Raw genomic sequence first — 144,179 nt, 5'->3', positions numbered from 1 at the left:
TTTTATTTTATGTCATTTCACTACTTTGTCAGTTACATTTTCTGGTGAAATTCACCAATTTTTGGGTGTGATGTACCACTGCTATACCAAGTAGACAGTTTAAAAAAAAATGTGTCTGTTACATTTTTGGGTGTAATTCACAAATTTTTGGGTGTAATATACCCCTCCTCTACCTAGTTGACAGCTTAATAAATTTCAATAATTTTTCTTTAACATTTTCGGGTGACAATAAACTATTTTTTTCTGTCATAGACCCCTGCTCTACCAAGTAGTTAGGTTAATAAATTTCACAAATTTTTCTGTTACATTCTTGGGTTGACATTATACAATTTTAGACGTTAATAAACCCCTGCTCTGCATAGGTGACAGGGAATACAATTTTAGAAATTCTTCTTTAATTGATGCGCGCCACCTCCTTTGATTCAATGCTTAAACTTTAACAAGTTGTACTACATTTGCGCTTCAATAATTTGTCCCACAATTCCGCTTTACTCTTTTGGCCAACATTTGTGCTTCTGTAATTTATACCACATTTGCGCTTTAACAGCTTTTCCCACATTTCCACTATACTCTTTTGGCCCACATTTGGGCTTCTGTAATTTGTACCACATTTGCGCTATAACAGCTTTTCCCACATTTCCACTTAACTCTTTTGGCCCACATTTGGGCTTCTGTAATTTGTCCCACATTTGCGCCTTAATAACTTTTCCCATAATTCCGCTTTACTCTTTTGGCCCACATTTGGGCTTCTGAAATTTGTCCCAAATTTTTCCTCAATAACTTTTCCCATAATTCCGCTTTACTCTTCTGGCCCACATTTGGGCTTCTGTAATTTGTCCCACATTTGCGATTTGACAGCTTTTCCCACATTTCCGCTCGATCCCAAAATTTTTATATAGATTTATCTCCCTTAAATTTGGTCTCTTTTTCTCACACTCCCTCTCCGGCGTGGAACCCTGATTCGCCGATATCCGTGATCAACAGGGTAGGCTCAGAAAAGAACATCGAAAGTTGATAGAGAAGATATCAAAATGGATGGTGGATGTCACTGGGGCACCTCTACATAAGTGACAGGAACATAAATAAAAAAAAATCGTCAATTACATTTTCAGGTGCCATTTTTCAAATTTTGCTGGATAGAAACCCCTGTTCTCATAGTTGACAGGGAATAAAATTAAATAAATTCTTCATTGATTAATGTGTGGCACATCCTTTCATTCAATGCTTAAACTTTAAAAAGTTGTCCCACTTTTACGCTTTAATAATTTGTCCCATAATTCCACTTTATAATTTTAAATTTGAAAAAATGAATCCTCCCTTGGATGTGGTCTCTCTTTCTCACGCTCCCTCTCCATGGTGGAACCCCAATTCCCCGCCACCCATGATCACCATGGTAGGCGCAGAAAAGAACATCGAAAGTTGATAGAGCAGATATTAAATTGGATCGTGAACATCACGGGGACGTGCAACATGGTGGGGCAGTAAGTGTGCACACACCTACACGAACTAACTGATAGGTGTCAGCCCCTGCAACTTCTGGGTCTCCAAATTGGGCACATGGCCTGAGCTTGCCCTTTACGCCTTGAAGGTGCTGGCCTGCCCTGCAGCCAGTGTATTGTCTGAACATGTATTTAGCACGACTGCAGGGGGTTATCACAGGTTATATTTCCCAATGTTTTGGTGTGGTGTACCCTAATTAAAAAAAATTTAAATAAATTTAAAAGCAAAAAGCAGTGTAGGCTACCTCCTCCTCCTCCACCGCCGCTTCCACCTACACCGCCACATCCACCGCCTCCTCAACCTCCTACTCCATATGGACCTCGTCCTCCTAGATCAAGATTATTATTTTTTATTTTGACATATTTTATGTTATTTAAAGTAATTTCCCTATCCACATTTGTTTGCAGAGCGCTTGCCATGCTCTTAACCACATTTTGATGCCATTTGCAGCACTCTAGCCCTTTCCATGAAATTTTTACAGCCATCTTAGTGCTCCAAAGTTCAGGTCCTTACTGACTTCAATGGGGTTCGGGGTCAAGTTCGGGGCCCGAACTCGAACTTTTTTCCGAAGTTCGGCCGAACCCGTCGAACCCGAATATCCAGGTGTCCGCTCAACTCTAATACTGGTTGATGTCATATAAATTATACTTTATTTTTATTGTAAATTGTTAGCTAAGTAAACATAGTGGAAATTTTGATGGATCATTTTAAATTCTGAGGTCCTTACTTTATGAAACATAGGCCCTGATTTATCAAACTGGTTTTGCGTTTATTTCGGCATAGAGACTTTTCTGTTTTCATTATAAGACACATTTAGCAATAGTCTGTAACAGACCAAAGTTATTTATTGTGCTTAGAGTTGAGCAGACACCTTGATGTTTGGCCGAACTTTGCAAAAAAAAGTTCAAGTTCAGGACCCGAACTTGACTCCGAACCCAAACCCCATTGAAGTCAATGGGGACTCAGACTTTTGAGCACTAAAATGGCTCTAAAAAAGTCATGAAAATGGCTAGAGGGCTGCAAACGGCAGCAAAATGTGGTTAACAGCATGACAAGTGCTCTGCAAACAAATGTGGATAGGGAAATATCTTCAAATAACATAAAATACGTAAAAAAATAAATATTTATCTTGATCTAGGATGAGGAGGTCCATATGGAGTAGGAGGTTGAGGAGGCGGTGGATGTGGCAGTGTAGGTGGAAGCGGCAGTGGAGGGGGAGGAGGTAGCCAACACTTTTTATTTATTAATTTTTTATTATTTTTTTTGGGTAGACCCGAAAACATTGAGAAATATAAAAAATAAAACAAAGAGAAAGTGCGCTGGAGTACAACAATGGCTGAGTGAGGCCGGTATACATGTCTATTCTGCACAAGCTACGGACAAGTCCTGTGGGATCCCAGACTGGTTCATTTTAATGTACGTGAGCTTGTCCACATTGGCTGTGCACAGGCGGCTACGCTTGTCTTTGATAACCTCCTCCTGCCGTGCTAAACAAATGTTCAGGCAATACACTGGCTGCAGGGCAGGCCAGCACCTCCAAGGCATAAAGGGCAAGCTCAGGCCATGTGCCCAACTTGGAGACCCAGAAGTTGAAGGAAGCAGACCCATCAGTCAGTACGTGTAGGCGTGTGTACACATACTGCTCCACCATGTCGAACATCCCTGTGACGTCCACGATCCAATTGGATATCTTCCTTATCAACTTTCGATGTTTTTTTATGCGCCTACCATGGTGATCACGGGTATCGGGCAATAAGGGTTCCATGCTAGAGAGGGAGCCTGAGAAATGGATACCACATCCAAGGGGGGACAATGGCTGAAATGTGATCGAGCGGAAATGTGGAATAAGTTATTAAATTAAATTCAGCACATGCGCCAGACAAGGGATGTGCGTCAAACCGGCAAGGCCCAGAGCTGCTACGAGATTTCGCTCATTATCGCACACCACCGGGCTTGAGGCTCACTGGCACCTACCACTCATCGGTCTGTTGGGCTATAAGAGTCACCTGCCTAACAGACACAGAGCACCCGCCCCGATAGGGGCGACCCCATACGGAACCTGTCCCTGTATTGGGGCCTAATCCCTATATGAACACTAATTACAAAGCCCTACATGCCATGTTTCGTTCCAAATAGCTGGAACTTATCAGGGGACTCAATGAACTGAAGGGAATACTAGAAAAATAAAAGGGAAACAAAAAGTACATAAAACAATGGTCACTTACAATCCTATATGACAAACTCCACATAGAAAGACCAAATTGGTCATCAGTGTAAGTTTCTACTTACTAGTTTCGACTACAGGAATATTCCTTGTAATGTACATTGTAGGGACTTTCAATGACGAACGTCCGTACCAAGGTGTGGGGAAGTGTCCCCAATCCACCTTCGTCTCACAGCAAGTTGTGGGTATTTGGGAGAGCGCTGAGTTGAGCGCCATCTCCCATTTAAATAAGAAAGGTATCCGGCTTGATAAACCCCCGTAAGCCCGCCTCACCTGGCTGTCATGACCTGCAAGCAGGACTCGTGACCCGCAGGTGTAACGCACGCCGACAGCGTGCGTTCCACAGCACCGGAAGCAGGCACCGCGTGATCTACGGGTTGCCAGAAGTGAAGTGAAAACAGTGTGTTCGCGTCACCCGGAACTAAGCAACCGGGTGACGCTCAAACACACAGTCCACCTATGCCATCAATAATATATGACAGCTGGTAAGTACGTCTGAATCGCATCACAGTGGATTTAATAGGCAAGAGCCCTGAGTACATTTTTTATATAAACACTGTTTCATCCGAAGTCGATTCGCTCATCCCTAATCAGTATGTCTCAAGCGATTGAGACAGAACCACTAGAGAGACATTGACAGCAGCTCTCAGTGACTTCTGTGTGCCTGCACTGCTTAAACTAGCAGGTATTTACTGAAAGCAATGATATGATCCATCTAGAGGAGGCGGAGCTTCCAGACATGATATGATCGATCTAAGGGGGTGGGGCTTCTAGGATGTTGGATGCTACTGGCATGCTACTGTGCACTGAACCTAACAGGTACTTAGCTGACCTTAAAGGATACATGATCCATCTAAGGGGGAATAGCTACATGGGGAAGAGGTCATGCTGCATGTGTGTACTAACCCAATAAGAAGGAAAGTGCTACTTTATAAAGATTCAATTAGACAAATCACCAGGTCCAGATGGTAAAACCTCTATATTCAAAATTAATTAAAGGGGTTTTCCAAGATTTTAATATTGATGACCTATCCTCAGAAGTTTAGGAAAACTTTGATTCTAAATGAATCCAAGTTTCCTTGTGCTTTGTGGTAATGAATCTGGTTTTTCTAAAATGTCGGCTGCACATGGTACAAAGCAAATCTAAGTGTAGAGGAGACAAGCCCCGAAATGTAAGATCACCTATAATGTCATGCAGCCAGCCAATCAGCAGATAGCCATCCCCTTTGATGTCACAGTCCTATAAAACCCTCATCCGGTGTGGTCTCTGCCATTGTTCTTTGAGTTGAGTATAGGGAGAGATGTGACAAGCGCTCATGCGCTAGGGACAGTGTTGCTGAAAACAATAAATAGAAGAATATGGGAGAGGGAGAGTATAGGGAGAGTGCAGGGAGAATTATTCTGTGTCAGTTTTATTTATCCCTGCATTTACTTATTTCTACATCAGCCGTAAACTAAGATATACAGTGGGATGCGAAAGTTTGGGCAACCTTGTTAATCGTCATGATTTTCCTGTATAAATCAGTGGTTGTTACGATAAAAAATGTCAGTTAAATATATCATATAGGAGACACACACAGTGATATTTGAGAAGTGAAATTAAGTTTATTGGATTTACAGAAAGTGTGCTATAATTGTTTAAACAAAATTAGGCAGGTGCATAAATTTGGGCACCACAAAAAAGAAATGAAATCAATATTTAGTAGATCCTCCTTTTGCAGAAATTACAGCCTCTAAACGCTTCCTGTAGGTTCCAATGAGAGTCTGGATTCTGGTTGAAGGTATTTTGGACCATTCCTCTTTACAAAACATCTTTAGTTCATTCAGGTTTGATGGCTTCCGAGCATGGACAGCTCTCTTTAAGTCACACCACAGATTTTCAATTATATTCAGGTCTGGGGACTGAGATGGCCATTCCAGAACGTTGTACTTGTTCCTCTGCATAAATGCCTTAGTGGATTTTGAGCAGTGTTTAGGGTCGTTGTCTTGTTGAAAGATCCAGCCCCGGCGCAGCTTCAGCTTTGTCACTGATTCCTGGACATTGGTCTCCAGAATCTGCTGATACTGAGTGGAATCCATGCGTCCCTCAACTTTGACAAGATTCCCAGTCCCTGCACTGGCCACACAGCCCCACAGCATGATGGAACCACCACCATATTTTACTGTAGGTAGCAGGTGTTTTTCTTGCAATGCTGTGTTCTTTTTCCTCCATGCATAACGCCCCTTGTTATGGCCAAATAACTCAATTTTAGTTTCATCAGTCCACAGCACCTTATTCCAAAATGAAGCTGGGTTGTCCAAATGTGCTTTAGCCCACCTCAAGCGGCACTTTTTGTGCTGTGGGTGGAGAAAAGGCTTCCTCTGCATCACTCTCGCATACAGCATCTCCTTGTGTAAAGTGCGCCGAATGGGTGAACGATGCACAGTGATTCCATCTGCAGCAAGATGATGTTGTAGGTCTTTGGTGCTGGTCTGTGGGTTGACTCTGACTGTTCTCACCATTCGTCGCTTCTGTCTATCCGAGATTTTTCTTGGTCTGCCACTTCGAGTCTTAACTCGAACTGAGCCTGTGGTCTTCCATTTCCTAAATATGTTCCTAACTGTGGAAACAGACAGCTGAAATCTCTGAGACAGCTTTCTGTATCCTTACCCTAAACCATGATGGTGAACAATCTTTGTCTTCAGGTCATTTGAGAGTTGTTTTGAGACCCCCATGTTGCTACTCTTCAGAAAAAATTAAAAGAGGAGGGAAACTTACAATTGACCCCCATAAATACTCTTTCTCATAATTGGATTCACCTGTGTATGTAGGTCAGAGGTCACTGAGCTTACCAAGACAATTTGAGTTCCAATAATTAGTTCTAAAGGTTTTGGAATCAATAAAATGACAACAGTGCCCAAATTTATGCACCTGCCTAATTTTGTTTAAACAATTATAGCACACTTTCTGTAAATCCAATAAACTTCATTTCATTTCTCAAATATCACTGTGTGTGTCTCCTATATGATATATTTAACTGACATTTTTTATCGTAACAGCCAACGATTTATACAGGAAAATCATGACGATTAACAAGGTTGCCCAAACTTTCGCATCCCACTGTATAATTCAATACCAATAAGATGGAAAAACTTCATTATTCCAGTGCCAGCATGCCAACCAATTCCATCCAGTCTGCACCCCTTGGAGGGGACCAGGTCTTAATGATGACCATCCTTATCTTTTACTGGATTTACTTCTTTCAACCATCTTTCAAAGTCTCCATATCCTAGAAAAGTCAGCAAGATGCAGAGAGGAGGAGCTGGATGTTCCTAATGACATATTCTCATCAATATTAGATGATGTGGGAAAAGAGTAAAAGCAGATGGCTGAAGAAGGGCTTCTACCTATAGGGCAGGAGAACACTGGGGTTGGAGAAGTGGGTACAGCTCCTGTTTAAAGGTGCATTAAAGGTGCCACATGTTCATTAACAATGAAGACCGACTATACAATGCAGTCTTCATTATTAACTAAAAGGCGCTGCAGGCTATTTGGCTCCATGTGGCCATACCCCAAGGCAGAGTGGCCTGGGTATACCTGCTTTATAGAGATTTGTGACTAATTAATTAAAAAAAAATCTAATTTCTTGGCAGACTTGGTTGAAGTTGCCAAATCAAATTTTTCAAAACTTCGCTCATCTCTACTGGTAACCTATCCTAAGAATAGGTCATCAGAATTAAAATCTCAGAAAACCCTTTTAAGTACTGTAATAAGCCATTATTTAAGGGTCTATTATATAGACATAGACCTATAAGCATAGCAAATGTGGTGCCGGTATTTAAAAAAATGGTGAAAAGGTGGGCTCAGACGTTATAGGTCTGCACATTTTTACTACACAAAATTGGAGTATCTTAATGAAAATAAATATTTCACTTCAAATCATTTGAGTTTATGGGGGACCAGTCATGTCAAACTAACCTGATCAACTAGTTCTAGCCTAGACCAGAGTGAGTCAAGGGATGTCATTTAATGTGATCTTTTCAAAGTATTTGATACTGTAAGGGCATCAAAGGTTGGTACATGAAAATGAAAAGTTGGCACCAAAATTACACAGCACCACTAGATTGTTGACGGTGCTGTGTAGTTCAGGTGCTCACTTCTGGAAATGGCGCTGAACATAACAGCTGGTTGTCAGGGGTGCAGGGTTGAGGGACCTCAGCTGATCAGCTAGTGAGGATAGGCAATCACTTGAAAAAGGTTGAAAAACCTTTAGTGGTATATATATATATATATATACACTGCTCAAAAAAATAAAGGGAACACAAAAATAACACATCCTAGATCTGAATTAATTAAATATTCTTCTGAAATACTTTGTTCTTTACATAGTTGAATGTGCTGACAACAAAATCACACAAAAATTTAAAAATGGAAATCAAATTTTTCAACCCATGGAGGTCTGGATTTGGAGTCACACTCAAAATTAAAGTGGAAAAACACACTACAGGCTGATCCAATTTTGATGTAATGTCCTTAAAACAAGTCAAAATGAGTCTCAGTAGTGTGTGTGGCTTTCACGTGCCTGTATGACCTCCCTACAATGCCTGTGCATGCTCCTGATGAGGTGGCGGACGGTCTCCTGAGGGATCTCCTCACAGACCTGGACTAAAGCATCTGCCAACTCCTAGACAGTATGTGGTGCAACGTGACGTTGGTGGATAGAGCAAGACATGATGTCCCAGATGTGCTCAATTGGATTCAGGTCTGGGGAACGGGCGGGCCAGTCCATAGCATCAATGCCTTTGTCTTGCAGGAACTGCTGACACACTCCAGCCACATGAGGTCTAGCATTGTCTTGCATTAGGAGGAACCCAGGGTCAACCGCACCAGCATATGGTCTCACAAGGGGTCTGAGGATCTCATCTCGGTACCTAATGGCAGTCAGGCTACCTCTGGCGAGCACATGGAGGGCTGTGCGGCCCTCCAAAGAAATGCCACCCCACACCATTACTGACCCAATGCCAAACCGGTCATGCTGGAGGATGTTGCAGGCAGCAGAACGTTCTCCACGGCGTCTCAAGACTCTGCCACGTCTGTCACATGTGCTCAGTGTGAACCTACTTTCATCTGTGAAGAGCACAGGGCACCAGTGGCGAATTTGCCAATCTTGGTGTTCTCTGGTAAATGCCAAACGTCCTGCACGGTGTTGGGCTGTAAGCACAACCCCCACCTGTGGACGTCGGGCCCTCATATCACCCTCATGGAGTCTGTTTCTGACCGTTTGAACAGACACATGCACATTTGTGGCCTGCTGGAGGTCATTTTGCAGGGCTCTGGCAGTGCTCCTCCTGTTCCTCCTTGCACAAAGGCGGAGGTAGTGGTCCTGCTGCTGGGTTGTTGCCCTCCTACGGCCTCCTCCACGTCTCCTGATGTACTGGCCTGTCTCCTGGTAGCGCCTCCATGCTTTGGACACTACCCTGACAGACACAGCAAACCTTCTTGCCACAGCTCGCATTGATGTGCCATCCTGGATAAGCTGCACTACCTGAGCCACTTGTGTGGGTTGTAGACTCCGTCTCATGCTACAACTAGAGTGAAAGCACCGCCAGCATTCAAAAGTGACCAAAACATCAGCCAGGAAGCATAGGAACTGAGAAGTGGTCTGTGGTCACCACCTGCAGAACCACTCCTTTATTGGGGGTGTCTTGCTAATTGCCTATAATTTCCACCTGTTGTCTATCCCATTTGCACAACAGCATGTGAAATTGATTGTAACTCAGTGTTGCTTCCTAAGTGGACAGTTTGATTTCACAGAAGTGTTATTGACTTGGAGTTACATTGTGTTGTTTAAGTGTTCCCTTTATTTTTTTGAGCAGTGTATATATACATACACAGTATATATATGAAAATTGTAGATTCACACTGAAGGCATCAAAACTATGAATTAACACATGTTGAATTATATACATAACAAACGAGTGTGAAACAACTGAAAATATGTCATATTCTAGGTTCTTCAAAGTAGCCACCTTTTGCTTTGATTACTGCTTTGCACACTCTTGGCATTCTCTTGATGAGCTTCAAGAGGTAGTCCCCTGAAATGGTTTTCACTTCACAGGTGTGCCCTGTTAGGTTTAATAAGTGGGATCTCTTGCCTTATAAATGGGGTTGGGACCATCAGTTGCGTTGAGGAGAAGTCAGGTGGATACACAGCTGATAGTCCTACTGAATAGACTGTTAGAATTTGTATTATGGCAAGAAAAAAGCAGCTAAGTAAAGAAAAACGAGTGGCCATCATTACTTTAAGAAATTAAGGTCAGTCAGTCAGCCGAAAAATTGGGAAAACTTTGAAAGTAAGGGCTATTTGACCATGAAGGAGAGTGATGGGGTGCTGCGCCAGATGACCTGGCCTCCACAGTCACCGGATCTGAACCCAATCGAGATGGTTTGGGGTGAGCTGGACCGCAGAGTGAAGGCAAAAGGGCCAACAAGTGCTAAGCATCTCTGGGAACTCCTTCAAGACTGTTGGAAGACCATTTCAGGGGACTATCTCTTAAAGCTCATCAAGAGAATGCCAAGAGTGTGCAAAGCAGTAATCAAAGCAAAAGGTGGCTACTTTGAAGAACCTAGAATATGACATATTTTCAGTTGTTTCACACTTATTTCAGTTGTTATGTATATAATTCAACATGTGTTAATTCATAGTTTTGATGCTTTCATAGTCATGAAAATAAAGAAAACTCTTTGAATGAGAAGGTGTGTCCAATCTTTTGGTCTGTACTGTATATATAATTAAATTGCCTTAAACAAAGGATAATCTATTACACAGACAGAGAATATAAGTAATTATTATAGTGATTGTGTTAATATTTGATAAGAAATTGGTAAATACCAATATCTGAGTTTATAAAAAAGGTAGCAGGAAAGAATACATATGAAGAAGTGAAACTGGGTAGATGGGGTGGGGTGGGACAACTGGTGAAAATATAATTTGAAAGTATTATGTGTTTCTAAGAATTCAACTAGAGACTTGCCAACAGTTAACTTGTATAAATCATAATCTGTTGAGGAGATTCTATTGTTTTCTAAAATCCTCCCAGTTGGCCCAGGTAGCATTGAATTGTTACAAATTTCCCTTTGTCCTTTCTCCTCAAGTCTATAAAAGCCATCTACCTTTGAGATCAATTTTTGGATTATGAATAGGGAAAATTACTTCCACTTTTTGGACAGGAAGAACCTAGTAGCAACTAAGAGGGACCCAATTACTGGTAAGGATATGGGAGTGGAAGAGATTGGAAAGATTTTCCTTTCAATCTATGAAATGAAAATAATACTACTATGAAGTTTTAGCAGCGATAAATTGTCTGGCATTGGACTGCATTTCTATAATATCATAGCTTTGTGATAAAGTTCTTAAAGGATTTGTCCAATTAAATATTTATTGATGACCTATCCTCAGGATAGGTCATCAATATCAGATCGGCTGGGGTCCGACACCCGGCACCCCGTCGATCAGCTGTTTGAAGAGAAGGCGGGCGCCGTGCCAGCGCCGTCTCCTCTTCACTGTTTACCTTCTAGCCGTTATATCTGCAGTGGTTAGCAGGTGTAAAAACACCTAACCGTCCCATTCATTTCAATGGTACGGATCGCTCCTATACAAGTGTATAGAAACAAGCCGTCCCATAGAAATTTATGGGAGGGCTTGGGTGTAATTACACCTGCTCACCGCTGCAGATGCAACGGCTAGAAGGTAAACAGTGAAGGGGAGGTAGCGCTGGCACGGCACGCACCTTCTTTTCAAACAGCTGATAGGCTGGGGTGTCGGACCCCAGCCGATCTGATATTGATGACCTATCCTGAGGATAAGTCATCAATAAATATAACTTGGACAACCCCTTTAAGTTGGGATTAAAACACAATATAAAAGTTGGCTGAAATGCCCTATTTTTCCATTGCAGCTTACCACCATTAAAAAGTTATGCAAACAATTATTCCTCATGCCCATTTATTTATGTTTTTTTAAACTAGACATGTATGACACGATCTGCCAAATACAGCTGATCATTTGTCACTTTGCACAAGTTTATTACACTATTTTTCCTTTTCTAAATATGTGCTTTTTGCTGGTGCGATTGTTTGAATGAACCAATTGTATGACTGATCGGCCACATTTCTGACAGATAATAATCTTATGTGTATGACTATGTTTATCTAACTTACAATTACACCATTAATATACAAGTTAATTTAGGGATGTAAGCTTCACATTAATTATCTTTCCTTAGTCCTAAAACTTCAGGCTGAAAATGGTTTATGAAGTTAAGACAGGTTTTTACATTAATGTCTATCACTATGAAATATATTTTACAGTATCATTTATATTTAAATTAGGAGACTTCATTTTCATGTCAGAATTAATTTAGAGCATATTAGTCATTTTATTAGTAAAAAAGTGCAGATTAATTGATGCTTGTGGTAATGTAACAGATTTTCTTAATGTCACATCCTCATGAAAAAGTCATATTCCTGTGCCAGTTAAAAAAAATAAAATAAAAAAAATAATATATATATATATATATATATTATACCCCCCCTCTAAAATAACAAAAATGTTTTAAATAAAAGTAAATTGCTTAAAAATTGGTTCATATAGCACAAATTAAAGTGATTACTGGTATTACTGGTATTAAACCAATGAAATATAAAATTTTTCAATTACTTTTAGCTCCAGATGAGTAAAGTGCCTTATAGGACAGGTTAGATGTCTTTTACACTTTATCACTTCCGGTCTATGTCCTGTGACTTCACGATTTGCTCAAACGTAAGGTCTACAACTCTCCACCAAGCACCACATCTCTACAGAGATCTTTTGAAACACACAATCCTATTGTATTTGGGGTTTGCTATTTCTTCTTGTGGAGATTGCCTAGTAGGTGCAAGGAGAAATAGTACTCCCAGACATCCTACAAAGACCTCTCACTCAGGTAAGTCAGTTCTCTCTGCTGTGCACTGATTATTATTTATTATTAAAGTGCCATTCATTCCATAGCGCTGTACATATGAAAAGGGGAACACATACATAGTACAGACAATTGCACTAAGCATGAACAAGACGAGTTACAAGCTGGTACAGAAGGAGAGAGGGCCCTGCCGTGAGGTTTAACAATCTACATGGTATGGGAGAAGGATACAGTAGGAGTGGGTAAAATTGGTCATGGTGGTATATAGGCAGCAGGGTCACTGGTTGTAGGCTTCTCTGAAGAGGTGGTTTTTTAAGGTTACTTTTGAAGTATTCCACTGTAGGTGAGAGTCTGATATGATGGGGTAGAGAGATCCAGAGTGTGGGGGATGCACTTGAGAAATCTTGGAGGCCATTGTGGGAAGAGGTGATAAGAGGAGAGGAGAGAAGGATGTCTTGTGATTATCGGAGATTGCGTGTGGGGATGTATCAGGAAAGTAGCTCAGAGATGTATGGAGGGGACAGGTTGTGGACGGCCTTGTATGTTTTTGTTAGTATTTTGAACTGAATTCGCTGGGCAATGGGAAGCCAGTGAAGGGTAGAGATGGCCTTGCGGTTCGCCCAGCGGTCGGTTCGCAGCGAACTTGCAAACTTGCGCTGTTCGCCGAACATGCGAACATATGGCGATATTCGCGCCCCACATATTCTTTTACATTGTGAAGAACTTTGACCCATGACACATCCATCAGGTGGTACAGGACAGCCAATTGAGACATTTCAGCACATGGACATACCCCCTACCTTATAAATAGACTTGATCTGGCCGCCATTTTACATTCTGTCTTTTGTCAGTGTAGGGAGAGGTTGCTGTGTGGAGCAGTGACACAAATCGCTAGCTAATAGGTCCACAAAAGTCCTTTTAAGGACTGGTATAGGTGTACTATTGTTTGGTGTGCAGTATATAGGGGTCTAATACACTTATAATATACTTTCTAATATAGAAAGCATATTACAGTAGATGTGCAGCATTGTGACTGGTTAGCGGTTCTGCAGCGATACTACAACTACAAAGAGTGACAAACGCAATTATAAAAAAGTATTATAACTGGTGTGATAGATGTCCCCCAAAACAACATATTGAAGTGGGGTGTTATCTAAGAATATACTTTTCTAATAGTGTATTTGGGTACTGTAGAAATTTAGCCTCTTTCGCTGCGTTACCTCTGCTACACACAGTGAGAAAAGTTACAGAAATAATTTTTTTTATAACTGGTGTGATAGACCAGTGGCCCCACCAAAACGACATATTGAAGCGGGGTGTTATATACCTTCTTCCACATACATGTGGCTTCTTTAGAGACTTTTGTCACAGGGTCATTAAAAAAATGACAGGCAGAGGAAGAGGCAGGCCCTTCTGCAGGGGTGGTAGGGGTAGGGCAGGAGCACCAGACCGGAGCCAAAGTGGGAAGTTGCAGAAGGTTCGTTCGATTACGTCAAAGGATGCACCAGACTTGGTTGAGTGGCTCACTCAGCCTTCCGCTTCTGCACCCTCCTCATCCTCTCTATCTGCACCCTCTTAACTCTCTGCTGTGTGCACCCCCCAAAGGCACCAACACCAACACCACCACCATTATATACCCTCCGCTTGAGTCACAGGAATTATTTTCTGATTCATCACAAGACATTTCCGATGCGCAGCCATTCTTGGCATCGGATCAGGAAGAGGAGGTAGCAACAGCCGCCACTCAGCAGTCTGACGACAGTACCCAGATCAGCCCAAGGAGGTTGGTCCCCACTCTTGCTGCCTACTCCGAGATCTCTAATGTAAGTGGTGGGGAAGGTGACGTCGATGATGACATGTCTATGGACGTAATGTGGGTGCCCACAAGAGAGGAAGAGGAGGGGAGTTCAGAGGGAGAGATAGACCAGCAGATAGGGAGGAGAAGCAGGCCGAACTTACATTGCACAGGAGAGACAAACCAGACTGCTAATGTATCAGGAGAGAGCCATCAACCATGTACGGTCACATCTGGCGCTCCCAGGACACTCCGCAGTGTAGGCTTTTTTTATTGTGTCAGCTGCTGACAATAGTGTTGCCATTTGCAGTCGCAGTAAGCCCAACACTCACCTAGGGACGACCGCCTTAAGAAGGCACCTGCCCTCCCATCACCGAGCCCAGTGGGAGCAACGCCGTCAGAACCCACAAAGCCACACTCCAGGCTCTCACGTCCAGCCTCTTCTCCTCTCTCCTCACAATTGTCCTCCCCTCCACCTTCCATCATGCCGTCCTCACGTTTGTCTGGAAAAAGGTAGGCTTCCGTGGCCCGAATGTTTGAGCGTAAAAAAATGACGCCTGATAACCCTCTTGCCCAACGGTGGACTCAGAGGCCTTTTGAAAATTTGTGGCCATTGGAGCACCACAATGGAAGGTCCCAGGAAGAAAATATTTCTCGCAGAAGGACATCCCAGAGCTATATGGCCACGTTTAGCTGCAAGTGAATGTATCTCTGGCACACAGTGTCGGTGCCAAGATACAGCTGACCACAGACACATGGTCTAGCAAACACAGGCAGGGAAGGTATATAACTTTTACTGCCCACTGGGTGAACCTTCTGACGGCCGTCAAGCATGTAACCCGTGGCACCATTGTAGATTTGGTTTTACCGCCACGGATTGCATGCAGGCCTGCCTCTTCTTCTCCTCCTCCTACTCCATCCTCCCTCTCCTCCTTAGCTGACTCCTCCTTTTCTGCTGCTACCGTCTCTTCCGCTGCACCTCCAAAGATCCCCAGAACCTATTCGACATGCCAGGTGAGACGTTGCCATGCTGTGCTGCGTCTGTTGTGCCTGGAAGCCAAGAGCCACACTGGTCCTGCACTCCTTTCAGCTTTGCGTTCACAGGCAGATCAGTGGCTAACACCGCTCAATTTGACAGTTGGTAAAGTGGTGTGCGACAACGGTGCAAATCTGCTGAGCGCACTGAAACAGGGCAAAATTACACACGTGCCATGCATGGCACACGTCCTGAACTTGGTCGTGCAGCGATTCGTTGTCAAATACCCTGGGGTCTAGGACGTTGCGGCAGGCCAGGAAAATCTCGGGCCATTTCAGGAGATCTTACACGGCCATGGCTCGCCTTGCTGACATTCAGCGGCGACACAACCTGCCCGTCAGACGTCTTATTTTTGACTGCCCGACGCGATGGAACTCAAGCTTGTATATGCTTGATAGTCTGCTCCAGCAGAAACGTGCAGTTAACGATTACCTGTACAAATTCTGCGGCAGGACAGGTTCAGGGGAGCTTGTTTTTTTTTCACCGCGCCAGTAGCTGCTCATGCGCGATGCATGCAGACTTCTGCGGCCATTTAATGAGATCACCAAACTGGTCAGTCGCAGCCAAGGTGCCATCAGTGACATCGTACCTTTTGCCTTCTTTCTGGAGCGTGCATTGCGTCGTGTCATTGGTCAAGCCGTCGAGGAGCAGGAGCAGGAAGATGAGGAAGTTGCAATGCTGGATGAATTCCCAGGGCGGGCTACATCATCTGAGACAAGTCAACAACAGGAGTCTGAAGAGGAGTCAGAGGAGGATATGGTGCCGGGGCGGATGAGGAGGAGCAAGAAGAGCATGCTTCAAACCTTTCAGGGATCCCTGGTGTTGTCCGTGGATGGGGGGAGGACGACATTATCCTGGATGATGAGCAGGAGCCAGGCCACTACACCGCTTCCAGTTTAGTGCAAATGGGGGCCTTCATGCTCCAGTATTTTAAGAGGGACCCCCGTATAAAAAGCATAAAGGGCAAGGACCAGTACTGGGTGGCAACGCACTTAGACCCCCAATACAAACAAAAAATGTCGGAAATGTTACCATCATCACAGAGGGCTGTCAGAATGCAGCACTTCCAGGCCTTGCTTAGAGAAATGCTGCATTCTGCTTTTGGGGGCGCTGGCAGAGGAATTTCCACTCACAGAGAAACAGTTGCGGGTACCAATCCAACAGCGCCTGCAAGAAGAGGGCGGTTTGAAGATGTATTGATCACTTCTGATATGAGATCATTCTTTCAGCCGACCCATCGACAGCTGTCCTCCGGATCCAGCATCAGGGAACGCCTAGACCGGCAGGTGTCCGACTACATCAGGTTAATGGCCGATGTGGACGCTCTGAGAAGTGATGAACCCCTGGGCTACTGTGTGGACAGGCTTGACCTCTGGCCAGAGCTGGCACAATTTGCCATGGAACTGTTGGCTTGCCCCTCGTCAAGTGTCCTGTCCGAAAGGACGTTCAGCACAGCAGGGGGGATCGTGACCGATAAGCGCACTCGCCTAGCTCACGACAGTGTTGACTACCTCACATTTCTAAAAATGAATGAGGCATGGATCTCGGAGGAATTCAACACATGTGACCAGTAGACCATGTTTGATTCAAATTCCTCATGACAGCCCACAAATATCCGCCACCACCCATAACAATTTATGGTCCCTGTCTTCGGTACATACAGCGGCATAAAAGGCCTTTTATGTCCGTTGAATGCCTAATTTATGGGGCCTGTAATGGCCGACACTTATTTATCCTGTGAATGCCTAATGTACCACCAGCCACAGAATAAAAAATGCTTTGCTGTCAGGTGAACGCATGTTGGCTAATTTTGGGGGCCTGTAATGGCCTACACTTACTTCTGTATCCGGTGAATGCCTAATGTACCACCAGCCACAGAATAAAAAATGCTTTGCTGTCAGGCCAACACCTGTTGGCTAATTTTTGCGGCCTGTAATGGCCGACACTTACTTCTGTATCCTGTGAATGCCTAATGTACCACCAGCCACAGAATACAAAGTGCTTTGCTGTCAGGTGAACGCCTGTTGGCAAATTTTTGGGGCCTGTACTGGCCGACACTTATTTATCCTGTCAATGCCTAATGTACCACCAGCCACAGAATAAAAAATGCTTTGCTGTCAGGCCAACACTGTTGGCTAATTTTTGGGGCCTGTAATGGCCGACACTTACTTCTGTATCCTGTGAATGCCTAATGTACCACCAGCCACAGAATACAAAGTGCTTTGCTGTCAGGAGAACGCCTGTTGGCAAATTTTTGGGTCCTGTACTGGCCGACACTTATTTATCCTGTGAATGCCTAATGTACCACCAGCCACAGAATAAAAAATGCTTTGCTGTCAGGCCAACACCTGTTGGCTAATTTTTGGGGCCTGTAATGGCCGACACTTACTTCTGTATCCTGTGAATGCCTAATGTACCACCAGCCACAGAATACAAAGTTCTTTGCTGTCAGGTGAATGCCTGTTGGCTAATTCTTGGGGCCTGTAATGGCCGACACTTACTTCTGTATCCGCTGAATGCCAAATGTACCTCCAGCCACAGAATAAAAAATGCTTTGCTGTCAGGTGAACGCCGGTCGGCAAATTTTTGGGGCCTGTACTGGCCGACACTTATTTATCCTGTGAATGCCTAATGTACCTCCAGCCACAGAATACAAAGTTCTTTGCTGTCAGGTGAACGCCTGTTGGCAAATTTTTGGGTCCTGTACTGGCCGACACTTATTTATCCTGTGAATGCCTAATGTACCACCAGCCACAGAATAAAAAATGCTTTGCTGTCAGGCCAACACCTGTTGGCTAATTTTTGGGGCCTGTAATGGCCGACACTTACTTCTGTATCCTGTGAATGCCTAATGTACCACCAGCCACAGAATACAAAGTTCTTTGCTGTCAGGTGAACGCCTGTTGGCAAATTTTTGGGGCCTGTAATGGCCGACATTTACTTCTGTATCCGCAGAATGCCAAATGTACCTCCAGCCACAGAATAAAAAATGCTTTGTTGTCAGGCCAACACCTGTTGGCTAATTTTTGGGGCCTGTAATGGCCGACACTTACTTCTGTATCCTGTGAATGCCTAATGTACCACCAGCCACAGAATACAAAGTGCTTTGCTGTCAGGTGAACGCCTGTTGGCAAATTTTTGGGTCCTGTACTGGCCGACACTTATTTATCCTGTGAATGCCTAATGTACCACCAGCCACAGAATAAAAAATGCTTTGCTGTCAGGCCAACACCTGTTGGTTAATTTTTGGGGCCTGTAATGGCCGACACTTACTTCTGTATCCTGTGAATGCCTAATGTACCACCAGCCACAGAATACAAAGTTCTTTGCTGTCAAGTGAACGCCTGTTGGCTAATTTTTGGGGCCTGTAATGGCCGACACTTACTTCTGTATCCGCTGAATGCCTAATGTACCCCCAGCCACAGAATAAAAAATGCTTTGCTGTCAGGTGAACGCCGGTCGGCTAATTTTTGGGGCCTGTACTGGCCGACACTTATTTATCCTGTGAATGCCTAATGTACCTCCAGCCACAGAATACAAAGTTCTTTGCTGTCAGGTGAACGCCTGTTGGCAAATTTTTGGGTCCTGTACTGGCCGACACTTATTTATCCTGTGAATGCCTAATGTACCACCAGCCACAGAATAAAACATGCTTTGCTGTCAGGCCAACACCTGTTGGCTAATTTTTGGGGCCTGTAATGGCCGACACTTACTTCTGTATCCTGTGAATGCCTAATGTACCACCAGCCACAGAATACAAAGTGCTTTGCTGTCAGGTGAACGCCTGTTGGCAAATTTTTGGGGCCTGTACTGGCCGACACTTATTTATCCTGTCAATGCCTAATGTACCACCAGCCACAGAATAAAAAATGCTTTGTTGTCAGGCCAACACCTGTTGGCTAATTTTTGGGGCCTGTAATGGCCGACACTTACTTCTGTATCCTGTGAATGCCTAATGTACCACCAGCCACAGAATACAAAGTGCTTTGCTGCCAGGTGAACGCCTGTTGGCAAATTTTTGGGTCCTGTACTGGCCGACACTTATTTATCCTGTGAATGCCTAATGTACCACCAGCCACAGAATAAAAAATGCTTTGCTGTCAGGCCAACACCTGTTGGTTAATTTTTGGGGCCTGTAATGGCCGACACTTACTTCTGTATCCTGTGAATGCCTAATGTACCACCAGCCACAGAATACAAAGTTCTTTGCTGTCAAGTGAACGCCTGTTGGCTAATTTTTGGGGCCTGTAATTGCTGACACTTACTTCTGTATCCGCTGAATGCCTAATGTACCCCCAGCCACAGAATAAAAAATGCTTTGCTGTCAGGTGAACGCCGGTCGGCTAATTTTTGGGGCCTGTACTGGCCGACACTTATTTATCCTGTGAATGCCTAATGTACCTCCAGCCACAGAATACAAAGTTCTTTGCTGTCAGGTGAACGCCTGTTGGCAAATTTTTGGGTCCTGTACTGGCCGACACTTATTTATCCTGTGAATGCCTAATGTACCACCAGCCACAGAATAAAAAATGCTTTGCTGTCAGGCCAACACCTGTTGGCTAATTTTTGGGGCCTGTAATGGCCGACACTTACTTCTGTATCCTGTGAATGCCTAATGTATCACCAGCCACAGAATACAAAGTTCTTTGCTGTCAGGTGAACGCCTGTTGGCTAATTTTTGGGGCCTGTAATGGCCGACACTTACTTCTGTATCCGCTGAATGCCAAATGTACCTCCAGCCACAGAATAAAAAATGCTTTGCTGTCAGGTGAACGCCGGTCGGCTAATTTTTGCGGCCTGTACTGGCCGACACTTACTTCTTTATCCTGTGAATGCCTAATTTTTCAGACTGGCATTGAAAATCAATGGGTCTGTGAACGTTCCGCTAAATTGTGGAACGGATGCGGACCCATTTTACAGACGTGTGAATGAACCCTATATGTATTTGACATGTATTTACCGGCTGCTGTCAGTTCTGGCTGATTTAGGCCTAGCTATTACACTAAAACCGAGCAAAATTGCAAAAAACAAAATACACGTTATAATTGTATAAACAATTTATATAAATCGCTAACAGAAGGACCAGGCTCCGCACGGGTGTATTTCATCTATTTCAATTCATATTCATATTTCCATGTGTCGTAAAAAGATATCAACAGTATCCCCATAACAGTGATCTCCACAGTGCCCGCCCCTTTAACAGTGACCTCCACAATGGCCACCCCTTTAACATTGACCTCCACAATGCCACCCCTTTAACAGTGATCTCAAAAGTGCCCACCCCTTTAACAGTGACCGCATTTTTAACAGGGACCTCCACAGTGCTTGTCCCTTTAACAGTGACCTCCCCTTTAAAATTGACCTCCGTAGTCTATGCCCCTTTAACAGAGAAAACCACAATGCCTGCCCATTTAACATTGACCACCCCTTTAACAGTGACCTTTATAGTGGTCACCCCTCTAACAGTGACTTCCACAGTGCCCGCCCTTTTAACAGTGACCTCTTCAATGTCTGCCCCTTTAACAGGGACATCAACAGTGGCCGCCCCTTTAATATTGACCTCCACAGTGGCCGCTCCTTTAACAGTGACCTCTGCAGTGCCCACCCCTTTAACAGTGCCCTCCACAATGCCTGCCCCTTTAACAGTAACCTCTACAGTGCCTGCTCCTTTTAACAGTGCCCGCCCCTTTAAAAGTGATCTCCACAGTGCCTGCCATTTTAACATTGATCACCCCTTTAACAGTGACCTTTATAGTGGCTGCCCCTTTAACAGTGACTTCCACAGTGCCCATCCCTTTAACAGTGACCTCTGCACTGCCTTCCCCTTTAACAGTGACCTTCACAGTGACCGCACAATTAATAGTGACCTCCACATTGACCGTCCCTTTAATAGTGATCGCCCCTTTAGCAGTGACCTTCAAAGTGTCTGCCCCTTTAACAGTGACCTCCACAGTGCCCGCCCCTTCAACAGTGACCTCCACAGTGCCCGCCCCTTCAACAGTGACCTCCATAGTGAACGCCTCTTTAACAATGACCTCCATAGTGCCCGTCCCTTAACATTGACAACCCCTTTAACTGACCTTCATAGTGATCTCCCCTTTAACAGTGACTTCCACAATGCCCACCCATTTAACAGTGACCTCCACTGTGCCTGCCCCTTTAACAGTGACCTCCACAGTGCTTGACCCTTTATCAGTGACCTCCACAGTACCTGCCCCTTTAACAGTGACCTAGACAGTGCCTGCCCCTTTAACATTGACCATTCCTTTAACAGTAACCTTCACCGTGCCCGCCACTTTAACATTGACCACCCCTTTAACAGTGACCTTTATAGTAGTCGCCCCTTTAACAGTGACCTTCACAATGCCTGCCTCTTTAGCAGTGACTTCCACAGTGCCAACTCCTTTAACATTGACTACCCCTTTAACAGTTACCTTCATAGTGGCTGCCCCTTTAACAGTGAACACCCCTTTAAAAGTAACCTTCATAGTGGCACCCCTTTTATCAGTGACCTCCACAGTACCCACCCCTTTAGCAGTGAATCCCATCCGTTTAATAGTGGCCCCTGCCCCCATGCATGTAGCAGTGTAGTTGTGTCGTCATACGTCATATGACTGAATATTTTAGGACCTCCGAACTGCTAAAACCTGTGATTAGTTGTTATGTCAACCTGGAGTAGGACCTGCGAGCTTCTATTGGCTAATAAGGGACATGTGACCATGTAAATGTCAGTTTGGATTTAAGTGAAAGGCTTGCTGGCTTCTATTGGCTAATTCAGGTCTAAAACCTGCACAAACACCTCATGTACCTGTGTGCCAAATTTGTTGAAGATCGGTCCAGTCATTTGGTTGTGCATAAAGAACGTCTAGACAGATAGACAGACAGACAGACAGACAGAAACTCATTTAAATATATATATACTAGCAGAAGGACCCAGCTTCGCACGGGTATATTTCAACTATTTTATTTTATGTTTCCGTGTGTCATTAAAAGATATCGACAGTGACCTCTACAGTACACGCCCCTTTATCAATGACCTCCATAGTGGCTGCCCCTTTAACATTGACCTTCACAGTGGCCGCCCCTTTAGCATTGACCTCCAAAGTGCCTGCCCCTTTAACAATGACCTTAACAGTGCCCTCCCCTTTAACAGTGACCTCTACAGTGCCCGCCCCTTTAGCATTGACCACCCCTTTAACAGTGACCTTTATAGTGGCCGCCCCTTTAACAGTGACTTTCACAGTGACCTCCCCTTTAACAGTGACCTTCACAGTGCCTGCCTCTTTAGCAGTGACTTCCACAGTGCCAACTCCTTTAACATTGACTACCCCTTTAACAGTTACCTTCATAGTGGCTGCCCCTTTAACAGTGAACACCCCTTTAAAAGTAACCTTCATAGTGGCACCCCTTTTATCAGTGACCTCCACAGTACCAACCCCTTTAGCAGTGAATTCCACAGCGCCCGTCCGTTTAATAGTGGCCCCTGCCCCCATGCATGTAGCAGTGTAGTTGTGTCGTCATACGTCATATGACTGAATATTTTAGGACCTCCGAACTGCTAAAACCTGTGATTAGTTGTTATGTCAACCTGGAGTAGGACCTGCGAGCTTCTATTGGCTAATAAGGGACATGTGACCATGTAAATGTCAGTTTGGATTTAAGTGAAAGGCTTGCTGGCTTCTATTGGCTAATTCAAGTCTAAAACCTGCACAAACACCTCATGTACCTGTGTGCCAAATTTGTTGAAGATCGGTCCAGTCATTTGGTTGTGCATAAAGAACGTCTAGACAGATAGACAGACAGACAGACAGACAGAAACTCATTTAAATATATATATACTAGCAGAAGGACCCAGCTTCACACGGGTATATTTCATCTATTTTATTTTATGTTTCCGTGTGTCGTAAAAAGATATCGACAGTGACCTCTACAGTACACGCCCCTTTATCAATGACCTCCATAGTGGCTGCCCCTTTAACATTGACCTCCACAGTGGCCGCCCCTTTAACATTGACCTCCAAAGTGCCTGCCCCTTTAACAATGACCTTAACAGTGCCCTCCCCTTTAACAGTGACCTCTACAGTGCCCGTCCCTTTAGCATTGACCACCCCTTTAACAGTGACCTTTATAGTGGCCGCCCCTTTAACAGTGACTTTCACAGTGACCTCCCCTTTAACAGTGACTTTCGCAGTGACCTCCCCTTTAACTGTGACTTTTACAGTGACCTCCCCCTTAACAGTGACTTTCACAGTGACCGCCCCTTTAACAATGACTTTCACAGTGACCGCCCCTTTAACTGTGACTTTTACAGTGACCTCCCCTTTAACAGTGACTTTCACAGTGACCGCCCCTTTAACAATGACTTTCACAGTGGCCGCCCCTTTAACAGTGACTTTCGCAGTGACCTCCCCTTTAACTGTGACTTTTACAGTGACCTCCCCTTTAACAGTGACTTTCATTGTGACCGCTTCTTTAATGGTGACTTTCACAGTGACCGCCCCTTTAACAGTGACTTTCACAGTGACCGCCCCTTTAACAATGACTTTCACAGTGACCGCCCCTTTAACAATGACTTTCACAATGACCGCCCTTTTAACAGTGACTTTCACAGTGACCGCCCCTTTAAAAGTGACTTCCACAGTCACCACCCCTTTAACAGTGACTTTCACAGTGTCCGTCCCTTTAACAGTGGCCTCCCCTTTAACAGTGATTTTTACAGTGACCGACCCTTTAACAGTGACTTTCACAGTGACCGCCCCTTTAACAGTGACTTTTACAGTGACCGCCCCTTTAACAGTGACTGCTTTTTTAACAGTGACTTTCACAGTGACCGCCCCTTTAAGAGTGAATTTCATAATGACCTCCTCTTTAACAGTGACTTTCACAATGACCGCCCCTTTAACAGTGACTTTCACAGTGACCGCCCCTTTAACAGTGACTTTCACAGTGACCGCCCCTTTAACAGTGACTTTTACAGTGACTGCCCCTTTAACAGTGACCGCCCTTTTAACAGTGACTTTCACAGTGAACGCCCCTTTAACAGTGACTTTCACAGTGACAGTCCCTTTAACAGTGACTTTCACAGTGACAGTCCCTTTAACAGTGACTTTCACAGTGATCGCCCCTTTAACAGTGAATTTCACAGTTACTGCACCTTTAACAGTGACTTTAACAGTGACCGCCCCTTTAACATTGACTTTCACAGTTACCGTCCCTTTAACAGTGACTTTCACAGTGAACGCCCCTTTAACAGTGACTTTCACAGTGGCCGTCCTTTTAACAGCGACTTTCACAGTGGCCGTCCTTTTAACAGCGACTTTCACAGTGACCGCCCCTTTAACAGTGACTTTCACAGTGAACGCCCCTTTAACAGTGACTTTTACAGCTACCGCCCCTTTAAGAGTGACTTTTACAGTGACCTCCCCTTTAACAGTGACTTTCACAGTGAACGCCTCTTTAACAGTGACTTTCACAGTGACCGCCCCTTTAACAGCGTACACTCAGTCTAACAGATAACGCACCAACCAGGATCTGGGCGAGAGACAGGCGGAGGGTCACCTCCTAACTAATCCCTGACCTCTTTCCCTGCACTGCTCAGCCAGACCTTTAAGGTAGGTATGAGGTGTCCCCGTGCCTGGGCTGACAAAACCCAGAATTCCCTGAGATGGTGAAGTGGGGAAATAGGAGCAGCCTGCTTGCACAGAACCTGGATGGGATAGATGATGCAAAACAACCAAACTTGAAATAACACTTATCTTCCTGAGCTGGAACAGACACCCAACCTTCCTTCCTAGCTTCCAATGATTAGTATAATCCGCCCAGATCACTGGGCTGGTGTACTATTTAAACTAATGACCCCACCCAGTGCACTTGATGAGAGGCGGATCCAGCACAGCTCCAAAACAAACACTAAACTCGTGCTGCTATCCTGGCCGACCTCCGCACATCGTCAGAGTGGGGCATGACACTTTCACAGTGACCGCCCCTTTGACAGTGACTTTCACAGTGGTCGCCCCTTTAACAGTGACTTTCACTGTGACCGCCCCTTTAACAGCGACTTTCACAGTGGCCACCCCTTTAAAATTGACTTTCATAGTGACCGCCCTTTTAACCGTGACTTTCAGAGTCACCACCCCTTTAACAGTGACTTTCGGTGACCGCCTCTTTAACAGTGACTTTCACAGCGACCACCCCTTTAACAGTGACTGTCACTTTAAAAGTGACTTTCACAGTGGCCGCCCCTTTAACAGTGACTTTCAAAGTGACAGCCCCTTTAACAGTGACCGCCCCTTTAACAGTGACCACCCTTTAACAGGGACCCTCATAGAGCTCGCCCCTTTAATAACAGTGACCTCCACTGTGCCCGCCCCTTTAATAACCGTGACCGCCACTGTGCCCGCCCCTTTAAAAACAGTGACCTTCACTGTGCCCGCCCCTCAACAGTACCCGCCCCTTTAATCAGTAAAGAAAAATGTCTGGGTTGTTATGGAAACCTGGAGTAAAACTGTGTTTATAGCAGTTGGGATTTGAACATCCTGAACAGGTGCTCCTGAACATCCAGAGGCTTCTCCGGGGAGTTTCCTGCCATCTCTTTCCCAGGAGGAGATCCAGGCTTGCGGGGGAGTGTAACACCTTTCCCCCAGCCCAGGCCCTACCTCTCCCTAAGGAGCTGGTGGGGTCCTGGGCTATGCGTTCAGCAAAGTCCCAGGATCCTGCTACCCGGGGTAGGCCGACGGGAGGTAGGGGAGGCGAACAACCGGCCTCTGCTCCATCATCGGTCCCGGGGGTCAGAAAATTAAGCATGGGTCATGTTGAAGTGGCCCCTGTGGCCCCTAGGGGCAAAGCCGGAAACATTGTCGGCAAGTCCAGGAGGGTGGACGGTAGCCCTCCAGAAGGTATGCGGGGGGTGCTCCTAGAGGTGGGTCAGGTCCGGTGGATGCGGACTGGGGCAGTATGAGGCCCCAGGAGCTGGTGAGTGTGTATAGCACCCGTATAGCGGCCTACCTCCGGGAGTACGAAGAGGCTGGGAAAGCCCTAAAAAAGATGAGAAATTAGCTCAAGGTGGAAAGGTAAAAGGCCGGATCAAGGAGCTTAAGAAAGAAGTGAGCGAGTTGGAAGTCAGGAGGGCAGTTATTTAAAAAAATGGTGGCCCTTTTGAGGAAAAGCTTAAAAATGAAGAAAGGTTCCAAGGAATGGAGGAAAAAGCACAACAGCAGCAAGAAGTAGAATCCTCAGATGAGGAGGAAGAGTCAATAGTGGGCCAGGGGGGGCAGTCTGTGGGGTCTGTAGACGCAGGTGCATCTCCCCTCCACAAGCTTGGACGAGGAGGATGGAAAAGACAGTGAGAGTAGTGGGGTGGGAGGACAGCTAATGGAGCAGATAAGGTACCTGGAGTCCCCCTGGGCCCATGTGGAAGGTCTTGCGGTTGGAGATAAGTTGCTGGAGGATGGTCCTGCAAGGAAAAGGGAAAAGAAAGAAAGAAAAGAATAAGAAACAGAAGCTGAAAGAGGTGAAATTGGTGTATTTAACTTACCTGTTGCCCCCATGATCCCCCCTAGCCCGGTTTCTATAGTGGAACCGGAGCGTGGGAGTGGGGAGAGCAGTGCTAAGGCTATTTTCACACTGCCATTTCAGGGTCCACCTGTGAGATCACAAGCGGCCTCAAACGGATCAGTTTAGCCCCAATGCTTTCTGAATGGATAAGGATCCGTTCAGAATGCATCAGTTTGGCTCCGTTCCGCCTCTATTCCGCTCAGGAGGCAGACACCAAAACGCTGCTTGCAGCGTTTTGGTGCCCGCCTGACGATGCGGAGACAAACGGATCCGTCCTGACTTACAATGTAAGTCAATGGGGACGGATCCGTTTACATTGACACAATATTGGTGCAATTGTAAACGGATCCGTCCCCCATTGACTTTCAATGTAAAGTCAGGACGGATCTGTTTGACTTACACTTAGACTTAGGGCTCTTTCACACTTGCGTTATTGTCTTCCGGCATAGAGTTCCGTCGTCGGGACTCTATGCCGGAAGAATACTGATCAGGATTATCCTAATGCATTCTGAATGGAGAGTAATCCGTTCAGGATGCATCAGGATGTCTTCAGTTCCGGTACGGAACGTTTTTTGGCCGGAGAAAATACCGCAGCATGCTGCGCTTTTTGCTCCGGCCAAAAATCCTGAAGACTTGCCGCAAGGCCGGATCCGGGATCAATGCCCATTGAAAGGCATTGATCCGGATCCGGCCTTAAGCTAAACGTCGTTTCGGCGCATTGCCGGACCCGACGTTTAGCTTTTTCTGAATAGTTACCATGGCTGCCGGGACGCTAAAGTCCTGACAGCCATGGTAAGTGTAGCGGGGAGCGGGGGAGCAGCATACTTACCGTCCGTGCGGCTCCCCGGGCGCTCCAGAGTGACGTCAGGGCGCCCCAAGCGCATGGATCACGTGATCACATGGATCACGTCATCCATGCGCATGGGGCGCTCTGACGTCATTCTGGAGCGCCCGGGGAGCCGCATGGACTGTAAGTATACCGCTCCCCTGCTCCCCGCTCCTACTATGGCAACCAGGACTTTAATAGCGTCCTGGGTGCCATAGTAACACTGAAAGCATTTGGAAGACGGTTCCGTCTTCAAATGCTTTCAGTACACTTGCGTTGTTACGGATCCGGCAGGCACCTCCGGCAACGGAAGTGCATGCCGGATCCCAACAACGCAAGTGTGAAAGAGGCCTTAGACTTTTTTTGACTAAGTTATGCAGACGGATCCGTACTGAATGGATACCATCGTTTGCATTTATAGGTACGGATCCGTCTGTGCAGATACCAGACGGATCTGCACCTAACGCAGGTGTGAAAGTAGCCTAAGGAAAAGATGGCGGCGTACGCAGTCCTCGCTTGCAGTAGCGAGGGCGGCCTTGGAGAGGGGCAGGCCAACGGGCCCGACACAAAGGTTGCAAGGGCGGAGAGGAGTGGGAGTGGCTCGGTGGCACGGGTGGCCGTACCGACCGCCGCGGTCCAGTCACGCTGGAAAGGTGTGTGGTGGACCTGCGGCGGTGTGCTGTGGTTGCCGCCGGTGTTCCTGCTCCCCCTGAAAGTGTCATGTCTGCCTCTGCTGTCCCCTCCGGTCTTGCTGTGCCTGCGTCGCTTGTCTCCCCGCCGGCCTGTGTTAGTGGGTCGGCGGGGTGTGGGGCGGTACTGTGGGTGCAGTGGGTGTGTCTCCGGGCGCACCTCCTGGTAGCGCTTCTGTGATGGTGGAGGTGTCTGGGGGCGTGCCCAGGGGGTGTATCGGCGGCAGTGGCGTACCAAGGGGGGGGCGGGGGGGGCGGCCCGCCCCGGGTGCCACTCACAAGGGGGGTGCCAGCCGCGACTGAGGATAAAAAAAAAATTAAAAAAAAATAAATAAATAAATAAATATGTGGCGAGTGGGCCGGCCCAGGCGTGGCACTGTGATAGGGGCAGGGCTCCAGATGGTCTCTCCCTCCCCCTGTGCTGCTGCCGCCGCGGCGAATAAGAAGAGGGACAGGGCCGGGGGAGGGGCTGTGGCCACTGCGCCACCAATAAAGATAACTGAGCTGTTAATACAAATACAGGAGGCGGGTGCCGGAATCAAATAGCCGGCACCCGACCTCTATGACAGGGAGCTGCGATCAGCTGCAGTTAACCACTTAGGTGCCGCTCCCTGTCACAGAGGTCGGGTGCCGCTATTTGATTCCGGCACCCGCCTCCTGTATTTGTATTAACAGCTCAGTTATCTTCAGAGTGGCCCCCCCCCAGTATAATAAACATTGATTGTGGCGCCCCCCCCCAGTATAATAAACATTGATTGTGGCGCCCCCCCCCAGTATAATAAACATTGATTGTGGCGCCCCCCCCCAGTATAATAAACATTGAGTGCGCCCCCCCCCCCCCAGTATAATAAACATTGGTGGGCAGTGGGCAGTGCCAATGAGGGTTAAAAAATAAAAAATTAACTCACCTCCTCCAATTGATCGCGTAGCTGCTGCCGGTCTCCTTGTAATTTCTTCAGGACCTGTGGTGACGTCACTGAGCTCCAGCCTCTATCACATGGTACATTACCATGGTGATGTATCATGTGATGTATCATGTGATGAGCTCAGTGACATCACCACAGGTCCTGCGTCCTGAAGAAAAAGTACATGAGACCGGCTGCTACGCGATCAATTGGAGGTGGTGAGTTAATTTTTATTTATTTTTTTAACCCTCATTGGCACTGCCCACCAATGTTTATTATGTTGGGGGGGGGGGCGCACTGTGCCACCAATGTTTATTATACTGGGGTGTTGGGGGGGGCGCACTGCACCACCAATGTTTATATGTTTATTATGCTAGGGAGGGGGGGCGCACTGCCCACCAATGTTTATATGTTTATTATGCTAGGGAGGGGGGGCGCACTGCCCACCAATGTTTATTATGTTGGGGGGGCACACTGCGCCATCAATGTTTATTATACTGGGGTGTTGGGGGGGGCGCACTGCACCACCAATGTTTATATGTTTATTATACTAGGGAGGGGGGCGCACTGCGCCACCAATGTTTATTATGTTGGGGGGGCACACTGCGCCACCAATGTTTATTATACTAGGGTGTTGGGGGGGGCGCACTGCACCACCACACCAATGTTTATATGTTTATTATACTAGGGAGGGGGGGCGCACTGCGCCACCAATGTTTATTATACTGGGGTTTAAGGGGGTGCAGGTTTTTATTTTATTAAGGAAGGGTTAACGGGTCTATTAAGGGGTGGTTAATGGGTTTTATTAAGGGGGGTTAATGGGTTTATTTCGTTAAGGGGGTGTGCAGAGGTTTATTATTTTATTAAGGGGTTTTATTTTTATTTATAAATATTATTGAAAACATTGAAAAAAGTTTGTGCATGTTTTCTTAACTTTCTTGGGGGGGGGGGGGGGGGGGGGGTGCCAAACAAAGGGTTCGCCCCGGGTGCCAAATGCTCTAGGTACGCCCCTGATCGGCGGGCGGGATCGGGGCCGGTGGCGCGATGTGCAGCGCAGTCAGTGCTGGGAACAGTGGTTCCCCAGCAATCCAGGCCAGTATAATTACTGGGCAGAAAAGAGGCACTGTTAGTGCTGAAGGTAAGAACAGTAAGACCCTCACTAGTAAAGAAAATAAGAATGTTAAGGCGGCTAAGCTGGCCAAGCTAGCAATTAAGTATAAGTTCAGGAGGGCTGTGGACTCTGCCTCGTCCTCCTCTAGAGAAGGGGGGGTGGAGGGTATAGTGGCAGAGGCACAAGTCCACCAAGCCCGTCCTGTAAGTGCAAATGTGGAATGTAACACAAAGGCCAATGAAGCCAATGAGGCGGCCGTAAAAGCTGCGGAGGTCAAGGCCGGTTTTCTCACTATCCCCATTGGCCCAGCTGTGTGTCTGGGGGGATGGTGTAGTGAAGGTAGCCACTCAGGGTGGCCAGACGAATGTAAATAATGTAAATAATGTTATTAATGTTGTGGGTGTTGCTCCGGATCCTTATGGGGGGGGGGGGGGTGAGAGCGGGGAGTTGGCCGGGCGCTGTAAAAGTGGCAGGGACCCCTCGTGTAGCCCCTTCGGGGGGTCTGGGACAGCTCCTCTTATAAGTAGTGTGGGGGAGAGGGAGCCATCTCGGCTGCCCCTCCTGCGTCCGTAGCGCCTGGCAGAAGTTATGCCAGTGTGGCTGCGGCCGTGGGGGAGGGGCTGTCCTCGTTGTGCATCGAGCAGGACACTGGGTCATTGGGGCTGCTATGCAGTGGGTCAGATTTAGGTGTGTATAAGTTTGTGATGCCAGTTGCAGCTTGCGCAGGTACTGTAGAAGGGCCCTTTAAGATGGTATGAGCACACGTACTAGGTTAGGAATGGCAGAGGGGGATATTGTCTCTGTATTGTGTCAACGGTGTCTCCTACCTGTAGTACGGCTGGACTCCTGTATCCTGGCTCACATGCAACAAAATTGAGTGCTGTAAATAGGAGTAACTGAGGAATGATGGAATTCCACACAGAGAATAGGGTCCAACTTGTCTTTACTTAAGGCTATCTTATGCAGCTTTAGATCCATACAATTTACAGCTTTAGTCTAGGGTCCCAGCAGGTGTTGGCAATATGTGGCAGGAATTATATCTATATATTCTGCATCTAGTACATACGCCTTTAAGAATCTGGCAGGTATCTATCTTCGGCTCTGTCTTGGGTCTGCTTAGTATGGGCCTGACTAGCTATGGAGGTACTTATCTTCTCCTTGTATTTGGAATCTGCACTTACAGGACTGCTCGCAGGGAATGGTGGTGGCGTCCTGGAGATCTGATAGTTCTGAAGTTGGCTGCTTTCTTGGTCATCCAGATGAGGCAAGGGACTCAGGCTGGGAAAGTTGATCTTGGGCCTCAGGTTGAGGCTTGAATCCCTGGTTGGGGTCCCTGTTTCTGGGAGCTCCTATTCACACAGCCTACCCCAACAGGGGGTGGCTGGTACACTGCCAGAACTTTCTGTCCACAATCTGAAGTAGGATGTGGGAACATTCCACTCCTCCTCAGATAGGGGGGAGCTAGCCTGGAATAGTATATTCCAGTCTAGGTATACTAACCTGCCTTATTCTGTCTACATATTGCTGCCACCTGCTGGTGCACATTTGGAATTACAGCAAATACATTCAATACAGACATAGAAATGGCATACAATATAAATGCAATGTCAGGTTACACAGGGTGACAACACATCTACACTTTAACATCATAAGGCTGGGTGACAGAGTTTTAGTGACATACTCCAGGATGTTACAGTTGGCTTCCTCACTCTCACAGTCCGGTAAAGGGGGCTTGCAGCGGCGACTGCTGGAGACCCTCAAAAAGGGGGAGAGCTCCATCAATGTAAAGGGAAATAAGGTTGACCTGTCATTCTGGTTTAACAGACATGGCGTGAGGGCTTTCCGAGAGCAGAATGGGGGCGAGACTGCCTGGTCGTCACCTACAACCGGCCCTGGAGTGAGGCGGAATGTGGTCTGTCTCAAGTGAAGTAGGGATGAAGCTTGCCCTACAAGAAAGAGGGTGGCGGAGCTCATGCTTGGGATGGGTTTCAAGGCGACTGACATCTTTGCCTTGTTCCATCTGTATGGCTCCAAGGAGTTCGATGTCAGCTTTGTCCGGCCGGAGGGGCTAGAGCTCTTCTGGTCTGGGTATGAGCTGGCAAAGGACACGCCGGACTGGCGTGGTTTACTTGCAAAAGCAATAACCCGTAAGAGTGAGGTCAAGAGAGTGACCGTTTTGACCCGTAACGAGTCGCTCTCTTGTGTTGACATCATGACCTGGCTGGGCAGGTACGGAGAGATCCAGGGGGTTCCATCAAATAACCTGGGTGAGTTTGGCATTTGGTCGGGCGCCTGGACGTTTAACATCAAGCTCAAGCGTCTGGGTAGTACGGTTTCCCACATTCCATCATCTGCCTTTATCGGCTGTGATAGGATTTTGGTTTTCTACAGGGGGCAGCCTAAGCTTTGCCACAAGTGCGGCAGCCCCTCACACTTCAGCGCCAGCTGCCAAGTGCAGAAGTGAGCATTGTGTGGTGGGATCGGTCATCTAGCCGCATCTTGTGAGGAGATTAGGTGCAACCTGTGCGGTGATCTCGGTCACCCTTTCAGTCGTTGTCCTCTCTCTGAGGTCAATGCGGCCCAAGCTCACGCAGGAGTGGGCCGGGAGGTCCCTTCGGCTGAGGCGGGTTCTGGCAAAGACAGCAGAGTTCAGGGGTCGGTGAAGAGCAAAGATGGTCCGTCCTGGCAGAGGCGGAGGGAGAGGCGCCAGGTGGAGAGGGAGTGGTAGGAACCCCGTCCTGGGGTGATGCCTGCCCCTTCCCAAGCGGCTGCCCCTCTCACATCGGAGACCCTAGGGGACAGGGAGCTGAATGAGGAAAACGAGAGACTAGAGTGTGCCGAGGAGAATCTGTCCTCGCACTATGAAAGTGCCGCAGAGGATAGTGGGACAGAGTCCAAAAAAATCAGATGGTTTTGTGTCTGGTTGAAGTTTGTCACTCACTGCTACCTATAGTGAACATCAATAATTTTTTTATTGTTGTTGTAGCAGGTTCAAACAAATACTAAACCATTTCTGATGTCTGAAATAAATTATTATAATATTAATTATTTTATTTTTTTCTTCCGGACAGGGACTACAATCCTGGTGCGGTGGCGGTCAATGAGGGACCGCTATAAGAAGGACTACAACGAGGAGGTCAAGCGCCCGAGTGGTTCGAGAGCAAGCAAAAAGCGGCCGTACCGGTATGCGGCCGCATTAGGTTTTCTCCGTAGAACCCTACAGCTGCGAAGGTAAGCTCTAATGTTTATAATAATTATGAATACTAATCTCCAATCTATGTGTGTGGCCTAGCCAGACTGTCATTTGACACTCTGTCTGGGACATTCACATATAGTTCCCTATTTGTCCATTAATTTTTTTTTTTTTCATTTTACAGCACATCTAGCAGTTCTCGGGCGCACCAAGCTCCTCGTGAAGTCCTTCCAGAGGCCGGAGCACAAGAGGCGGTCCCCGAAGAGCCGCCCACCGCGGGTCCCTCACGTCCTACTCCAACAGCTGGTCGGGACCTCAATGTTCCCCTACCTGTGCCCTCTGGCGACTCAACAATGGCCACAATGGCACCACTTTTTGAGGCATTGTTGCGTCGCCAGAGGACCGGTAGGAGCCGTCAGGCGGACTACGAGGATCTCACAAGGCTCGTTTACGAGTCCTTGATGGGATATACCAATAGAATTGCAGCTTTGGAGGAACAAGTGCGACGTCTGCAGGAGGGGGCGGTGCATACGTCGCAATTGGGTCCTGTGCATCACTATTGGTATTCCTTGCTCCCCGTGATGGAACGATTTACGCCCGACCAGTTGTTTGAGGCCCAAAGACAGGTGGACAGTGTCTTGTGGCAAGTTCAGCACCGCCCCACATCCTATCCCCAATCCATGCCCTATCCCCCATCCATGCCCTATCCCCATCCATGCCCTATCCCCCATCCATGCCCTATCCCCCATCACAACCTCAACAACCCCCTACCCAAACTACCTACCCCCCTTTCCTACCTCCTCAGCCCCCATCCCAGCCTCCCCATTCCACCGAGCACTTTTCTCACCACTTTTCTCCTTCTCCTCCTCAATATTTTCCTTCTGCCAGTTTCAACACTCCTTCTACTCTTGCTCGGTCAACTCCTTCTCCCGCTCCCCCATCCCTCTGTTGTGCTTGCCACAACACACACTTTTATGTCCACAGGGGCACAGGAACGAGGGGGACCAACCAGTGTTCAAACCTCCACCACCACCCAACCTTCTACTCCCACCACTCCCACCGGTCCTACTTACAGGCATTTGTAGCCTTTTCTTATTTTTTTTTTATTCAAAAAAGTTATTTATATTATTTAAAAATATTTATTTTCAAAATAAAATTTTTATTGTTTCAAAATTTTATTTGCTTTGTATTTATTTAAATTTTTTTTTAAATAAAAGTGAACATTCACATCGCTTTTGAAGTGAACTATACTTGGTTTGCTTCAACAGCGATGGGATATTACTTTAGTGTATGTAGGAAAGGTCTTTAAAAATGTCCAATCTCCAGTGGAGCGACACAAGTATGTGTTGCTCCTCTGGCGTTGGTCAGATCACTACACAATAAGAGGCCTGATAAAATCTACCTGCACCAGCGGAGTGACACAGGTATGTGTCGCTCCTCTGGCGTTGGTCAGATCACTACACAATAAGAGGCCTGATAAAATCTACCTGCGCCAGCGGAGCGACACAAGTATGTGTCGCTCCTCTGGCGTTGGTCAGATCACTACACAATAAGAGGCCTCATAAAATCTACCTGCGCCAGCGGAGCGACACAGGTATGTGTCGCTCCTCTGGCATTGGTCAGATCACTACACAATAAGAGGCCTGATAAAATCTACCTGCGCCAGCAGAGCGACACAGGTATGTGTCACTCCTCTGGCGTTGGTCAGATCACTACACAATAAGAGGCCTGATAAAATCTACCTCCGCCAGCGGAGCGACACAAGTAGGTGTCGCTCCTCTGGCGTTGGTCAGATCACTACACAATAAGAGGCCTGATAAAATCTACCTGCGCCAGCAGAGCGACACAGGTATGTTTCGCTCCTCTGGCGTTGGTCAGATCACTACACAATAAGAGGCCTGATAAAATCTACCTGCGCCAGCGGATCGACACAGGTATGTGTCGCTCCTCTGGCGTTGGTCAGATCACTACACAATAAGAGGCCTGATAAAATCTACCTGTGCCAGCGGAGCGACACAAGTATGTGTCGCTCCTCTGGCGTTGGTCAGATCACTACACAATAAGAGGCCTGATAAAATCTACCTGCGCCAGCAGAGCGACCCTTGCACAAGTTTTGCATGGACCCTTGCACAAGTTTTTTAGTTAGCATAGTGGTTAGGTTCTACACATGGAATGCACAGTGTTTAGTTTCTACGCAGCAGAAAGTCCTCCCGGTGGACGAGTTTTGTAGGAACATCTTGGGTGGCCTGGTGAAGGTGCGTTATCTTGAGTATGAGAGACTGGGTACCAGTAGGGCTTCTCTCCTCTGGAGAGGCTTTGCTTTTGATGTACCGTAAGTCTAGTCATACTGTTCCTGGTGGTGGGCTGACGCTTCCACACTAGATTTTTGTTTTGTAGTATCGCTCGCCCGACCCTTACAGAAACTGCAAGATTTCAGTGAGTAATAAGTTGGTGACAGGACTGGTTGACAGTACAGGATCCCCGAGCAGGTCCAGATCAGGGATCCTGGAAATCGTCAGATCCTTCTACTCGTGCCGCTTGGGAAAGAAGGATCTGGATCGGGACAAGATGTCGGCTTTCCTGGCTGAAATCACCCTTGAGCCGAGAGATCACCCCTCTTTTGATGTTTTAGTGGAGATCAGTAAGGAGGAAGTAATCCTGGCGATGGAAGGGTTAGCTCTGAAGAAGTCGCCAGGCCCGGATGGCTTAACATCCGAGTTCTATAAGACCTTTAAGGACTTTTTAAGTCCCCTCTGACAGAGGTATTTAATGAGTGTCTATCCTCGGGCACTCTGCCGAAGTCAATGAGGAGGTCATCTCTGATCCTTCTGTCAAAGGGTAAAGATCCCAGTCGTATTGAGAACTGGCGACCCATAGCACTTCTCAATACGGACAGGAAGATTCTGGCCAAGATACTGTTCAACAGGTTGTTGAAGTTTGCACCACAACTCCTTTCGGTGGCCAAGCATTACTCAGTTCCAGGCCGCAGCACTTTTAGTGCTGTGCTCGGTGTCCGAGAGGCAGTGGAACGCAGTAGAGCGGGTCACTAGAAGGGGTACATGCTATCCTTAGATCAGGCAAAGGCGTTTGATCGGGTGAACCACAAGTACCTCAGGTCGGTCCTTCTGAAGTATGGCCTGCCGGGGGGGTTTGTTGATTGGCTAAAAACCTTGTATGCGGGGGCGGAGAGTTTCCCGCTTGTGAACGGTTGGTCTGGCTGTTCTTTTGAGGTTGGGTCTGGCGTTCGTCAGGGTTGTCCTTTGAGCCCGCTTCTATACGCGTTTGCGATCGATCCCTTTCTTAAGAGGAACGGTCGTGGTCCATTGGCGGGAGTCGGGATGGATCCGGCAGCACCGGAAGCCACTCTGGGGGCAGTAGCGTACGCTGTCCTCGAGAGGGGAGGCGGAGTACTTGATGTCTGAGGTGGACCGCTACTCGGAGGCATCCGGGTCCATGATCAATCGGGATAAGTGTGAGAGTCTCTGGCTGGGAGGGGGTGATCCAGTTTTTGATTTCCCGGACACCCATCCAGGGCCCCAGTCGTCAGCAAACGTTTTAGGCATCCATTTCGACCATGGGGATTATCCCACCCATAATTGGGATGACAGGCTCAAGATCGCCGCTCAGAAGGTTGGCCAGTGGAAGGGTTGGTCCTTGACCCTCAGGGAAAGGGTTAATCTGAATCAAGACTTACCTTCTCCCTTTGCTTATCTATTTGGGTAGTGTGTTGGGTTTATAGCCTGTTCTTCCAGCTTTTATGGGGGAATAAACTGAACCTGATCAAGAGGTGACTTATCGCACGAGAAGACTAGGAGGGTTATCTATGGTCAACCCCATGGTGTATCTTGTGAACACCTTTGTTAAGATACATTTGGCAAACCTCTAGATGGAGAGGGCTCCTCCGTGGATAGTCTCCTGTAGGGGTGGTTTCGGCCTTTCTTCCAGGAATGGGAGATAGGAGGGCAAGTGAAGGACTTGCGTACGCCTCACGGATATCTTCCGGCTTATGTCACCCCAATTCTGAAGGTGATCCGCCGGTGGGGTTTGGAGGTGAGGGAGATGAGGACTCTGTCAAGGAGATCCCTTGATGAGTGGGTCTTGTTGTCCCACTTTCAGAAGCCCCTGGCCCTCAAGGATTGCCCAAGACGGGATTTAGACAAGGGATTACAGTTGCTAAATTCTGCAATGATCCCCTTGAAGTTTTGGGACTTGGCTTGGCTCTGTTTTCACGGGAGGCTGTGTGTAAGGGACAACCTGAAGTACAGGAACTCTGATGAAAGGGGTTGTCCCCGGGAGGAGTGCGGCTCCATACTGGAAAGTATGGAGCACTTCCTGCTTCATTGTCCTTTTAATACAGAGGTGTATGAACGGGTGGGAGCTTCCAATAGCTAACCCAGGCTAGCCAGCCTCTCCTATGTGGAGTGGGCCTATGGAGTGTTCAGAGACCTGGGAAGGAGGGACCCGTGCACAAGTTAGTTAGCATAGTGGTTAGGTTCTACACACAGAATGCACGATGTTTAGTTTCTATGCAGCATAAAGTCCTCCCGGTGGACAAGGTTTGTAGGAACATCTTGGGTGGCCTGGTGAAGGTGTGTTATCTTGAGTATGAGAGACTGGGTACCAGTAGGGCCTCTCTCCTCTGGAGAGGCTTTGCTTTTGACGTACCATAGTCTAGTCATACTGTCCCTGGTGGTAGGCTTTCACACTAGATTTTTGTTTTGTAGTAAGTTGAGCTTATGAAAAAGGCTTGCAAAGACCGAAATTGGGCCTTTCTGAGGGTGTAAAGTTATGTAGTCATGTAGGTTGTTATGTATTGTTAGAAGAGAGACAGTTGGGATTAGTTAGGTTGGGTGGGTGAGGGGGGGGTTTATGTGGGGAGGTCTGCATCTAGCCCTGGACTATACGGACATGGAAGGACATGGGGCGAAAGGCTAGATGTGGGTGGTGGTGGAAGAGCTGGCCTTGGACTATGCGGACATGATAGAGACATGAGTAGTGATGTCGCGAACATAAAATTTTCAGTTCGCGAACAGCGAACGCGAACTTCCGCAAATGTTCGCGAACTGGCGAACCGGGCGAACCGCCATAGACTTCAATAGACAGGCGAATTTTAAAACCCACAGGGACTCTTTCTGGCCACAATAGTGATGAGAAAGTTGTTTCAAGGGGTCTAACACCTGGACTGTGGCATGCCGGAGGGGGATCTATGGCAAAACTCCCATGGAAAATTACGTAGTGGACGCAGAGTCGGGTTTTAATCCATAAAGGGCATAAATCAACTAACATTCCTAAATTGTTTGGAATAACGTGCTTTAAAACATCCAGTGTGTGTATACGATCAGGTATGATGTTGTATCGATCAGGTAGTGTAAGGGTTACGCCCGCATCACAGACATTGACAGACCAAACTCCCCTTTTAATGCACCGCAAACAGTTCATTTGCACAACCGCAAACTCCCCATTTGCACAAGGTTGGATACCAAGCTAGCCACGTCCCGGTGATGTCATTGAAGGTTTCTTCCTCCACCCAGCCACGTACAACACCAAGGGTCCCCGAAAGGTCAATTGAATTGATTTTTCGAACGGGGAGATGGTTAAAAAAACGCTGGCTCCCTCCCCTTTGTTTTTATCCACGGTGACTGCGTCTGCGCCGTGCAATTTACTGTCACACCCGATATGAGTGGTATTTTCTGTAGTACTATTCTCATCAGTTTAATCCCTCTAACGTCCCCGACTCCCCAATCTGGGGGCCATTTATTAAACAGATTTTTCGGACGGGGAGATGGTTAAAAAAACGCTGGCTCCCTCCACTCTGTTTTAATCCACGGTGACTGCGTCTGCGCCGTGCAATTTACTGTCACACCCGATATGAGTGGTATTTTCTGTAGTACTATTCTCATCAGTTTAATCCCTCTAACGTCCCCAATCTGGGTGCCATTTATTGAATAGATTTTTCGAACGGGGAGATGGTTAAAAAAACGCTGGCTCCCTCCCCTTTGTTTTTATCCACGGTGACTGCGTCTGCGCCGTGCAATTTACTGTCACACCCGATATGAGTGGTATTTTCTGTAGTACTATTCTCATCAGTTTAATCCCTCTAACGTCCCCGACTCCCCAATCTGGGGGCCATTTATTAAACAGATTTTTCGGACGGGGAGATGGTTAAAAAAACGCTGGCTCCCTCCACTCTGTTTTAATCCACGGTGACTGCGTCTGCGCCGTGCAATTTACTGTCACACCCGATATGAGTGGTATTTTCTGTAGTACTATTCTCATCAGTTTAATCCCTCTAACGTCCCCAATCTGGGTGCCATTTATTGAATAGATTTTTCGAACGGGGAGATGGTTAAAAAAAACCTGGCTCCCTCCACTCTGTTTTAAACCACGGTGACTGCGTCTGCGCCGTGCAATTTACTGTCACACCCGATATGAGTGGTATTTTCTGTAGTACTATTCTCATCAGTTTAATCCCTCTAACGTCCCCAATCTGGGTGCCATTTATTGAATAGATTTTTCGAACGGGGAGATGGTTAAAAAAACGCTGGCTCCCTCCACTCTGTTTTAAACCACGGTGACTGCATCTGCGCCGTGCAATTTACTGTCACACCCGATATGAGTGGTATTTTCTGTAGTACTATTCTCATCAGTTTAATCCCTCTAACATCCCCAATCTGGGGGCCATTTATTAAATAGATTTTTTGAACGGGGAGATGGTTAAAAAAACGCTGGCTCCCTCCACCGATATGAGTGGTATTTTCTGTAGTATTATTCTCATCAGTTTAATCCCTGTTACGTCCCATATCAGGAATTGCCTTTTATGAAAAAAAATTTAGGCCGGGTACCTTCGACTGCCTTCACAGTGACAGACCAAACTCTCATACACTAAACTGAATTGATTTCAGGAACCGGGAGATGGAAAAAGCAGCTTGGTCGGTCCTCTTACTCCCAAATTGGGGCACTGCGCGTGCACAGAGCAATGTGCTGTGACACCCTATATGAGTGGTGTCTTAACTAGTACTATTGCTATCAGTTTAATCCCTGTTACGGACCCTATCCGGTCGAATTGATTAACCATTGTCGAATCCCCCATTGACATCCCCCTTATAAGCTGTGTAAAGCATATTTTTTAGTTTGGTTTTGAACTGCTGCATCCTTTCCGACTTTTGGTAATTTGGTAACATTTCTGCCACTTTCTGCTTATACCGGGGGTCTAGTAGCGTGGCCACCCGATCGCTTTTGGTCTGACCATAATGAAGCAACGGCCTTATCATCTGGGGTGTGGCAACATTGCCAACACACTTTTATAGAGGTGATGATGATTGCTTCATTGTGATACGCAAGCCCCTTCACCACAACAAGGTAACGATCACGAAGGGGAATTGACACTTGTATGTGCCTTTTTTTTTTGGTTTGTTTTTGCAGCCACAGTGCTGCACCATAGGACAGAAAAATTAGGCATGTACACATGCCTGAAAAATAATGGCACTGTTGCAGACGCTATTGTAGCAGCGGCCGGAAAAATTTATGTTTTCCAGGCAGAAAAGTGACTAAAACATTACGGCTTGAACCCTAGTTGGTGGTGGAGAATTCACGAAAGTCATCCGGTATGCAGACATTAAATACAGCAGCGTGGGGACCATTTTGAGGCCAAGGCATGTAATCAGGCCTTTTGTTAGTCAAACGTATCCCCCACTGTCAGTCCCTTCGGGATCCATGCCTCATTCATCTTTATGAAGGTGAGGTAATCAACACTTTTTTGACCGAGGCGACTTCTCTTGTCAGTGACAATGCCTCCTGCTGCACTGAAGCTCCTTTCTGACAGGACACTTGAAGCAGGGCAGGCCAGAAGTTCTATCGCAAACTGGGATAGCTCAGGCCACAGGTCAAGCCTGCACACCCAGTAGTGAAGGGGTTCATTGCTCCTCAGAGTGTCGATATCTGCTGTTAAGGCGAGGTAGTCTGCTACCTGTCGGTCGAGTCGTTCTCTAAGGCTGGATCCCGAAGGGCTGTGGCGATGAGTAGGACTGAAAAAGCTCCGCATGTCCTCCATCAACAACACATCTGTAAATCGTCCAGTCCTTGCCGCCGTGGTAGGAGGAGGATTACACTCACCTCTTCCCCTGTTAGATTCCCGTTGTGCTGTGACATCTCCCTTATAAGCTGTGTAAAGCATATTTTTTAGTTTGGTTTTGAACTGCTGCATCCTTTCCGACTTTCGGTAATTTGGTAACATTTCTGCCACTTTCTGCTTATACCGGGGGTCTAGTAGCGTGGTCACCCAGTACAGATCGTTCTCCTTTATCCTTTTTATACGTGGGTCCCTCAACAGACATGACAGCATGAAAGACCCCATTTGAACAAGGTTGGATGCAGAGCTTCTCATTTCCCGTTCCTCGTCCTCACTGATGTCATTGACGGTCTGTTCTTCCCCCCAGCCACGTACAACACCATGGGTCCCAGATAGGTGACAACAACGAGCACCCTGGGGTGCCTGCTGTGGTTGGTCTTCCTCCTCCTCAAAGCCGCCACATTCCTCCTCTGACTCCTCTTCCTCATACTCCTCTTCCAGCGTTGCTGCAGGTCCGGCAAGCGATGATGACAAGGCTGTTTCTGGTGGTGATGGTGACCACAACTCTTCCTCTTCCTCTTCACGCTCATCTACAGCCTGATCCAGAACTCTTCGCAGGGCACGCTCCAGGAAGAAAACAAATGGGATGAGGTCGCTGATGGTGCCTTCGGTGCGACTGACTAGGTTTGTCACCTCCTCAAAAGGACGCATAAGCCTACAGGCATTGCGCATGAGTGTCCAGTAACGTGGCAAAAAGATTCCCAGCTCCGCAGAGGCTGTCCTAGCACCCCGGTCATACAAATACTCGTTGACGGCTTTTTCTTGTTGGAGCAGGCGGTCGAACATTAGGAGTGTTGAATTCCAACGTGTCGGGCTGTCGCATATCAAGCGCCTCACTGGCATGTTGTTTCGCCGCTGAATATCGGAAAAGTGCGCCATGGCCGTGTAGGAACGCCTGAAATGGCCACACACCTTCCTGGCCTGCTTGAGGACGTCCTGTAAGCCTGGGTACTTAGACACAAAACGTTGTACGATGAGATTCAACACATGTGCCATGCACGGCACATGTGACAACTTGCCCAAATTTAATGCCGCCAACAGATTGCTTCCATTGTCACACACCACTTTGCCGATCTCCAGTTGGTGCGGGGTCAGCCACTGATCCACCTGTGCGTTCAGGGCGGACAGGAGTGCTGGTCCTGTGTGGCTCTCTGCTTTCAGGCAAGTCAACCCCAAGATAGCGTTACACTGTCGTATCCGGGATGTGGAATAGCCCCTGGGGAGCTGGGGGGAATCAGTTGATGTGCAGCCAGACGCCGCAGCAGAAGAGGACTCAGCCGAGGAGGAAATTAAAGAGGATGGAGTAGGAGTAGAGGAGGTGGCAGTAGGTCTGCCTGCAAGTCGTGGTGGTGTCACCAACTCCGCTGCAGAGCCACGCATTCCATGCTTGTCAGCCGTCAGCAGGTTGACCCAATGCGCAGTATACGTGATATACCTGCCCTGACCGTGCTTTGCAGACCAGGTATCAGTGGTCAGATGGACCCTTGCCCCAACACTGTATGCCAGAGATGCCATGACTTCCTTTTCAATGACATGGTAGAGGTTTGGGATTGCCTTTTTTGAAAAAAAATTTCGTCCGGGTACCTTCCACTGTGGTGTCCCAATAGCGACAAATTTTTTGAAGGCCTCAGACTCTACCAGCTGGTATGGTAAAAGCTGGCGGGCTAAGAGTTCCGTCAAGCCAGCTGTCAGTCGCCGGGCAAGGGGGTGACTTTGTGACATTGGCTTCTTATGCTCAAACATGTCCTTGACAGACACCTGACTGTGGGCAGATGAGCAGGAACTGCTGAAGGTGAGAGATGGAGTGGCGGGTGGTTGAGAGGGGGCAGGGAGGACAGCAGTGGTTGACGTGGCTGAAGATGCAGGACCAGGAGGAGCATGGTGGCTTTGAGTTTGTGTGCTGCTTGTACTCATGTGTTGATCCCATAGGCGTTTGTGATGTGAGATCATGTGCCTTCGCAAAGCAGTTGTACCAAGGTGGGTGTTGGACTTCCCACGACTCAGTTTCTTTTGGCACAGGTTGCAAATGGCATTGCTTTTATCAGAGGCAGACACACAAAAAAAATGCCACACTGCTGAGCTTTGCAATGACGGCATTCTAGTGGTGGCAACAGCATGCGTTGACTGGCGTGCTGTCTGGCTGACCCCAGGTGCCGATACATGCTGTCTGACTGTGCCACTAACTCCTTGCGACGACCTCCCCCTGCTTCCAACTCGTCTCCTCATTCTCTCTGTCTCCCCTTCAGAACTTTCCCCCTCTTCTTCTCTTCGAGCAGGCACCCACGTGGCATCCGTGGACACATCGTCATCATCAACCGCTTCACTTGTATCTGACACCTCAGCAAAGGAAGCAGCAGCGGGTACAACATCATCATCATCACACTGTACGTCCATGTGTGTAATCCTGCCTGACTGAGACATATCCCCGTAATCTACATCATCTGGCAATAATGGTTGCGCATCACTAATTGCATCCAACTGATGTGTAAATAACTCCTCTGACGGATCAAGTGAAGCGGCTGTGGTGGCTGTGGTGGTAGTGGCGACGGGCGGGTGCGTGGTAACTTGAGAGCAGGTGACCGAAGCTGAGTTGGAGGAGGATGGTGCGTCAAGGTTCTTAGCGGAAGCTGTTGAAGATTGGGTGTCCTGTCTAAGCCAGTCAACTACGTCCTCTGAATTTTTCGGGTTCAGGGTACGTGGCCTCTGAAAACTGGGCATTATTCCAGGGACAGTGGAAATCACAGCACCACGACCACGACGGCCCCTGCGGGGTGGCCTGCCTCTGCCTGTCATTTTTTTTTTAGATAAGTGGTACTACGCGTGCTAGGTACTGTGCCACCCGGTATGAGTGGTTGGCACTGGCAGTGGGCACACTACAGTCTGTGGAAGTGGGCCTGACACACACTGGCAGCAGGCAAGCAACTGAATTTAGACTACTGTCTAAAAATTAAATGCCTTATTTATCGGCAAGCTACTGTGCCACCCGGTATGAGTGGTTGGCACTGGCAGTGGGCACACTACAGTCAGTAGAAGCGGGCCTGACACACACTGGCAGCAGGCAAGCAACTGAAATTACACTAAAGTGTAAAAATTAAATGCCTTATTTATCGGCAAGCTACTGTGCCACCCGGTATGAGTGGTTGGCACTGGCAGTGGGCACACTACAGTCAGTGGAAGAGGGCCTGACACACTGACTGGCAGCAGGCAAGCAACTGAATTTAGACTACTGTCTAAAAATTAAATGCCTTATTTATCGGCAAGCACTGTGCCACCCGGTATCAGTGGTTGGCACTGGCAGTGGGCACACTACAGTCAGTGGAAGCGGGCCTGACACACACTGGCAGCAGGCAAGCAACTGAAATTACACTAAAGTGTAAAAATTAAATGCCTTATTTATCGGCAAGCTACTGTGCCACCCGGTATCAGTGGTTGGCACTGGCAGTGGGCACACTACAGTCAGTAGAAGCGGGCCTGACACACACTGGCAGCAGGCAAGCAACTGAAATTACACTAAAGTGTAAAAATTAAATGCCTTATTTATCGGCAAGCTACTGTGCCACCCGGTATGAGTGGTTGGCACTGGCAGTGGGCACACTACAGTCAGTGGAAGAGGGCCTGACACACTGACTGGCAGCAGGCAAGCAACTGAATTTAGACTACTGTCTAAAAATTAAATGCCTTATTTATCGGCAAGCTACTGTGCCACCCGGTATCAGTGGTTGGCACTGGCAGTGGGCACACTACAGTCAGTGGAAGAGGGCCTGACACACACTGGCAGCAGGCAAGCAACTGAAATTACACTAAAGTGTAAAAATTAAATGCCTTATTTATCGGCAAGCTACTGTGCCACCCGGTATGAATGGTTGGCACTGGCAGTGGGCACACTACAGTCAGTGGAAGAGGGCCTGACACACACTGGCAGCAGGCAAGCAACTGAATTTAGACTACTGTCTAAAAATTAAATGCCTTATTTATCGGCAAGCTACTGTGCCACCCGGTATCAGTGGTTGGCACTGGCAGTGGGCACACTACAGTCAGTGGAAGCGGGCCTGACACACACTGGCAGCAGGCAAGCAACTGAAATTACACTAAAGTGTAAAAATTAAATGCCTTATTTATCGACAAGCTACTGTGCCACCCGGTATCAGTGGTTGGCAATGGCAGTGGGCACACTACAGTCAGTGGAAGCGGGCCTGACACACACTGGCAGCAGGCAAGCAACTGAATTTAGACTACTGTCTAAAAATTAAATGCCTTATTTATCGGCAAGCTACTGTGCCACCCGGTATCAGTGGTTGGCACTGGCAGTGGGCACACTACAGTCAGTAGAAGCGGGCCTGACACACACTGGCAGCAGGCAAGCAACTGAAATTACACTAAAGTGTAAAAATTAAATGCCTTATTTATCGGCAAGCTACTGTGCCACCCGGTATGAGTGGTTGGCACTGGCAGTGGGCACACTACAGTCAGTAGAAGCGGGCCTGACACACACTGGCAGCAGGCAAGCAACTGAAATTACACTAAAGTGTAAAAATTAAATGCCTTATTTATCGGCAAGCTACTGTGCCACCCGGTATGAGTGGTTGGCACTGGCAGTGGGCACACTACAGTCAGTGGAAGAGGGCCTGACACACTGACTGGCAGCAGGCAAGCAACTGAATTTAGACTACTGTCTAAAAATTAAATGCCTTATTTATCGGCAAGCTACTGTGCCACCCGGTATCAGTGGTTGGCACTGGCAGTGGGCACACTACAGTCAGTGGAAGCGGGCCTGACACACACTGGCAGCAGGCAAGCAACTGAAATTACACTAAAGTGTAAAAATTAAATGCCTTATTTATCGGCAAGCTACTGTGCCACCCGGTATCAGTGGTTGGCACTGGCAGTGGGCACACTACAGTCAGTAGAAGCGGGCCTGACACACACTGGCAGCAGGCAAGCAACTGAAATTACACTAAAGTGTAAAAATTAAATGCCTTATTTATCGGCAAGCTACTGTGCCACCCGGTATGAGTGGTTGGCACTGGCAGTGGGCACACTACAGTCAGTGGAAGAGGGCCTGACACACTGACTGGCAGCAGGCAAGCAACTGAATTTAGACTACTGTCTAAAAATTAAATGCCTTATTTATCGGCAAGCTACTGTGCCACCCGGTATCAGTGGTTGGCACTGGCAGTGGGCACACTACAGTCAGTGGAAGCGGGCCTGACACACACTGGCAGCAGGCAAGCAACTGAAATTACACTAAAGTGTAAAAATTAAATGCCTTATTTATCGGCAAGCTACTGTGCCACCCGGTATCAGTGGTTGGCACTGGCAGTGGGCACACTACAGTCAGTGGAAGAGGGCCTGACACACACTGGCAGCAGGCAAGCAACTGAATTTAGACTACTGTCTAAAAATTAAATGCCTTATTTATCGGCAAGCTACTGTGCCACCCGGTATCAGTGGTTGGCACTGGCAGTGGGCACACTACAGTCAGTGGAAGCGGGCCTGACACACACTGGCAGCAGGCAAGCAACTGAATTTAGACTACTGTCTAAAAATTAAATGCCTTATTTATCGGCAAGCTACTGTGCCACCCGGTATCAGTGGTTGGCACTGGCAGTGGGCACACTACAGTCAGTTGAAGTCGGCCTGACACACACTAGCAGCAGGCAAGCAGCTGAAATTACACTAAAGTGTAAAAATTAAATGCCTTTTTTATGCAAAGTCCTGTGCCAGCCGGTATGAGTGGTGGGCACTGGCAGTGGGCACACTACAGTCAGTGGAAGTCAGCCTGACACACACTGGCAGGCAACTAACCTTAGATTAAAGTGTAAAAATTAAGTGCCTATTTTTTAAGCAAAGTCCTGTGCCACTCGGTATGACAGGGGTGGGCACTGGCAGTGGGCACACTACAGTCAGTTGAAGTCGGCCTGACACACACTGGCAGGCAACTAACCTTAGATTAAAGTGTAAAAATGAAGTGCCTTTTTTTTAAGCAAAGTCCTGTGCCACTCGGTATGACAGGGGTGGGCACTGGCAGTGGGCACACTACAGTCAGTGGAAGTCAGCCTGACACACACTGGCAGGCAACTAACCTTAGATTAAAGTGTAAAAATTAAGTGCCTATTTTTTAAGCGAAGTCCTGTGCCACTCGGTATGACAGGGGTGGGCACTGGCAGTGGGCACACTACAGTCAGTTGAAGTCGGCCTGACACACACTAGCAGCAGGCAAGCAGCTGAAATTACATTAAAGTGTAAAAATTAAATGCCTTTTTTAAGCAAAGTCCTGTGCCAGCCGGTATGAGTGGTGGGCACTGGCAGTGGGCACACTACAGTCAGTGGAAGTCAGCCTGACACACACTGGCAGGCAACTAACCTTAGATTAAAGTGTAAAAATTAAGTGCCTATTTTTTAAGCAAAGTCCTGTGCCACTCGGGATGACAGGGGTGGGCACTGGCAGTGGGCACACTACAGTCAGTTGAAGTCGGCCTGACACACACTGGCAGGCAACTAACCTTAGATTAAAGTGTAAAAATTAAGTGCCTTTTTTTAAGCAAAGTCCTGTGCCACACGGAATGACAGGGGTGAGCACTGGCAGTGGGCACACTACAGTCTGTGGGCCTGCAGCTCCTCACACACAGGCAGGCCAGGCAACTGCAATATGTATATAAAGGAAAAAAAAAAAGCAGACTAATGTTGCAGCCCTAAAAAGGGCTTTTTGGGGTGCTGTCAGGACGCTGTCCTTACAGCAGAGATCAGATGAGTCTTTCAGGACTGGAGTGGACACTGAATTCACTAGCCTAGCTATCGATTTCCCAATTAAATCAGCAGCAGTTACAGTCTCCCTCCTCTCACTAAGACTGCAGCTTCAGAATGAATCTAAAATGGATGCTGTGCAGGAGGTGGGAGGGTCTGGGAGGGAGGGTATGCTGCTGATTGGCTGGAATGTGTCTGCTGACTGTGAGGTACAGGGTCAAAGTTTGCTCAATGATGATGTATAGGGGGCGGACCGAACATCGCATGTGTTCGCCCGGCAGAGGCGAACGCGAACAAGCTATGTTCGCCGGGAACTGTTCGCCGTCGGATAGTTCGGGCCATCTCTAGACATGAGGTGGAGGTCAGCCCTGGGTGATGGGTAAGGTAGTGTGGTAGGGTTACAATAGGTTAAGTTTTTGGTATTTTTCTTGTTTAGCTTTTTTCTATAAAAAGGTGATGGGAAAATAAAAATATATATATAAAAGTGGCAAGGTCGCCTATTTGTTTGTTTTGCTTGACAGTGGTCGTCTTTTATTTATTTTATTTTATTTACTTTTATTTTCTGTTTATACTTGTTTATTTGTTTATATTCCTTTATGTTCTTTTATGTTCTGTTATTTTCCATTTATGACAAGTTAGTCTTTTTGTTTGGGGTTTTTACAGCCGGGTGGGCAGGTAAGGTTTAGTTTTGTTCCCATGGTGTATATAGGCATATAGTTATAAATTAGTCATTAAGTTTAGTATGTTAGTGCGGTATGAATGCGAGTATGAATGTTGCCGGGCCAGTGAGGGTATTGTTTTTATATATATTGTTTATGTATTATTTTATTTCTGCAAATTGTACAGTTTTGTATTTTTTTTAATAAAAGAGTAAAAGAAAAACTTGCAGGCCTGTATTGGGAGGGGGGCTAATTTTTGGGGGGAATATCTCAGGAACGGTACGTCCTAGAGAGCTGAGACCCGGTCTAAAACCTTCTTGTACACCTGATGTACCTGTGTGCCAAATTTGGTGAAGATCGGTCCAGTCGTTTGGTCGCGCATAAAGAACGCCCAGACAGATGTCTATATACAATTGATGGCTGGCACTCTACTTGGGTTTTTTTTGCTTCGGTGTTCAGTGATGGAGGTAATCTCCGCAATAGTACTGTTAATTAATTCATGGCACTCGAGTTAATGCAAATAAAATTGAAAACTTTATTGAAGTGCCACCAGTGGTTATCAGTGTGATTAGGCCAACGTTTTGGTCCTCCCAGACCTTGTTCACGGCCTGTCAATTACAATCACAGTGAATAAATATGTGAGAAGATATTAGATGAAAAAATTAGTAATTACTAATTAGTAATTAAAAATCTTGGTAATGTCCACACCTCTCGCAGTTCTTGTTGGTTTGGTCATTTAACATCCCCTATTTATTACTGCTTACCCCTTTTGGGGGTGCGGTTTATAGCTTCAGTTTCTGGACTCTGTGCTAACTGGTTGTTGGATCTCAGTTGAGCTCCTGGCGCTGCCTTTGCTCCACGTAAAGTTAAGTGTCGCCTTCTCTGTTTGCATTTTGTCTGTTGAGGTGGGACGAATCCAATTTTTTTAGAATCCGAATCTGAATCCGAAAAGGTTCTCGAATCTCTTGAATCTTTCGAATCTTGAATCCTACGAATCCTGTACATAAGAATTGTGTGAACGGTGTAAGAAACAAAGTGATCCAAACTCAATATTTTTTTAATATGAAAAAATAAAGAATCCTTACTTTTTTAACAAAGTATTCGGATTTGGATTCGAAAAAAATTGGAAATACAGTCATGGGAGGACATGGGGCGAAAGGCTAGATGTGGGTGGTGGTGGAAGAGCTGGCCTTGGACTATGCGGACATGATAGAGACATGAGGTGGAGGTCAGCCCTGGGTGATGGGTAAGGTAGTGTGGTAGGGTTACAATAGGTTAAGTTTTTGGTATTTTTCTTGTTTAGCTTTTTTCTATAAAAAGGTGATGGGAAAATAAAAATATATATATAAAAGTGGCAAGGTCGCCTATTTGTTTGTTTTGCTTGACAGTGGTCGTCTTTTATTTATTTTATTTTATTTACTTTTATTTTCTGTTTATACTTGTTTATTTGTTTATATTCCTTTATGTTCTTTTATGTTCTGTTATTTTCCATTTATGACAAGTTAGTCTTTCTGTTTGGGGTTTTTACAGCCGGGTGGGCAGGTAAGGTTTAGTTTTGTTCCCATGGTGTATATAGGCATATAGTTATAAATTAGTCATTAAGTTTAGTATGTTAGTGCGGTATGAATGCGAGTATGAATGTTGCCGGGCCAGTGAGGGTATTGTTTTTATATATATTGTTTATGTATTATTTTATTTCTGCAAATTGTACAGTTTTGTATTTTTTTTAATAAAAGAGTAAAAGAAAAACTTGCAGGCCTGTATTGGGAGGGGGGCTAATTTTTGGGGGGAATATCTCAGGAACGGTACGTCCTAGAGAGCTGAGACCCGGTCTAAAACCTTCTTGTACACCTGATGTACCTGTGTGCCAAATTTGGTGAAGATCGGTCCAGTCGTTTGGTCGCGCATAAAGAACGCCCAGACAGATGTCTATATACAATTGATGGCTGGCACTCTACTTGGGTTTTTTTTGCTTCGGTGTTCAGTGATGGAGGTAATCTCCGCAATAGTACTGTTAATTAATTCATGGCACTCGAGTTAATGCAAATAAAATTGAAAACTTTATTGAAGTGCCACCAGTGGTTATCAGTGTGATTAGGCCAACGTTTTGGTCCTCCCAGACCTTGTTCACGGCCTGTCAATTACAATCACAGTGAATAAATATGTGAGAAGATATTAGATGAAAAAATTAGTAATTACTAATTAGTAATTAAAAATCTTGGTAATGTCCACACCTCTCGCAGTTCTTGTTGGTTTGGTCATTTAACATCCCCTATTTATTACTGCTTACCCCTTTTGGGGGTGCGGTTTATAGCTTCAGTTTCTGGACTCTGTGCTAACTGGTTGTTGGATCTCAGTTGAGCTCCTGGCGCTGCCTTTGCTCCACGTAAAGTTAAGTGTCGCCTTCTCTGTTTGCATTTTGTTTGTTGAGGTGGGACGAATCCAATTTTTTTAGAATCCGAATCTGAATCCGAAAAGGTTCTCGAATCTCTTGAATCTTTCGAATCTTGAATCCTACGAATCCTGTACATAAGAATTGTGTGAACGGTGTAAGAAACAAAGTGATCCAAACTCAATATTTTTTTAATATGAAAAAATAAAGAATCCTTACTTTTTTAACAAAGTATTCGGATTTGGATTCGAAAAAAATTGGAAATACAGTCATGGGAGGACATGGGGCGAAAGGCTAGATGTGGGTGGTGGTGGAAGAGCTGGCCTTGGACTATGCGGACATGATAGAGACATGAGGTGGAGGTCAGCCCTGGGTGATGGGTAAGGTAGTGTGGTAGGGTTACAATAGGTTAAGTTTTTGGTATTTTTCTTGTTTAGCTTTTTTCTATAAAAAGGTGATGGGAAAATAAAAATATATATATAAAAGTGGCAAGGTCGCCTATTTGTTTGTTTTGCTTGACAGTGGTCGTCTTTTATTTATTTTATTTTATTTACTTTTATTTTCTGTTTATACTTGTTTATTTGTTTATATTCCTTTATGTTCTTTTATGTTCTGTTATTTTCCATTTATGACAAGTTAGTCTTTTTGTTTGGGGTTTTTACAGCCGGGTGGGCAGGTAAGGTTTAGTTTTGTTCCCATGGTGTATATAGGCATATAGTTATAAATTAGTCATTAAGTTTAGTATGTTAGTGCGGTATGAATGCGAGTATGAATGTTGCCGGGCCAGTGAGGGTATTGTTTTTATATATATTGTTTATGTATTATTTTATTTCTGCAAATTGCACAGTTTTGTATTTTTTTTAATAAAAGAGTAAAAGAAAAACTTGCAGGCCTGTATTGGGAGGGGGGCTAATTTTTGGGGGGAATATCTCAGGAACGGTACGTCCTAGAGAGCTGAGACCCGGTCTAAAACCTTCTTGTACACCTGATGTACCTGTGTGCCAAATTTGGTGAAGATCGGTCCAGTCGTTTGGTCGCGCATAAAGAACGCCCAGACAGATGTCTATATACAATTGATGGCTGGCACTCTACTTGGGTTTTTTTTGCTTCGGTGTTCAGTGATGGAGGTAATCTCCGCAATAGTACTGTTAATTAATTCATGGCACTCGAGTTAATGCAAATAAAATTGAAAACTTTATTGAAGTGCCACCAGTGGTTATCAGTGTGATTAGGCCAACGTTTTGGTCCTCCCAGACCTTGTTCACGGCCTGTCAATTACAATCACAGTGAATAAATATGTGAGAAGATATTAGATGAAAAAATTAGTAATTAGTAATTAAAAATCTTGGTAATGTCCACACCTCTCGCAGTTCTTGTTGGTTTGGTCATTTAACATCCCCTATTTATTACTGCTTACCCCTTTTGGGGGTGCGGTTTATAGCTTCAGTTTCTGGACTCTGTGCTAACTGGTTGTTGGATCTCAGTTGAGCTCCTGGCGCTGCCTTTGCTCCACGTAAAGTTAAGTGTCGCCTTCTCTGTTTGCATTTTGTTTGTTGAGGTGGGACGAATCCAATTTTTTTAGAATCCGAATCTGAATCCGAAAAGGTTCTCGAATCTCTTGAATCTTTCGAATCTTGAATCCTACGAATCCTGTACATAAGAATTGTGTGAACGGTGTAAGAAACAAAGTGATCCAAACTCAATATTTTTTTAATATGAAAAAATAAAGAATCCTTACTTTTTTAACAAAGTATTCGGATTTGGATTCGAAAAAATTGGAAATACAGGGTAATACAGAGCACATACCTCTTACATCCAGGGTAATACAGCGCCTCATACCTCTTACATCCAGGGTAATACAGCGCCTCAAACTTCTTACATCCAGGGTAATACAGCTCCCCATACCTCTTACATCCAGTGATGTCTCTTTGACGTAGATGTTCTCTTTCCTCATCTTCTCCTTTCAGACCTTCAGATCAGACCACCAGCTTTCAGTCATTTTTCGTCTCTGCAGTTTGACAAAAAAAAAAATCTTAGTTTACTACATTTCCATCATTCTCGCATCTTTTGGACAAATCATCCTACCACAATACTGTGCCTCTGTGCTCCCCAATACAATTCTGCAGAAACAGATAAACCCCCTGATAATAGTAGTATTAAACAGAGCCCCCCCATATAAAATACCCCTTCTTTGTGGCCTCAGTAGATGCCCCCATAGTGTCCCCCAATAATGTGCCAGTAAAAAGGGACCCCCATAATGCCCCCTATAATGTGCCAGTAAGTGTCCCCATAGATGCCCCCCCATGTGCCAGTATCAAGTGCAACCCCCCCATTTGCCAGTATCAAGTGCCTCTTTCCTCCCCCCATGTCCCAGTATCATGTGCCATCTCGCCCCCCCAAAGTGCCAGTATTAAGTGATTAAGTGCCTCTCTCCTTCCCACCCCCTTATGTGCCAGTATCATAGTGCCTCTCTCCTTCCCACCCCCTATGTGCCAGTATCATAGTGCCATCTCCCCCCCAATGTGCCAGTATCAAGTGCCTCTCTCCTTCCCACCCACCTCCCTATGTTCCAGTATCATAGTGCCATCTCCCACTCAATGTGCCAGTATCAAGTGCCTCTCTCCTTCCCACCCCCCTATGTGCCAGTATCATAGTGCCATCTCCCCCCAATGTGCCAGTATCAAGTGCCTCTCTCCTTCCCACCCACCTCCCCATGTGCCAGTATCATAGTGCCATCTCCCCCCAATGTGCCTGTATTAAGTGCCTCTCTCCTTGGCCCCCTATGTGCCAGTATCATAGTGCCTCTCTCCTTCCCACCCCCCTATGTGCCAGTATCATAGTGCCATCACCCCCCCAATGTGCCAGTATCAAGTGCCTCTCTCCTTCCCACCCACCTCCCTATGTGCCAGTATCATAGTGCCATCTCCCGCTCAATGTGCCAGTATCAAGTGCCTCTCTCCTTCCCACCCACCTCCCCAAGTGCCAGTATCAAGTGCCTCTCTCCTTCCCCCCCATGTGCCAGTATCATAGTGCCAACCCCCCCATGTGCCAGGATCAAGTGCCTCTCTCCTTCCCCCCATGTGCCAGTATCATAGTGCCAACCCCCCCAATGTACCAGTATCATAGTGCCATCTCCCCCCCTCCCAATGTGCCAGTATCAAGTGCCTCTCTCCTCCCCCCCACCCCATGTGCCAGTATCATAGTGCCAACCCTCCCATGTGCCAGTATCATAGTGCCATCTCCCCCCCAATGTGCCAGTATCATAGTGCCATCTCCCCCCTCCCAATGTGCCAGTATCAAGTGCCTCTCTACTTCCCATCCTTCCCACCCCCACCCCCCCATGTGCCAGTATCAAGTGCTTCCCGCTCCCCCCATGTGGCAGTAACAGTCCGGTATTTAAAAAAAAATAAAACACTTCTACTTACCTCCATGTCAGCGATGCGATGCAGGCCTCTTCCGGTCTGTGTCCCGCGCTGTATGTCCATATATGGAGTCAGTGCTTGTGTATTTCAGAAATGTTTCTGCTGGGACTCGAACCTGCGACCTTCTGCATTAGAGGCAAGGCACTTAACCACACAGCTATAAGAGCTGCATAGTCCCTACCTGAAAAAATATGAGACTTCTACTGTAGACTCTGTCATAGCTTTGATAGCCAGTGTACATCCATACACATGACAGCTGCCTCAGAACACTCAGTACTACTACATCTATACACATAACAACAGCTGCCCCAGCACACTCAGCTCTGCTACAGCTATACACATGACAGCTGCCCCAACACACTCAGCTCTGCTACATCTATACACATAACAGCTACCCCAGCACAGCCAGCTTTGCTACATCTATACACATGACAGCTGCCCCAGCACACTCAGCTTTTCTATATCTTTATATATTACAGCTGCCCCAGCACACTCAGCTCTGCTATATCTCTATATATCTATCTACTGTATAGTAATGCTTAGATATATAGATATAGCAGTGGTGAGTGTGCTGGGGCAGCTGTCATATATATATAGTGATATAGCAGAGCTGAGTGTGCTGGGGCAGCTGTCATATATAGAGATATAGTAGAGCTGAGTGTGCTGGGACAGCTGTCATGTGTATAGATGTAGCAGTGCTGGGTGTGCTGGGGCAGCTATCATATATAGAGATATAGCAGAGCTGAGTGTGCTGGGGCAGCTGTCATATAGAGATATAGCAGACCTGGGTGTGTTGGGGCAGCTGTCATGTGTATAGATGTACACTGGCTAGAACAGCTAACAGAGTCTACAGTAGAAGTCTCATATTTTTTCAGTCAGTGCCTGAAGTGCCTTGCCTCTGATACAGAAGGTCGTGGGTTCGAGTCCGAGCAGACTCGAACCTATCCTGCTGCAGCACAGGCAAGGCATCTGTATCGCTGTCCTGAGGACTGCGATACAGATGACTATGCCCGGGATTTGTCGGATTAGAATTTTGTAAATGAGGTCAGGATTCGAAGTCCACGAATCCTTCGAATCCAGCAAGATTCGAGGGATTCGTGGATTCGACTGATTCGTCGTCCCACCTCTAGTTTGTTGTATTTCCTTGTCTTTTGTATCTATGGCTTAAGGAGACTCCTAATCATCCTTCTGGTGGAGGAATAGGTTGTCTCAAGTCCTGTCACTATACCAGGGCCCTATGGGGTGTGTTAGGGCTCTAGGTTCCTGTGTATGAACTTTTCTACCATCGAGGTTAGTTCATACTGATAGTTAGTCAGGACTTGGATTAGGGGAGTTCTAAAAGGTGACCTTGTCCTTTACCCTAGTTTCCAGGCCTAGTTCCTATCCCCTTTCCTCCTGGGCTTGGTGTTATTTCCCACCCACACCATATCCGTGACAGTATAAACCGCCGAATACCCATAATTTTTGTTTGTCTGTATCAGTTCAGCCATGGATCGCTGCACTGGCCGGATGGCTGCAGGGGCTGTCTCTGGAGGTAGCTGACTTCCGCATGACTGTTTCACAGATTCAGAGACAACAGGCGACTGATCCTAGTAATGGTTAACAGGCCTGTCCTGAACCGAAAGTTGCCCCCCCCCGGATAGATTCTCGGGGGGAAGTGATAACTTCGATCGGTTCAGGGAAGTGTGCAAATTGTACTTTAAAGAGGACCTTTCACCGATTATTACCCTAATTATTATCCCGGGGATCTCACTGCACTTACTATTATCCCCGGGCGCCGCTCCGTTCTCCTGCTATGCCCTCCGGTATCTCCGTTCCCTAAGTTATGGTAGGCGGAGTCTGGCCTTGTTCTTCTGTAGCGCTGGCCAATCGCGTTGCAGAGCTCACAGCCTGGGAGAAAATAACCTCCCAGGCTGTGAGCTCTGCGCTGCGATTGGCCAGCGCTAGAGCAGAACAAGGGCAGACTCCGCCTACCATAACTTAGGGACTGGAATCTCCGCCTACTATAACTTAGTGAGCGGAGATACCGGAGGGCATAGCAGGAGAACGGAGCGGCGCCCAGGGATAATAGTAAGTGCAGTGAGATCCCCGGGCGCCGCTCTACATCTCTGTATAGTTAGTTCATAGGGTAATAATCGGTGAAAGGTCCTCTTTAAGCTATGTCCACACTCATCTGGGGATGAGAGTCAGAGGGTGGGTGTGATTATTTTGTTGCTTAAAGGAGACGCCTAGTCTTGGGCTTTTTCTCTGCCGACCAGATCACAGTCCCTCCGATCGGTTGATGAATTTTTCAGAGCTTTAGGACTCATCTATAATGACCTGGATCGGACCTCCCTGGCCGAGACCAAGTTACGCGGCCTGCATCAGGGAGAGCATTCTGCGAGATCTATTGCTCTGAGTTTAGGAGGTGGGCTACGGATACTGAGTGGAACGATCCGGCTCTCCGTAGTCAGTTCTGTCATGGATTAAAGAGAGGCTGAAGGACGCTTTGGCCATTCATGAGAATCCTGAGTCTTTGGAAGCCGCTATGTCTCTTGCTGTATGTATTGATAGACGCCTGAGAGAGAGATCAAAGGGCCCACTCACTCAGGACGTTCTATGTCAGAACATATAGTCTTCCTCTGACACTTTGGGTGAAGCTACTCCTGAGCTTAGGTCGGGAGACGAACCCATGCAGTTGGGGGGAGCTACCCCTGGATCCACTGGTAATAGGAAGGGAGTGTGTTTTTTCTGCGTTAATAAGGGGACATCTTATCAATGTATGTCCAGACATAGAACGTCAAAAAGAGAGAAAAGACATTTAATTCTCATTTGACTCTTGGAGGAGTGAGAGGAGAGTCAGAAAATGTGCATTTGTCTTTTACTGGTAGTACCCGATTTCTCATGACTGCCGAGGTGGAACTTGAGTCCAAGACTGTGGGGATTGAGGTGTTTTTCGACAGTGGGGCAGGGGTGAACCTGATTGATGCTCAGTTTGTCCATATGCACAGGTTGTCACCAAGTGTATTAGAAAAAAAACATTCCCGTATTCAGATATATCAGATTAAAAGTGGGTGACTTTTATCAAGAATTTATCTTGTGTTTTGTGTTGGAAGGTCTCCCTGCATCGGCGGTGATTCTGGGTTTACCATGGCTTAGCAAGCACAATCTAACTATCAATTGGCAAGTTAGGCAGATTCTGGATTGGGGTGATGATTGCATTGACAATTGTCTTAATACATCTTTTTCTGTTGTAACTACCAAGAATTTACCCTCTTTTATGTCTGAGTTTGCCAAAGTGTTTTCTGAGAGTGGATGCCAGGATTTACCTCCACATCGGGAATATGATTATATGAATATCAATCTTATTCCTAGAGCAAAGTTGCCTAAATCTAGGTTGTATAACCTTTTTGAAGCTGAAAGATAGGCCATGAGAGTATATATTACGGAGAGTTTGGCCAAATGACATATAAGACCTTCCAAGTCTCCAGTGGCAGCAAGGTTCTTCTTTGTTAAAAAAAAAGATGGAGGTCTTCGGCCATGTCTGGATTTCCATGAACTTAAAGGGAACCTGTCACCGGGATTTTGGGTATAGAGCTGAGGACATGGGTTGCTAGATGGCCGCTAGCACATCTGCAAAACCCAGTCCCTATAGCTTAGTGTGCTTTTATTGTGTAAAAAAAACTATTTGATACATATGCAAATTAATCTGAGATGAGTTCTGTACGTGAGATGAGTCAGGGACACGACTCATCTCAGGTAAATTTGCATATGTATCAAATCGTTTTTTTGACACAATAAAAGCACACAGAGCTATGGGGACAGGGTATTGCGGATGTGCTAGCGGCCATCTAGCAACCCATGTCCTCAGCTCTATACCCCAAATCCCGGTGACAGGTTCCCTTTAATCGGATTACTGTCCGCGATCCTTACCCTCTTCGTTTGGACCTAAGGGGGGCATATAATCTGGTTAGGATCAAGGAAGGGGATGAATGGAAGACGGCTTTTAATACTCCTGAGGGGCACTTTGAGAACCTGGTCATGCCTTTCGGGTTGACCAATGCTCCTGTGGTGTTCCAACACTTTGTGAATGGCATTTTTCATCACCTGGTGGGGAGGTTTATAGTCGTGTATTTAGATGACATTCTAATTTATTTTCCAGATGTGGAAACACATCAGGATCATGTGAGACAAGTGTTACAGATTCTTAGAGATAACAAATTGTATGCAGAATTGGAGAAGTGTGTTTTTGCAGTACAGAAGGTGCAGTTCTGAGGCTACCTGTTGTCATCTTCAGGTTTTCGAATGGATCCAGAGAAAGTCCGTTCTGTATTGGACTGGGATCGACCCAAAAATCTGAAGGCTCTTATGTGGTTTTTAGGGTTCACCAACTATTACCGAAAATGTATTCAGAATTATTCGACAATAGTAAAGCCCTTAACTGACATAACTAAGAAAGGGACGGATGTCTCGTGTGGTCTGATTACGCATTGCAAGCCTTTTTTGCGATTAAGGAATGCTTTGCTTCTGCCCCTATATTAGTGCAGCCAGGTGTATCACAACTAGAGATGAGCAACGTTTCAAAAATTCGATTCGGCCGGTTTGCCAAATTTTGGGGAAAATATTGCTTTGATCCAAATTTATTTGCTGGAAACATTAAAAAACTGCTATTTCCTGGCTGCTGAGAGCCTTTATAGTGGTGTAGAACACTGTGATTTGTACACTGCTCAAAAAAATAAAGGGAACACTTAAACAACACAATGTAACTCCAAGTCAATCACACTTATGTGAAATCAAACTGTCCACTTAGGAAGCAACACTGAGTGACAATCAATTTCACATGCTGTTGTGCAAATGGGATAGACAACAGGTGGAAATTATAGGCAATTAGCAACACACCCCCAATAAAGGCGTGGTTCTGCAGGTGGTGACCACAGACCACTTCTCAGTTCCTATGCTTCCTGGCTGATGTTTTGGTCACTTTTGAATGCTGGCGGTGCTTTCACTCTAGTTGTAGCATGAGACGGAGTCTACAACCCACACAAGTGGCTCAGGTAGTGCAGCTTATCCAGGATGGCACATCAATGCGAGCTGTAGCAAGAAGGTTTGCTGTGTCTGTCAGCATAGTGTCCAGAGCATGGAGGCGCTACCAGGAGACAGGCCAGTACATCAGGAGACGTGGAGGAGGCCATAGGAAGGCAACAACTTAGCAGCAGGACCTCTACCTCCGCCTTTGTGCAAGGAGGAACAGGAGGAGCACTGCCAGAGCCCTGCAAAATGACCTCCAGCAGGCCACAAATGTGCATGTGTCTGCTCAAACGGTCAGAAACAGACTCCATGAGGGTGATATGAGGGCCCGACGTCCACAGGTGGGGGTTGTGCTTACAGCCCAACACCGTGCAGGACGTTTGGCATTTGCCAGAGAACACCAAGATTGGCAAATTCGCCACTGGCGCCTTGTGCTCTTCACAGATGAAAGCAGGTTCACACTGAGCACATGTGACAGACGTGACAGAGTCTTGAGATGCTGTGGAGAACGTTCTGCTGCCTGCAACATCCTCCAGCATGACCGGTTTGGCATTGGGTCAGTAATGGTGTGGGGTGGCATTTCTTTGGAGGGCCGCACAGCCCTCCATGTGCTCGCCAGAGGTAGCCTGACTGCCATTAGGTACCGAGATGAGATCCTCAGACCCCTTGTGAGACCATATGCTGGTGCGGTTGGCCCTGGGTTCCTCCTAATGCAAGACAATGCTAGACCTCATGTGGCTGGAGTGTGTATTTCAGAAGAATATTTAATTAATTCAGATCTAGGATGTGTTATGACATGCAGATGACAGGTGTCGCTCTTAGAATCACTGCACACTTCACTTATTTGGGCAGTCACGGGGCCAAAACTGACCAAATAACTCAAGTATGAACTCAGCCTTACAGGTCGATGTTAGTGCCAAGAAGAAGCGCACTCCTTTTACACCTTCACCAGCTGATTCCACATAGATGTTTTCAGAATCTGTTCTATTAAATGGGTATACAAGTAGAGCCCCCCAGTCAGAGTCACTGATTAACTTGCCCTTCGTCTGATCCGTCAGAACAATAACCCACAAAAAACGGATCCTGACTGTGGAGCATACGCCTTCACTCGGTCAGCATTTGCTCAATAATCCATCAGTATTGCTAATGCCAAAAAAAAAAAAAACAGGAGTGGATGTAAAACAGAGAAGACATGTGAATGGAATATTTGCATATCTTCCACTCCTGCTTTTGGCTACCAAATCATAAGCCAATTCTGATGGGACCATACAGGCCTTACAGCCGCTACACAGACAGGATCCATTGTGCGTCTCATTTTTACTTCCTTCTGACAGATCAGAAGAAAGGTCAAATAAATGATGATGTCAGCCAGGCCGAAAGGCATAATAGTTGGACCAGTCATGAGGTGGAGAGGGTAGGAACAGCATGAGAAGTCCACAGAGTGGACCTATGACATAGTGGTGAGGTGGAAGCAGCATGAGAAGACCACAGAGTGGCCCGATGATAGGGTCTGGATTTGGCAGAAGTATGAGCAGGCCACCGAGTGGCACAATGACAGTCTGGAGGTGGTGGCATCAGGAGAAAGCCACCAAGTGGCTCAATGACAGAGTCAGTAGATGGCGGATGCAGCAGCAGCATCAGAAGAAGGGCACCGAGTGGCAAAATGAGAGAGTCTGGAAGTGGCGGATGCAGCAGCATCATGAGAAGGCCACCGGGTGGCACAATGACAGAGTCTGTAGATGGCAGCAGTATGAGGAGGCCACCAAGTGACACAATGATTCTGGAGGTGGCAGCAGAATCAGGAGGTTGTCATTGTTTTCATGTACTTTTTGAATATTTGTTGCTTCATAATATATATTTTCCTCACACTTTCAGATGTCATACGACCTCACACGACATCATTCGGTCCATATAGCAAAAGGAGTTTTTCACTCACCCATCATTTTTACCGGAAAAAAAAACCACTTTGAAAGAGTGGAACAATGACAGAGTCTGTAGATGGCAGCAGTATGATGAGGCCACCAAGTGGCAAGGTGACATAGTTTGGAGGTGGCAGCAGCATCCGGAGTCCACAGAGTGACAAGGTGACATAGTGTGGAGATGGCAGCAGCATGAGGAGACCACAGAGTGGCAAGGTGACATAAGGTGGAGATGGCAGCAGCAGGATACCACAGAGTGGCAAGATGACATAGTGTGGAGATGGCAGCAGCATGAAGAAACCACAGAGTGGCAAGGAAAAATAATGTGGAGATGGCAGCAGCATCAGCATCAGGAGACCACATAGTAGCAAGGTGACAGTGTTGATATGGCAGCAGCATGAGGAGGCCACAGAGTGGCAAGGTGACATAATGTGGAGTTTGCAGTAGCAGCATCAGCAGCTTCAGCATCAGAAGACCACAGAGTGGCAAGGTGACATAGTTTGGATATGGCAGCAGCTGCATCAGGAGACCACAAAGTGACCCGGTAACACAGTGGGGCGGTGGGTGGCAATACCAGTACCTGTGGGTGGCAATACCAATAATCCTGGCTGATCCACGCCTGATTCATCTTGATGCAGTGTCCCACTATGTACTATATGTGGGCACTTTAAACTCTTGCTAAATGTCATATCAAATGTATTGTGGTATCATGCTGTAATTCCCTTTAACAGGCTGGCAGTGTAATTTAACTTTATTCGCCCCTAGGTTGTGCTGGCAGCATATATATATATGGTATATATATGCTAGCTGGGGGGTGTCAAATTAGTATGTATTGAGGATGAGACTGAACAGAGGAGGAAGATAATGGAGGAGGCGAATCAGAGCAGTCCACAATGCAGCTGCTATTTTAGCCCCTTGGCTCTGGCCAGGCTGGCACCACTTATATATATATATATAGCTGGGGTGGTGTCAAGTCAATGTGTGTGTTGAGGATGAGAATGAAAAGAGGAGGAAGTTAATGGAGGAGGTGGAAATTAGTTTTTCCACCGAAATAAGTTAAAAAAGATTTTACCGCATATAAGTGCAGCGCTTAACATTGAATACAATTTTTTTTCCACCAAAATAAGTCACAAAAGATTTTACTGCATATAAGTGCAGCGCTGAATGCTGAATGAAATTTGTTTTTCCACCAAAATAATTCACAAAAGATTTTAACGCATATACACTCACCTAAAGAATTCTTAGGAACACCATACTAATACGGTGTTGGACCCCCTTTTGCCTTCAGAACTGCCTTAATTCTACATGGCATTGATTCCACAAGGTGCTGATAGCATTCTTTAGAAATGTTGGCCCATATTGATAGGATAGCATCTTGCAGTTGATGGAGATTTGAGGGATGCACATCCAGGGCACGAAGCTCCCGTTCCACCACATCCCAAAGATGCTCTATTGGGTTGAGATCTGGTGACTGTGGGGGCCATTTTAGTACAGTGAACTCATTGTCATGTTCAAGAAACCAATTTGAAATGATTCGAGCTTTGTGACATGGTGCATTATCCTGCTGGAAGTAGCCATCAGAGGATGGATACATGTTCTCATTCTGTTTACACCAAATTCGGACTCTACCATTTGAATGTCTCAACGGAAATTGAGACTCAGACCAGGCAACATTTTTCCAGTCTTCAACAGTCCAATTTTGGTGAGCTCGTGCCTCAAGGTTGTGCGTGTTGTGGCTTCACAAATGCTTTGCTGCATACCTCGGTTGTAACGAGTGGTTATTTCAGTCAACGTTGCTCTTCTATCAGCTTGAATCAGTCGGCCCATTCTCCTGTGACCTCTAGCATCCACAAGGCATTTTTGCCCACAGGACTGCCGCATACTGGATGTTTTTCCCTTTTCACACCATTCTTTGTAAACCCTAGAAATACAATTGTGCGCCAAAATCCCAGTAACTGAGCAGATTGTGAAATACTCAGACCGGCCCGTCTGGCACCAACAACCATGCCACGCTCAAAATTGCTTAAAATCATCTTTCTTTCCCATTCTGACATTCAGTTTGGAGTTCAGGAGATTGTCTTGACCAGGACCACACCCCTAAATGCATTGAAGCAACTGCCATGTGATTGGTTGACTAGATAATTGCATTAATGAGAAATAGAACAGGTGTTCCTAATAATTCTTTAGGTGAGTGTAAGTGTAGCGCTGAACGCTGAAAAAAAATTATTTTTCCACCAAAATACTTCAATAAAGATTTTACCACATATAACCGCCGCACTGACTGACTGCTACCGCCTCTACTTCTGTTAAACCCTGCACCACTACTTCCCGGGTAGGTAGGCTGCTGCGAAGCAGGTGCTCTACCCTGGGCATTTTTGGCTCCCGACCTCCCACTGCTGCCACCCTGCTGACTCCCAGCCATGCTTTCAGCACATATAACCACCAACGTGAACTGAGAATGTATTTTTCTATTTGTACTGAAATAGGCCACTAAATGCTTTTAACACATATAACTGCCGCCGACGTGAACTGAGAATGTATTTTTCTTTTTGTACTGAAATACAAAATAACACATATAACCACCACACTGAATGAACGCTACCGCCACTAGTTCCGTGAACCCCTGCACCAATACTTCCCGGACAGGCAGGCTGCTTTGAAGCAGGTGCTCTACCCCGGGCACTTTTGGCTCCCGACCTCCCACTGTTGCCACCCTGCTGACTCCCAGCCATGCCTTCAACACATATAACCGCCGACGTGAACTGAGAATTTATTTTTCTTTTTGTACTGAAATAGGCCAGTAAACACTTTCAGCAGAAATAAATGCACCAGTGAAGTGCGTATATATTTTTCTTTCTGTACTGAAATAGGCCACTGAATGCATTTGCCAGAAATAAGTGCACAAGTGAAATGCGTATATATTTTTCTTTTTTTACTGTAATATGCCCCTATACTGCTTTTAACAGAAATAACTGCAGAAGTGAACTGAGCATATATTTTTCTTGTTGGACTGAAATAGGCCACTATACGCTTCCAGCAAAATTAACTGCGGAAATGCACTGAGAATATATTTTTCTTTTTTCTTTTTTTACAGTAATACACCCCTATACACTTTCACCAGAAATAACTGCAACAGTGCGTATATATATTTCTCTTATTTTACAGAAATATGCCCCTATACGCTGTAGGAAGGCGCAACAGTCCGTCATTGATGGAAGGTACGTGTTACCGAGGTTCCTGGCCTCGGTGAGTTAGGAAACTTTAATTTTGTGTGTCAGCGGCAGCTAGTGCTCGCTGACGCTGTTTTACTTAGTGTGGCTATAAAGCCAATCCAGGCCAGTTCTTATTGGGAGCAGTCAAAGAGTAGGGTGGGTGGCTGTCCCCCCCGTCCAGGCCAGGTTTTGGGCTGGGTTTAAAAACCCAACCAGCAGCTCAGCTGGGGGTAGTATGATCCTCCAAGTGATACTGGAGCCATGAAGCTCTGTGTTTTGGGAGCTGAGGAGAGCCACCATGCTGTAAGGCTGAGAGCTGCATGACAGCAGCCTGCTGTGGACTGCCAGGTGATTTGTGGACTCTTTCTGTGTGAAGTAACACCAAGAGCCTGTAAAGTATTGTTTTTCCTTTTCTGCTTTTTTTTATGTGAATAAACACTGAACTTTTGTTTTTCAACCGTGGTCTTGCCTCTGTATTGCGTCCGCTTACCCTGCTTTCCACAGCAAATCCCTACAATTGGTGGCTTGGAGCGGGCAAGCGCAGTGAGGCTGGCGTGAATGCCGAAATATTTTTGGTTTGCATTTTTGAGCACGGTTGTATGTCATTTATTAAACCAGCTAAATTCAAATCTGTGTCTCACGACAAAATGGAGGCTGTTGTGAAGGCCCTCATGGAGCAGCGAGAGACCAACCTGCAGCAGCGAGAGGCTAACAAGCAGCAGCAAGAGACCGACCAGTTGCTGCTACAACAAGTTATGGCTTTGCAAACAGCAGGAGCAACCCCAAGCGTCCATGATGCCCAGAAAGCAGTTCGTGCAGCGATCCTTAAGATGACACCCACAGATGACATCGAGACCTACCGGGCTATGTATGAGAAAGTGGCCACCAGGGAAAGGCTGCCCCAGGACCAGTGGGCTGAGGTCGTTGCTCCTTTTCTGGCATCAGAGTCTCAGCGGGTGTATTTTGATTTGCCGGACGATCAAGCGGCCGACTACCCAAAAAGGTAAAGGGTGAGATTTTGGCAAGACTGGGGGTGAATGTGCTGGTCCGGGTCCAGCGGGTGCATCAGTGGGAGTTCAACCCGACTGAGCCCATGAGACCCCAATATTATAACCTGCTCAACCTTTTGCAAAAGTGGCTACAGCTTGATGTGCTGAGCCCCACTGCTATGCTGGACTGGTTGTTAACAGATATGTTCTGGAGGGCTCTGCCACCCCCTCTCCAGCAATGAATTGGGCAGGTCTCTCCAGGTAATGCACTTGAGATGGTTGACTTGGTGGTGCGCTATGAGGTGACCCGGAACTTGCAGGGGGGTTCCTTTGGGAGGGGGCAGTCAAATCCCGTCACTCTCTACCCCGGACTCGGCGACTGGTGCCCTCCAAACCTGCCCGGGATGTATTCCCTGTGGACCCCGCTCCAATAATCTGCTGGCGGTGTCGGAAGCCTAGCCATGTTCGAGTGGACTGTCCACAACAGGTGAAACCCGAGGACATGAACTATGGCTTCCGTCAATCATTGTATGCCAGGAAACTGTGTGCCGTGGGTGCTCCGGAGTCTCTAAACCACCTGTGCCAGGTGGAGGTGGGAGACACTCCAGCGGAGGCTCTATTGGACTCAGGGAGTCTGGTGACCCTGGTACGCTCCGCTGAGTACACCGACCGTAAGGTCGGAGTCATGTGTATACATGGAGACTTAAAAAACTACCCCACTGCTATGGTGTCTCTGTCCATGGTTTCCAGCAGGTGAACCCACGAGGTGGCTGTCGCAACCAACCTTCACTATGAACTTATAATAGGGAGAGACTTCCCGGGCTTCCCGGCACTGTGGCCGGTTACGAGAGTTACTGATACCCATGTGACAGGGGTAACCCTAGAAGAGTGGCCCAGCTCAGGGGGGAGAAGGGCCAGCGGTATGGGTGACAGCCACTTTGGTGAAAGAGGGGGAGACAACCCCGCTAAGTGTGACTTGCCTCCGGGTCCTGAGCTGGCAGACCTCAATGTCTCCGGGGATAATTTTGGTACCGCCCAGCACCGGAACCCAACCCTATCCCAAGCCTGGGAAAATGTATTAATAGTAGATGGTGAACCACAACAACCAGGGGCAGAGTCGGTGTTCCCCCATTTTGTGGTTCATCAGGATATGTTGTATCGGGTAAATCAGCTGCGAGGTGAATCCGTTGAACAGTTGGTGGTGCCCCAGGCTTATCACAAACTCGTCTTAGAGTTAGCCCACCAGCATGTTCTTGGGAGTCATCTGGGAATGCAGAAAACACAGGACCGGATACTACAATGGTTTTACTGGCCCAGTGTGTTTAAAGAGGGGGACGAGTTCTGTAAATCTTGCCCGACCTGCCAGGCAACTAGCCCTCAGCACCTTTTTTGCAGTCGCTTGGTGCCTCTCCCGATCATCGAGGAGGTACCGTTTGAGTGAATCGCTATGGACCTAGTAGGCCCAGTACCGAAGTCCACTAGGGGACACCAACACATCTTGGTTGTCCTTGATTACGCCACTCGGTACATGCATCGTCGAGACTCATAGCTAAAGAGCTAATGGAAATGTTCTCCCGAGTGGGGCTACCTAAAGAGGTCCTGACTGACCAGGGGACCCCTTTTATGTCCAAGGTCATGAGGGAACTCTGTAATTTGCTGTATATTAAACAGTTACGGACGCCCGTGTACCATCCACAAACGGACGGACTGGTTGAAAGGTTTAACAAAACTCTAAAAACCATGTTAAAAAGGGTGGTGTCCAAAGATGGAAAGGATTGTGACCTTCTTCTGCCCTATCTCATGTTCGCAGTGCGATAGGTGCCCCAGGCCTCTACTGGGTTCTTGCCCTTCGAATTGCTATATGGCAGACATCCTCGTGGTTTGTTGGACGTAGCCAAAGAGGCATGGGAACAACAACCCACTCCACATACAAGCATGCTTGAATATGTTACCAAGGTGCAACAGCGGATAGAGACCGTTTTGCCTCTTGTCAGGGAGCATATGGAGGCTGCTCAGCGAGCCCAGAGTCGGATCTATAATCGGCAGGCCCGGGTCCGGAACTTTAACCCGGGTGATCGAGTTTTGGTTCTGGCGCCGACCGTGGACAGTAAGTACCTAGCCAGGTGGCAGGGGCCCTACGAGCTACGTGAAAAAATTGGAGAGGTAAATTACAAGGTACACCAGCTGGGGAGGCGAAAGCCGGAGCAGGTTTACCATGTTAATTTACTAAAACCTTGGTAGGATAGGGAAACCTGTACGGAAGACAGTCCGCGGCCGGGCTTACTAGGGCAAGAGGTTCCGGCTCCTCTGTCTGATGCAAAGGAAGCGGTTGCCACAATAAAAATTGCTGACCGCCTCTCCTCTAATCAGGCTCAGGAAACCAGGGAGTCCGTTAGTCGGAACACGGATGTGTTCTCAGACCTCCCTGGACGCACTTCCGTAATCCAACATGATATTGTCACTGATCCTCAGGCAAAAGTCCGGTAAAGGCCATACCGGGTACCCGAGGCTTGGCGAAAAGCCATCTAGGAGGAAGTGCAGCTCATGCTTCGGCTTGACGTTATTGAGGAGTCTAAAAGTAAGTGGGCCAGTCCTATAGTCTTAATTCCCAAACCAGACGGGACGTTACGATTTTGTAATGATTTTCGGAAATTAAACGAAATATCTAAGTTCGATGCATATCCCATGCTTTGGGTAGATGAATTTATTGAGAGGTTAGGCCAAGCCAGGTATTTTTCTGTTTTGGACCTCACCAAAGGGTACTAGCAGGTACCTTTGACGGAGGCTGCCAAAGAGAAAACTACCTTCGTTACACCCAGTGGCGTACCTCCAATAGAGGCAGACCACGCAGCTGCTATGGGGCCCCTGGGGGAAGGGGGCCCGCAGTGGAGGATAGGCCCCGCCCACTAATTACACTTGTATGGCTACCTGAGAAAGTAAGAGGTGGAGAAGGACCTTTGGTGATGTCATCAACCATGTGACCAGTGCAGGAAGCCAATGAATAGCAGAGCAGCAGAAGTTTAAAGGACCTTTGGTGATGTCATCAACCATGTGACCAGTGCAGGAAGCCAATGAATAGCAGAGCAGCAGAAGTCTAAAGGACCTTTGGTGATGTCATCATCATGTGACCAGTGCAGAGGACTGGTGAAAGACCTGTGGCATATCACTGTGAGGGGGCGGAGCTTCTGTGTGGTGCCTGAAGGAGAGGTTAGTGGTGTTCTGGGATAACATAACATCCTAGAAAAGCTGGGAGTTGTAGTTTTGTCGTATTATATGTTTCTCAATGTAATTTAAACGTATGCCCTAGTACAGGCTGGTAATGCTGGGAGTTGTAGTTCTATTCTCTTGTACCCTCTCTTTGGAATGTATACTGATGACCCATAATAAGTCTGGCCATACTGGGGGTTATAGTTATTTCTTTTTAAAGCTCTTACCTGGTACAACTAGATGATGTCCTATAATCTGGACATGCTGAGAGTTGTAGTTCTCTTTTCTTAGGCTGGATTCTCATCACCGTTTAGTTTTCCGTTTTGCATGCAGGACTTTTTTCTGTCTAAAATAACGGATCTCCGACAGAAATGGCATAAACGGATGCCAAATGTGCAGAACTGATGCTTGAAATACAGGATCATTTTTTTTCTTTCTTTTTCTGTTTATCTGACGGATCAGAAGAACTGAAAACTAAACGGTGATATGAACCCGGCCTTATACTCTGTGTAATATCTACTTGTATCTGATCATAACAGCCTGGACATGCTGGAAATTGTAGTTCTCTCCACTTTCACCTCTCCCTGTGTTGCTCCCTAATTTCCAATAATAATCTGGTGATGATGAGACTTGTAGTTCCCTTGTCACTATTATAATGTTCTGCAGCAGCTGAGGTGTGTATTACTTGTTCACTTCTGTGCTGGTGACGGTCGCTGTTCTGCCGTCATAGGAGCACAACAACGAAAATCACTGCAGTTCCGGATCTGGCACTTCATGGACGACAACACCTGACGGATCCCGCTGACTATGATGAGATCTGTCAGGTTTCCATCTTCCAGGCTATAAAATTGTGTCCAGCATTTATGACCTGATCCACGAATGAGGCCCCAACACAGATGTGAACGAAGCTTTATATGTTCTGCAGCAGCTGAGGTATGCATTAGGAGGTTCTGACAGTTCATAAGGCAAGGGGGGCTATGGTGGCACTGGTATACTATTATGCCAGCACCACCATAGCACCCCCTGTGTGCTGCTTATAGTGGACAGTGCCCTCAGACAATGAATGGGGACAATCAAAAGCGGGTTTTTTCCCGGTATTGAGACCCTATGACGGATCTCAATACCGGAAAATAGAAACGCAAGTGTGAAAGTAGCTCCTAATGTCTACACGGCTGCAACTGCTGGGGGTATGGCAGGGGAGAAGCCAGGGCAGGTGGTGGGATGGGCCAGTGGACGGAGTTAGTGGGGCCCCATTAAGATTCTTGCTATGGGGCCCAATGATTTCTATGTAGGCCCCTGGTTACACCAGAGGGGCTGTACCAATATAAGGTGTTACCCTTTGGCCTGCATGGCGCCCCTGCCACTTTCCAACGTCTAATGGATATTGTACTTCGTCCACATCGGCGGTACGCCTCGGCTTACCTGGACGATATTATCATTCACAGTACCGACTGGGAAAGTCACTTGCCCAAAGTACAGGCCGTATTGGACTCCCTTCGAAAGGCAGGACTAACAGCTAACCCAAAGAAATGTGCGATAGGGTTAGAGGAGACTAAATACCTTGAGTATGTCATTGGGCGTGGAGTCATCAAACCCCAAGTAAACAAAATAAAGGCAATACGGAATTGGCCCCGACCTGCCACCTCCAGACAAGTAAAGTCGTTCCTGGGAATGGTCGGCTATTATATGAGGTTTGTCCCCGACTTTGCCACTTTAGCAGCTCCGTTGACAGGGCTCTTAAAGGAAAGGAAGTCTGCGATAGTCCGCTGGAATGACCAGGCGGAAGAGGCTTTCTCCGCTTTGAAGTCGGCCCTGTGTGGGTCCCCGGTTTTAGTGACGCCCAACTTCAAGAGGGAATTTGTGGTACAGACCGATGCCTCCGAAGTAGGTCTCGGTGCGGTACTGTCTCAGGAAGTCAACGGGGAGGAGTATCCCGTTGTCTTCCTCAGCTGTATGCTCACTCCAGCGGAGACCCAGTACAGTATAGTGGAGAGAGAGTGCCTGGCAATCAAGTTGGCACTAGAGTCTCTCCGCTATTATCTGTTGGGGAGGAAGTTCCGTCTGGTGACCGATCACTCCCCTCTAAAGTGGATGAGACAGGCCAAAGAGAGGAATGCTCGGGTCACCAGGTGGTTCTTGTCTCTACAAAACTTTAAGTTTACTGTAGAACACAGGGCCTTCCCAGGGAAACACGGATGCCCTGTCCCGAGTACACTGCCTGGCGTGTGTTCACTCCCTCAGGGTTGAACAAAGGGGGGAGGTATGTAGGACGGCGCAAGGGTCCGTCATTGACAGAAGGTACGTGTCACCGAGGTTCCTGGCCTCGGTAAGATAGGAAACGGTAATTTTGTGTGTCAGCGGCAGCTAGTGCTTGCTGACACTGTTTTACTTAGTGTGGCTGTAAAGCCAATCCGGGCCGGTTCTTGTTGGGAGCAGCCAAAGAGTAGGGTGGGTGGCTGTTCCCCACGTCCAGGCCAGGTTTTGGGCTGGGTTTAAAAACCCAGCCAGCAGCTCAGCTGGGGGTGGTATGATCCTCCAAGTGATACTGGAGCCGTGAAGCTCTGTTTTTTGGGAGCTAAGGAGACCCGCCATGCTGCAAGGCTGAGAGCTGCATGAGAGCAGCCTGCTGTGGACTGCCAGGTGATTTGTGGACTCTTGCTGTGTGAAGTAACACCAAGAGCCTGTAAAGTATTGTTTTTCCTTTTCTGCTTTTTTTGGTGAATAAACACTGAACTTTTGTTTTTCAACCGTGGTCTTGCCTCTGTATTGCGTCCGCTTACCCTGCCTACCAGAGCAAATCCCTACAACGCTTTCACCAGAAATAACTGCAACAGTGCAGTGCGTATATATTTGTCTTCTTTTACTGAAATACGTCCCTATACGCTTTCAACAGAAATAACTGCAACAGTCCAGGGTGTATATATTTTTCTTTTTTTACTGTAATACGTACCTATATGCTTTTAAAAGAAATAACCTCAACAGTGCAGTGCGTATATACACTCACCTAAAGAATTATTAGCAACATCATACTAATACGGTGTTGGACCCCCTTTTGCCTTCAGAACTGCCTTAATTCTACGTGGCATTGATTCCACAAGGTGCTGATAGCATTCTTTAGAAATGTTGGCCCATATTGATAGGATAGCATCTTGCAGTTGATGGAGATTTGAGGGATGCACATCCAGGGCACGAAGCTCCCGTTCCACCACATCCCAAAGATGCACTATTGGGTTGAGATCTGGTGACTGTGGGGGCCATTTTAGTACAGTGAACTCATTGTCATGTTCAAGAAACCAATTTGAAATGATTCGAGCATTGTGACATGGTGCATTATCCTGCTGGAAGTAGCCATCAGAGGATGGATACATGTTCTCATTCTGTTTACACCAAATTCGGACTCTACCATTTGAATGTCTCAACAGAAATCGAGACTCATCAGACCAGGCAACATTTTTCCAGTCTTCAACAGTCCAATTTTGGTGAGCTCGTGCAAATTGTAGCCTCTTTTTCCTATTTGTAGTGGAGATGAGTGGTACCCGGTGGGGTCTTCTGCTGTTGTAGGCTTTGTAGCCCATCCGCCTCAAGTTTGTGCGTGTTGTGGCTTCACAAATGCTTTGCTGCATACCTCGGCTGTAACGAGTGGTTATTTCAGTCAACGTTGCTCTTCTATCAGCTTGAATCAGTCGGCCCATTCTCCTCTGACCTCTAGCATCCACAAGGCATTTTTGCCCACAGGACTGCCGCATACTGGATGTTTTTCCCTTTTCACACCATTCTTTGTAAACCCTAGAAATGATTGTGCGTGAAAATCCCAGTAACTGAGCAGATTGTGAAATACTCAGACCGGCCCGTCTGGCACCAACAACCATGCCACGCTCAAAATTGCTTAAATCACCTTTCTTTCCCATTCTGACATTCATTTTGGAGTTCAGGAGATTGTCTTGACCAGGAGCACCCCCCTAAATGCATTGAAGCAACTGCCATGTGATTGGTTGACTAGATAATTACATTAATGAGAAATATAAAAGGTGTTCCTAATAATTCTTTAGGTGAGTGTATATATATATATATAAATTACTGCAACAGTGCAGTGCGTATATATTTGTATTTTTTTTACTGAAATACGACGCTATACGCTTTCACCAGAAATAACCTCAACAGTGCAGTGCATATATATTTTTCTTGTTGGACTGAAATACGCCCCTATATGCTTTCGACAGAAGTAACTGCAACAGTGTAGTGCGTATATATATTTCTTTTTTTACTGTAATACACCCCTATACGCTTTTAACAGAAATAACTGCAACAGTGCAGTGCGTATATATATATTTTTTTTAATGAAATACGCCCCTATACGCTTTCACCAGAAATAACTGCAACAGTGCAGTGCATATACATTTGTCTTCTTTTTACTGAAATACGCCCCTATACACTTTCAACAGAAGTAATTGCAACAGTGCAGTGCGTATATATTTTTCTTTTTTTTACTGTAATATGCCCCTATATGCTTTCACCAGAAATAACTTCAACAATGCAGTGCGTATATATTTTTCTTGTTGGACTGAAATACGCACCTATACACTTTTGCCAAAAATAACTGCAACAGTGCAGTATGTATATATATTTCTTGGTGTACTGAAATACGCCCCTATAAGCTTTCAGCAGAAATAACTGCAACAGTGAAGTGTGTATATATTTATCTTTGTTACTGAAATATGCCCCTATACGCTTCAACAGAAGTGAAATGCGTATATATATTTTTCTTGTAGTACTGAATAAGACATAAGACTTGCAGCCAAATAACAAAAAGCTTGAATAACAGAGCTGTCTAATGACTATTTGGATCCCCAAATAATCGTTCCCTGCACTTGTAAATCACTTTCCTATCAATGTCCCTAGCGCCTTCTGACGTCTCTCCCTGCGCTAAGATGCTGTCAAATGATTCCTCCCTATCCTTTCCCTGCACTTATAAATCATTCTTTCTGTCTTTTTTTTCCCACAATCGTTTTTCCACTACCTGTCCCTAGCGCCTTCACACATCTGTCCCTGCTCTCTGAATGCTGGAAAATGGCAGAATCTAAAATAGCTGCCGTATTTATTGGGCTGTGACATCACAGGGCTGGCTGGCTGCTGATTGGCTGCATGCAGGCATGTCAATCAGGGTGATCTCGCCTTCCCAGAGTTCCTTGCCCCATATCCTCAGTCCTCACATGTGTAGCCGCCATTTTAGAAAAAATGCAATTTGTTACCACGAAGCGCGAAGAAATTTGCATTCGTTGCAAATCAAATTTTTCCTGAAATTTTAAATGAATTCCACCTCGTAAGCTTCGATTCGCTCATCTCTAATCACAACCTTTCATTGTGGAAGTGGACACATCCGAGGTAGGGGTAGGAGCAATTTTATCGCAGGGCCCTTCACCTATTAAATGGCTGCCATGTGTATTTAAAAAAAAAAAAAAAAAACTCTTTGCTGCTGAGAGAAATTTTGATGTGGGTAACTGGCCATTAAGTTGGCTTTTGAGGAGTGGTGTCATTGATTGGAAGGGGAGATTCATCTGATCAGTGTTCACTGATCACAAAAATATGACTTACCTGGAGTCGGCCAAACGACTGAACCCGAGACAAGCCAGATGGTATTGTTTTTCAACAGATTCAATTTCACTGTCACCTATCATCCTGGGGTTAAGAACGTCAAGGCGGATGCCTTGTCATGTAATTTTCCTGGAGGTGGTGATTTTGGAATTCCGAGTCCCATACTGTCTAAAGGGATGATATCCGCTCTTTACCCTGACCTTGAGGTGAAGGTGTTAGAGGCTCAGCGAGACGCACCGGATTCGTGTCCCTCTGGGAAACTATTCGTGCCACCGGAATTAATAACCATTTTATGAGGTATTACTATCTGTCTTAGGGCTTGTTCACACAAACGTGTGAAGCCTGTGCCCATGCTGTGGACTGCAAATTGGGGTCCGCAATGCACGGGCACCATCCGTGGGGCAGGCGCATGGGGATCACAGACCCATTCACTTGAATGGGTCCGCAATCCTTCCGTTCTGCAAAAACATAGAGCAGGTACTATCTTTTTGCGGTGCGGAAACACGGAACGGAACCCCATTCCGCGTCTCTGGATTTGCGGGCACATTAAAATGAATGGGTCCCCATCTGTGATGCGGAATGGCCACGGAACGGTGCCCGTGTATTGCAGATCCGCAAATGCGGTCCGCATTATGGCAACGAGCATCACACATTCGTGTAAACGAGCCCTTAAAAGTAGAGAAATTAAAATTTTTGGTAAATTTTTAATTATTTTATAAATAAGGTGAAATATATAGACTCAAATTTACCACTGTCATGAAGTACAATGTGTCATGAGAAAAAGTATCTCAGAATGACTTGGATAAGTAAAAATGTTCCAAAGTTATTACCACATAAAGTGACACATGTTGGATTTGCAAAATTCACCCTGGAATTTAAGGTGCAAAGTGGCCCGGTAGCGAAAGGGTTAATGGTGCTGTGTATCTACTTCCTAGTATCTGATGGGTGTGGGTTTGAAGTTTTGGATCCGTGTCAATCAACTAGTAAAGGCCCATTCTGTGGAAAAAAAATTCTCTATCTGATCTTGTGTCTACCAAGAGCCTTAAGAGCTCATGGACATGACCGTATGTATTTTGCGGTCCGCAAAAAACGGATCTGCAAAAATACACATGACGTCTGTGTGCATTCCGGATTTTGCGGAACAGAATAGCTGGCCCTTCATAGAACAGTACTATCCTTGTCCGTAATACGGACAATAATAGGACATGTCCTATTTTTTGGCGGAACGGAAATACGGACATACGGAAACCGAATGCACACGGAATTACACCGTTTTTTTAAATAAAGGTTTACAAAATACCAAAAGGCAAAATAATCTTCAAACTTTTTCGACTGGATTCCATTTATTTTCTTTTATTGTAATTGGAAGAACCTTACCTTTTTGCATTGGATATGGTAGAATACATATTTTACATACTATAGCTACTCTTAGTCTTAAACTTTCTTTCCAGAACATTAGCAACCCAAGAAGCCATTACAAATGAGTAAAGCTTCATGGAAGCTTGTTCAAAAAACATATTGAAGCCAGAGACATTGCTGCCTGACACAGAGATACGTGGGAGCTTGGCTCCGAAACAAAGAATTTACCATAGGTGTTCCAGGTGTTTAGTTTTCCTTATCTTTAATGACCCTTTGTTCTAATCACATACACCATAGTGTTCTTCTAAAATTACAACTCACTAAGTCTGTTTGACCTGAATAAGCCAGGTAGACAATATAGATGTTAGAGGTCATTCTATGTGCTCAGTCATGTATAATCAGTGCATTTCTAGTGTTTTCCGATGAAGTAAAATGTAATTCTTTAACTGGCTTAAGTCTCTTGTGTGACACACTTAAACCCCAACTATAGTAGTTAAATATTTCAAAACAGCTTTTGTGAGCAACAGAAATCTAAAACTCTTGTTTGTTTTGTGGTAATTACTACTTTTTTTTCTCTTCATCTTGGCATGAAAAAGACATCAAACAAGGATACAAACACTGAAGGTTGCTGAACTAATGCGATTAAAAGTGAATAAAGAGCTGCATAAAGGCACTATATCAAATTAAAGCCGAGAAAAATAGCTGTTCAGAGTGCTCTGTGGATGTCTGCACCACTTGTCATTTCTAAACATAGGATTGTTCTCAAGTCTATACATGTACCCCCATCTCCACCACAGTCTGTGCAGTGTATGGGATTTTTTTTTTCTGTGGCAGAGGCTTTTCCTGCAGCAGCCATGATATCAGGTGTCCAGTACACTGCACAGATTTTATTTATTTTATGCATTTTATATAGCGCTACTATATTCCACAGCGCTTTACAGACATTAGCATCCAACTGTCCCCATAATCTAAGGTCCCTATCAGTATGTCTTTGGAGTGTGGGAGAAAACCAGAGTAAACCCACACAAACACGGGGAGAACATGCAAACTCCATGCAGATGTTTCCCTTGGTCAGATTCATACCTAGGAATCCAGCGCTGTAAGGCACCAGTGCTAACCACTGAGCCACCATGCTGCCCAATTTTGAGAATAAAGGTGGCCTATGTACAGTATGAGCTTGAGAACATTGCAGTAGCACTAAGCTCTCCAACTTAAAGGGGACCTTTCACCACTCCTGAGATGTTCATATTACTACTGTAAGTACTTTCATTCACCAAACAATAACAATTGTAGAGCATTTATTTTTATAATGAATACATTATGAATAAAAATACAACTGGGTGCTACCAGTTGAAGCTGTATCCCTGCACAGACTGCCACTGTCCAATCAGTACTACTAGTGTCAGACTGTGTAGGGACACACCTTAAACTGGCAACATTCAGTTGTACCTTTATTCATAAACCTCTAGGAGAAATGATAGAAGAGTGACATATCGGGGTAATTTTTAAGGAACCTCTGCACCACCAAATTCAGCACATACGCCACTCAAGGGATGTGCGTGAAACTGGCTCGTCCCAGAGCTGCTACGAGATTTCGCCCACTATCGCACACCATCAGGCCGGGCTTGAGGCTCACTGGCACAAACCACTCATCGGTCTGTTGTTCAAGGCCCGTCCACAGCTCTTGTGCGGTGTGAGGTTTGTCCCACAAACAGATAAGTTTTAAAACTGCCTACTGTCGTTTACCCCTGGCTGTGCTGAAGTTGGTGGTGAAGGTGTTACGCTGACCGGATGAAGAGGCGGTAGAGGATGAGGAAGCGGAGTAGGAGGAGGAAGCAACAGGAGGCAAAGAGTAGTGCCCTGCAATCCTCGGTGGTGGAAGGACATGCGCCAAACTGCTATTCGCCCCAGGCCCAGCCGCCACTGCATTTACCCATTGTGCTGTTAGGGAGATATAACGTCCCTGACCGTGCTTACTGGTCCATGTATCCGTAGTTAGGTGGACTTTGCCACAGATGGCCTTGCGCAGTGCACACCTGATTGTGTCCTTCAACGTGGTTGTGCAAGGAAGGGATGGCTCGCCTAGAAAAGTAGTGGCGGCTGAGCACGACGTACTGTGGGACAGCCACCACCATAAGGCTTTTAAAACTCTCCGTCTCCACCAGACAGAATGACAGCATTTCAAAGGCCAGTAATTTTGAAATGCTGGCATTCAGGGCCAGTGATCGCGGGTGGGTAGTGGGGTACTTCCTCTTCCGCTCCAGTATTTGGGAGATGGAGAGCTGAACACTTCCGTGGGACATTGTGGAGATGCTTGGTGACCCAGGTGGTGGTGTTGCTGGCAGATCCTCTGTTTGCGGGGTGGCAGGTGCCACTGTCATTCCAGAGGTGGATGGAGAGGCCAAGACTGCAGCAGAAGAGCAAGCAGGAGGAGCCAGAGACCTTTCTTGGTTTTTGAGGTGTCTACTCCACTGCAGCTCGTGCTTTGCGCTTAGATGCCTGGTCATGCAGGTTGTGCTCAGGTTGAGAATGTTTATGCCTCGCTTCAGGCTCTGATTGCACAGCGTGCAAGCCACTCGTGTCTTGTCATCAGCACATTTTCTGAAGAACTGCCACGCCAGGGAACTCCTTGGAGCTGGCTTTGGTTTGCTCGGTCCCTTGCTGCGGTGGGCAGTAGCAGGCGTACTGTCTAGGTGACGGCCGCTCCGCTTTTGCACCTTGCGACCTCTTCTGGTGGCTCTGTGCGACCACAGCCTCTTCCTCCAAACTACACAGGTCACTCGCATGACCTTGATTTCATGTGAGGTTGAGGACCTCATCGTCCTCTATATCATCTTACACCCAGAATTCACCCCTGCACTCCTTGTCGGTCTGCACACTTTCGAAAGCCCCAGCAGTTGGCACCTGTGTTTCGTCATCATCCGAGACGTGCTGCGATGGTCCTCCCATGTACTCACCTTGAAACATAAGTGGTTGGGCATCGGTGCACTCAATCTCTTCCACTTCTGGGGCAGGGCTATGTGGATGGCCCTGGGAAACCCTGCTAGCAGAGTCATCAAAAAGCAGAAAGGACTGCTGCATGACTTGGGGCTCAGACTGCTTGGCTGATTTGCAAGGGGGTGAGGTGAAAGACTGATGGACATCGGCTGCAGGTGCCAACTCTGATCTTTCAGCAGTAGACTGGGTGGGAGACAATGTGAAGGAACTGGATAGTGATGAGCGGGAGGTGCCATATTCGATTTCGCGATATTTCGCGAATATTCGATTGAATATTCGTCTTATATTCGTCGAAATCGAATATTCGTCATTCCATATAATATGTGATTTAATTAATCGCGTATTGCGATTTTTTTTTATAAGGCAACGTTCGACTAATTGACTATAGGTAGGCTGATATGTGTATTTTACGAATATTCTTAATATTGCTCTAACTTCGCCTTTTAGAATATTCGTAATATTCTAAAAGACGAAGTTAGAGCAATATTAAGAATATTCGTAAAATACACATATAGATTGTAATTTAGCTAGTATAGTTCTATAATCCTTTTTTTTTTGTCAAATTTTTTTGCCTCTTGTGAACTTCAGTTTTGTAAAATTTGTACACTATTAAAAAAATTACTATAGCAGTATATTAGCTAAATTACAATCTATATGTGTATTTTACGAATATTCTTAATATTGCTCTAACTTCGCCTTTTAGAATATTCTTAATATTCTAAAAGACAAAGTTAGAGCAATATTACAAACATTCGTAAAATACACATATAGATTGTAATTTAGCTAATATACTGCTATAGTAATTTTTGTAATAGTGTACATATTTTACAAAACTGAAGTTCAAAAGAGGCAAAAAAATTAGACAATAAAAAAAAGGATTATAGAACTATATTAGCTAAATTACAATTTATATGTGTATTTTACGAATATTCTTAATATCGCTCTAACTTCGTCTTTTAGAATATTCGTAATATTCTAAAAGACGAAGTTAGAGCAATATTAAGAATATTCGAAAAGACGAAGTTAGAGCAATAATATTCCACTTTAACATACTGCTCCCCGACAAGCGTCCCCGTAACCATGGGAACGCAGGTGGGTTAGAATACACCATCGGATCTGAGTTGAAGGAGAAACTCAGATCCAACAGTATATTCTATCTTTCGAAAAACTGTACTTTGAATATATATATCGATTCCTCCCTGCTCAGTGCCCATTAGCGCAAGAAGCAGGCTGGAATCGATCTTTAAATTCGAATATCCGTATCAACTGAAAATTAGGACGTTCTGAAATTATCGCGTTACCTCGTACGTGATCGTACGAAGTTACATTGTCACATGACTTGGTTTCGTTTTCTATGCCGGATTCGAAAATAGTGCCACAAATATTATCGGCTAGCGAAAGATGGTGAAAAGATACTTTAAAGAGGATAAGGAAGGATTTCTCCTGACTGTAAGTAATATTGTATCACAGCATTCTATTATTTTTTTTTATTACATACTGCATGTATGACAAATAGTTTATACACTGCTCAAAAAAATAAACGCAACACTTAAACAACACAATGTAACTCCAAGTCAATCACACTTCTGTGAAATCAAACTGTCCACTTAGGAAGCAACACTGAGTGACAATCAATTTCACATGCTGTTGTGCAAATGGGATAGACAACAGGTGGAAATTATAGGCAATTAGCAAGACACCCCCAATAAAGGAGTGGTTCTGCAGGTGGTGACCACAGACCACTTCTCAGTTCCTATGCTTCCTGGCTGATGTTTTGGTCACTTTTGAATGCCGCCAGTGCTTTCACTCTAGTGGTAGCATGAGACGTTGTCTACAACCCACACAAGTGGCTCAGGTAGTGCAGCTTATCCAGGATGGCACATCAATGCGAGCTGTGGCAAGAAGGTTTGCTGTGTCTGTCAGCGTAGTGTCCAGAGCATGGAGGCGCTACCAGGAGACAGGCCAGTACATCAGGAGACGTGGAGGAGGCCGTAGGAGGGCAACAACCCAGCAGCAGGACCGCTACCTCCGCCTTTGTGCAAGGAGGAACAGGAGGAGCACTGCCAGAGCCCTGCAAAATGACCTCCAGCAGGCCACAAATGTGCATGTGTCTGCTCAAATGGTCAGAAACAGACTCCATGCTTACAGCCCAACACCGTGCAGGACGTTTGGCATTTGCCAGAGAACACCAAGATTGGCAAATTCACCACTGGCGCCCTGTGCTCTTCACAGATGAAAGCAGGTTCACACTGAGCACATGTGACAGACGTGACGGAGTCTGGAGACGCCGTGGAGAACGTTCCGCTGCCTGCAACACCCTCCAGCATGACCGGTTTGGCATTGGGTCAGTAATGGTGTGGGGTGGCATTTCTTTGGAGGGCCGCACAGCCCTCCATGTGCTCGCCAGAGGTAGCCTGACTGCCATTAGGTACCGAGATGAGATCCTCAGATCCCTTGTGAGACCATATGCTGGTGCGGTTGGCCCTGAGTTCCTCCTAATGCAAGACAATGCTAGACCTCATGTGGCTGGAGTGTGTCAGCAGTTCCTGCAAGACGAAGGCATTGATGCTATGGACTGGCCCGCCCGTTCCCCAGACCTGAATCCAATTGAGCACATCTGGGAAATAATGTCTCGCTCTATCCACTGTCCAGGAGTTGGCAGATGCTTTAGTCCAGGTCTGGGAGGAGATCCCTCAGGAGACCGTCCGCCACCTCATCAGGAGCATGCACAGGCGGTGTAGAGAGGTCATACAGGCACGTGGAGGCGACACACACACACTACTGAGCCTCATTTTGACTTGTTTTAAGGACATTACATCAAAGTTGGATCAGCCTGTAGTGTGTTTTTCCACTTTAATTTTGAGTGTGACTCCAAAACCAGACCTCCATGGGTTGAAAAATTTGATTTCCATTTTTTTATTTTTGTGTGATTTTGTTGTCAGCGCATTCAACTATGTAAAGAACAAAGTATTTCAGAAGAATATTTAATTAACTCAGATCTAGGATGTGTTATTTTTGTGTTCCCTTTATTTTTTTGAGCAGTGTATGTATGTGGAGTGTTTTAACATATGCGTAAATCCGAATATTTTCAATATTGTTCCGAATTATTCTTCCCCACCTCCCACTAAAGAGTAGATATTACTGATTGGTGCACTAAGTAATATTTGTGACATCACGGCACTATGTCTGTAGCATGTATGTCTGGCCATTTGTGCAAGGGACTCCGATAGACTCCCTGCCTCCATCTCCACTGCACATTGACACGGTCTGTTGGGGTCATCTGCGTCATCTTTGTCACCGCATGCTCCTTTCCTGTTGCTTGGGCAGATAAACCACCTAGTTCTCCACTCTTTCTCCTCCTGTGCCAGTCCAGCCTCCACAGAGCTCAGGTGTCTGTGAGATTTAGGTGCCAATTCTTTTTTCCCCTCGCCAGTCAGATTTATCAGCATCCCCTCCAGGACTTGAATGCGTGAAATTACATCATTCATCCCATAATCCTTGTGATTGACAAATAAAGTGGCCTCCTCAAAAGGCCTGAGCAAGCTACAGGAGTCACACATGAGGTGCCACTGTCTAATATCAGTAAGTCCTGTCCGTCTGCATCAAGGAATCGGTCAAGGGTTTCCTGTGCTCATACAGTCAGTCCAACATATGGAGGGTGGAGTTCCAACGTGTGGAAAAGTCGCATATGAGGAGATATAGGGAAACACCATTCTGCTTTTGAAACTCATGAGGAATGTGTTAAGCACAGTAAGAGTAGTGATGAGCGTCAGGGGCAATATTCGAATTCGCAATATTTTGCGAATATTTGGGTGAATATTCGCCATATATTCGAAAATTCGCGAATTCATGATCTCCAGGCATTATTTTCTTGATTGCGAAAATTTGCATAAAATTTGCCTAGAAATTCTCATAAACTGGTATTTAAAAAAAAAATCGAATATTCGCGATTACGAATATATTTAGCAATGTTCTAAATATTCACAAATTCTCGAAGTGCCAATATTCGCGATTAAAATTCGCAATTCGAATATTAGTGATCAACACTAAGTAAGAGTGGCTGAAATGCATGCAGTTTCCTTGACATTTTCAAGACGTCAACCAGATTGAAGACATGCACCATACAGGGAGCATTGGTCAGCCCTCCCTGACGCAGCGCAGACAGAATGTTTTTCACATTATCGGAGACCATGGTCCCAATTCCTATCTCCAGTTGGCGATGAGACAGCCAAGATTTGATTTCTTGGTTGATGATAGAGAGCAATTTCTTCCTGGTATTACCCCATTTGCCCAGGCTGACCAAGTGCAGAACCGTGTGACAATGCTGTGCTTTGCATAGGTGGTATGATGGATGACCAATCTGAACTGTGCCCACAGTGGAGGCTGAGGGCAAGGTGGAGGATGAGGAGGCAGAAAAGGACATTAGTCAGAAATCCCATGATTACAACGCAGAGGCAGCATTGCCATCACCTGGCCAAGTTGCTGGTGTGCCCGGGCTGGAGCCACATTTACCCAGTGGGCTGTAAAGGACATATATTGTCCTTGGCCATAATTACAGCACCACATGTCAGCGCTGGCATAAACTGTACCAGACACTGACAGGCTCAAGGACTGTCCCACCTTCTGCTCAACATACATGTGAAGGGCTGGTACAGCTTTTTTTTTTTTTTTAGAGAACTAATGACTAGGGTTGAGTGAACCCATGAAGTTCGGGGTCGCTGGGTTCGGCCGAACTTCAGGTCAAAGTTCGGGCTCGGGACCCGAACTTACCCCATTTAAGTCAATGGGGACCCAGAACTTCACTTTATTATTTTCCGTTATAACGGAAAATAATTGCATTCTTAAAACAGAATGCTAAATAAAATGTCTATCTTCATTCAGCAGGACCTGCGGTGATGTCAACATGCTCACCATGTGGTGAGCATGGTGACATCATCGCAGGTCTTTTTGCAGGTCCTGAAGAAAGAAGATACCGGCTGCTCGATCAAGTGGATGAGGTGAGTTTATTTATTTTATTTTATTTTTACCCCTGAATAGACATTTTAATTAGCATTCTGCTTTAAGAATGCTATTATTTTCCATTATAACCATATTATAACAGAAAATAAAATCACTCGAACACCAAACTCGAACTTCAGTGAAAAAGTCCGGGTTCCGGGACCCGCATTAACAAAGTTCGGTACGAACCCGAACTTTGCAGTTCAGGTTCGCTCAACTCTAGTAATGACAGCTTGGGATTCTCCACTTTGGGTGGGTACAAGCCATCAGTTCTCTGAAATGTTGAGAGTAGAAAGTGAGGGACTGTAGTACCAGCAACTTGGTGAGGTGCACGTTCAGCTTTTGTGCCATTGGGAAGGAACAACAGCCTTCTTATACTGAGGTTGAGAAGCCCTAACTGCTGGAGAAGGCGTGTGGGCCATTGGGAGATGCAGCGGTTGACTGCTGGATGACCGTGGCAGCTCTGGTCTGTTGCTGCAGCTGCTTCTACCACCACCCCTTTTTCTGCTGACTACAGCAACATTTTTTCCACTGCCTGTTCCTTTTGAGGGCCCAGGCAACTGCATGTTGGTCAACAGATAAAGTATTAATGGAGCAGCAGATAGACTAGAAATGCACCCCTACATATTACACCACCTGTTCAAAATGAGTCTCATGCACAGTATATCTATGTATAACTGGACAGATTCATTAATAATGGCACAGAAGTTGAACTACGGTAGGTACACACTTCTGTATATTAGACTGGCTGTTGAGACTGTCTAATACACAGTTAGTCTATGTATAACAGAACAGATTAAAGGGGTTGTCCGAGTTCAGAGCTGAACGTGGACATACCTCCATTTTCACCCCGGCAGCCCCCCTGACTGGAGCATCGGAGAAGTTCATGCTCCGATGCTCTCCTTTGCCCTGCGCTAAGTCGCACAGGGAAAAAGGCATTTTTTGGAGATCCGGTGATGTACTGGGCTCTCCATGGGGCTGCCAGGAAGCCCGGTGACGTCATCGGCACTGATGGGCGGGATTTAGCGCTGCCCTAGCCAGAAAAATGGCTAGGGCAGCGCTAAAGCCCGCCCATCAGAGCAGGTGAAGTCACCGAACACACTGCCGGGCGTAACTTTTCCACCCGGCAGTGTGTTATTGTAAATAAAAGATCGCTTGCCCTGCACAGGGCAAGGGAGCTCATCGGAGCATGAGATGCTCTGATGCTAGCCTCAGGGGGGCTGCCTGGGTGAAAATAAGGGTATGTCCGGGTTCAGCTCTGAACCCAGACAACCCCTTTAAGTATTAATGGTCAAGCAGATGAACTATATAAATATGCCTAAATATTATACCACCTGTTGACAATGAGTCTGATGCACCCCACGTCTATATATAAGTAAACAGATGCATTATTATTGGCGCAGCAGATTAACTAGGTACATGAGCCTATATATTAGACTGGCTGTTGAGACTAAGTCTGATGCACAAACAGTCTATCTTTAACAGAACAGATTAAAAATGAATGGCACAACAGTGGAACAAAATGCACAGGCCGATTACACTGAGCCTGCACTGTTCCTGCTGTCTCCCTATGTTCTCCCTTCAGTGTCTAAAAACACTCCCTACACTGTCTCGGCACTGTCCCTTTCCAATATTCTGTCACTGTCCCTAGCACTTGTCATATCTCTCCCTATGCTCAGATTATAGTAAAATGGCGAGAACCTGGCGGGATTAGGCTTTTTATAGGGCTGTGACATCACAGGGGATATCTAGTAAAAAAAAAGAAAATATTCCTTGCCATGAGGAAGGAAAGAAATTCATGGCAAATCAAAGTTTTTCAGAAATCAGGATCAAGTTCAATTCGCTTCACTTAGATTCACTCAATACTAATGCTGAGCATAACAAAGGATTATGGAAACAATCAGTAAATTGTGTTGCATACTAAGGATGAGCGAACCAGACCGTACCCAACTGGGTTCGGTCAGAACTTTGCTATTTTTGGGATAGCAGATGAACCTGAATTTTTTTAGGTTTGTTTTGGACGAAACTTCTAAAACGTGCATTTTAGTACACATGTCGGCAGGAAAAAAGCACTAGGGAGGAAGAAGGGTTCTCACATGAACCTGAGAGGCAAGGCTTGCCCCAATTAGCTACCAGGCTGATAGACAGCCTGTATGAGTCAGTCAGTGGTGCAGCAGGCAGGGAATATGTGTTGCTTTGAGTGATGTGGCAGCTCATCCGAGACACCTGTCGGGTGCCTAAGCCCTTTGAAGAGGCTACAAAGTTTATCAGCAGGGACAACTGCGGCATGAACAATGTCATCCCTTTCATATTTATCTTAGATCAGACGCCATGCTCTTAGACCCTCGGTATCAAGGCAAAATGGGGAATGTTTTCCTCTCGCAGAAAAGAAGGACAAATTACGTTATTACTAGGAAACACTGTGTATGCAGCTTGCCGCCAGCGTGTCTGAAAGCGAGGGCCCTCTCTGCCCCCTAGAGTCACCCTCTCCCACCATCACGAGCAGTAGAAGCCGCAGCAACAGAAGCCACAGCAGCAGCTATTTCAGTCTCATCAACATGATGGAGCAGTTTTTCCACATCAAAAAGGAATGTGGAGAAATCCAGTGTTTATTTATAGAAAATTTCAGTAATAAAATTGAAAAAATTGTTTGCACATTTTGCACATGTGTGTACTTACTTGTAGCTAAATTATAGTGTGGAGCATGCAGTGATTTAAAAGAAAAATGGACCAATCAACCAGCAGATTATAGATGACAACATAATTGCTCATTGGTAAAGTGCAGCTGTAATCTAAATTACAACAATAGCAAAATGCAATCATACAAATGTTAATATAAATACATGAATTCATTTTTTTAGCTCATACCTTTTGGGAATCTGGTGCCCAGGGAATGAGAGAGCTTCTCTCATGCGCAGTGTGTGTTGACAGTCCCGATCTTTGTTAGGTCTATTAACCCTCTCAATGCCAAAGTAACTGAACAAATCTAGTTTTCTGTCATGTTTCCATAAAAAAAATGCTTAGCTGCCCCTGAAGCTTCACTTTGATTTCTATTTATATAGTGCAGGCATGGCCAATCTGCGGCTCTCCAGCTGTTGTAAAACTATAACTCCCACCATGCCCTGCTGGAAGCTGAAAGCTGTAGGCAGTCTGAGCATGCTGGGAGTTGTAGTTTTGCAACAGCTGGAGAGCCTCAGGTTGGCCATCCTTGATATAATGTATATGATCGGCTATACGTCTTTTGTAGCAAATACCATATACCACATAGGTGTTATCACAATTGATTAAAGATTGAATGGAAAAAAATCCTGCTGCTGGACAGAGAAGAAAAGGTAGAACTTATTTGTACATATCTGCACACATTGCATTGTGCTCCCCATGGAAAAAAAAAACTTCTGGGTTAGCCATGTTTTGTGCCTAGGAGTAGATTTAAATAGACTCGGTGAAAGAATATTTGCTAGGCTCCACCCCTTGCTACACGCCTACAGCCCTGGCTGCAGGATAGCTCTTACTTTATCATCCTGGGACAATATAGGTAAATATCTAAAAAAAAGTATTGTTGTGACATCACAGCACTATGTCTGCAGCATGTATGTATGGACAGTAGAGAAACAGTATCTGTATTATATATATGAGCTAACTAACTATGTCATGTATGTAATTGGATAAGGAATATGATCCAGATGAAAGCACAGAGCACAGCAATGTCACTGCTCTCTCTCTCAGAACTGCAAAAAACAGCAGAAAATGGCTGCTGGGGAGTTTCTTATATAGTAAGGGATAGGCACCTTTCCTATTGGTTGCTAGGGTTGTTGCTAAGCTCTGACAAAGATATTGCAGCCTTCTCATTGGCTTACAAGAAAGAAGGGAGGTTACTGATGAAAAAAAAAATCTAGAATATTCACGATTACGAATATATAGCACTACATTCTGCATCTTCGCAAATTCTCGAAGTGCCAATATTCGCGATAAAAATTCGTGATTAGAATATTCACGATCAACACTAGTCACTAAACAGTGTGGAGAAAGTGGGTTTATTATCCTGAGGGAGGGAACATTTGTCGGTATTAAGGCCTCATGCACACGGCCATTGTGCGGCCGTTCCATGCATTGGGGACAGCAACATGTTCTATTTTTTTGCGATGCGGATGCACGGACAGAAACACCACGGAAGCACTCGATAGTACTTCTGTGGGGTTCTGTGCCTCCGTTCCGCACCGCAGCTCCGTATTGCGGATCCACTGTTTGCGAGCCGAAATATGGCCACGGCCGGGAAGCGGCAGTGTGCATGAGGCCTAACAGAGAACAATGCTTGTCTGGATTTGTGGTGGACAATATTAGATGCACTGTCCGAAATCTACCACTTGTACCCTCGGTCGGGCAGTCTATTTTTTATAAACTCTGTTCCTGGAGCAAGCCCTTTTTCCTGGAGCAAGCCCATTGCAATACATGTTTTTTTCAGGAAGAGTCGACATTTTTATTGGTACCATTTTTTGGTACATATGATTTTTTGATCATTCAACATAACATTTTATGGGGCAAAGTGACAAAGTTTTTTTTTTTTTTCACGGCATTCACCTCAGAGGGTAGGTTATGTGATATTTTTTATAAAGAAGGTTGTTACGGATGCAGCGATAGCTAAAATGTCTACTATATATTTCAGTTTTACATAATAAAATCATTTTTGAAAGAAAAAAATCTTGTTTTTCTGTCTCCATTTTCTGTATATTTTTTTTCTTTTTCCGGCGATTGTCTTATGTAGGGGCTCTTTTTTTGCGGGATGAGATGATAGTTTGGTACTATTTTGGGCACATATGGCTTTTTGATCGCTTGGTATTACACTTTTTGTGATGTAAGGCGACAAAAATTGGATTTTTTTGGCACAGTTTTTATTTTTTTTATGCCATTAACCTGAGGGGGAAAAGCATGTGATATTTTTTAGAGCGGGGCATTATAGATGTGATGATACCTAATATGTCTACTTTTTTTCTAATATATTTCAGTTTTACACAATAAAAGCATTTTTTAAAGAGAAAAAATAATGTATTTGTATCTCTATTTTCTGAAAGCCATATATATATATATATATATATATATATATATATATACAGTACAGACCAAAAGTTTGGACACACCTTCTCATTCAAAGAGTTTTCTTTATTTTCATGACTATGAAGGCATCAAAACTATGAATTAACACATGTGGAATTATATACATAACAAACAAGTGTGAAACAACTGAAAATATGTCATATTCTAGGTTCTTCAAAGTAGCCACCTTTTGCTTTGATTACTGCTTTGCACACTCTTGGCATTCTCTTGATGAGCTTCAAGAGGTAGTACCCTGAAATGGTCTTCCAGAGATGCTTAGCACTTGTTGGCCCTTTTGCCTTCACTCTGCGGTCCAGCTCACCCCAAACCATCTCGATTGGGTTCAGGTCCGGTGACTGTGGAGGCCAGGTCATCTGGCGCAGCACCCCATGACTCTCCTTCATGGTCAAATAGCCCTTACTTTCAAAGTTTTCCCAATTTTTCGGCTGACTGACTGACCTTCATTTCTTAAAGTAATGATGGCCACTCGTTTTTCTTTACTTAGCTGCTTTTTTTTTGCCATAATACAAATTCTAACAGTCTATTCAGTAGGACTATCAGCTGTGTATCCACCTGACTTCTCCTCAACGCAACTGATGGTCCCAACCCCATTTATAAGGCAAGAAATCCCACTTATTAAACCTGACAGGGCACACCTGCGAAGTGAAAACCATTTCAGGGGAGTACCTCTTGAAGCTCATCAAGAGAATGCCAAGAGTGTGCAAAGCAGTAATCAAAGCAAAAGGTGGCTACTTTGAAGAACCTAGAACATGACATATTTTCAGTTGTTTCACACTTGTTTGTCATGTATATAATTCCACATGTGTTAATTCATAGTTTTGATGCCTTCAGTGTGAATCTACAATTTTCATAGTCATGAAAATAAAGAAAACTCTTTGAATGAGAAGGTGTGTCCAAACTTTTGGTCTGTACTGTATATATATATATATATATATATATATCTTGCTCCTGATATGGGACCTCATATCCCCATATTTGGGATGGCACGACAAAGAGCTGACCACTGTACTGTTAAACTTTACTTCACTGTACAATTATACTCAAACTTTACTTCACACTACTTGTGGGTTACACACAAGCACTTGGTTCTAAGTTTACAAAGGAATGACACATGGATCAGTGGTTACAGTTTTCTGGCAGACACACAGCACAGTGGTTATAGTTCACTGGTGGACACACTGCTTAGGAGTTATAGTTTTGAACAGGCTCAGTAGGAAACATAATGCCACTGTAGCTTGGCACAACACATTACATAGTTACATAGTACGATTGAAAAAAGACAAAAGTATATTATAAGTATATCTCACACCTCTGTGTATCACGCCTATCGATAGCACACCTATACCAGTCCGTAAAAAGACTTTTGTGGCCCTATTAGCTAGCGTTTGGTGTCCCTAACAGCCTGTTCCTGCTCCACAGAGCAACCTCTCCCTACACTGGCAAAACACTGAATGTAAAATGGCGGCCAGATCAGGTTTATTTATAAGGTAGGGGGTATGTCCATGTGCTGAAACATCTCAATTGGCTGACCTGTACCACCTGATGGATGTGTCATGGCTCAAAGTGCTTCACAATATAAAAAAATATGGCGTGCACGAATATCTCCATATGTTCGCATGTTCGGCGAATCGCGAACACGCAAAGTTCGCCGCGAAACAACCGCCGGGCGAACCGCAAGGCCATCTCTATTCAGGAAATTTAAAAAAATCTGTGATCAAAAAAAAAAAAAAATAATGATAAAAAAAAAAAAAGATGTGTTTCTATCTGGTTTTAACTGGCTGATTAAATTTTTGGTGACACATTTCCCTTAATCATGTCTTTCCTTAGACATCTCTTCTGAAGGCTCAATAAAAGTAATTATTTTCATCTTTCTTCATAACTAAGACCCTCCATGCCCCATATTAGTTTAGTTGCTCTCCTTTGTACTCTCTCCAGCTCCAGAGCACCCTTACTAAGGACTGATGCCCAGAACTGAACTACATATTCCAGATGAGGCCGCACCAACGCTTTGTAAAGTTGTAATATTACATTGCTGCCTCGTCCATGCCTGGTTTAATGCATGACAATATCCTGGTAGCCTTAGAAGCGGCTGATTGACATTGTATGCTGTTATTTAATCTATGATATACAAGGACACCCAAATCCTTCTCTATAAGTGACTCCCACAGTGTTACATACCCTAGGACATACAGAATGATGAACAAAGATTATTACTACCAAGATGCTTAACTTTACATTTATCCACTTTGAACCATATTTGCCCAGTTGATGCCCAATCACTCTGTCATCAGCAAAAACTAGAAATGGTGCTATTAAACCTATCCTCAATATAATTGATAAATACATTATAAATACATGATAAATACATAATAAACATTCTCTAGCTTCTTTTCCCAGTTAGAAAAACAGGGCTTCCTATGACCCATGGTAAAGGCACACACACTGGAAGTGTGATGGAATCACTTGCAGACTTCACAGAATTAAAGCTGTTCACAAAGGACTTTGTGCACCAGCAGATCCAAGCAATACAGTAGCCAGTTAGAATCAGGGCCTCACATTGCATCGACACTTAGTTTTTCACAGAGACATATATGCTGGCAGGGCCCCAGGCTAGACCACATCCCTCCTACTGGACTTTGCTGAAATGGCATGATACTGCATTATCTTTCCTCTCCCACCACAAGGCGTGCCAGTCCACCTAATTATACACCACAAGTCCATGGGGTGCTATTCTTATGTGCCTATCATACATTATTCAGAGAACAATCCAGTCCATGTAACTGCCTCTAATGCAAACATAAAATTCACAGTTTAAGGCCCAGTACCTACAAATGAACCAACAAGAAGCAAAGCATTAGGACACAGTAGAACATGTCAACATAAAGGGGTCATCAATATCAGATCAGTGGGGTTCCAACACTCCCACCAATAAGCTGCTAGCAGGAGCTGTCACCACCATCATGGGTTAACTCAGATCCCATTCTATAGTCTACAGTGTTGCAGATGATTCAGGCTCAACCATCTCGTTACATGCAGGTTTCAGCTATTTTAATACTTTAATATTATTGGAATGTATGCAGGTTTAGTAGATGTTTCTTGTTTTGAATATTGCTTTCATCTTCCTTGTACATAGGGATTTTACTTACTGGTCATCAGCTGGTAATCTATAAACCTATTCTTTAAAACACTGTATAGGCAAAAATCTATTATAGTTTCAGAAATGGATTTCTCTCTTTGCTTCTTGAACATCTGCACTTAACTGTAGCTCCAAGTACAATCTTAGAAGTATTTCTCAAGCTCCATGCAGTATAATTATTTTCAAAGCATGCCAAAGGGTTTTGGTAATAGAAATATCAACTGGTTAATGAAAGGACAATTTTCTTTCCTTTTCAGACCATGTTTTTTTTTTTTCTTAGTACAATTGATTTATTAAATTATTTCTCATCTGACCGGTTTTAAAAAGATGTGGGGCTTATACACACAACAATGCCAGGTGCACTGTACCATATGCTGGTACAGCAACCGGAATATGGATGCACAGTACACAGCTGCATTTCACCCTGTGGTGCCTCCATTATACACTGTAATCACACCTAGAAGCAATGGCAAATATCTCAAATATGCCCACTTGCTTGGACTATAAAGATTTATACACACTTTGCAGTCATTAATCACAGCATAAAAAGGTGGCGTTTTGCCACAGTTTAGTGAAATTTGTGATAAAAAACATGTAGTGAATATATCTTGAGAGTAGGTCCACGTTGGACATTATCTGGGGCCAAAAACACACTACAGTTTTGTAGTAAAATCCACATGATTTACTTGCGGATATTTTGTACATTTTGCTGTGGATTTGCTATGGATTTCAACCTCTACATTTCAAAGGGGGAATACTTGGAGGAAATCCACAGCATAAGGGCTCATGCACACGACTGTATATATTTTGCAGTCCGCAAAACACGGATCCTCCAAAAATATGGATGACGTTCGTGTGCATTTCCGTATTTTGCGGAACGGAACAGCTGGCCCCTAATAGAACAGTCCTATCCTTGTCCGTAATGCGGACAATAACAAGACATGTTCTATTTTTTTGTGGAACGTACATACGGACATATTGAATGCACACGGAATCATTTCTGTTTTTTTTGCAGCCCCATTGAAGTGAAGGGTTCCACATACAGGACGAAAAAAAACCTCAACGGATAGGGAAACAAAATACGATTGTGTCCAAATTGCAGTCCCCAATGCATGGAATGGCCGATCAACTTGGCTTTGGTTCCGAGGTACTAATCTGAACGGAAGCCAAGTTTGGTTTCAAGTTTTAAAATGGTTAATTATCCGAAGCTCGCTTTGCTAAACACTAATTATGATCCAATTTATATCAATATGGAATCTGTAGTACAAGTATCTGATCTAATTTAAGCTTTTGGGTATACATTTATTGGAGGATCTTACATGGTTTACACACTGTAATGGTAACACAAAACAGTAGAGGCTATATTTTTTAAATGTGTTTAAGCCCTTAGTGATATGTACTGATCCCCTAGGGGACAAAGGGGTAAAACTTAACATTTAATAATTATTGATGTAAAATAAAGGAGCGCTAACCAGGGTGAAACCCTGAAGGACAAACAAACAGCCCGGGTGGGCCTGGACAAACAAACACTGAATGGTAACAGTAACAAATGGCATATAAAGGAACGTTCTCACGCATCTGAGGCTGTAAAAGTAGATAGTTGAGTCACTTTCAATGCAGCGGGCTCCCGTGCGATGGACTGTAATACCATTCAAAAAATGGTGCCAACGTGTTGACCTCGGTGTAGATAGGAGTCAAGAGAAGAGAGTCCCTAGATCACCCTAGAAAGGGGCGGGGACTAAAACACCCTACCTATCAATACGAGGTACTTGCCCCGCAAGACGCGTCCCTGTCCGGATACCTTTTCCTAATCCCGGGCGGTATCCCTAGTACACCCTACTGGAGTGTGCAAACTGGATTTAGTGCAAACTTAGCCTAAAAATGTGCCAGATTTATCACAGTGTCTAATGACAAATGATAACTCTGATATGCCTTTACACTGTCTCCGCAAAGCTTATAACACTTTTCAGTTGTCTTTGTACCAGAATGTTATGCCAAAATTCTGGTGCAATTTTGGAGAATGGAGTCATATTATAGCATACTCTCTCCAAACCACTGTTTGTTTGTGGTGGTAAATGCACAACCAGTGTTAACACTATTTTGATTGAAGAGGTAGAATTTAAATTATAAATTGTATTAATCTCTTTGCTAAAATGATCAAGTGCTTGGTGATTACATAGATCAAAGGTAGCTACACTGTAACATAGACAGAGAGAAGGGATAGCAAATTTTGTATCTGTGTACGCTACAGCTTACAACTTGGAAATTGGGGTCACTTTTTAGTGTCCTAAAATACAAAGAACTGGAAGGGTTAATATCACTGTATTTGATTTATTATGTGCATGTGCTACATATCCCATAAGGTTGTATAGGCAGTGAGAGGTCCCATCTGGCTAGACAGGGCTGGCTACACCCTTCCTCTGTAGGAGAAAGAGTCTGGAGTTTAAGGGTACATTCACACTAGCGTTTTTCTTTTCCGGCACTGAGTTCCGTCAAAAGGGCTCAATGCCGGAAAGTAACTGAACAGGTATATCCCCATGCATTCTGAATAGAGAGTAATCCGTTCAGGATGCATCAGGATGTCTTCAGTTCAGTCATTTTGACTGATCAGGCAAAAGATTAAACCGCAGCATGCTACGGTTTTATCTCCGGCAAAAAAAACGGAAGACTTACCTGAATGCGATGGAACTGCTTGCTGGATCACTCTGCCGCAAGTGTAGTAAAGTAGCCTAAGTCTCTCTGCTCAGGAGTAAACACCTCAGAACAGCAAGGAGCAGATCCTGTAGGGAGATTTATTAACAGGCTACAAGCAGTTTATGTGCCATGGACAGGGGCATTGCTAGGCTCTGAAAACATCCGGGGCACAAGCCCACTGTGTTGAAATTGCACATTAAAGGCATGCTTAAAGGGGTGTTCTGGTTTATGCAAATAAAGTGCAGTATTGCAGACTGCAGTCATTATATAATACAACATTTAGTAACTTTCCAATATCTGTTATGTTATAACATACTGCAGAAATATTTGCTTGGGTACTTTAATATTGATGGGAGTGGACCCTGGGCAACCCCACAGATCATCGCCCCACCCCCCTTGTACTTGTTTTGCTGATCCGGTACTTGCGGGCTGCGCGGGCATGAGTTCAGTCACTTCGGTGCGCAATCCCGTACTGCCGCGCGTGATCCCGCGAGACACGCCGCGGGAGGTCACGGGATCACATGCCGCAGGACGGGATTGCGCACCAAAGTGACTGAACTCATGCCCGCGCAGACCGCAAGTAGTGGATCGGTAGAACAAGTACAAGGGGGGTGGGGGGATGATCTGTGGTGGGTTGCCCAGGTCCAATCAATATTAAAGGACCCTGGAATAGCCAAATAAATAAAAAATTCTACCAGGCCAGCATAACATTTGGGACACTGACAAAACATCCGGGGCTCAAGCCCCGAATGTTTTGACCTAATGATGCCCCTGGCCAGGGAGTAGATCTACTGAAGTTTAAGCCAACACAAAGGGACTACGGACAACCTTGGCAAGAAGGGTAACCCCCACCAATCTAGCTAAAGCCTCCTCTGCATATGGTGGGAACACTGTAAGCTACAAGCTGCCCACCATAACCAGAAAGGTACCCCATTTCAGAGACTGTATTCCTTTGAGGATACTGTGGATATCATGTATATATACAGTACAGACCAAAAGTTTGGACACACCTTCTCATTCAAAGAGTTTTCTTTATTTTCATGACTATGAAAATTGTAGATTCACACTGAAGGCATCAAAACTATGAATTAACACATGTGGAATTATATACATAACAAACAAGTATGAAACAACTGAAAATATGTCATATTCTAGGTTCTTCAAAGTAGCCACCTTTTGCTTTGATTACTGCAGTACAGGGAACAAAAATGTGGAATTAAGGGGTAATTTAATACACAAAAAAAAAAAAAAGACATTATCCTTTAAGTTTTTCCATTTTAGAAGCTTTTCTTGAAAATTATGATCAGCTAGACAGGAAAGGACCAGCGTTGATCAGCACAATAAGAATCAAGGAATAATTACATTGGAATGTGACTTTGGCTACATCACCTTTAGCTGCACATGGAAGGACATGGTGTTCAAAGATGAACAGACTGTACCATTTGAAAATCTTTTCATTCCTGAGCACAATATAGCCAAGTGCAGCTCATCCTTCCATGTAGTCAAATTCAAATTCCACTGTGATCACACCTTGATTCTTGTTGTGCTGCCCTACCCTTGTTCGTTCCTGTCTAGCTAATCATAATATATGAAAAATTAACCCTGGGCGACCTCCGCTGTACATGTATGGTGGAAGTCGGCACTTTAAAGATGGCGCCCACTTGTAAGTTCAGTGAGTGTCATAGCCACTGAGTTTCTGCTGTTTCAAATAGTAGAGGCTGATTGCAGACATTTAACCCCTCAAATGTGATCATGGCATCTGAGCGGTAAAGACACAGGCGCTGTGAGCTCCTGTGCCTGTAACAGCCTTCCTCTTCTGAGGTTGGAGAGGATAGCTCGGAGCCTCAAGTAGGCTATGATACCTTTCACTGGTATATATCAATATTGGCCTACAGGTGGCAGCACCGTATTGGAATATAGTTAATGGTGTTTTCTGTGATGGATAAATACCTATTAGAGAATACAATTGGTAATCTGATGATTGCTAGTTATAGTCACCTAGGTTGATGATCTGCACTTTTCAGTGATACCATTGAAGTGTGTATGAATTTTTGATCACATTTTATAAAATTTTTATAGGGAGGCAAAGCGACAAAAAATGATGAACATTTGTTTAAAACTGTTCATCTTTTTTTGTAGCTTTACCTCCCTATAAAAATTTAATAAAATGTGATCAAAAAGTCATACACACTTCAATGGTATCACTGAAAAGTACAGATCATCCTGCAAAAAATTAGTCTTCACGCAACTCCATAGACTAAAATGTCAAAAAGTTATAGGGGTTAGAATATGGCAATAAAAAAATAAATAGTTTTTTCCCCAGTATGAAAACACAAGAAAAACTATACAAGTGTGGTATTGTTGTAATGGTACTGACATGGAGAATGAAGGTAAAAGGTAATTTTTACCACATAGAGAACACTGTAAAAACAAACTGTGGCAGTTTTTTTTTTTCAGTTCCACCCCATTTGGAATTTCTTTCTAGCGTCCCACTATATCATATGAAATATTAAATAGTGCCATTAGAAAGTACAACTTGTCCCGCAAAAAACAAGACCTGATATGGCTATGTGTAACCCCCCAGAGTTGTGTTGCTACACTCCTTTACCCCGCTACTGTCACGGCGGACGTGCACAGTTAAACAGATAACACACCAACCAGGCTCTGGACGAGAGACAGGGGAAGGGTCACCTCCTAGTTTATCCCTGACCTCTTTCCCTGCAATGCTCAGCCCACAGACAAACCTTGAAGGTAGATTTGCTGTGTCCTCCAGCCTATACTAACAGAACCCTGAACTCCCTGAGATGGTGAAGTGGGGAGAAAGGAGCAGCCTGCTCGCACAGAACCTGGATGGGAAAGATGACATAAACAACCAAACAAGAAAAGACACTTATCTGCTGAGAGCAGGAACAAACAGCCAACCTTCCCTCTGACACTTCCCAGACCATAATGAACAGTATAATCTGCTCAGAGCACTTAGCTGGAGACCATTTAAACTAATGACTCCACCCAGTGCACCTGATGCGAGGCGGATCCAGCACATCATCAAAACAAATACTAGACTCGTGCTGCAATCCTGGCTGACCTCCGCACATCGTCAGAGTGGGGCATGACAGCTACTATCTTCTAGGAGCTGTTAGATTGTCATCTGATGTGATTTTAATTATGTCTTCACAAATGTGCATGTAAAACAATGTTAAATTCAATTGTTACTGTGCATTGGTAAGGTGCAAGTCCTAGTTTAGTATATCTGGGCTGGAATGAATTATTTCAACTTAGATCCCCCTCTGTGGAGGTGTGGACTGTTCCCACATCCTGCAGCTTGGGTGGAGAAGGAAGTTAGAGTCAGTGTAGCCAACCCCCTGCTAGGGGTAGGGTGTGTCTGTGTGTAGGAGATCCCCTGTATAGGGAAGAAAGCCAGGATCTTGTCTCGGCTGAGACATTGATCATATTCCCAGTCTGAGACCTGCAGCCTCAGCTGGATGACAAAAAAGCAGACAGACAATCTCCAGAGTTCCAGGAAGGAAGCATCCCCTGAGAAAATATCTGTGAGTAAAGTTCAGAGACCTAGGAGAAGCCATATCCTTCTCAGCTAGTCTGTCCCCACAAAGCAGAATATATAGAAAAGCGCAGAAGATTAGTTCCTGCCACAAGTACAGAGCTATCAAGCAGACAAATTATCCTGTAAGCTCCACATCTAAAGTGCAGAAGTATTTATTCCTGCCAATGACTGCCAAAACCTGATGAGACCAGAGACCAAAGCTGTATACTGCTTGGATACAAGTTATCTTCAGTAAAGAAAAGTTTGAACTTCTCTTAAAGGTCTGGACATCATTTCTGCTGCAAAATTCCTCTATTACTCCTACTATCACTACACTCAAATTTATTGCAAGTGAGCCAGGAGCCAAGAGTCCAGCCGTACCAAGGTAGGAGACACCGTTGACACAAATACCACCACCCTATAGAGACATGAAGAGGGCATTGGCTATTTGTTCAGTCCCCCAGATTAACCTTCACCTTACCACCAACCCCACCTAACCCATAGAAATAAACACACAACACCACTGCTTGGATTTAATCGGCCACAGCAGCCGTTTATTGAATAAATAATAAATACATAATATAACATAAATTAACCAATGACGAGGGAGGTCCTAGAAGCCCCAATAACCTCATAAACACTGGAACACCTGCGTCTCCATCTTGCCCCCAGCCGTTGAACCCAGCTCGGAGGCAGCAACTGATGGACGCGTAATTAGTTACTACCAGCTCCTCAATGAGAGTCCAGCCCCTCCCGCGGGGCCCTCCCATCGTCAGGTACCACCATATTCTTCCACTTCAAGGACCTCCCCCGCCTCCACGACTGCCACGACACATAAAGAACCCCAACTCTTCCCCAAGTTCCACTTACACTAGGGACGGGAGGGTGGGCGTTTCTCTCCCCTGGCCGCAATGCTTTTGCTCCCGCCTCCTCCTTCCGTCTCAGCACTGGCCGCACCCCCCGCTGCCCTAGCAACTCGCGCCTCTTCACACCAACCCGCCCCCACTCACACTTAACCCTTCCTCACCTGTCCTTCACCGCCAAGCCCCTTCATGCTCGGCCTCCCCCACCGCTGCGCTCCTGTCCGGCCTGACTTGAAGAGGGCATTGGATATTTGTTCAGTCCCCCAGATTAACCTTCACCTTACCACCAACCCCACCTAACCCATAGAAATAAACACACAACACCACTGCTTGGATTTAATCAGCCACAGCAGCCGTTTATTGAATAAATACATAATATAACATAAATTAACCAATGACGAGGGAGGTTCTAGAAGCCCCAATAACCTCATAAACACTGGAACACCTGCGTCTCCATCTTGCCCCCAGCCGTTGAACCCAGCTCGGAGGCAGCAACTGATGGACGCGTAATTAGTTACTACCAGCTCCTCAATGAGAGTCCAGCCCCTCCCGCGGGGCCCTCCCATCGTCAGGTACCACCATATTCTTCCACTTCAAGGACCTCCCCCGCCTCCAAGAACGCGCAGCTTGACTACCTCAAACCTGCACATCCCTCCACATACGTACGGCTATTTCCACACCACTCTGGAGCCCCAGAGACCACAAATCCGTCCCCACCGCATTCAAATCCGTACTCCATCCGCTCTCCAAAATGCACCAACGCCCTTTTCCAATACCTCATGCCGCACCACCACACCGCCATTCCTCGCCATAAACCAGCCCACTGCCCTATTCACCTTAATCCGTGCCTTATTAAGGCCCTCCACTGACCTCGCACCCCTCCAAGCCTTCCGCGGAACAATGTCCGACCAAACTGTGATCACCCCCGGAAACAACGCCCAGATCCTCAGCAAGTCGAACTTCACATCACGAATCAACTCCCTAAAAGGACGCCTCCCCAAGTCATTACCCCCCACATGCAAAACCAACACGTCCGGAGGACGATCCAACCGCACAAAATGATGAACCTCCCGCAACACTCCGCCCCACAACATACCTCTGACACCTAACCACCTGACCGTAGCCAACTCCGGACTAACCCCCAACTGACGACCGTTCGGCCTCACCAAAGCCGCCGTCGTCAGACCTGTGAACACAAGAGAACAAAATTAACACAAAACCTACCACCCACAGTACCACTGCAACAATGCAGGCCGCACATACGATTTAAAACGCACCGACTCCCAACGCCCTATCCTCTTAATCACCTCCTTACTGGCACCTGACCTGGCTGCCTCCGTCGCCGCACCAATTCTGAACGAATGACCAGAATAATCCTTGACCGGCACCCCCAAAACCTTTAAGCATTTTCTAAAGACTGCCAAAAATTGAAATCTAGACAAAAAGGAACCATCCTCATGCCTAAGAAACGGAACCGCATCCCTCTGAAGACCTGAACCATAAGACCCTGCACACCGCACCGGGCACATACTACACCCTGGCACCGAAAACAAAGTGAACCGCTGCCCCCTACATTCCTGATCCGTTTTCGACCTGCGAATCCGGATAGACACCCTGTCCCCTGCAAACTCGACATCCTCACTCCTAAGCCCCCCCACTCTGTTAACACTGCCACACACCAACTCCCCCAAACGGAAGGCACCAAAAAACGCTAGGGAAAACGCCGCCCTAAACAGCCCCAACTCCCAAGCAGAGCTACAAATACCACTCAACTTATCACCCATTTGCAGCAACAACTCAAAAGATACCGGCCTCCGACAATCCAGCACCCTACCTGCTCCCCTACGCCATCCATTCAAAACCTGCCGCACCAAAAAACTCTTTGTCAAATCCGGTAACCCCCGCAACTTCAACCCAAACGCTACCCCTGCAATAAAATGATTCACCTTCGACACCGACCACCCCTCGCTCTTCAACTGCCCCAGCAACATCAACAACCTCACATCACCATCCCCCACACCAGCCCCCCAATTTCCATTCCAACTTTCCCAGGTCGTCCATGCCTTACCATACTCCCTCCAAGTACCCGGACTCAACGAATCCCTCAACAGCCCCATCACTTCTCCTCCAGGATCCCCCACAGCCACGGCGGACACTCCAGACCCTCCACCTCCGCTTCTGGCGCAAGAAGCCGGAACCGCTCCCACTGTAAATGAGAAAGAGAATCCGCCACAGAATTAGACACTCCAGCAACATGCTCTGCCACCAACCACACATTAATCGACAAACATCGCAATACCAGAAACTGCAAAAGCCTAACCACCGACGGAGAAGATGCGGACAAACTGTTGATAGCCTGAACCACCCCCGAATTGTCGCAATGAAACCGCACCTTCCTGTTCTCAAATTTCTCGCCCCACAACACCACCGCCATCACAATGGGAAAAAGTTCTAACAAAGCCATGTTCCTCACCCACCCGCGACTTACCCACGAATCCGGCCACCCGACCGCACATCATTGTCCCTGGCAATAAGCCCCAAAACCCACTCCCCCCAACGCGTCAGTATATAACTCAAAATCCACACTATCACACAACTCCGCCATCACTAAAGACCTGCCATTGTACTGACCCAAAAACTCCGCCCACACCCTCAAATCCCCTTTTAACTCCTTACGCAACCTAATAAAATGATAAGGCGCTGACACCCCCGCCGTAGCCGCGGCCAACCTTCTACAGAAAATTCTACCCATTGGCATAATCTGACAAGCGAAGTTCAGCTTACCTAACAACGACTGCAAATCCCGCAACCTAATCTTCTCTCTACCTATGGCCCTATCAATCTCCTGTCGCAAATCCAGCAACTTATCCTCAGGAAGCCTACACTCCATTCGCTCCGTATCTATGACAATCCCCAAAAAACACAACTCCGTCACCGGACCCAACGTCTTTTCCCGCGCTAACGGTACCCCAAAACGCGCAAAAACCGACTGCACCGTGTGCAGCAACAAAGAACAAACCCGTGAATTCGCCGGCCCTAAACACAAAAAATCGTCTAAATAATGGATAATAGATGAACAACCTGAAACTTCCATCACTACCCATTCTAAAAACGAGCTAAAGGTCTCAAAATACGCACACGAAAGAGAGCATCCCATCGGCAAGCACCTATCCACAAAATACTCCCCATCCCAAAAACAGCCCAACAACCCCATGCTCTCCACGTGAACCGGAAGCAAACAAAACGCCGCTTCCACATCAACCTTAGCCATCAACGTCCCCTGCCCCCACCGCCTCACCCATCTCACAGCCGCATCAAAGGAAGTATAGACCACCGAACACAGTTCAGGATCTATACCATCATTGACCGACGCACCTTTTGGGTAAGACAAGTGATGAATGAGCCGAAACTTGTTCGGCTCCTTCTTAGGCACCACTCCTAGAGAAGACACCCTCAAGCCAGGAATCGGCGGTTCCTTAAATGGACCCGCCATCCGCCCCAACTCCACCTCCTTCCTCAACTTCTCCGCCACCACTCCCGCATGAACAAGCGCGGACCTAAGATTCTTAAGAACAATAGGCCCCGCCGTGACAACCGATGGAATATGAAACCCGAACCTAAACCCATCCCCCAACAAACCAGCCGCAACCCGATCAGGAAATTTATCTAGATACTCCTGCATCTCTTCCACCCGCACCGGCGTCCGTCCCTTTTCCAGCCCCCTCACCTCCCCTACTCCTTCCCCCTTTGAAGCAACGGTTAGCTCCATGGGGTCCCCCACACACAGTGCACTCGTGCTTAAATTTGCACTTAGCCCCAAATCTGCAGTTTCCTTCATTAAAAAGGAAACACAACCCTTTTGCCGACGCCGCTGCCAAAGCACCCGGGGATGACCCCCCGGACTCCCCCCGAAAGGACTGCCCAGCCCTAGGCGGCGCCGTCACCCTCAACCACAACCCAATATCCTTATGATCCCACCGGATATCAGGCCTCACCGCCTTACGCTGCCGGAACTGCTCGTCATAACGGAGCCAGCCCACACCACCATACACCCTATAAGCTTCCCCTATGGCATCCTGGTAGCAAAACAGCGCCGAACAACAATCCGGAGACCTTTCCCCAATGACACTTGCTAATATGGCAAACGCCTGTAGCCAATTAGCAAACGTACGTGGGATCAATCGATGCCGCCGCTTATCCTCCTCCTCCTTTTTTCCCTCATCCTTCTTCCCCCTATCCAGGTTAAACCGTTTCAATGGGAGCAGCGAGAATATCTCCACATACTCTCCCTTCCAGATCTTTTCCCTCACTTCTTGCTTCAAATGAGCCCCCAGCGGCCCTTCAAAGCACACGTACACCTCACCGCGCGCCCTATCATCCAACCTCTGCACCTCCTCCTCTCCCCCCGCCTGAGTCTCAACCGACACACCGACCCCGCCGTACAACCTTGCGTCCCCGCCACAGACCCCGGCACCACTCCCCACCCTGGCAAAGGAGACCCACCGCCAGACCCCATACCCGACAACCATCCCGCCAACCCCCCCAAAAACTGCCCCAAACCCTTACCAAAACCACCCATGGCCCCCCCCCCCCAACCGGGAAACCCTGCGCTAACATGGAGCCCCAAGCAATCTTACCAGGCACCACGGGCGCTGTGACTTCCGCTGCCGTAGATCCTGACTCCCGCAGCACGGACACTTCACCGGCATAGCTCCTGGACGTCGACGGCTGTTCCTCCTGGACCACCTGCACGACCCTCTGCACCACGCTGGACGGACACCGAGACGAGACCGCGGCACCACCCACGGCAAGGGGACCTTCTTCTTCTCTGTTTTGGCCTTCTCTGGACCTGCACTGGTATTCACCTCCACTCAGTGCAGCCCGAGGAACCAGGATATCGTCAAGAAGCCGAGTGGACCGCCCGCTGAGGGAAGGACTGGGCCGGTCCACCGATCCTGGTACTGAATCCTGCTGAACTGCCGCAGGAAGCGGGGGAAGGGGCGTCCCGCTCCTCTCAAGGCCCCGCCATGTATTGGGATTCCTCCCGCGGCGAGAGCGACTCGCAGAAGGCTGAGCGGTCGCTCTCCGCCGCCGAGGGTCCGCAGGGGGGCTCCCTACTCGGCGCCGGGCCCGGGGGGTGTTTTCAGGGCTTAGGCGCGCCGGTGGGATACTCCGCCGCGGCTGGGCAGCCCGAACAATGGGAGTAACCACAGGAGCAGGTGAAACTATACACGCACCAACCTGCTCCTGCAGCCAGCCAGGCCCCCGCACCTCCGCTTTGCGCCGCAGCCGCTCCAGCATTTCCTCCACGGACATCACGGGCGCCGACATCATCCAGCCTGTCGTTTCTCTCCCCTGGCCGCAACGCTTCTGCTCCCGCCTCCTCCTTCCGTCTCAGCACTGGCCGCACCCCCCGCTGCCCTAGCAACTCGCGCCTCTTCACACCAACCCGCCCCCACTCACACTTAACCCTTCCTTACCTGTCCTTCACCGCCAAGCCCCTTCATGCTCGGCCTCCCCCACCGCTGCGCTCCTGTCCGGCCTGACTTTATAGGCCATTACACCACTCTGGCATTCGTAATCTGGGACGTGCGTTGTAACACCTTGGAAGGGCCCTGGGGTAGTACCCTGCGCATGCTGTAATTGGCGTCACAAACAAACTACTAACTATTATCCACCCATAGCCTGACCCACTGCATAAGTCGCGTCAGCGTACCCTGTTCCTGGTCACTGCATATGTGAATGGAAAAATAAAAAAGGTGGGAAGTGAAAAACAAAAACGCAAAGACTAAAAATCACAGCGTTGTTAATCATTTGCTTTACTTTTCTGCTAGTCAATAGCCAGATATATAGTGAAAATTAATAAGGTACCTATAATTTTTAGTATTGATAGAGCATGCTCGGCCGAACACCGGCTCGAGCATATCAATGCTCGGCACATGGCAGTATTCGGCCGAATACCACATGTGCTCGAGCGCCGCTATGCAGCCAATAAACGTGCAGGTAAGTACTGCCTTTCACTGTAATGCCATAGTCATGCTGGTTACTGGCATTACAGTGATTTGGCTAGCCAGAACGCGTCATCAGGTGCTATATAGCACCTAATGACACGTGTTTTATGCACTTTGGACAACACCGATTACTGGTTGTTCAACCTTCTTGACCCCCGCTACAAAGAGAACTTCTCATCTCTCAATCCTGTGGTGGAGAGGATGAGCAAAATGGTGCAATAACAGAAGGTCCTTGTGGAAAAATTGCTCCATAAACTTCCAGCTGACAAAGCTGGCGGCAGAGTACGTAGTACCTTGGTCAACCGAGGAGGGGAGATGCGGCAAAGACACAGCAGTTCTACCAGAGGCAGGGCAACACTCTCCAAAGTCTGGGACAGTTTCATGACACCCTGCCAGCACCCTCACCCTGATGTGTGGCCTAGTGTCACAAGGAGGGAAAATTTTGGGAAGATAGTGAAGGAGTACGTAGAAGACCGTGTCAGCGTCCTCAATGATCCCTCTGTGTCTTACAACTACTGGGTGTCCAAGCTGGACACGTGGCACGAACTGGCGCTCTAAGCTTTGGAGGTGCTGGCCTGCCCTGCCGCCAGCGTTTTGTCAGAGCGGATATTTAGTGCTGCTCGGGGCATAATAACTGATAAGCGCATCCGCCTCTCAACTGAAAATGCTGACAGGTTGACTCTTATAAAAATGAATAAGGCCTGGATTGCCTCTGACTTTTCTATTCCACCAGAGGAAAGCAGCTGAACATAAAGGCACTTTTTTTTAATATATATATATGTATTGTAATGTGTTTTTAATATGTACTGAATACACTGTATTCCCATGCACCCCTTCCACCACAAAAAAGGCTATATGGTTCAATCTTTCTTTTCTCGTCCTCCTCTTCCATCATATCAACATGCTTATTAGTCTGCCCTTGCTCCTAATGTTGTAGAGGGTCAGCTCACCTGTAGGCCCTCTCATATAATGTTTTTGAGGGTCAGCTCACCAGCAGGCCCTCACCTACAATCTTTTAGAGGGACAGGTCACCTGCAGACCCTCGTATGTAATGTTTTAGAGGGTCAGCTCACCTGCAGGCCCTCGCCCATAATTGTTTCAATGGTCAGCTAAGCAGCAGGCATTCGCCATAATTTTTTCAATGGTCAGCTCAGCAGCAGGCACTCGCCCATAATTTTTTCATTGCTCAGATCAGCAGCAGGCACTTGCCCCTAATGTTTTAGAGAGTCAACTCTGCAGCAGACTCTCACACCTAATGTTTCAGATAGTCAGCTCAGCAGCAGGCCCTCTCCCGTAATATTTTAGAGGGTCACCAGCAGGACCTTGCTGTTAATGTTTTTGAGGGTCACCAGATGGCCATCAATCATAATTTTTCAAGGGTGTATGATGCCCTCCTTTATGTGTAATAAAGGATGTATTGGAGTGCCTTTCACTTAGTGCATAGGCTTTAGGAGTGTAGGAGTCCCACTACCTGAACAATTGTACCACAATGTGAATGAAGCCCTCCATTATGTGATATACAGCTTGTATTGGAATGCCTCTTCCATGTAATTTTTGGCAGCGCTTGCACTTTATATACAAGTATATATGCAGGAAAGAATGTTTCCTAACAATTTTTCCTCTAAAATCGATTTTATCTTTGGTTTTGTGCGTATTATTGTCCATCTGTAAAAGTGGCGTACGACTCGTTCAACATCGTTCCCAGTAGCGACCTCCCCATGCTGTTCCCGAACCATTTTGGGGTGTTTCCATCAATTTCTGACCTTTTCCTATGAACCAGACACCCTCCCTCTTTAGAGCAGGGGGTGCCTGTTTTAATGCTCGGGTTCTTCCATTGATTTCCATTGTGCTCGGGTGCTCGGTAGAGCACCCAAGCATCCCAAGGTGTTTGACCCGAGCACAGAAACACTTTGGTGCTCGATCAACACTAATAATATTTTATTATCTAAAGGGGATTTCCATTTTCCAATGAAAAGTTGCATATTTTTAATACACATTGGGGCACATTTATTAAGACCAGCGTTTTAGAAGCCAGTCTTAATAAACACCTAAGCAGGCCTCTTTATAACTTCTGAGCTGTCTTACATTTAGGGTCCATTCACACGTACGCAACTTTGGTCCGGAACTGGTGCGGACCCATTCATTTTCAATGGGGTCAGAACGGATGTAGACAGCACACTATGTGCTATCCGCATTTCTGGATCCGCACTTCCGGATATGCAATTCCGTTCCCCCAAAAAATAGAACATGTCCTATTCTTGTCCGCAATTGTGGACAAGAAAAGGCATTTTCAATGAGAGTGCCGGGGATGTGCGGTCCGCGAATTGCGGAACGCACATTGCCGTGTCCGTGTTTTGCGGATCCACAAAACACTTACGGACGTGTGAATGGACCCTTAAACCTTATTCTACACCTGAAACAGGCTTATAAAATGGTAAATGAGACGGGCCTACTGGCCCGTCCCGTTCTCCACCTTGCCCACTATTTTAGACCTGGCATGAGCGAGGATAAGTTGCAGGTGTATTTCAGCTTAATAAATGACCCCCTTTGGGCCTCATTTGTCAAAACTGTCTAACAGTAAGATTGTCTTTGTCACCCATAGCAAACAATCAGAATACTGCTTTTACTTTTCCAGAACAGTTTAAAAATGAAAGTTTAGCTCTGATTGGATGTTATAGGCAACAAAGACAATCATACTCTGTGTTTGAGATCCTCACAATTTTGGAACATTTGTTTGCTGTCAGTGAATTAAAACACTATTGTATAGCTAGCTCTGGCCACAGCTAAGAAGTGAATACAATTGTATCCAGTCTAGGCAATCCACTGTGAGCTAAACAACCTGAATTCCAGACTGATATATTGTCGCAAACTATCAAAGATTTGTACTTACAAATGCATTTAGTTGTAAAACGTAAATGTTATGCGCTCCTAGCTTTAGTTTAATCCATTTATGTGCTTTAAAACAAATTACTTTCATTTGCTGTCGATTATTGCATAATCATGTAAGTAAACCAATTATATTTATCAGTGATTATTAGCAATTTTACCATCTAATACCCCTTCTTAATACGCAGCTTATTTCACGTTTGCTGTAAACATAAATCGCTTTTTTAACTTTTAAGACTTGAAATTCAGAAGCATTCCTAGACTTTGTTATATGTCTTGTCAGAGTGTATGATGTGAACAAAATCACATTAACATATTGCAAAGTAAAGTAGGTCATCATACAACCAATGATGTTCCCATGACTACAGTTCCCTAAAACTTCACTTTCACTCATGTCACTGGTAAACTTTAATGACAAATGGCAGCACAATTAATTACATGCTAGACTGGCCTACGGCAAGTTGTTTTGCAGTGCGTCCTACTCGGTTTCTCATTTTTGATGTAATAGATCTGTCAGCCTGGGAAATAAAAATCCTAGATCTACAATGATGCTGCTCCAATTTAACCAACATCAGCAGAAGAGATCCTTGGAACAAAACTCAAAGGCGGCACAATAACTTCATTCAACAAAAAGGAAAGATATTTACTTCTGGGGCTATTTTCCCGCATCTTTACATTTAACGTAATATTGCCGGTGACTAAGGAAGTCATATAAATTACCAAGCAACTGGCTTACAGCACTTCTACAAACATAGGTTTAATATGCTAAATTTGTGCTAGTATGTAGCCAGTATTTCCATTTCGGAAAAGAGTAAAATAGAAATACATTCTTGTGATTCACCTATAATGGCAAGTAAGCAATTATATTTTTCCCCAAGTTCATTGATCTAAGTAATGTCTTACTCCACTCCATCACCTGTGGCTACATATTTCGGTTCAGTTTATCATGTAGTTGCCTGAACAATATGATTTCTAGAGTGTGTTACCTGCCTTAGTATATGGACGGATGTTCACATGAAGCAAATCTGTCATTGCATATACCCTATACCCTTACAAAACAGGGAATGCATACTAAAACAAAAAAGGTGTACAGAAAAATTTTATATTTCATTTTTGGTTAGATTATATTAAAAACTGCATGTGGCCATGACCATCAGTATTATTTAGCAGCAAACCAGTATTTTAATGTAGCTTTGCCTTCCTTCCATAACTCCTTACTGACACAGGGAGATTTAGATTTTGCATTTTCCTGCCTTCCTAGAGTCATAACTTTATCTTTCCATTCACATATCTATATGAGGCTTGTTTTTTTTTTTTTTTAAGTTGTACTTCCTAATGGCACCATTTAATATTGTATTGAGCTTCAAGCCACATAGACTGCAATGGAGGTTAGCAGGTGCAGCTGAGTACTACAAAACTACAGTGAAGTGAAAAATTACAGATAAGTGCATAGTTTTACACTAGGTCATAGTTCAACCCAAGAACATAGGAACCGAGGTTTGAAAAATGTTGCTTTGGCATTGTTTGCTTGATTTCAGCAAAAAACCCAATTACAGCAGTAAGGGGTTTAAATTGAAATCAATTTTTACAGTTTTTTCCCCTTACTGTTCATCCCCATTTAAACATGTGCTCCATGGACAATGTTATTAAGGCCCCTTTCACACGGGCGAGAATTCCGTGCAGGTGCAATGCGTGAGGTGAATGCATTGCACCCGCTCTGAATCTGGACCCATTCATTTCAATGAGGCTGTGCAGATGAGCGGTGAATTTCACGCATCGCTTGAGCGTTGCGTGAAAATTGCAGCATGTTCTATATTCTGCGTTTCTCACGCAATGCGGGCCCCATAGAAATGAATGGAGATGCGTTAAAATAACATAGCATCTGCAAGCAATCGATTTTCACACATGGTTACTACGAGATGTTAGTAAATTGATAAAAGTAAATTTACTGTATTATTTTCCCTTATAACATGGTTATAAAGTAAAATAATAGCATTCTTAGTATAGAATGCCTACTAAAATGTTGCTTATGGGGTTAAAAAATAAATAAATAATTAACTCACCCATCCACTTGTTGGCGCAGCCGGCATAGTCGTCTTTCTTTATCTTTCAGGACCTGCAAAAAGACCTTTGATGGCGTAATCTTGATCACTAAGTGGTGAGCGCGATGATGTCAGTGCAGGTCCTGCATAATGAAGATAGAAGGATCTTCATTCAGCAGGACCTGCGCTGACGTCACCACGCTCACCACGTGGTGTGCGCGATTACGTCATCAAAGGTCCATTTGCAGGTCCTGAAAGAAGAAGAAAGAAGACAATGCCGGCTGCGCAAATAAGTGGATGGGGTGAGTTAATTAATTTATTTATTTTTTGACCCCTCAAGCAACACTTTAGTAAGCATTCTGTATTAAGAATGCTATCACACTGCTCAAAAAAATAAAGGGAACACAAAAATAACACATCCTAGATCTGAGTTAATTAAATATTCTTCTGAAATACTTTGTTCTTTACATAGTTGAATGTGCTGACAACAAAATCACACAAAAATAAAAAAATGGAAATCTAATTTTTCAACCCATGGAGGTCTGGATTTGGAGTCACACTCAAAATGAAAGTGGAAAAACACACTACAGGCTGATCCAACTTTGATGTAATGTCCTTAAAACAAGTCAAAATGAGGCTCAGTAGTGTGTGTGGCCTCCACGTGCCTGTATGACCTCCCTACAACGCCTGTGCATGCTCCTGATGAGGTGGCGGACGGTCTCCTGAGGGATCTCCTCCCAGACCTGGACTAAAGCATCTGCCAACTCCTGGACAGTCTGTGGTGCAACGTGACGTTGGTGGATAGAGCGAGACATGATGTCCCAGATGTGCTCAATTGGATTTAGGTCTGGGGAACGGGCGGGCCAGTCCATAGCATCAATGCCTTCGTCTTGCAGGAACTGCTGACACACTCCAGCCACATGAGGTCTAGCATTGTCTTGCATTAGGAGGAACCCAGGGCCAACTGCACCAGCATATGGTCTCACAAGGGGTCTGAGGATCTCATCTCGGTACCTAATGGCAGTCAGGCTACCTCTGGTGAGCACATGGAGGGCTGTGCGGCCCTCCAAAGAAATGCCACCCCACACCATTACTGACCCAATGCTAAACCGGTCATGCTGGAGGATATTGCAGGCAGCAGAACATTCTCCATTGCATCTCCAGACTCTGTCACGTCTGTCACATGTGCTCAATGTGAACCTGCTTTCATCTGTGAAGAGCACAGGGCGCCGTTGGCGAATTTGCCAATCTTGGTGTTCTCTGGCAAACGTCCTGCACGGTGTTGGGCTGTAAGCACAACCCCCACCTGTGGACGTCGGGCCCTCATATCACCCTCATGGAGTCTGTTTCTGACCGTTTGAGCAGACACATGCACATTTGTGGCCTGCTGGAGGTCATTTTGCAGGGCTCTGGCAGTGCTCCTCCTGTTCCTCCTTGCACAAAGGCGGAGGTAGCGGTCCTGCTGCTGGGTTGTTGCCCTCCTAAGGCCTCCTCCACGTCTCCTGATGTACTGGCCTGTCTCCTAGTAGCGCCTCCATGCTCTGGACACTATGCTGACAGACACAGCAAACCTTCTTGCCACAGCTCGCATTGATGTGCCATCCTGGATAAGCTGCACTACCTGAGCCACTTGTTTGGGTTGTAGACTCCGTCTCATGCTACCACTAGAGTGAAAGCAATGCCAGGATTCAAAAGTGACCAAAACATCAGCCAGGAAGCATAGGAACTGAGAAGTCGTCTGTGGTTACCACCTGCAGAACCACTCCTTTATTGGGGGTGTCTTGCTAATTGCCTATAATTTCCACCTGTTGTCTATCCCATTTGCACAACAGCATGTGAAATTGATTGTCACTCAGTGTTGCTTCCTAAGTAGACAGTTTGATTTCACAGAAGTGTGATTGACTTGGAGTTACATTGTGTTGTTTAAGTGTTCCCTTTATTTTTTTGAGCAGTGTATTTTCCTTTATAACCATGTTATAAGGGAAAATAATAAAATTAATAGAAAACCTAACCGAAACCCAAACTTCAGTGAAGAAGTTCGGGTCTGGGTACCACATTCAGTTTGTTCTCACGCGAGTGCAAAACACATTGCACTCGTGCGGAAAAAAATGAACATCGGAACGCAATCGCAGTCAAAACTGACTGCAATTGCGTGCGTACTCGCGTGGTTTTCCCGCAATGCACACGCGACGCATCCGGAGAAAATGTGGAATGCCCGTGTAAAAGAGGTCTAAGTGTTCTATGCAATTTATGCATGCCTTGAACAGCCGTTTGTCGGTAAATATATTTTCAATAGATAAAAGCATGATTCGCAGATTCTGGATCTAAATGCACAGCTTCCAAATATGCAGAACCTTTGAAAACCTGGAGATTAGGACTATGGGGTTAGTACCTGAGTAACATTTATGAGAAGTGGTAGGGGGATAAGTGCCAAAAAGCCTAGCCCTGAGCTGATATTAGGAATGCAAGCCCAGGGCCAGCAACACTGTAGCAGGGTATTGCACCTTGCAACCAGGAGGATAAGTGTTAAGGCTGGCCGCAGGCTAGCCTGGATTTGTGGGAGGGGCCGGTACCTGTCTTAAGCAGTCTGGCTCTCCCAGGCAGCACGTCGGCATTCGGACGTCTGCTACTTCCGGGTGTGACGTCATCAGCAAGCGTCCTGCACGGGTCAGATCTCAGAGAAGCCGGGTGTACCTTTCCCTTCAGTCTGCAAGCTGTTCAGGTCATTTTCCAAGATAACTGGTTTGTTTGGGGAGCGTGGCAACGTGGAGGAGGGTAGGAGGGTGTGTAGAGAGGGGGAAGTGTGCCGGAGGATCGCTTCTCCTCACTGCGTTCAGGCACATGCAATTCAAGTTTTGGCACCAATGGGCAGCATTGTCACATAGTTGGAGCTCATTGCCTGTCTCAGCATAACCTGTATCTAAGTTCACACAGGGGCTGCGAGTCATCTGGGCTCAGCAGGTTAAACTCTGGCAGCTGGGTCCTGGTGCCATTACTGAGTTGATTACTTACAAAGTTGCTGCTTGTGCACATGTTTGACACTAATCACATACACTACATACATACCTTAGACACATAGTTCGCACATCAGGCAGTTTGACGAAAAAAAAAAAAAAAAAGGGTACAAGTGGATTGTTAAATAAAGTTAAAAAAAAATAAAAATAAATAAAAAAAACTTTATCCACCAAGCTTCATCCATACACCTCTAGCACAGGTTCATCCGCCAATACAGCTACACGCTCGCACGACATACACACCCCGTTTCATCTCGTAGACTAGTGTCATACGTCATACGGTCTGTTTTCCACAAATCCTATACTTACATACATCACCTACCACGTCTGTAGGTTCTTTAGCCCGCAGTATTCGTTTTTAATTAATCTGCCACGTCACAGATTCACACAAACTCGGGCTCGCTTCATACGTCAGTGGAAACAACTATCATACTCCCTGTCAGCCTCGCAGGCTTTTCGTTCAATCGTTTCACGCTGCTTACTTACAAAGTTGCTGCTTGTGCACATGTTTGACACTCATCACATACACTACATACATACCTTAGACACATAGTTCGCACATCAGGCAGTTTGATGAGAAAAAAAAAAAAAAAAAAAGGGGTACAAGTGGATTGTTAAATAAAGTTAAAACAAAAAAAAAAAAAAAAAAAGGGTACAAGTGGATTGTTAAATAAAAAAAAAAAAAAAAAAAAAAAAAACACTTTATCCACCAAGCTTCATCCATACACCTCTAGCATAGGTACATCCGCCAATACAGCTACACGCTCGCACGACATACACACCCCGTTTCATCTCGTAGACTAGTGTCATACGTCATACGGTCTGTTTTCCACAAATCCTATACTTACATACATCACCTACCACGTCTGTAGGTTCTTTAGCCCGCGGTATTCGTTTTTAATTAATCTGCCACGTCACAGATTCGCACAAAGTCGGGCTCGCTTCATACGTCAGTGGAAACGACTATCATACTCCCTGTCAGCCTCGAAGGCTTTTCGTTCAATCGTTTCACGCTGCTGGGGGGGGGGGGGGGAAAGGGGAGGGGCTTAGATTCCGTCATTTTGTTTGTCAGCTTACGGGCAGCAGGTCGTAGGGTTAACAGGTTGTTTTTTTTTGTTTTTTATTGTTGTTGTTTTGTGGTGTTGTTGTGTTGTTTGCAGTGGTCTACGCCATCTGCAACTTCAGCCAGTGCAGGCTCCTGCATGTCTGTGCCACATGTTTTAGGGCACATCCGGTCACGGTCTGCACATTGAAGCCGGCGTGACTGAGCCGGGTGAATGTGGAGGCACTAGACCAGCTGCTGCAGCTTCATCCGGTTCAGCCGTTCCGTACATTCCTGGTGGAAGGGTTTCACGGGGGTTTCACACTGGGCTCATCAACCTGCCCCAGCAGACTCATGAATGCCCCAACTTGCAGTCGGCTTCTAAACATGCTGGTCTGGTGGATTCACTCTTGGCAGTTGAGCTGGACAAGGGTTTCATCATTGTCCTTTCCAGTCCCCTCCTTTCTGCACTTGGAGGGTGAGCCCGGTGGGGGTGGTGCAGGGAAAATATTCCAATAAATTAGTTTGATTCATGATTTGTCTGCTACACATTCTTCCCACGTTCCTAGTCCCAACTCGTTGATTCCGTCCGAGGAATTTTCCTTGAAGTATACTTCCGTAGACCAGGCTATCCAGGTCATTCTTCAGACAGGCATGGGGGCTTGGCTGTCCAAAGCAGATGTCTCTGATGCGTTCAAACTGCTGCCCATTAGCCCATCTCTCTGGCAGTGGCATGGCATCAAATGGAGAGATGCGTACTATTCCCCACCAAGTTGACGTTGGTTCCTAGAGCAGCCCCAGTCTGTTGACAGGTTAGCGCAGGCACTGGAATGGATTTTGTTGGAACAGGGTTGCCAGAATGTCATTCACTACCTGGATGATTTTCTGTTGATCGAAGAACCCTCACAGGCACCTGTTGACTTGCAGGTCTTCAAGGAGTTAAACATTCCAGTGGCCGAACACAAAACAGAAGGGCCTGCGCAGGTTGTCACGTTCTTGGGGATCTCTCTGGATTCACGTGCTATGTCAGCCAGTCTGCCACAAGACAAACTCGACATAATCAAATCAGGTGTCCGTTCCTTGCTCATGTGTCAGATTTGCACCAAGAGAGAATTGCAGTCTCTGTTGGGCATGTTATACTTTGCCATGAGGATCATTCCTCAGGGTAGATCATTCATTTCAAGATTGCTAGTCTTATTACAACAGACCAGTGATTTGGACGCATCAGTGCATCTTAATGCGAACGCCCGAGCAGATCTGTTCATGTGGGACAGATTTCTCAGTGGGTGGAACGGCATTTCCATGGTTATTCCGAGGGCCACTTCTGATTCTCCACACGTATTTTCAGACGCGGCTGCCTCGGTAGGTTTCGCGGCCATATTTGGCTCACATTGGTGCGCCGGCTCATGGCCCACACACGTGCTACAGGTGCCGGGGTTTTCTCAGATGTCGGCATTGTTCGAGATCTCTCCTATCGTAGCAGCTGCTATAGTCTGGGGGCATAGGTGGTCGGGTCACACGGTGGTTTTCCACACTGACAACATGGCGACCGCAGAGATCATTAACAAGGGCAGATCTAAATCGTTATTCATCAGGTCTTTCATGCGTAGATTGACCTGGATAGCTCTGGGACAGGGGTTTCATTTTCATGCCCTGTTTTTGGACGGGGTCAGCAACGTTGCAGCTGATGCTTTATCTCGTTTTGATTTTCTCGCTTTTTCTTACAGAACCCAGAAGCAGACTCAGTGGGCACCCCGGTACCGGACTGGCGGCTGCTGGTCTTGGATTAGACTCTCTGATTGGGGTCGCCAGTTCACTCATTACCAAGTCTTTGTCGGCCAGTACGTTGCGGTCGTACCGCCGAGCGTGGGTGGTTTTTCGAACTTTAAGTTGGCATATCCTAGAGGTGACACAGGTCAGGTCAAGTATATGGTGGCTTTCGTGTCTTATTGTCATTCGGTATTGGCTTTATCCTACAACACCATTAGGCTATATTTGGCTGGGGTGCAGCATTTTTTTTGGCACTTCAAGAGCCAGACAGACCCTCTATATTTTCAGCTCACCCGATCAAGGCCATCCTCAGAGGCATTCAAAAAAGCCAGGTCACGGTCAAGTTGGTCCGTCGACCTATCAAGGGGGACACGTTTCATAGCCTGTCGGAAGTTCTCACATTGTCACCATTCGGAGTCCTTCCCAGCCTGGTGATCAAGGCGGCGATGTACTTGGCGTTTTACGGGTTTTTAAGACCAGGTGAAGTGGCACAGGCCAGACAAGGGGCGGTGGCTCTCCGCAAGGGAGATTTAGTCAGGATGGGCAGTAACTCATTTGCAGTTGCCTCACAACAGAACAAGGCAGGTAGGTCCCGGCCATGTAGTTAAAGTTCTTCCAGACCACAAACGCATGGTGTCCAGTGACAGTCTTGGACAACCTCTTGCTGGCCCTCAGTCTTCACAGCCCCACCGACCCATTACTTCCATTCCCTGTTGGTCCACTGACGTCCAGCCAGTTCATCAAACATATTCGCATCCTGTTGACCAGTGTAGGATTGAATCCGGCTCAATTCTCGGGGCATTCTTTCCGCATCGGTGCGGCATCCGCAGCGTCCAGCATGGAGTCCCTGTGCATATCATTGAACACTTGGGGCGCTGGCGCTCGGGGTGCTTTGTACGGTATATCCCGGAGCCACAAGCGGAGCTGGTCCAAGCATTCAGTACATTGGCAGAGTAGCACCTCAGGCCAATCCTTCCCTCACTGGTGGGTTTTGCCCCCTTTTTCAGGCATACCGACCTAGTGAGGCCAAGGCACACCTCAGGCCAATTAGGTAGGGGGGTGGTGGTTGGGCATCTTCCAATCGTTTAGGTCCTGACCACAACTACTATAGGAAGGATAAGAAGAGGAGCGCATCAAAGATCAGGCAGATGCTGGTGGAAGGGGACACCATTATCGTAGACAGACATGGCAGACAGACATGGTCGTTTGTTACCGAGACCATGAATGATGAATAGTGTGTTGTCTTCTGGTTGTTTGGGTTTGGCATACTGCGGATTGGATAAACAGATTGCTAGGTGGGACTGGGGAAGACTCAGCAGTAAGGGTACACATTGATAACAATGACAAAGTTAGGGAGAGATGGAAGGTCCTTATAAATGATTTTAGGAAACTTGGAGCGTAACTCAAGTCCAGGACATCCAAGGTAGTGTTTTCAGAAATTCTACCAGTGCTACAAGCTTCACTAGAGAAACAGTTGAAGCTTAGGGAATTAATTAGTGGCTCAGAAGCTGGAACAGGAAGAAACGGTTTGGGTTCATGGAGAACTGGGGTGACTAGGACTAGGAACTTAAGGACGAACATGTCCGGATTAGGTCCGGATGTGTTGCGGATGTGTTCAGTGAAAACTGCGCGATTTTGCAGGCAAAGTCATTCAGTTTTCAATTTTTATCGCGCGGGTGCAATGCGTTTTGATGCGTTTTGCATGCGCGTGATAAAAAACTGAATGTATACAAACAACATTTCTTAGCAACCATCCGTGAAAAACGCATCGCACCTGCACTTGCTGGTGGATGCGATTTTGATGCAGCGCCATTCACTACCAGAACACATCCGCCAACAGGCTGTCCAGCATAGCAGTGGGACTCAGTACGTCAGGCTGCAGCCATTTTTGCAACCGGAGTAGCAGATCATTATACTGCGGTCTGGAGGGTTCAGCTGGGTAAATTCCCACTGAGCCCGGATCAATACATTCACCCCCAGTCTTGCCAGAATACGGTCAGGTAGACGGCCACTTGATCATTTTACAGTCTGGTAGACGGCTACTTGATCATCTGGTAGGTCGAAAAACACCTGCTGGGGACCAGATGCCAGGAACAGAGCGACGACCTCAGCCCATTGGTCTCGGAGTAACTTCTCCCTCACGGCCACCTTTTCGAATACACCAGATAGGTCTCGACATCGTCCGAGGGATCATCTTAGAGGTCGACGTGCGGACAGCTTTCCGGGCATCGTGGACGTTCTTGGACGCTCCTGACGCTTATAACACCATCACATGCTTTAATAGCAGCTGGTTGGTTTCCTGCTGCTGCTTGTTAGCCTCCCGCTGCTGCAAGTTAGCCTTTAGGAGGGCTTTCACGACCGCCTCCATTTTGTCAGGGGACACGGGTCGTAACCTTGCTGGATTGATATAAGACACACCCGTGCCCGGAAAAACTAAAACTTTTTGGCCCTTGGGCCAGCCTTACTGCCTGTGCCCGCTCCAAGCCATCAATTGTGGGGATTCGCTCTGGTAGGCAGGTTAGCAGACACAGTATAGAGGCAATAACAAAGTCTTTAACTTAAACAGTTCAGTGTTTATTCACACATTAAGTAGATGACAAAAAAAAAATCATTTTCCAGAAAAAACTGTCACCTTGATTCTGGTGTTCGTTCACACCAGGCAGTAATGCAGAAGTCCTTGTATAAAGCAAAATCCACATGCTGTCACACAAACAAGGTAGCAGGCCTTAATCCCGGCCCAAACTCCCAGGCCCCAACACAGAGACTGTTTTATATCCAAGACCTGTCCTGGAACGTGGGGAGAAGCCACCTACCCATCACTTTGACTACGCCCAATAAGAGCCGTCCTGGGTTAGCTTTGCAGCCATACTAAGACAGCTGAAGTGTCAGACTGCAATCTGCAATAATGACACTTGATAAATACCGGCTCTTACCTCACCGAGGCCAGGAACCTCGGTGACACATACCGACAATCAATGACGGCCCCTTGTACCTTCCTACATATATACACACACACACAAACGTGATCCAAATTGTTAGTATCCATCAGTTAAAGAATGAAAAACTCACAATGGTCACTGAAATAACTTGAAACTGACATAAGTAATGAAAATCAGACATTGCTTTTGAGTTGTGGTTCAACAGAATAATAAAAAAAAACTAATGAAACTGGCACCCTGCAAAAAGATTGAAAATAATTTGACCATAAGGACATGTTAAACTAAGGTGTGTCCTATAATTTGTATCACAGGTGTCTTAAACTTCTAATCAGTCATTCTGCCTAGTTAAAAAGAGTTAAAAGTCACTGTGCTGTTTGGTATCATGCTGTTTGGAGCATGGATCGAAGAAAATAAAGGAGAGAGTTGTTTAACCACCTCCCGCAACTGTAACGCCGAAAGGCGTCATTGCGGCGGCTCCCCCAGGCTACGCTAACGCCAATAGGCGTCATCTCGCGTGAGCCGAGATTTCCTGTGAACGCGCGCACACAGGCGCGCGCGCTCACAGGAACGGAAGGTAAGAGAGTTGATCTCCAGCCTGCCAGCGGCGATCGTTCGCTGGCAGGCTGGAGATGTGTTTTTTTTAACCCCTAACAGGTATATTAGACGCTGTTTTGATAACAGCGTCTAATATACCTGCTACCTGGTCCTCTGGTGGTCCCCTTTGTTTGGATCGACCACCAGAGGACACAGGTAGCTCAGTAAAGTAGCACCAAGCACCACTACACTACACTACACCCCCCCCCCCGTCACTTATTAACCCCTTATTAGCCCCTGATCACCCCTGATCACCCCATATAGACTCCCTGATCACCCCCTGTCATTGATTACCCCCCTGTCATTGATCACCCCCCTGTAAAGCTCCATTCAGACGTCCGCATGATTTTTACGGATCCACTGATAGATGGATCGGATCCGCAAAACGCATCCGGACGTCTGAATGAAGCCTTACAGGGGCGTGATCAATGACTGTGGTGATCACCCCATATAGACTCCCTGATCACCCCCCTGTCATTGATTACCCCCCTGTCATTGATTACCCCCCTGTAAAGCTCCATTCAGACGTCCACATGATTTTTACGGATCCACTGATAGATGGATCGGATCCGCAAAACGCATCCGGACGTCTGAATGAAGCCTTACAGGGGCATGATCAATGACTGTGGTGATCACCCCATATAGACTCCCTGATCACCCCCCTGTAAAGCTCCATTCAGATGTCCGCATGATTTTTACGGATGCACTGATAGATGGATCGGATCCCCAAACGCATCCGGACGTCTGAATGAAGCCTTACAGGGGCGTGATCAATGACTGTGGTTATCACCCCATATAGACTCCCTGATCACCCCCCTGTCATTGATTACACCCCTGTCATTGATCACCCCCCTGTAAAGCTCCATTCAGATGTCCGCATGATTTTTACGGATCCACTGATAGATGGATCGGATCCGCAAAACGCATCCGGACGTCTGAATGAAGCCTTACAGGGGCATGATCAATGACTGTGGTGATCACCCCATATAGACTCCCTGATCACCCCCCTGTCATTGATTACCCCCCTGTCATTGATTACCCCCCTGTAAAGCTCCATTCAGACGTCCGCATGATTTTTACGGATCCACTGAAAGATGGATCGGATCCGCAAAACGCATCCGGACGTCTGAATGAAGCCTTACAGGGGCATGATCAATGACTGTGGTGATCACCCCATATAGACTCCCTGATCACCCCCCTGTCATTGATTACCCCCCTGTAAAGCTCCATTCAGATGTCCGCATGATTTTTACGGATGCACTGATAGATGGATCGGATCCGCAAAACGCATACGGACGTCTGAATGAAGCCTTACACGGGCGTGATCAATGACTGTGGTTATCACCCCATATAGACTCCCTGATCACCCCCCTGTCATTGATCACCCCCCCTGTCATTGATCACCCCCCCTGTCATTGATCACCCCCCTGTCATTGATCACCCCCCTGTCATTGATCACCCCTCTGTAAGGCTCCATTCAGATATTTTTTTGGCCCAAGTTAGCGGAATTATTATTTTTTTTTTCTTACAAAGTCTCATATTCCACTAACTTGTGTCAAAAAATAAAATCTCACATGAACTCACCATACCCCTCACGGAAACCAAATGCGTAAAATTTTTTAGACATTTATATTCCAGACTTCTTCTCACGCTTTAGGGCCCCTAGAATGCCAGGGCAGTATAAATACCCCACATGTGACCCCATTTCGGAAAGAAGACACCCCCAGGTATTCCGTGAGGGGCATATTGAGTCCATGAAAGATTGAAATTTTTGTCCCAAGTTAGCGGAACGGGAGACTTTGTGAGAAAAAAATTAAAAATATCAATTTCCGCTAACTTGTGCCAAAAAAAAAAAATTTCTATGAACTCGCCATGCCCCTCATTGAATACCTTGGGGTGTCTTCTTTCCAAAATGGGGTCACATGTGGGGTATTTATACTGCCCTGGCATTCTAGGGGCCCCAAAGCGTGAGAAGAAGTCTGGTATCCAAATGTCTAAAAATGCCCTCCTAAAAGGAATTTGGGCACCTTTGCGCATCTAGGCTGCAATAAAATGTCACACATCTGGTATCGCCGTACTCAGGAGAAGTTGGGGAATGTGTTTTGGGGTGTCATTTTACATATACCCATGCTGGGTGAGAGAAATATCTTGGTCAAATGCCAACTTTGTATAAAAAAATGGGAAAAGTTGTCTTTTGCCAAGATATTTCTCTCACCCAGCAAGGGTATATGTAAAATGACACCCCAAAACACATTCCCCAACTTCTCCTGAATACGGCGATACCACATGTGTGACACTTTTTTGCAGCCTAGGTGGGCAAAGGGGCCCATATTCCAAAGAGCACCTTTAGGATTTCACAGGTCATTTACCTACTTACCACACATTAGGGCCCCTGGAAAATGCCAGGGCAGTATAACTACCCCACAAGTGACCCCATTTTGGAAAGAAGACACCCCAAGGTATTCCGTGAGGGGCATGGCAAGTTCCTAGAATTTTTTATTTTTTGTCACAAGTTAGTGGAAAATGCAGATTTTTTTTATTTTTTTTTTTTCATACAAAGTCTCATATTCCACTAACTTGTGACAAAAAATAAAAACTTCCATGAACTCACTATGCCCATCAGCGAATACCTTGGGGTCTCTTCTTTCCAAAATGGGGTCACTTGTGGGGTAGTTATACTGCCCTGGCATTCTAGGGGCCCAAATGTGTGGTAAGGAGTTTGAAATCAAATTCTGTAAAAAATGACCTGTGAAATCCGAAAGGTGCTCTTTGGAATATGGGCCCCTTTGCCCACCTAGGCTGCAAAAAAGTGTCACACATCTGGTATTGCCGTACTCAGGAGAAGGTGGGGAATGTGTTTTGGGGTGTCATTTTACATATACCCATGCTGGGTGAGAGAAATATCTTGGCAAAAGACAACTTTTCCCATTTTTTTATACAAAGTTAGCATTTGACCAAGATATTTATCTCACCCAGCATGGGTATATGTAAAATGACACCCCAAAACACATTCCTCAACTTCTCCTGAGTACGTAGATACCAGATGTGTGACACTTTTTTGCAGCCTAGGTGGGCAAAGGGGCCCATATTCCAAAGAGCACCTTTCGGATTTCACTGGTCATTTTTTACAGAATTTGATTTCAAACTCCTTACCACACATTTGGGCCCCTAGAATGCCAGGGCAGTATAACTACCCCACAAGTGACCCCATTTTGGAAAGAAGAGACCCCAAGGTATTTCGTGATGGGCATAGTGAGTTCATAGAAGTTTTTATTTTTTGTCACAAGTTAGTGGAATATGAGACTTTGTAGGAAAAAAAAATAAATAAAAAAAAATCATCATTTTCCGCTAACTTGTGACAAAAAATAAAAAGTTCTATGAACTCACTATGCCCATCAGCGAATACCTTAGGGTGTGTACTTTCCGAAATGGGGTCATTTGTGGGGTGTTTGTACTGTCTGGGCATTGTAGGACCTCAGGAAACATGACAGGTGCTCAGAAAGTCAGAGCTGCTTCAAAAAGCGGAAATTCACATTTTTGTACCATAGTTTGTAAACGCTATAACTTTTACCCAAACCATTTTTTTTTACCCAAACATTTTTTTTTTTATCAAAGACATGTAGAACTATAAATTTTGAGCAAAATTTCTATATGGATCTCGTTTTTTTTTGCAAAATTTTACAACTGAAAGTGAAAAATGTCATTTTTTTGCAAAAAAATCGTTAAATTTTGATTAATAACAAAAAAAGTAAAAATGTCAGCAGCAATGAAATACCACCAAATGAAAGCTCTATTAGTGAGAAGAAAAGGAGGTAAAATTCATTTGGGTGGTAAGTTGCATGACCGAGCAATAAACGGTGAAAGTAGTGTAGTGCCGATTTGTAAAAAAGGGCCTGGTCTTTAGGGGGGTATAAACCTGTGGTCCTTAAGTGGTTAAGGACATTAGAAATAATATAATTGACAAATATATTAAAGGTACAGACTATAAGACCATCCTCAAACAGCTTAATGTTCCTGCTACCACAATTGCACATATTTAAGTTTAAGGTCTACAGGACTTTAGACAACCTCCCTGGACGGGGTCACAAAAGGAAAATTGCTGACAAATTGGGGAAAGAGATAATATGAATGGTAACCAAAAAGCCAAAAACAACTTCCAAAGAGTTTAGAGGCAAACTCCAAGGTCAAGATACATCAGGGTCAGAAATAAAAAAGTATAGGGGCTCACCCTCTTGTTGCTATGGATATGGTGCTCTTGTCAATTTGACTCCCCCTGTCAAAGTAATTGTTAAATTAAGTGTATTTAAGATAGGCACTCTATACCTGAAACCATCCAGAGAGAGTGTTCCCTTAAATGAGTATTTAATATTATACAATTACATTTGCAATAGAAAAATATTCAAATCTACATACACAATAGATAAAACCTGTTTTAGAACATAATTTAAATTATAATAAAAATGATAAAAATTATAAACAAAAAGTAAAATAAAAGTGTGTCACATATGGTGGCATTATTGTGCTAGCAGCTGTATGTCTGATAGATCCGCTAATAATACTGGGAGATTAGTTGTCAAGGTCTGCTATTAGCGTTTAAAACATTTTATATTAGCTATCTATGGTTTATGTCATTAGTGACTATCATCTACAGTTACAGAAGGTTACCAAAATATATACCATAATTATATACCACAATTATATATGGATTATAGATGATAACACATTTGCATATGCTGATATTCAGTTAAAAGTAATAACACAACTTGTTTCAAATTGAACCCATAGGACTTCTTTCTCTTTTGGGCCTGGTTCACACTTGAGCGTATTTGATACGCGCGTTTTAAGCACGTTTTTGTCGGACGTTTTCGGGGCGTATTACAGCGCGTTTTTGGAAATAGGAAGCGTCGTACGCGCGTTCTTGCGATTGACCACAGAGGCGTCCAATGAAAAACAGCCATGTCTACACTGTGGTTTCCAATGAAAGAGTCTTCCTGCGGAGCACCATCACCCTTTCCTGTGTGTTTATGTACAGAGGAGAGTGTGTTGGTTGCAGTCTGTTAAACCATTGATCTCTGCAAATGACGACGAACTGCAGCAATAGTTGCAGCAGTGCATATAATGCGTTTGAGGAGAAGGAGACTGAGCAGGCGACGGTTCTGGATCCATCCTGTGATTGCGAACCGACAGCAAAGAGGACAGTTTTGGGCCATGTACGAAAACTTACATGCACACGAGGAGAAATTTTGCCGCTTTCCCGTTGAAGTCTATGGGCGCGAACGCGCAACAATATGCCCCAAAGAAGCTCCTGTACTTCTTTGGGCGTAGGGCGTTTTACAGTGCTGTAAAACGCGCAGGTGAGAACCATGCCCATAGGGAAACATGGGTTTTTGCCTGTTGAGCCTTAGGCTGAGTTCACACTGGCGAGATTTCCGCGCGGGTGCAATGCGGGAGGTAAACGCATTGCACCCGCACTGAATCCGGACCCATTCATTTCTATGGGGCTGTGCACATGAGGAGTGATTTTCACGCATCACTTATGCGTTGCGTGAAAATCGCAGCATGCTCTATTATGTGCGTTTATCACGCAACGCAGGCCCCATAGAAGTGAATTGGGCTGAGTGAAAATCACAAGCATCCGCAATCAAGTGCGGATGCGGTGCGATTTTCACGCATGGTTGCTAAGATGACAGTCTATTCACTGTATTATTTTCCCTTATAACATGGTTATAAGGGAAAATAATAGCATTCTTTAATACAGAATGCTTAGTAGGTATTCTGTATTAAAGAATGCTATTATAACCATGTTATAAGGGAAAATAATAACATCTACACAACACCGAACCCAAACCTGAACTTCTGTGAAGAAGTTCGGGTCTGGGTACCACAGTCAGTTTTTTATCACGCGCGTGCAAAACGCATTGCACCCGCGCGATAAAAACTGAACAACGGAATGCAATCGCAGTCAAAACTGACTGCAATTGGGTACCTACTCACGCGGGTTTGCCGCAGTACACCCGGGACACATCCTGAACATATCCGTCACGCCCGTGTGAACTCAGCCTTAGGCCTCTTTCACACGGGCGTTGCGGGAAACTGTGCGGGTGCGTTGCAGGAACACCCGCGAGTGCAAAACATTGTAATGCGTTTTGCACTCGCGTGAGAAAAATCGCGCATGTTTGGTACCCAAACCCTAACTTCTTCACAGAAGTTCGGGCTTGGGATCGGTGATCTGTAGATTGTATTATTTTCCCTTATAACATGGTTATAAGGGAAAATAATAGCATTCTGAATACAGAATGCATAGTAAAACAGCGCTGAAGGGGTTAAAAAAAAAATTAAAATAATTTTAATCACCTTAGTCCACTTGATCGCGTAGCCGGCATCTCCTTCTGTCTCCTTTGTTGAACAGGACCTGTGGTGAGCATTAATTACAGGAACAGGACCTTTGATGACGTCACACCGGTCATCACATGATCCATCACCATGATAAAAGATCATGTGACGTACCATGTGATGACCGGAGTGACGTCATCAAAGGTCCTGTTCCTGTAATTAATGCTCACCACAGGTCCTATTCAACAAAGGAGACAGAAGGAGATGCCGGGCTACGCGATCAAGTGGACTAAGGTAAGTTAAATTATTTTAATTTTTTTTAACCCCTCCAGCGCTGTTTTACTATGCATTCTGTATTCAGAATGCTATTATTTTCCCTTATAACCATGTTATAAGGGAAAATAATAATGATCGGGTCTCCATCCCGATCGTCTCCTAGCAACCGTGCGTGAAAATCGCACCGCATCCGCACTTGCTTGCGGATGCTTGCGATTTTCAAACAACCCCATTCACTTCTATGGGGCCTGCGTTGCGTGAAAAACGCAGAATATAGAACATGCTGCGATTTTCATGCAACGCACAAGTGATGCGTGAAAATCACCGTTCATGTGAACAGCCCCATAGAAATGAATGGGTCGGTATTCAGTGCGGGTGCAATGCGTTCAACTCAAGCATCGCATCCGCGCGGAATACTCGCCCGTGTGAAAGGGGCCTTAGAGATAATGTCTCCTTTATGAATAGTTCACTATTAATAGTACTTGTAAGTCTGTTGGTTAGTCCGTAATATTAGATACACAGATGATACATTTAAGTGTCTCTTGTTTCTATATTGTGTCCATTATATAATTATGTCTCCATTTTGCATCATTCAGCCATGTTAGTAAAAGTACTGTCCCAAAGGTAATCAATGTTAGATGTTAGCTGTCATCCGCTGCCTCCTCCTATCTGTAGCTAATACAGCTAATGTTACCTCTACAGATAATGCGGAGAATGCAGCCGGGAGTAGAGGTAACATTAGCTGTATTAGCTACAGAGAAGAGGAGGCAGAAGCCAGTGTATCGTTCGCCACGTGGGACGACTCAGTCGGCGGCTGCTATTAACTAACATCTAGCATTGATTACCTTTGGGACAGTACTTTTACTAACTTGGCTGAATGATGCAAAATGGAGACATAATTATATGTCTACCACAGCAGACTCCCTAAAACAAATTGTGTCATTACTTTTAACTGAATATCAGCATATGCAAATGTGTTATCATTAGAGATAAGCGAATTTTTCAAAAATTCGATTCGGCTGGTTCGTCAAAATTATTTGCAGCTAATCGTGTTAAACGGCTATTTCCGGGCTGCAGAGAGCCTTTATAGGGGTGTAGAACACTGTGCCTTGCAGTAACACGCATAGGGAGTCTGCTGTGGTAGTGAAACAATACAGAGTCAGTATGACAGGTGTCGCTCTTACAATCACTGCACATTTCACTTATTTGAGCAGTCACGGGGCCAAGACTGACCAAATAACTCAAGTATCAACTCAGCCTTACATGTAGATGTTAGCATCAAGAAGAAGCGCACTCCTTTTACATCATCAGCTGATTCCACATAGATGTCTACAGAACCTGTTCTATTAAATGCTTATACAAGTAGAGCCCCCCCTGACAGAGTCAGCATTAAGTTTGTGTTGACGTCACTGATTATTTTGCCCTTCCTCTGATCCGTCACAACTATAACCCCTCAAAAAACGGATTCTGTCTGTTGAGCATGACTTCACTCGGTCAGAATTTGGTCAGTAATCCATTAGTATTGCTAATGCGAAAAAAATACGGGAGTGAATCTAAAACAGAGATGACACATGAACCGAATATTTGCATGTCTGTGTTTTCTACCCACTCCTTCTTTTGGCTACTAAATCATTAGCCAATTCTGATGGGTCCATACAGGCCTTAAAACTGCTACACAGACAGGATCCGTTGTGCGTCTTATTTTTCCTTCCTTCTGACAGATCAGAGCATCCACTAGCACACACCAACGGCAATATTATATTATATCTTATCATATTACACCCATCACAAGTATGCCACCATCTCCTCTCCTGCAACAAATATGTCATCCTCTCCTCTCCTGCTGCCAGCCACTAGTTCTTCCCTTTAATCAACCACTCCATCACCACATAGATACATTCATGCATTTTACACCTTCTCTTTTGTTCTTATCTACAGCCTTCTGGCCACTCTTGCTGCCGACGCCCCTAAGGTAAACCTCTGATTTGTCGTTGTCCTGCGCACCTATACATCACATCACATCACACTGGAGTACAAATTTTATACTAGCAGAATCTATTAGACATCACTGGGTCCATGAGTGGCCGTATACGCGTAATAAGCAACATATAATACCAAACATCTGTTGTTGTTTTTTCTTTACTTTTAATCAATTTACTGCAGTTTAAACTGACATTCGCATTTTATTCATCTGTAAAGCAGAGTTCTTCTTATTTTATGTGTATATAAATATATCTTTTAGTGTATCATACATGTACACATTGTACCCTTCTGACCCTCTATTTTATTGTACAATGCACGTACATACCCCCCTAATCATGTGGGGATGTCTTTCGGCTTCGGCACTTTCATTGTATCCTTTTAGACTTGAGAAAGGAGTTATAAACTCTGAAACGCGTTGTCTACTGCACAATAAACAGCTATCAAACCAAACGTTCCCCGATTGAGGTCGTCTTTTGTGCGCCAAAGAAGTACCCTACCGTGTGCCAGCACACAAACCACCCACAACTTCCTCCACAGTCCCTAGGAGTTTTGGCAACTCCATCCAAAGGGACCGAACGGGTACTGGCGGCACCGACCCCCCCCCCTCCCTCTCTCTGTGGACCTGCCCCTATGGACGTTGTGCGCACACACGCACAACACCAAAAGGTGAGCACACTCCATCCATTTCTGTAAACCGTATCATCGATACCCACCACCCTATGAGCGCCTCTCCCCATTTTTTGTCTCTCGCCAAAACTTCTGACAGATCAGAAGAAGTGTCAAATAAATGCTTACGTCAGCCAGGCCGAAAGCCAAAATAATGGACCAGTCATGAAGTGGGGAAGGGTGGGAACAGAATGAGAAGTCCACAGAGTGGACCTATGACATAGTGGTAAGGTGGAAGCAGCATGAGGAGACCACAGAGTGGCCCAATGACAGGGTCTACAGGTGGAAGCAGTATGAGGAGGCCATTGAGTGGCTCAATGACAGTCTGGAGTCGGCAGCAGTATGAGGAGGCCACAGAGTGGCACAATGACAACAGAGTCTGGAGGTAGCAGCAGCATCATCAGGAGGAGGACACAGAGTGGAAAAATGACAGAGTATGGAGGTGGTAGCAGCATGTGGAAGCAACAGACTGGTACAACGACAGAGTCTGTAGGTGGCAGCAGCATGAGAAGGCCATAGAGTGGAACAATGACCAAGTCTGGAGGTGGCAGCAGCATGAGTAGGCCCCAGAGTGGCACAATGACCGATTCTGGAGGTGGCAGCAGCAGCATCAGGAGGAGGCCACAGAGTGGCACAATGACAGAGTCTGGAGGTGGAAGCAGCATGCGTAGGCCACAGAGTGGCACAATGACTGATTCTGGAGGTGGAAGCATCAGCAGCAGCATCAGGAGGAGGCCACAGAGAGGCACAATGACCGAGTCTGGAGGTGGCAGCAGCATGAGTAGCCCACAGAGTGGCACAATGACTGATTCTGGAGGTGGCAGTAGCAGCATCAGGAGGAGGCCACAGAGTGGCACAATGACAGAGTCTGGAGGAGGTGGCAGCAGCATCTGGAAGCCACAGAATGGCAGAACGACAGAGTTTGGAGGTGGCAGCAGCAGGAGTAGGCCACAGAGTGGCACAATGACCGATTCTGGAGGTGGCAGCAGCAGTAGCAGCATCAGGAGTAGGCCACAGAGTGGCGCAATGACCAATTTTGGAGGTGGCAGCAGCAGTAGCAGCATCAGGAGGAGGCCACAGAGTGGCACAATGACAGAGTCTGGAGGTGGCAGCAGCATCTGGAAGTCACAGAATGGCACAAACGACCGAGTCTGGAGGTGGCAGCAGAATCTGGAAGCCACAGAATGGCACAACGACAGAGTTTGGAGGTGGCAGCAGCAGGAGTAGGCCACAGAGGGGCACAACAACAGAGTCTGGAGGTGGCAGCAGCATGAGTAGGCCACAGAATGGCACAATGACAGAGTGTGGAGGTGGCAGCAGAATCAGGAGGCCACAGAGTGGCACATTGACAGAGTGTGGAGGTGGCAGCAGCATGAGGAAGCCACAGAATGGCACAATAACAAAGTGTTGATTGACCAAGATACTTCTGGTGGAACCTGCCTGGCCTCTGGTAGCTACAGACAATGAGAAGACAAAGCGTCAAGATAGTTTTGAGCCCCGAAGAGTCGCAAAGTTCATCAAGATACGTCACTAAAGATTTTGCCGCATATAACTGCAGCGCTGACCACTGAATTAATTTTGTTTTTCGACCGACATACTTCAATAAAGATTTTACCACATATTACTACAGCGCCGAACGCTAAATAAAATTTGCTTTTCAACCAAAATAGTCACAAAAGAATCTACTGCATATAACTGCAGCGCTGAACGCTGAATACAATTTGTTTTTCCACCGAAATAAGTCACAAAGTATTTTACCACATATAACTGCAGTGCTGAACAAAATTTGTTTTTCCACTGAAATGCATCAATAAAGAATTAACCGCATATAACTACAGTGCTGAACGCTGACTATAATTTGTTTTTCCACCAAAATTTGTCACAAAAGATTTTACTGCATATAACTGCAGCGTTGAACGCTGAATATAATTTGTTTTTCCACCAAAATACGTCACAAAAGATTTTACAGCATATAGCGGAGCACGGAGATGGAGAGGGTCTACAGATTCCCCCCGCACTATACGAACATCTCAGAAATGAACCGCTGCTCCCGACAGCAGCTCCTGGGAAGGTCATGAAGAATCCCGGTCATCCGGCATCTATTCGCTCCGCTGAAGGATTATTTTGAAAGTGTGTAGAAGCCACACTGGGCCCCCATGCTGCAGATTTATCATGGAGACATCATGGAGATTCTACCGCATATAACTACTAGTGATGAGCAGCAGGGGTTTTATTCGAATTTGGAATATTTCACGAATATTTGGGCAAATATTCATCATATATTAGCGAATTTGAGATTATTTTCTTGATTGCAAAAAATCGGCGAGGTAATATTCGCATAATGGGCGCAAAATACAGGCGTGGGTCACTTTTGCTACATTTTCCAAGCTGCTAGAAGTTTCTTGAGACTGGAGAAAATGGTTGGCACGGCAGAATATAAAATAATGGCTTTATATGCAGTTAGAGTGCTCAAATATATTCGCGAATGCGATAATCGGCACTAATGATGCAAATATTTTGGCGTAAAACGTGAAACTTCACATTTTAGCAGGTATGCATGTATGTATCACATTACCTAACACACTACACTGACTATCTCCCACTAACTATCTGTATTATATATACAGTGATCACTCGACTTACGATGTACTCGACATGCAATGGTTTCAACTTACGATGGCCTCTCCTAAGCCATCGTAAGTTGAATACAGACTCAACATACGTTACCTTAGGGCAGTAGTGTGACTGAGCAGCAGCGCTTGAACGCCTCCGGAAAACGACGCGCAACAATACAGAACACTTGTACATTCTGATTGGCTGCAATAGTCAGCCAATCGGTGTTTCAGTTAAAGGTTACCAATTGCGTGTCTCCAGGCATCCCTTGCAGTCTGGTGCAATCAGAGGCACACACCAATAGGCTGGAGTTCAGCCAATAGGTGTATGCATTTCATAACAGTACAGTACTACCCCTGTACTGTTACATCACCCAATCAGCGCGCTTTACAGTGTGAAGTTCTGTGAACGCTGATTGGCTGAATGCAGTGTGGACTGTAGGACTGCGTTGTGAGCATTGTGTCGAGAGTGACACAGAAGCTGCTGGCTGAACAGTTAATCGACAGTAAAACTGTGAGCCTCTATGCATACTGTAGAGCACTATACAATACACAAGCACACTGTACATATATTTTACTATAAAATACCCCAGAATCAGGCTGAACAGTAAAGCCCCCCTCCCCTCATACTCACAAATTTACCTGTGGAATTAACACCATAGAGGATTCTTTTTAACAGTGGCAATTTATTTTTTTCTATAGAGCACCAAAAGTGTGAAGGGACATTATGCCTCCTAAACAGGCAAAAAAAATTATTCCTATAAATACAAAACAGTAAATTATAAAAAAAAAAACACAACAATGCCATGAAGATAAGTGAGTTAGTGCAACAGTATAGTTTCTCACAATCAACCATTTCTACAATTGTGAAGAAGAGAGACACACTTAACGGCATTAAAGTGACTGACAAATCAACCACAGTGCACAAAAGCAGAGATCTTGTTGTAGAGATGGAGAGGTTGATGTATTTAGGCTGGTTTCACACTGGCGTTGCGGGAAAAGATGCGGGTGCGTTGCGGGAACATGCACGATTTTTCAGCGCGAGTGCAAAACATTGTAATGCGTTTTGCACGCGTGTGAGAAAAATCGGCATGTTTGGTACCCAAACCCAAACTTCTTCACAGAAGTTGGGGTTTGGGTTAGGTGTTCTGTAGATTGTATTATTTCCCCTTATAACATGGTTATAAGGGAAAATAATAGCATTCTTAAAACAGAATGCATAGTACAATACGGCTGGAGGGGTTAAAAAAATTTCTTTTTAACCCCTCCAGCCCTATTGTACTATGCATTCTGTATTAAGAATGCTATTATTTCCCTTATAACCATGTTATAAGTGAAAATAATAATGATCGGGTCCCCATCCCGATCGTCTCCTAGCAACCGTTTGTGAAAATCGCACCGCATCCGCACTTGCTTCTATGGGGCCTGCGTTGCGTGAAAAACGCACAAAATAAAACATGCTGCGATTTTCACGCAACGCACAAGTGATGCGTGAAAATCACCGCTCATGTGACCAGCCCCATAGAAATGAATGTGTCCGGATTCAGTGCGGGTGCAATGCGTTCATCTCACGCATTGCACCCGCGCGGAAATCTCGCCCGTGTGAAAGAGGCCTTATGGATTAAGGAAAAGCAAATGAGAGGGGACACTGTTCCAGGAAACTTTATCTGTGAATGTTCAAAATGCATTTTTGAAGATCTGAAAGCAAAGGCAGAGTTAAGTGGTGATGCCGCTGGTACAAGTCGTTATGAAGAGTTTAGAGCCAGCAAAGGTTGGTTTGAACGTTTCAAGCAAAGATGTGAGGTGAAGAGTGTGATACGACATGGAGAGGCAGTTAGCTGGAATTTCAGCATCTTATGGATGATGAAGGCTAACTTCCACAACAAGTTTTTTAATTGTGATGAAACTGGCTTATTCTGGAAGAAAATGCCCAAGCGAACATACATCACCAGAGAAGAAGCTAGTCTTCCTGGATATAAGCCTATAAAAGACCGACTAACCCTGCTGCTGGGTGCTAGTGCATCAGGGGATTTTAAGCTAAAACCAATGTTGGTTTATCATTCTGATACCCCTAGAGTTTTCAAACAGAAGAAAGTCATTAAAGCCAATTTAAGAGTGTTCCTGCGCTGCAATAGGAAGGCCTGGGTGACCAGACATGTGTTTAATGAATGGTCAACAGAAGTATTTTGTCCTTCAGTGAAATCATACCTGGAGAAAAACACTGCTGCTGTTAGACAACGCTCAAGGTCATAACCCATCACTGGCATAATCATTAGAGGAGTTATTTACACATCAGTTGGATGAAATTAGTGATGCGCAACCATTATTGCCAGAGGATGGAGATAACAGGGATATGTCTCAGTCAGACAGCATTACACACATGGACGTACAGTGTGATGATGATGATGATGTTGTACCCGCTGCTGCTTCCTTTGCTGAGGTGTCAGATACAAGTGAATTGGTTGATGATGACGATGTGTCCGTGGATGCCATGTGGGTGCCTGCTTGAAGAGAAGAAGAAGAGGGGGAAAGTTCAGAAGGGGAGACAGAGAGAAGGAGACGAGTTGGAAGCAGGGGGAGGTCGTTGCAAGGAGCTAGTGGCACAGTCAGACAGCATGTATCGGCACCCGGGATTATCCAGACAGCACGCCAATCAACACATGCTGTTGCCACCACCAGAATGCTGTTATTGCAAAGCTCAGCAGTGTAGCATTTTTTTTGTGTGTCTGCCTCTGACAACAGCGATGCCATTTGCAACCTGTGCCAAAAGAAACTGAGTCGTGGGAAATCCAACACCCACCTAGGTACAACTGCTTTGCGAAGGCACATGATCGCACAAACGCCTATGGGATCAACACATGATGACGAGTAGAAGCAGCACACAAGCTCAAAGCCACCATCCTCCTCCTGGTCCAGCATCTTCAGCCACGTCAACCACTGCTGTCCTCCTTGCCCCCTCTCAACCACCCGCCACTCCACCTCTCACTTTCAGCAGTTCCATCTCATCTGCCCACAGTCAGGTATCTGTAAAGGAAATGTTTGAGCGTAGGAAGCAAATGTCACAGAGTCACCCCCTTGCCCGGCGTCTGACAGCTGGCTTGACAGAACTCTTAGCCCGCCAGCTTTTACCATACCAGCTGGTGGAGTCTGAGGCCTTCAAAAAATTTGTCGCTATTGGGACACCACAGTGGAAGGTACCCGGATGATTTTTTTTTCAAAAAAGGCAATCCCAAACCTCTGTTGGGGCAAGGGTCCATCTGACCACTGATACCTGGTCTGCAAAGCACGGTCAGGGCAGGTATATGACCTACACTGCGCATTGGGTCAACCTGCTGACGGCTTACAAGCATGGAATGCGTGGCTCTGCAGCAGAGTTGGTGACACCGCCACGACTTGCAGGCAGGCCTACTGTCACCTCCTCTACTCCTCCTACTCCATCCTCTTCCATAACCTCCTCGGCTGAGTCCTCTTCTGCTGCGGTGTCTGGCTGCACATCAACTGAATCCCCCCAGCTCCCCAGGGGCTATTCCACATCCCGGACACGCTGTCTTGGGGTTGACTTGCCGGAAAGCAGAGAGCCACACCGGACCAGCACTCCTGTCTGCCCTGAACGCACGGGTGGATCAGTGGCTGACCCCGCACCAACTGGAGATCGGCAAAGTGGTGTGTGACAATGGAAGCAATTTGTTGGCGGCATTGAATTTGGGCAAGTTGTCACATGTGCCGTGCATGGCACATGTGTTGAATCTCATTGTACAACGCTTTGTGTCTAAGTACCCAGGCTTACAGGACGTCCTCAAGCAGGCCAGGAAGGTGTGTGGCCATTTCAGGCGTTCCTACACGGCCATGGCGCACTTTTCAGACATTCAGCGCCGAAACAACATGCCAGTGAGGCGCTTGATTTGCGACAGCCCGACACGTTGGAATTCAACACTCCTAATGTTCGACCGCCTGCTCCAACAAGAAAAAAACGTCAACGAGTATTTGTATGACCGGGGTGCTAGGACAGCCTCTGCGGAGCTGGGAATTTTTTTGCCGCGTTACTGGACGCTCATGCGCAATGCCTGTAGGCTCATGCATCCTTTTGAGGAGGTGACAAACCTAGTCAGTCGCACCGAAGGCACCATCATCGACCTCATCCTATTTGTTTTCTTCCTGGAGCGTGCCCTGCGAAGAGTGCTGGATCAGGCTGTAGATGAGCGTGAAGAGGAAGAATAAGAGTTGTGGTCATCATCACCACCAGAAACAGCCTTGTCATCATCGCTTTCCAGACCTGCGGCAACGATGCAAGAGGAGTATGAGGAAGAGGAGTCAGAGGAGGAATGTGGCTTTGAGGAGGAGGAAGACCAACCACAGCAGGCATCCCAGGGTGCTCGTTGTTGTCACCTATCTGTGACCCGTGGTGTTGTACGTGGCTGGGTGAAGAACAGACTGTCAATGACATCAGTGAGGACGAGGAACGGGAAATGAGTAGCTCGGCATCCAAACTTGTGCAAATAGGGTCTTTAATGCTGTCATGTCTGTTGAGGGACCCTCGTATAATAAGGACCCTCATATAAAAAGGATGAAGTAGAACGACCTGTACTGGGTGGCCACGCTACTAGACCCCCGGTATAAGCAGAGAGTGGCGGAAATGTTACCAACTTACCGAAAGTCAGAAAGGATGCAGCAGTTCAAAACAAAACAAAAAAATATGCTTTACACAGCTTATAAGGGGGATGTCACAGCACAACGGGAATCTAACAGGGGAAGAGGTGAAAGTAATCCTCCTCCTACCACAAGGACAGGACGCTTTACAGATGTGTTGTTGATGGAGGACATGCAGAGCTTTTTCAGCGCTACACATCGCCACAGCCCTTCGGGATCCAGCCTTAGAGAACGACTCGACCGACAGGTAGCAGACTACCTCGCCTTAACTGCAGATATCGACACTCTGAGGAGCGATGAACCCCTTGACTACTGGGTGTGCAGGCTTGACCTGTGGCCTGAGCTATCCCAGTTTGCGATAGAACTTCTGGCCTGCCCCGCTTCAAGTGTCCTGTCAGAAAAGTCCTTCAGTGCAGCAGGAGGCATTGTCACTGACAAAAGAAGTGGCCTCGGTCAAAAAAGTGTTGATTACCTCACCTTCATTAAGATGAATGAGGCATGGATCCCGAAGGGACTGACAGTGGGGGATACGTTTGACTAACAAAAGGCCTGATGACATGCCTTGGCCTCAAAATGGTCCCCACGCTGCTGTATTTAATGCCTGCATACTGGATGACTTTCATGAATTCTCCGCCACCAACTAAGGTTTAAGCTGCAATGTTTTAGTCTCCTTTCTGCCTTGAAAACATCAATTTTTCTGGCCGCTGCAACAATAACATTATTTTTTACATTGCTCCGTGCACGCGCAGTGCCCCAACTTGGGAGTAAGAGGACCGACCAAGCTGCTTTTTCCATCTCCCGGTTCCTAAAATCAATTCAGTTTGGTGTATCAGAGTTTGGTCTGTCACTGTGAAGGCAGTCGAAGGTACCCGGCCTTAAATTTTTTTCACAAAAGGCAATCCCACCCTGATATGGACGTAACAGGGATTAAACTGATGAGAAGAGAGAACTACATAAAATAGCAGTCATATCGGGTGTGACAGTAAATTGCACGGCGCAGACGCAGTTACCGTGGCGTGGATTCAAACAAAGGGGAGGGAGCCAGCGTTTTTTTCAACCATCTCCCCGTTCGAAAAATCCATTTAATAAATGGACCCCAGATTGGGGACGTAACAGGGATTAAACTGATGAGAAGAGAGAACTACAGAAAATAGCACTCATATCGGGTGTGACAGTAAATTGCACGGCGCAGACGCAGTGACCGTAGCGTGGATTCAAACAAAGGGGAGGGAGCCAGCGTTTTTTTAACCATCTCCCCGTTCGAAAAATCCATTTAATAAATGGACCCCAGATTGGGGACGTAACAGGGATTAAACTGATGAGAAGAGAGAACTACAGAAAATAGCACTCATATCGGGTGTGAGAGTAAATTGCACGGTGCAGACGCAGTGACCGTGGCGTGGATTCAAACAAAGGGGAGGGAGCCAGCGTTTTATTAACCATCTCCCCGTTCGAAAAATCTATTTAATAAATGGACCCCAGAATGGGGACGTAACAGGGATTAAACTGATGAGAAGAGAGAACTACAGAAAATAGCACCTGCCTATTGAAGTCTATGGCGGTTCGCCCTGTTCGCCCGTTCGCGAACATTTGCAGAAATTCGCATTCACCGTTCGCGAACGGAAAAATTTATGTTCGCGACATCTCTACCAATGATATGCAATATACAGCAACGACGGGGTTTTAGTGTTTCCTTTCTACTTACGGTTTGTAGATTTTCTTATATAGGAAACTTTTACTCACGCTCTATTTGTGCACATGTTTATGGGTAGTAGATCCGGATACTGGGACATAAAATCCCTACTGTCCCTGTTCTGTCCCTCTATCTACCTCTGCCTACAGGCAGAGCACCCGTCCCGAAAGGGGCTACCCCACCTCTCGGTGGCTAAGCCCTTTGCTGGTGTCTGTATATACCCTGGTCTCTATACAGTCTTTATCCCAGAGATGCAAAAATAGATGCAACACGTGATTGTTTCATGTGATGCAAATAAACACAGCACGCAGGATTACTGCACAGGAGCCATGTTGGTAACATAACATAAAGACAGGAGAAACTGCCACAAACGGAGAACAGAAAACAAGAAGTGGTGCACGGTTGAGGGAAGTGTTGGATTTGAATATATATTTATATATGCCCTTACATATATGCATGTATATTGGCCCTTTTGCATGGGCCGGTCCAGGTGGTATGGGTGTATACATGGAGATGTATGTATGCCCCCTTGTCAGCATACATCTCTATGTATAATACACTGCTCAAAAAAATAAAGGGAACACAAAAATAACTCATCCTAGATCTGAATTAATTAAATATTCTTCTGAAATACTTTGTTCTTTACATAGTTGAATGTGCTGACAACAAAATCACACAAAAATAATAAAATGGAAATCAAATTTTTCAACCCATGGAGGTCTGGATTTGGAGTCACACTCAAAATTAAAGTGGAAAAACACACTACAGGCTGATCCAACTTTGATGTAATGTCCTTAAAACAAGTCAAAATGAGGCTCAGTAGTGTGTGTGGCCTCCACGTGCCTGTATGACCTCCCTACAACGCCTGTCCATGCTCCTGATGAGGTGGCGGACGGTCTCCTGAGGGATCTCCTCCCAGGCCTGGACTAAAGCATCTGCCAACTCCTGGACAGTCTGTGGTGCAACGTGACGTTGGTGGATAGAGCGAGACATGATGTCCCAGATGTGCTCAATTGGATTTAGGTCTGGGGAACGGGCGGGCCAGTCCATAGCATCAATGCCTTCATCTTGCAGGAACTGCTGACACACTCCAGGCACATGAGGTCTAGCATTGTCTTGCATTAGGAGGAACCCAGGGCAAACCGCACCAGCATATGGTCTCACAAGGGGTCTGAGGATCTCATCTCGGTACCTAATGGCAGTCAGGCTACCTCTGGTGAGCACATGGAGGGCTGTGCGGCCCTCCAAAGAAATGCCACCACACACCATTACTGACCCAATGCCAAACCGGTCATGCTGGAGGATGTTGCAGGCAGCAGAACGTTCTCCACGGCGTCTCAAGACTCTGTCACGTCTGTCACATGTGCTCAGTGTGAACCTGCTTTCATCTGTGAAGAGCACAGGGCGCCGTTGGCGAATTTGCCAATCTTGGTGTTCTCCGGCAAATGCCAAACGTCCTGCACGGTGTTGGGCTGTAAGCACAACCCCAACCTGTGGACGTCGGGCCCTCATATCACCCTCATGGAGTCTGTTTCTGACCGTTTGAGCAGACACATGCACATTTGTGGCCTGCTGGAGGTCATTTTGCAGGGCTCTGGCAGTGCTCCTCCTGTTCCTCCTTGCACAAAGGCGGAGGTAGCGGTCCTGCTGCTGGGTTGTTGCCCTCCTACGGCCTCCTCCATGTCTCCTGATGTACTGGCCTGTCTCCTGGTAGCGCCTCCATGTTCTGGACACTACGCTGACAGACACAGCAAACCTTCTTGCCACAGCTCGCATTGATGTGCCATCCTGGATAAGCTGCACTACCTGAGCCACTTGTGTGGGTTGTAGACTCCGTCTCATGCTACCACTAGAGTGAAAACACCGCCATCATTCAAAAGTGACCAAAACATCAGCCAGGAAGCATAGGAACTGAGAAGTGGTCTGTTGTCACCACCTGCAGAACCACTCCTTTATTGGGGGTGTCTTGCTAATTGCCTATAATTTCCACCTGTTGTCTATCCCATTTGCACAACAGCATGTGAAATTGATTGTCACTCAGTGTTGCTTCCTAAGTGGACAGTTTGATTTCACAGAAGTGTGATTGACTTGGAGTTACATTGTGTTGTTTAAGTGTTCCCTTTATTTTTTTGAGCAGTGTATATCCATAGGCAGGTGGGATTATTACTGCCCAGTTATGCCCCAGAATTATATTGTGTATATGTACCTTATATGTGTCCCCTTATAGTTAGTATATATTTCCTGTATGGCCGTGTATATATTCCCTCTCATGTAGATAGATAGATATATATATATATATATATATACACTCACCTAAATAATTATTAGGAACACCATACTAATACGGTGTTGGACCCCCTTTTGCCTTCAGAACTGCCTTAATTCTACGTGGCATTGATTCAACAAGGTGCTGATAGCATTCTTTAGAAATGTTGGTCCATATTGATAGGATAGCATCTTGCAGTTGATGGAGATTTGAGGGATGCACATCCAGGGCACGAAGCTCCCGTTCCACCACATCCCAAAGATGCTCTATTGGGTTGAGATCTGGTGACTGTGGGGACATTTTAGTACAGTGAACTCATTGTCATGTTCAAGAAACCAATTTAAAATGATTCGAGCTTTGTGACATGGTGCATTATCCTGCTGGAAGTAGCCATCAGAGGATGGATACATGTTCTCATTCTGTTTACGCCAAATCCGGACTCTACCATTTGAATGTCTCAACAGAAAATCGAGACTCATCAGACCAGGCAACATTTTTCCAGTCTTCAACAGTCCAATTTTGGTGAGCTCGTGCAAATTGTAGCGTCTTTTTCCTATTTGTAGTGGAGATGAGTGGTACCCTGTGGGGTCTTCTGCTGTTGTAGCCCATCCGCCTCAAGGTTGTGCGTGTTGTGGCTTCACAAATGCTTTGCTGCATACCTCGGTTATAACGAGTGGTTATTTCAGTCAACGTTGCTCTTCTATCAGCTTGAATCAGTCGGCCCATTCTCCTCTGACCTCTAGCATCCACAAGGCATTTTTGCCCACAGGACTGCCGCATACTGGATGTTTTTCCCTTTTCACACCATTCTTTGTAAACCCTAGAAATGGTTGTGCGTGAAAATCCCAGTAACTGAGCAGATTGTGAAATACTCAGACCGGCCCATCTGGCACCAACAACTATGCCACGCTCAAAATTGCTTAAATCACCTTTCTTTCCCATTCTGACATTCAGTTTGGAGTTCAGGAGATTGTCTTGACCAGGACCACCCCCCTAAATGCATTGAAGCAACTGCCATGTGATTGGTTGACTAGATAATTGCATTAATGAGAAATAGAACAGGTGTTCCTAATAATTCTTTAGGTGAGTGTATATATTGGGATGTGTGTAAGCAGTGCATACATCTATATATATATACAGTGGGATGCAAAAGTTTGGGCAACCTTGTTAATCGTCATGATTTTGCTGTATAAATCGTTGGTTGTTACGATAAAAAATGTCAGTTAAATATATCATATAGGAGACACACACCGTGATATTTGAGAAGTGAAATGAAGTTTTTGGGATTTACAAAAAGTGTGCTATAATTGTTTAAACAAAATTAGGCAGGTGCATAAATTTGGGCACCACAAAAAAGAAATGAAATCAATATTTAGTAGATCCTCCTTTTGCAGAAATTACAGCCTCTAAACGCTTCCTGTAGGTTCCAATGAGAGTCTGGATTCTGGTTGAAGGTATTTTGGACCATTCCTCTTTACAAAACATCTTTAGTTCATTCAGGTTTGATGGCTTCCGAGCATGGACAGCTCTCTTTAACCCCTTAAGGACCCAGGACGTACCGGTACGCCCTATTTCCCGAGTCCTTAAGGACCCAGGACGTACCGGTACGTCCTGACTTAAAATCTGTATTCCGGCGCCCCAGGGGTTAATTGGAACGGGATTTCGGCTGAAATCATTCAGCCGGCATCCCGTAACAATGCAGGGGGGGTCATTTGACCCCCCCCCCGTATCGGCGATCGCAGCAAACCGCAGGTCAATTCAGACCTGCGGTTTGCTGCGCTTTTTGCAGTTTCTGATCGCCGCGGTCCCTGACCACGGGGATCAGAAACTTTAGAGTGGCTAAAATAAATATTTTTCACCCCCCCCTGCACCCCTGCACGATTTTATGCCGGAGGGTGGTGCGGGGGGGGGGGGGGGTGTCGCATGCGGTGGGGGCGTTGCGGGAGGCGGGCGGTGCGGCAGGCGGGATCGCGATCCCCCGCCCGCCTCCCCATGAATGATCGTTGGCTTCTAGTGGTTATACCAGGGTGCCAGCACATTGCTGGCACCCTGGTATAAACGGCTGACATCTGTGAAGATGTCAGCCGTTTAACCCTTTCCATACCGCGGTCCGTACGGACCGCTGTATGGAAAAAGTTAACTGTCATCGGTCAGGGAGGTCCCTCCCTCTCCATCGGGGGGCTGCTGTGCCTTTGCAGCCCCCCGATGGAGAGGGAGAGAGCCCCCAGAGAGCCCCCCTCAGCCCCGTGCTTACCCTTCCCCTTCCCCGTCTGCGAAGTTCTGAGCAGACGGGGAAGGTTCCCATGGCAACAGGACGCCTGCTCAGGCGTCCTGCTGTCCATGGTGCTGAACAGATCTGTGCTAAAAGCATAGATCTGTTCAGTGTAAGTAAAATACAGTACAGAACAATATATATTGTACTGTACTGTATTATACAGACATCAGACCCACTGGATCTTCAAGAACCAAGTGGGTCTGGGTCACAAAAATGTAAAAAAAAGTGAAAAAAGTTAAGATAAAAAAAAACATTTATCACTGAATAAAAATTAAAAAAATAAAATACACTACACATATTAGGTATCGCCGCGTCCGTAACGACCTGATCTATAAAACGGTAATGTTACTTTCCCCGCACGGTGAACGCCATAAAAATAAAAAAATAAAAACTATGAGAAAATTGAAATTTTGCCCACCTTACTTCCCAAAAAAGGTAATAAAAGTGATCAAAAAAGTTGCATGTACACCAAAATAGTACCAATCAAACCGTCATCTCATCCCGCAAAAAATCATACCCTACTCAAGATAATCACCCAAAAACTGAAAAAACTATGGCTCTTAGACTATGGAAACACTAAAACATGATTTTTTTTGTTTCAAAAATGAAATCATTGTGTAAAACTTACATAAATAAAATAAAAAGTATACATATTAGGTATCGCCGCGTCCGTATCGACCGGCTCTATAAAAATATCACATGACCTAACCTCTCAGGTGACCACCGTAAAAAAATAAAAACAAAAACGGTGTAAAAAAAGCCATTTTTTGCCATCTTATGTCACAAAAAGTGTAATAGCGAGCGATCAAAAAGTTATATGCACTCCAAAATAGTGCCAATCAAACCGTCATCTCCTCCCACAAAAAATGAGACCCTACTCAAGATAATCGCCCAAAAACTGAAAAAACTATGGCTCTTAGACTATGGATACACTAAAACATTTTTTTGGTTTTAAAAATGAAGTTATTGTATAAAACTTACATAAATAAAAATAATTGTATACATATTAGGTATCGCCGCGTCCGTGACAACCTGCTCTATAAAATTACCACATGATAAAACCTGTCAGATGAATGTTGTAAATAACAAAAAAAAAAACGTGGCAAAAAAGCTATTTCTTGTTACCTTGCTGCACAAAAAGTGTAATATAGAGCAACCAAAAATCATATGTACCCTAAACTAGTACCAACAAAACTGCCACCCTATCCCGTAGTTTCTAAAATGGAGTCACTTTTTTGGAGTTTCTACTCTAGGGGTGCATCAGGGGGGCTTCAAATGGGACATGGTGTCAAAAAAAACAGTCCAGCAAAACCTGCCTTCCAAAAACCGTATGGAATTCCTTTCCTTCTGCGCTCTGCCGTGTGCCCGTACAGCGGTTTACAACCAC

The 144,179-nt window shown here is 45.8% G+C and overlaps 1 protein-coding gene across 1 annotated transcript; it reads left to right on the top strand.

The window, feature by feature from the left end:
* Window positions 1-32,560: 32,560 nt before the first annotated feature.
* On the top strand, window positions 32,561-97,494 carry LOC120993882. The gene is made up of 4 exons (XM_040422354.1): window positions 32,561-32,726; window positions 33,651-33,762; window positions 33,957-34,415; window positions 97,479-97,494. The coding sequence occupies exons 1-4, from the start codon at window positions 32,561-32,563 to the stop codon at window positions 97,492-97,494; spliced, it is 753 nt and encodes a 250-aa protein (XP_040278288.1).
* The last annotated feature ends 46,685 nt before the right edge of the window (window positions 97,495-144,179 follow it).

This window comes from Bufo bufo, chromosome 3 (genome assembly GCF_905171765.1).
Source record: "Bufo bufo chromosome 3, aBufBuf1.1, whole genome shotgun sequence".
NCBI lineage: Eukaryota > Metazoa > Chordata > Amphibia > Anura > Bufonidae > Bufo > Bufo bufo.
This window is presented reverse-complemented; position numbering and strand designations above follow the sequence as displayed.

Excerpts from the sequence above, each read along its gene's own strand:
- LOC120993882 (XM_040422354.1), top strand. The coding sequence starts at position 32,561 with ATGGGTTTCAAGGCGACTGACATCTTTGCCTTGTTCCATCTGTATGGC. Across the intron at positions 32,727-33,650 it reads ACTTGCAAAAGCAATAACCC|GGACTACAATCCTGGTGCGG; the intron begins GTAAGAGTGAGG and ends TCTTCCGGACAG. Across the intron at positions 33,763-33,956 it reads AGCAAAAAGCGGCCGTACCG|CACATCTAGCAGTTCTCGGG; the intron begins GTATGCGGCCGC and ends TTCATTTTACAG.